We start from the raw sequence: 144,179 nt of genomic DNA on the forward strand, positions 1-144,179 counted from the left end.
TAACCCCAATTGCCTCACTAAAAAAAAAAAAAAAAAGATCAGAGACAGGGAGAGCAGCTAGGAGACTGTCCCAGGAATTCAGGCACAAGCTATTGAGAGTCTCTTGAACTGGATGAAATCCAATAAAGAGGGAAAGACTGAACATTTATACAAGGTGTTCAAAAGCCTTAGTATAGGTATTCTTCTCTACCTCCCGCCCCCCATCCCTGCCTCTAAGTCAGATTCTAACCCTAACCCTATTTCCAAGGTACTGCAGGTATTGCCCTCCTCATGCGTGCCATGAAATAATAATGATAATAGCTAACATTTGCGGGGGGGGGGGGGTGTTTCTTGGTTTTTTGGTGGGTTTTTTGTTTGTTTTTTGTGGGGCAATGGGGGTTAAGTGACTTGCCCCAAGTGTCTGAGGCCGGATTTGAACTCAGGTCCTCCTGAATCCAGGGCCAGTGCTTCATCTACTGTGCCACCTAGCTGCCCCTAGTAGCTAACATTTCTATAGCACTCACTATGTGCCAGGCACTGTGCTAAGCATTTTACAATTATTATCCCATTTGATCTTCACAAGGACTCTGAGAGGTAGGTGTTATTATTAATCACCATTTTATAGATAAGGAAACTGAGTCAAACAGAGGTAAAGTGACTTGCCCAGGGTCACACAGATCGTAGGTATCTGATGCCAGATTTGAACTCAGGTCATTCTGAATCCAGGCCCAGGAATCTATCCACTGGGTCACCTAGCTGCATCATGGAAGCAAAAAGAAAAGGGGCAGCTAGGTGGCAGCTAGGTGGTGCAGTGAATAGCACTGGGCCTGATCTTTCTGGGTTCAAATCTGGCCTCAGACACTCCCTAGCTATGTGACTCTAGGCAAATCACTTAACACTGTTTGCCTCAGTTTCCTCATCTGTAAAATGAGCTGAAGAAGGAAATGGCAGACCACTCCAGTATCTTTGCCAAAAAAACCCCAAATGGGGTCACAAAGAGTCAGACGCACCTGCAAAACAACCAAACAACCAAACATAACAACTAAACAACAAAAACAAATCCAAGAAGCATTCTGGTGAAAGAATTGCAAATCATAAGACTTAAAGCTGAGAGAGACTTTAGAAATCATCTTTTTTTAATAATGAAGAATATTTAATACACTGAAAACAGATTTAAAGTCAAGGTCAGAGTAAGAGAAACTCTTTTCCAGCCTTCTCTTCCTATAGTGTGGCCCAAATGAACATTCTGCATTAAGTTTAGGGCAGCTGAGTTGTATTTTTATTAATTCATTCAAATAAATTCTCTTCAAATCCAAATGGTCACCAAAGGAGAAATTACTCCTTATTGTCTAACTACACACTTGATATAACAAAAGCAATTCATTAAGTCAATACTTCTTAAACATCTGCTCTGTGTAGTTCTATGTCCTTAGGGCTATGAGATTCAACTTTTAGATAAGATAATCTCTGCCCTCAAAAAGTTTACAATCTACTAGGGGAATAAATCACAAACCCAAAGAACTATAGTATACAACATCAAAGGCTAAACAAACTGTATTAGAAACCTACAAAAGCAAAGTGTTTTACAAAGTCTATCAAGTCCTGAAATAAATCAAAACCATAGGTTGAAGCATAAAGCATCTTTGATTGAGATAAAAGGGCAGCAAACCTGCCACCCTAGGAGATGTCCAGTGAATATCCCAACCAAAGAAATCCATGAAAAAGTTTTTATAGTTTTAGGAGGAGAGAGGAAGGAGACAGTATGAGGTAGCAAGGCTCGTCATGAGACCCCAGTGGCCCTTCTCAGTGCAGGCAAGGAAAGCCACTTCATTCTGGCTATTTTGCCATTCATTCCACAAATCCCAGTAGAAGTGGGCAAGGCCACTAGAAACTGAGATCCGGCTTGAGCTGGTCTCCCCAGAAGGCAAACTCCCTACCTAGGGTATGAGTTTTAGAAATCATCTTTACCCCCTCCCCCACTTTACAGAAGAGGTAACTGAGTCCAAGAAAGAAGAAGTAGCTTGTCTTTGATCACACAAGCCAGCCCAGGCTCAGCAAGATTGTCTGAACAGGAAGGACATACTATAGATTAAAAGGGTATCTTGAGTCCAGCCAGTGGCATTTGCATCATCATCAAGGTCCCAAGGAAAGGTGGCATAGGCAAGAATGGCAATAAACAGAGTAAGGACAAGGTGAGGAATAGAGGCCATTGGGGAAGAATTAGCCTCAGGTGGCAACAGCAAAAAGTGGTCACTGAATATCCGATAACTTCGATTTTTTTCTTTAATCAAACACAGATCAATCAGAGTCAAGTGTGCAAGACCGAGCCCATCCCCTGGAGAGTGTCAATCACCAACGAGCTCCTCTGCAAAAATGAACAAAGACATCACAGAGATATGAATGTCAGGTGCGGTTGGAAGAAGGAAGCACCACCTCTGCGCAAATGCAAACCCAAGGGCATGGAGATCATCCGACATGGGGAATCTTCCCCCTCCAGCTTAAAACACCTGTGGGTGCAGTGGAAAGGGCAAAGGATCCAGAGGCAGAAGCCCTGGTTTCTCATCTCAGCTGCCACCATTTGAGGAAAATCACTTAATCCTCCAGGCCTCGGTTTCCTGCTCTGTCAAACGAGAGGATTGGATTGGATGATCCCTAATGACTCCTCCAGTGCTCTGGTCTCCTCCTTACACAGGATTTGCTACTGCCTGGGCGTCTGTGCAGTGCCAGGGATCTCACAGGTGCTCAAAATAGCCACCTTGCTTTCTTATGGCAATTTCACATGAATGACCTCATTTAATTTTCCCCCCGCACAATGAACATGAGTCAGGCGGTATTTTCCCAGTGAGATAATCTCAACTTCTTAAGGTAAGGGATCGTTCTGCTTTCGGTTTTGCATCTCCAGAGATTAGCACAAGGCCTGGCACATAATAAGCCCTCAGTACACGTTTGTTGATTGAGTCCAAGTGACAGTCTTTCAGCTTTCTGAAGAGAATTGGCACGTTTCCCGCACCCCCACCCTAGACTTTTCTTCTATAAGCTAAGTATTCTCATTTCCCTTAACTGACCTTCATATGGTGTATACACAAGACTTTTTCACCATCCGGGTTGTCTTTCTCTGGACAATCTCCAGCTTATTGTTTTGTCAGTTAGTTTTATCCTACTCTCTGTGACCTCATTTGGTGTTTTCTTGGCAAAGATACTACAGTGGTTTGCCATTTCCTCCTCCAGCTCATTTTACAGATGAGGAAACTGAGGCAAACAGGGTGTGGTGACTTGTCCAGAGTCACACAGCTAATAAGTGTCAGAAGCTAGATTTGAACTCAGGTTGTCCTGATTCCAGGGCCAGGGCTCTATCCTCAGCACCACCTAGCTGCCCTCCAGCTTATTAATGTCTCTAAAATGTAGTGAATATAAAAATTCCAGATGTGGTCTAATCAAAACAGAGTACAGGGAATTAATTAATCATCTCTTTATTCCTGTAAAAGGCTGTATGACAAAAATTCTTTCAGGCCTCTGCTGGCCATAGACTACATGTGAAAAATCTAGGAATGTGGTTAGATTGGAAAATGACCAAGGACCTTGCCTCTGTGCTTAATTTGTTTTTGTGCCTTTTTTCCTACCCATTTATCTATGTAGGGAGAAAAGACAATAGAGGAGCCTTGAACCTCAGAGCTTTTTGGTAGTTTTGAGACAAATGACCATTGCCTGGGTTATAATCTAGATTTTAGAGATTGGAGGCCTGTGGAATGCCAATCATAAACCAGAGTCAGTTCTCTCACAGAATCAGGAAAAGGAGTCCAAGGAAAAGATTAACCCTGAGGGCATTAGGCAGCTGGAGAGACTTCTTGTTTTAAAGAGGGTGACGATGATAACTAGCATTTATAATAGTTCCTACTATGTGCCAGGCACTGAGCTAAGTGCTTTACAAATATTATCTCATTTTTATCCTCACACAACTCTGGGAGGTATGTGCTATTATTATCCCCCATTTTACAGTTGAGGAACTGAGGCACACGAGGTTAAGTAATTTACCCAAGACCATGCAGGTAGTATCTGAGGTCAGATAATTTTAATTCAGATATTCCTGAAAAAACTTCTTGAAGGGCTTAGAGTCTGGATTAAGAATCTCTGACTAGGGAGATGAGAGACTCCTAGCTAAGAATCTGCAGGGAACAAGAGAGAAGAACCTATGTTTTTGTTGTTGTTTTTGCTTTGCTTTGTTTGCTTTGGTTTGTTTTTTGGGTTGTTGGGTTTTTTTTGCTAGTCCCAGGCAAGAGTTTGTTTCTTTCCTAAAAGAGCAAGAAAAAGGCTATGGTCTTAAGATATCCAAACATTGAGGGGACAGCTAGGTGGCACAGTGGATAAAGCACCGGCCTCGGATTCAGGAGGATCTGAGTTCAAATCCAGTCCCAGACACTTGACCCTGGGCAAGTCACTTAACCCTCATTGCCCTGCAAAACAAAACAAAACAAAGATATCCAAACACGAACTTCTCTACTCCTCCTTGAGGATGAGAAAGCCAAGTATTTCAGCAGAGCCCAAAGACAGACATCAATAAGTTAGTCAAAAGCATTTTTGGGCGGGGACAGGGCAATGAGGTTAAGTGACTTGCCCAGGGTCACACAGCTAGGAAGTGTCAAGTGTCTGAGGCGGCATTTGAACTCGGGTCCTCCTGAATCCCAGGGCTGGTGCTTTAATCTCTGTACCACCTAGCTTCCCCCTAAACTAGATGTCTTTTTTTTTTTTTTGAAGGGCAATGGGGGTTAAGTGACTTGCCCAGGGTCACACAGCTGGTAAGTGTTAAGTGTCTGAGGCTGGATTTGATTCAGGTACTCCTGACTCCAAGGCCAGTGTTCTATCCACCGTGCCCATCTAGCTGCCCCCCAAAAGCATTTTTTTAAAGTGCTCACCATATCCTCGGGTACTGTGCAAAGTGATGGGAACACAAATACAAGCAGAAGGATAATTACAGGCAGTGTTTGGTGGAGTGTCATTCCTCAAAGCATCAAAGGAGACTGTAACCAGAAGAACTGTGCTTTTTTTCTCTGGGATTTGGTTTCCTCATTTGTGAAATGGGGATAATGCCTGAACTATTTCACAGGGTTGCTGGGAGAAGAGTGCTTTACAAACTACAAAGTGCTATTCAAAACAGACCGATTCATTATTATGCCCCAAGTATGGGCTACAATTAGGTAAGGGAACAGGGATTAAAGTGTGAATGAAGATGGTTTGAGGGCCAGAAGAACATTGCCTTGTCTATGAGCAAAAGTGGAATGTGAGGATGTAGAGCACTGGCCCTGGAATCGGGAGGACCTGAGTTCAAATCCTTCCTCAGATACTTCCTAACTGTGTGACCTGGGCAAGTCATTTAACCCCGATTCAAAGAAAGAAATATGTGAGCTTGGGAAATGTGAGAAATGAGTTTGGAAAAGTAGGTTGAGAACTTTGAATGTCAGCCTGGAGCATTTGGATTTTACTCTGTAGACAACTAGAAACAGCTACTCAGAGCCAGGGCAGATCGGGGACTCTGCCACTGAAACCCTTCTGAGACTAGAAGGGAAGAATGCACCCTAAGTTTCTCCCTAAAACATCTGCTGTCAGCCATCTGTGAATGTACATATGCATCTCTCTCTCTCATATTCACGTGGTCTTTCCGTCTACTCTTTTATCTGCAGTTTATTTCCTGTCTTAACAGATCTCAGTAATCTGCTGGCAGAAGAAACACCAAGTAGTTGGGGCCTGCTTCAGAAGCCCCTACCCTTCCCAAGGCCCCTCCTGCCCAGGTGGTGTGGCTCTGGGGAGTGACAGGCCAGGGAGGAAAGGATCAGAGTGTTGGACAGTAAGGGGTCCAAGGTCAGTGTGGGAATGACCTGGAGTCCACAAGTCCAGAATGAGAAGATGGGCTAAATCGACCTTGGGACCATCGACTCCTCCACTGAGGCTTTTATCTCCAGAAATGGGCTAGAACCGAAGGAAAGGGCAGTTCACCTCTGGGGCCCTCTTTGGATGTCTGTTACTCTCTTCTCTTCCAGAATCTTCCTGTTCCTGGAGTTTTCTGGATTGAGATCAGGCCAAGGTGCTGGATAGCAGGGAACAGACTTGACCTCAGTGATTGTTATTTGTCCTAAAGTCTCTAGCTGCAGACACCTCCTCGAGGTTAGGACTTCGTCCTTCCCCACCCTCTCCTCTCCTTCCGTGGAGAATCCAGACATTTTAAGGCCTGCCTAGGAAGAAGACGGCATCCCAGTGGCAGATCTAAGGAACAAGGAACACACCATGGCTTTCCTCCTGAGGCTGCTTAGGTTTGGGACAGAGAAAAGAAGGCCAAAGCATCTATACCAATGTGAAACGAGATGTGAATCCTGAGGATGTGTGGGAACTTATGGGAGAGCTAGGGGATGGAGCCTTTGGAAAAGTATTTAAGGTAAGCAATCGATGGCTAGGACTGATTCTTGGGAGGGAGGCTGAAGGGGTTTTACTTACCAACTTGGCCCAGCTGGAGACATACCTCAACGGAGATCAGTTTTCCTGGGATAAAGTCTTGGAGACCTTGGTCCTCCTTAGGATGTGTCATAGGGAACAGGGGGGCAGGGCCTAGGTCTTCTCCCACAGAGATGGGTGGGTAGGAAGAAACAAGGCCTTTCTGATTCTTTCACGTTTCGTCTGCCCCTTGGTCACCTGCTAGAAATAGCTGGCATTAGGAACATAGATTTAGAGGTGGAAAACCCTTATTTTACAAAGTGGATGAGACTCAAAGAGGATAATGACTTGTCCTGGGTGACCCAGCTAGAAGGTATCCAAGGTGGAATTTCAGCCTAGGTCTTTCTGGCTCTAGGTCCAGTGCTCCATCTGCTATGTCCCATATGTTATGCTACATAAAATATCCCACATACTGATGCTCAAAATGAAACCGGGAATTTTCCAGGGCCCCCATTGCTGATATCTGCATATCTGTATGCTTTCCCTCCTCTTCACGGACCTACTTCCCCCATGTTTTCTCTTCTTTTCTTTTGTTCTCTCCTTTGTTGATCTCATCCACATCAAGGCCTTCAATGATTACCTTTCTGCCGACTATTCCACACTTTATTTCAAGCCCTGACCTCTTCTCACTCCCAGTCCCACATTTCAAACTGCCAAATGAACATTGCTACTTGGTTATGCCACTGACCCTTCAAACACAACCAACCAAATCACCATCTTCCGCCCCAAACCACTCTCTCCTGACTTGGCCATCTCTGTAAGTGGCCCACTAACTTCCCAGGTTCCAATAGTAGAAACACTCAGGGTAATCTGTCAAGTACAATCTGTCCTCAATCTGTTGATGACTTGAGTCTTCCTTTCTGGGTGTCACTTGAAGTGTCTATTCCTTTCCATTCCCACACCTTGAATGTAGTCTTCACTACTTCTCACCAGGATGATTTCAGTAACTCCTTATGGGCCCCCCCCCTGCCTCTATTCTCTTCCCATCTAATCCATGCTATATGCCATCACTCTAATAATCTTCTTAAAGAAATATCTCAAGGGGCATCTAAGTGGTGCAGTGGAATAAAGCACTGGCCCTAGATACGGTAGACCTGAGTTCAAAATCAGCCTCAGACACTTGACACATACTAGGTGTGACCTGGGCAAGTCACTTATCCTCATTACCCTGCAAAAAAAAAGAGAAAGAAATATCTCCCTCTCCTTGCTCCATAATAGTCACCATCTCCCTATACAGTACAATTCCTTAATCCAATATTCCAGGTCTTCTATTCTCCAGCTCCAATCCATTTTATTCTCCATCTCCCATCCCCTCCCTTACACCTACTAAATACCCAATTGGACTGAACTTGCTATTCTCCCAAACACACCCTGGCCCTTTACCTGTATATGTCATCATGCCATTCCCTCCACCTAGAGTGAGCTAGCTAATCCCCCATTCCTACTCGTAGGCCATCTTCCAAGGCCACAATCAATTGCCACATACTCCAGGAAGCCATCCCTGGTTACCCCCCTCTCAGAAGTGATTTTCTTTGCCCTGAAAATCATATTGTCCATATTTTCCCATGACACATCATCATATGGATCCTTGCACTGTGATTATCTGTGTCCCTGTCCTCTCATCTCCCCTTAAAGGCAAGGGACTGTACCAGATACAGTATTTCATACATAGAAGACACTCAATAAGCTGGTATTTGTTTGTTCATGAATGAATGAACACTGCCCTAATGTCTTCTGCAATAATAATGGCTGACATTTCTTATATTGCTTCAGAATTTGCAAAGTTGCCTCTTACTGAGAGGCAAACATGGCCTTCAGATAGAGAACTGACCTCAGTCAGGAAAGCCTACATTCAAGTCTGGCCTCTCACACCTACTGGCTATGTGACCTGGAAAGGCATCTTACTTCTCTGTAACCTCCAGCCAATTCTAATATTGTAATTTGCCCAGGGCCATGATAGAGAAGTTCCTCACACAGACTTCCCTACTCTGGTGAAATTGCAGATAGGACTTAAAACTGCTTAGCATAGATTATCTTATTTGAACCTCAGAGCCCACTCTGTGAGGTCACTTTTATATATGGGTATGATAACTTCATTTTACACCCCGAGGAAACTGAGGTCAGAGAGGTTAAGTCTCTTGCTTAGGGTCACACAGATACGGAAAGTCTTCCTGCCTCCAGGCTCAGCACTCTAGTCTACTGTAGAATACTGCCTGGACCAAGATGCTCTAAAAGCAGGAAGGTGATCTGTTCTGTCTCTGCTACTACTTGTCCTGTGTGACCTTGGCCATACATTTCCCCCCTGTATCTCAGTTTCCCCATCTGAAAATGAGTGGGTTTACATTAGCTGACCATAGGTTGCCTTAAAGCTGTTACAGTTGATGAGTTCGTAAGGGGCTGAGCCCCTTTTTCTAGGGCCCCATTATCTGTGGCAAGAACAATGTCACACCAGCATTCAGTTTCCTGTTTACAGCTCTTGTTATTATGAAGGTGTGGTTTCAACAAGAAAAAAAGTCAGACAAAAGCCAAGCTTGTGGAGAAGGGTTTATTTTTGTCCCTTGAGCAATTACAATCTTTTCTTCAGGACCACCCATTGGTGTGACTTTATCTCCTAATTGCCCAAAGAGTAATTGTGGAGAAGAAAAGGAAAGGGCTTATAGAAGGTCATCATGTGAAATGGAACAGGGTCTAGACCACCAAGTAAGAAACTGGTCCCACCTAAGCAAACTCCATTGTTTCTGGCCCTTAACCAGAGGTGGCAAACTGGCTTGCTTATATCGAGTTTCCAACTCTTGCCATTTCTACATAACTTTTATAGCAATAGCATGATTCTTGCTGATCAGGCCATTGATCTGAAGGAATTCAATATACAAATGCCCTCTATTTATTCTGTATCCCCATAGTAGACTGTGAAGTCCTGGAGAGAAGGGAATGCTTTTGCCTTTCTTTGTATTCCTAACACTTAGCCACCATGCCTAGCACAAAATAAATATGCTTATTGTTGACTTCACTTGACTTGTGGCTGCAGATTCACCCTCTACTTGTTTTTTGTTTTGTTTTGTTTTGTTTTTTGTGGGGCAATGAGGGTTAAGTGACTTGCCAAGGTCACACAGCTAGTGTCAAGTGTCTGAGGCCCGGATTTGTAACTCAGGACCTCCTGAATCCAGAACCGGTGCTTTATCCGCTAGTGTCACCTAGCTGCGCCTTCTACTTGTTGAAAAAATACAGAAAACGACCCATTTAGGCGAGAGAACTGTAATATTCTATTCAACAAATTTGAGTGTGGTACAGTGGACTGGGTACTAGGGGAGGGAGATATAAACAGTTAACATAATTCCTACCCTCAAGAAGCTTACAGTCCAGTAAGGATGATAAATGCGCACAACTATAGATTGTGACAGGTAAAAAGTATTGCATAAAATGAAGTGAAATCAGAAGGAAGAGATCAATTCCAGCTGGGAGGATCAGGGAAAGCTTCATGGAGGAGGTAGCATTTGAGTTGAGACTTGAAAAATTGGTTCAAACGTCATAGAAATAGAGTGTATGGTGGACATTGCAGACAAAGGGATGTGTGTGAGCAAAGCAATAGAGGAGAAAAAATTCAGGAAACATCAGAGGGACTGGGGGTTGTCATGGGCTCACACAATCATATATTTAGAAGTGATGAGGGCTTGGACATCACTTAGATTTACCCCTATATTTTATAGATAAAGAAGGCAAGGATCAGAGAGAGGTGAGTGATCTGCCCAAGATCAGCTTGACAGGAATGTATAGAGACAATAATGGCAAAAAGTTGGGAAAGGTAGATTGGAGCCTAATTGTGAAGACCCTTGGAATGCGGCCAAAAGGGTACTGGACTTTATTTGGTATAACTGGGACAAAGTTTGAGTTGAAGCTTAGGACTTCATTCTAATGGGTGATGTGAAATCAAACAAATCACTGGCGAGTCTTAGCTGAGTCCTCAGGCCTATATAAACCATTAGGGACATACTACAGTTTGACTGCAATCTTCTGTATGAATAAAGGGCTCTACTGGTAATAATCAAGCACCAACCCCACCTACAGAACCTGACTCTCCCTTTCTTTTTTTCCCCTTTCCTTTCTCTTTCTTTCTTTCTGTCTTTCTTTCTTTTGCGGGGCAATGAGAGTTAAGTGACTTGCCCAGGGTCACATAGCTAGTAAGCGTCAAGTGTCTGAGACCCAGATTTGAACCTCAGGTCCTCCTGAATCCAGGTCCGGTGCTTTATCCACTACACCACCCTAGCTGCCCTCCCCACTCACCCCGATTCCCTTTCAACCCATTTCCATAACATTCTGCTCCTTCCACAACATCCTTGCTTCCCTCCCTGGGTTGAGTGGCAGATCACAAGGGATGTTCTTTGATATAATTGGTAGAGACTCTTTCAAACTGTACAGGACAAATGTGACATATGGGGACAAGGAGTGACTTATCAGGCTTAATGTGTTAAACCAATCCAAAAATATTTGCTTTAAACACAGTGATGGCTTAAACTGATGTGGGCCTTTGGGGTTAAAAAGTTGGGGGAACCTTTCACTACATGATCTCATTTGCTCTCACAATTACTCCAAAGGTGAGGAGGCAGGTACTCTAGGTATTGCTAACGTCCTTTTCAAATGGGAAGGGCTGGAGTCAAGAAAGCTTGAGTTACTGCCCTAGAGTTGTCAAGTCAACAAGTTAGTCAGGTGCATTTATTAAGCACCTACTATGTGTCAGGCAATGTGCTAAGTGCTCTGGGGATACAAAGAAAAAGCAAAACAGTCCCTGCTTCAAGGAGCTCACGCTATAATGGAATAGATGACATGCAAACGAGATGTATAAGGATTAACTGGATAAACTTCTCTCAGAGGAGGGTGCAAGATTAAAGAGGGCAGGAAGGGCTTCTTGCAGAAGGTGGGACTTTAGCTAAGACCTGAAGGAAGCCAGAGAATCCAAGAGATAGAGATGAGGAGGGAGAGTTCTGGGCATGTGAGAGAACAGAGAAATACTGGATATTGGCGTTAGATGATGGAGCCCCTTGGGTGAGGGACAGCAAGGCCACTGTCACTGGACTGCAGAGTGTGGAGAAGGGAGTAAGGTATAAGAAGACTAGAAATGAAGAAGGGGCCAGGTTATGAAACCTATTAATAACCAATGAGGGATTTTTTATTTCATCCTGGAGGTGATAAGGGAGCATGGGAGTTTATTGAATAAAGGGGTAACACAGAGATCTAGTGACTGTAAGTTAATAATAGTAAGATAGGCCAATTACAAAATAGATTTTAAAAAATTTTTAAAGGGGGGGAGGGCAGCCTAGGTGGCACAGTGGATAGAGCACCAGCCCTGGAGTCAGGAGGAACCTGCGTTCAACATTTGACCTCAAGCCTTGATGACACTAGCTGTGTGACCCTGGGCAAGTCACTTAAACCCCAATTGCCTCACACCACCACCCCCAAAAAAAGATAGGGCCAACTTACAATAGCTGTGTTCAGGTCCTCTATTACCTATAACCTGGACTATAGCAACAACCTCCCAGTTGGTCTCCCTGCCTCCATCTGTGTTCTGTGGTAACACGACTGGTAGGTGAGTCCTTCTACTGTGCTGGGATCCTGAATTCACCCCCCTTGTCCTCAGGGAAATCTAGCCTGAATCCCTTATGGATGTCCCTCTCATAGTTGGAGATTTCACTCCCTGAACCTAGAAAAACGGATGGAATAAACGACGTCGGCCCATTCCTCTGACTTAGCTGGGAAGAAGACCTCATAGCTCTTTTCCTTAGAGCAAAGTCTCTCGATGGATGCCTTCATGCTACCAGAGCTGCCTGAAGGCAGTGAGATGAAAAGATGGTCAAAGCTGACTCAGGTCTTTTATGAAGATGTGACTATGCTATTAATCAAAAAAAGGCTCCTCCCAACCACACGGCCTTGTAAGAAACTTGCACAGGATCAGAGGTAGAAAGTGTCTGAGGTCAGATTTGAACTGAGTAAGAAGAGTCTTCCTGATTCCAGGGCTGGCACTGATCTACTGAACCACCTAGCTGCCCTTTTATATAGATATAAACACACACACATGTGTATGTATGCATTTGTTTGTTCTTAATTACTCAAGTCTACCTCTCCATAACACCGTGGACCATAGCACCGTCAGGCCCCTCCGATCCTCCACCATCTTCCAAAGTCCGTCCAAGCTCATGTTTGCTGCTTCCATGACGCTATCTATCCATCTCACTGTCTGTCATTTCCTTCTCCTTTTGCCTTCCATTTTCCCCAACATCAGGGTTTTTCCAACTAATCCATCTTCTCATTATGTGGCCAAAGTATTGAAGCTTCAGCTTCAGTATTTGTCCTTCCAATGAAGAGTCAGAATTTATCTCTTTAAGTATTGACTGATTTGACCTTCTTGCTGTCCAAGGGACTCTTTAAAAAGTCTTCTCCAGGACCATAATCTAAATCCTATTCTACAGAGCTCAGCTTTCCTTACAGTCTAACTCTCATAGCATCCACTACTACTGAAAAAAACCATCATTTTGACTATATGGACCTTTGTTGCCAAGGTGGTATCTATTTTTAGTATGTTGTCCAGATTTGCCATAACTTTCCTTCCACGGAGCAAAAGCCTCTTTTAATTTCATGGTTGCAGTCACATCTGCAGTGATCTTTGAGCTCAAGAATATAAAATCTGACACTGATTCCATTTCTTCTCCCTCTATTTGCCAGAAAGTTATGGGACCAGATGCCATGATCTTAGTTATTTTAATGTTAAGCTTCAAGCCAGCTTTTGCACTCTCCTCTTTCACCCTCAGCAAGAGGCTTTTTTTCTTCACTTTCTACCATCAGAGTGGTATTATCTGCATATCTAAGATGGTGGATATTTCTCCCAGCAACCTTAATTCTGGCTTTTGATTCATCCAGCCTGGCATTTTGCATCATGTACTCTGTATATGTTAAATAAATAAGGTAACAAATACGTAGCTTTGTCATACCCCTTTCCCAATCTCAGACCAATAAGTTGTTCCATATTCAGTTCTAACTGTTGCTTTTTGGCCCACATACAGATTCCTGAGTAGGCAAGTAAGATGATCTGGTACTTCCATCTCTTTGAGGACTTGCCAAATTTTGTTATAATCCAACAGTCGAAGGCTTTACTATAATCAATGAAGCATAAGTAGATGTTTTTCTGGAACTTCCTTGCTTCCTCCGTAATGCAGCAAATATAGGTGACTTGGTCTCTAGCTCCTCTGCCTCTTTGATAACCGGCCCACTCTTCTGATAATTCTCAGCTCGCATATTGCTGAAGTCTAGCCTGCAGAATCTCAAGCATAACCTTGCTGGCATGTGAAATGAGCACAATTGTTTAGTCATTTGAACATTCTTTAGCATCGCCCTTCTTTAGGATTGGGCCATAAAGCCATCTGGAAAAGATCCAGTGGTCACTGCTAAGTTTTTCAAATTCACTGACATATTGAGTACAGCACTTTAACAGCAATATCTTTTAGCATTTTAAATAGCTCAGCTGGAATTCCAACACCTCTGCTGGCCTTATTGTTAGCAATGCTTCCTAAGGCCCACTTGACTTTATTCTCTAGGATATATAACTCTAGATTAGCAACCACACCATTGTGGTTATCGAGAATTTGAGATCTTTCTTGTATAGTTCTTTTGTGCATTCTTGCCACCTCTTCTTAACTTCTCCTGCCTTCTAACTCTCCCTAAGTCCCTACCATTTTGGTCTTTCATCATGCCCATTTTTGCATGAAATACCTTAATATCTCTAATTTTCTTGAAGAGATCTCTTCTTTTTCCTATTTTATTGTTTTCTTCTGTTTCTTTGCATTTCTCATTTGAGAAAACTTTCTTCTTGCTGTTCTCTGGAATTCTGCATTCAGTTAAGTATATCTTTACCTTTCTCCTTTCCTTTTCACTTTCCTTCTTTCCTCAGTTATTTATAAAGCCTCATCAGACAGCCTTTGCTCTCTTACTTTTCTTTTTCTTTGGAATGTTTCTTGTTTCTGTCTCCTATACAATATTGTAAACCTCTGTTCATAGTCTTTCAGGCACTCTATCTACCAGATGTAATCCCTTGAATCTATTTATCACTTCCACTTCATAGTCACAGGGGTTGTTATTTATATCATATCTATATGGTCTTCCCTATTTTACCATATCTGATGGTTTTCCCTATTTTCTTCAATTAATGTCTGAATTTTGCAATAAGAAACTCATTATCTGAGCCCCAGCCAGTTCCAGGTCTTGTTTTAACTGACTGTATAGAGCCTATTCACCTTTGGCTGCAAAGTATAAAATCAACCTGATTTTTATATTGACTATCTAATGATTTCCATGTGTAGATACACATTTGCTATGACCAGCAAATTATCTTGACAAACTCTATTAGTCTCTGCACTTCTTTATTTTGTACTCCAAGGCCAAACTTGCCTGTATTCCAATTATCTTTTGATTTTCTACTTTAGTATTCCAATCCTGTATGACGAATGTTACATCTTTTTAAAATCTTATTTCTTTTTTAATATTTTTCCATTTACATGTAAAAACAGTTTTACCATTCATTTAAAAAAATTTTGAGTTCCAAATTCTCTCCCTTCCTCTCTCTCTGAGACAACAAGCAGTTTGATATAGGTTATATATGTGCAGTCATGCAAAACATATTTCCATATTAGTCATGTTGTGAGAGAAAACAGACCCAAAAAAGCCATGAAAAATTAAAGTAAGAAAAAATATACTCCAATCTTCATTGACTCCATTTGATGTTATCCTAGACAATGTTATAGATCTTCATAGTACTAAGCACTTTTGGTTTCATCAACATTGGTGGTTGGAGCATAGACTTGTATTACTGTGATATTGAATAGTATGCCTTGTAATTGAATATATAACATTCCATTAATTTTTGAGATCATATCCCAGTAATGTTTTTCTTACCCTTTTATTGACAATGGGAGCTACTTCATTTCTTCTAAGGGATTCTTGCCCACAGTAATATATGTAATGATCACCTGAATTAAATTCAACCATTTAAGTTCACAGACACCCAAGATGTCAGTGTTTAATCTTTCCATCTCTTGTTTGACCACATGCAGCTTATCTTGGTTCATTCCAGATTTTACATTACATTCTATGCAATGTTGATCTTTACAGCACTGGACTTTCCTTTCATCAGCAGATACACCTGCAGTTGAGCTTCCGTTCTGCTTTGATCCACTGCTTCATTCTTTCTGGAGCTACTTGTAGTTGTCCTGCACCTTTTCCCACTAGTATATTGGGCACCTTTTGACCTGAAAGGCTCATCTTCCATCATCTCTTTTAGCAATTTAACACTGTCCGTGGGGTTTTCTTGGCAAAGATACTAGAGTGGTTTGCCATTTCCTTCTCTAGTAGATCACCTTTTGTCAGAACTCTCTATCGTGACTTGTCTATCTTGGGTAACCCTTCACAGCATAGCTCACAGTGTCACTGATCTATGCAAGCCCCTCTGCCAGGACAAGAACAAGGCACCAGTCCAGGAGGGAGTATATACATACACACACATCTAAACATATGTACATATACATATACATATGCATATATAATATTGAATGGATTTTTTATATTATCTAACTCATTAGCCTATATGCTAAGAATTAAGGACTGAAAAAGGTGCTGATTTGGTATGGGAAGAAACTCATATAAGAAGACTATCATTTGTATTGAATTTATTTAATCAGGTTAGAATTAGAACACAAAAGAAAACTGATCGTTTCTTTTAAAATGACAAAACGATCGCTAATTTTACATGGCAGCAGCCATTCTGTGACTTTAGAATGCACAAAATTAAGAAATCAAAAAAGATAAAGATGTCCTATGACTTACTCAGAAGCCCCAGTTCTTTACATTATAAATACTTTCTTCAAGAAGAGAGTTGGATGGCACAGGACATGACTAGCACCAAACAACATTAAAAAAAATTTAAACTGACTGTATATTAACTAACAGGAAATGACTGGTGACTAATGTATGAGACATTACAGAACTAGCTGCCTCTCTGTGATAAGATCATCACTTGATTAGAGGTAAGGTCAAAATTAATGCCAAATCAAAGGAAATTATAAATATGAGAAGATACTGTATGCAATTATAATAGCTCCATCCCAACCTCTTTTAAAAAGCAGTCTACTGAAGACAGCTAGGTGGTGCAGTGGATAAAGCACAGGCACTGGATTCAGGAGGACCTGAGTTCAAATCCAGCCTCAGACACTTGACACTTACTAGCTGTGTGACCTGACCCCGGGCAAGTCATTTAACCCTCATTGCCCTACCCCCAAAAAAAAAAAAAAAGTGGTCTACCGAAAAAAAAAAAAAAAGGAAATGCAAGTAAAGACATTGATAAAAGATAAATTTAATCAAAGAGGTCTCAAATAGCTCTTACATACCCCAAAATGGGGAGGTCCAACTGGAACATGACTTCCTTTTATGCAGATGATGAAGTTCTTCAGGTATTCCTGTTTTCAAATGACATTGTGCCGATTTCATTGATTCTCCCAAAATGGTAAAAGACTTCTTCAAGGCTATCCATAGCCACTTAAAAGAGACTGGCCTAGAAAACCACACAAGAAAAACAAAGTGAATGAAAAATCCTAGCATATGCAGTTGGATGGGCAGTCCATTGAGTTAGTCCATTAGTACATGCATTTTTGAAAGACACAGTAGTTGAACAATGATCTGGGATCAGAACTGAATAGGAGGAAAGTTGACTGTATCATATTTGGGGAAAAGTGCAGTTTTTTCAAAAACATCCATTTGCTCCCTGCTACCAAAGCCTATTGGTGTTAGATGACTTTGAATCATAGGACACCACCATCTCAGAAGAATCAGAATTATAGGTGACCAAAAGGGTATAAGCAGGTTACAGTATATTACCACTAAGTACTTATATGAAACAAGAGACATAGAAGAAATATGCATGGTTATGTACTACTGAAAAAAGAACTGAGATGGTCACATAGGGAAAATGAGCAATGAAAGGTGGGAAAATTGAATACTGAACTGGTTCTCACAAAATACAATCCACATGGCTGCCAAAGTGACTTTCGTAAAGTGCCATTCTAACCATGTCATTCTCCACCCCACCCCACTTCAACTCAGTAACCTTCAATGGCTCCCTATTACCTCCCGAATCAAATATAAAATTCTCCATTTGGCATTCAAAGCCCTTCACAATCTGGCCTCTTCCTACCTTTCTAAGCTTTTCTATACTCTAGCTTTCTTACTCTAAGATCTATATACACTGGCTTACTTGCAACATGTTACTCACACATGATTCTTTATCTCGTGACTCTGAGTACTTTCACTGATTGTCTCCCATGCCTGAAATGTTCTGCCTTCTCACTTCCATCTCCTGGATCCCCTTTTATTGTTGTTTAGTCATTTACAATCTTATTCTTCTTGACCCAATCCCACTTGAGGTTTTCTTGGCAAAGATACTGGAGTGGTTTGTCATTTCCTTCTCCAGCTCATTTTACAGATGAGGCTACAGAGGCAAACAGGATTAAGAGACTTGCCCAGTTGCTAGTAAGTTTCTGAGGCCAGGTTTGAACTTCAATTGTCCTGACTCCAGGCCTGGCAATCTATCCACTGTACCACCTAACTACCCCTGGCTTCCCTGGCTTCCTTCAATACTCAGTTCAAATCCTGCCTTCCACAGGAGATTTTTCCCAGACCCCCCCAATCTATTCCCCACCCAATACCAGTGAATTCCCTCTAAGATAATCTTCCATTTATACTGTATAATCTTATATGTCTAGTTATTTGCATGTTGTCTCCCCCATTAGAATGGGAAATCCCTGAGAGTGGTATTTTTGCCTTACTTTGTATACCCAGCCCTTAGCATACATAGTAGAAGCTTAATAAGTACTTGTTTATTGCCTGACCAACGAAAACATTCAAGTCTTTAGATTAGAAGAAGGCTTCTAGTGGGCTGGGTAAATCTTCCACAGAGGATTTGAGGGAGACTGTGGATAAGACCCATATAAATTGAGAAGGCACAGAGGACCTGCAGCCTAAAAACACTGATGAGATCATGGGTGCATCAATTATCCATGCAGGGAAGTCTCCTGACTTATTTGAGTGCTGTGGCCATCTGCCTGAGCTTTATGCTCCATCCTTCCCCTTCTAGCATTGCCCCAGTGGTTGGGCTGCCCTACTACCCTAATGTATGGGCAGCCCAGCCTATTAAGGGTGTAGTGTCAACCCACTACCCTTGCTTAGGAAGCATGGATTCCAGGCCCTAAGGTGAGGTGTTGGCATTCCACCCTAGTGGAGGAGATAAGACCCCAGTCATCTCCCACAGTGATTAGGAGCAGTGGTGCTGAGAGAGTCAAAGCTAAAAAACATCTTCTCCAACTACCTGATGACGCTTGTTCCTCCATCCTCCAATGATCCTAAAACTGCCATGGCTGAGCTCCAGCAATGGGATAGTGTCCTTACCTTGTTGTCCATGCCCTGTACCGTCTTCTGCCCACCATTCCCACTTAGGTCTCTAGCCTTCCTTTGAATGAATAAGCTCAGTCTCTTACTTGTTCCCCCTTAATGTTAATGCCCTCTCTGAGATAACCTTTCATCTAATAAATGCATGTGTGTCATTTGAAATATTGGGGATATCAGCCCTTTTCTGTTCAGATTATTGGGGAGCCAGGCTGGGGTTTCTAAGATATTGCTACTTATAAATTAGAGGCTATTGCACCAGTTTTGGCAGCAAGAACTTATTATTAATTTGACCAAGTGTCTGAAAAACTAGTAATACACCCAGCATGGAGTCCCAGGAAAAGGAGCTGGGAAAAGCCAGCCCCAGTTAAGAGAAGCATGTAGGAGCCTTAGAGAGTAGGAGAGGCAAGAGCCGCAAGAGAGGGACCCTCCTGTCTCCAGGGATTTTTATCTTCTCTCAGGTGGAGGCGGGTCACCACATATTGATCTAAGCTAATTGGTTAGTATCATTCAATTCCATTGATTGACGTGACTTTGGGGTTAGTCAAGGTGAGTTTCTTTCCCCTAGGTAGTCAGAAAGGTCAGTCTGCATTCCTTTTGTTAAACTGCAGGCTCTTCCCAGGCTGGGGAGGGGGAGAGCAGCTTCTGGGTTTCTTCTAGAAATTCGTTATTAATAATTATTTTCTCACATGTGTACGCAAGCATGCATACACACACACACACACACACACATATAGATAGATAGATAGATAGATAGATATAAAATGTAAGGAATTGGTTGTGGTTTGGGGTTTCTGTGACCCCATCTTTGGCTGGGATTGGAGGCTCAGGCATGCCCGTGCGTGCTGGCCTCGAGCCAGACACCCTCTTGCCTGCATGGGCCTGGCCAAATTATAATGAGGGAAGCCCCACCATGACAAGAAGCCTGGTGAGGACAAGTCAGGTGGTCTTCAGCATCCAGAACTCGTCTCTGTAGAAACGCTTGTTGGTTCTGTCAATCAGGGCTGCCAGCCAATTATCTTGGGGTTGGGTGTGTGGTTGGCCCTGTTTCCTTACTATATATATATATACTACATATATCTTGTATTGCATAGTTTTTGCATATTATCTTTCTTGTTTGAATATAAGCTCCTTGAAGACAGGGACTATGTTTTTGCCTTTCTTTGTACCTTGCACTTCTTACACAGTAACAGGCACAATGAGTGCTTGGCACATAATAGGCACTTAAATATTTATTGATGGATTATTAGTAGGTGTTTAATAAATGCTTGTTGACTAAGTTGTCTGACTCTTGGAAAAGCCTCTAAGTGCCAAAAGTGTTGCAAGTGACTGGGACAGCTAGGTGTTTATTAACACATAAATAGTTATGACTGTCCCTTAGGGGGTGTTTGGAAATGTCAGCAGCAGCAGCAGCCATGATCTCTGGATTGCTGGAGACTTTGTCCAAAAGGCAAATCAGCCAATCTACCACTGGCTTTTTGGGGGGATCAGTTCTGATCTTCTGAGATGCATCTGTAATTACTCCTGTATTTGGGAATATTATTTGCTAGATCATAGATTTAGAGTTGGATTGTACCTTAAAGGCCACCAAGTTCAGTCTCCTTATTTTGCAGGTGAGAAAATTGAGGCACAGAGGGAATGAACAAGTTGCCCATGGTCACATAGTAAGTCCCTAAGCTGGTAGTTGAACCCAGTGTCCTTAAATCCAGTTCCTATACACAGCACTAGGTCCTCTTGACTCTAGTCTCAGATATTTGATTCCCTTCCCTCCTTTCTCCATTCTTCCCCCTTCCCCAATACACTTTCAGAGTTCTCTATCACATTTACAATTTGTGACATTTGCTCATCAGAAGTGATTCTTCTACCAGTGGTCCTCACAAACCCCTTTGTGGCTCTCTTATGCTGTCATCATAAACTATTTTGTAAAATGATGATGACATTTCACAGTTATTCAGTTCAACTTGAGAAGTATTTACTAAGCATTTCTATGTTCTGGGCACTGCACTAGGTGCTTTAAAATGTCCTAAGACTTTTTGGAGCACAATATGCTATTAAAGTTTTAAACTACCTTAAGACTTTTGAGACACATTGTATATATGATTTCATTTGAATGTTATAATATAGAATCTATGCATACATTGTATATATTGCATCTTTGCATATGTGTTATAATTCATCTTTTTAAATCATAAGCTCATTAAGGACATTAATTATCTTTGTATCCTATAAGGCCCAACATTGTACTTTAAGCAGAATAGTTATTTTGTAAATGATTGTTGAACGATATCTTTGTCTCTGCCTCTTTTAGAAGCAGCTGATATAGCAGTGGATAGAGCTCTAGGCCTGGAGACAGGAAGATTTGAATTCAAAACTGGTCTCACACACACACTAGTTGTGTGACTTTGGGCAATTCACTTAGCCTCTGTTAGCCTCAGTTTCCTCAACTGTAAAATAATAATAATGATAACCCCTACCTCACAGAGTTGTGAGGACCAAATGAGATAATCGGGGGGGGGGCACTTAGCAAAGCATCTGGCATATAGTAGGTACTATATAAATGTTTATTCCCTTCCCTTGTTGACTGTCTCTGTTAATACTATCTCTTTTTTTCCTCTACCTTGGTCTCTCCATTGGTCTTGGTCATCACTGTCTCCATCTTTGTCTAGCTTTCTCTTAGTAACCCCCTTTCTCCCTTTTCCTCTAAGCTTTGAGTTCTAGGGTAGGATTCTTTTTTCTTGCATGATTTTCCCCCCTTTGGTTAAGAAAAAGACCACCTAGTACATGTTGGACAATGGACTAGAACCATAGTAGAAGTCATTCCAGCATGGTAGAAACTGATTTAGTTTATACTTTGCTAGCAGAGGCTTCATGCTACCCTGGCAGAACCTGACAGAATTTATATTTGGCTAGAATAACTGATGTGGAAATTTCCTCTAATGGAGACTCCAGGGAGGAACTCACCAATTGGAGAAGGAAGTCATGTGAGGCAGATGTGTTGCCAGCTTGAGAAGGCACACTGGGTGGAGGTGGAGAAGCAGGCTGGGGAGTCATGAGATTAGCCAAGTTTGAAGAGTTGGGCCCGGAATAAACAGGAAGAAACAATCAGTCAGGATCATCTTTGGGAAATTACAAAGAGTCTTAAATGGCCTCAAGCTTCTTCTGGAAACAAATGGACATCCGTTGAATATCAATATTCTCTTGGTAATATTATAAGACTTCAAGACATGGAGAGCCTCTGAAGAACTGAATATTGCCATCACACAGAATGTGGTGGAGAGAGAATGTAGTGACTGTGAGCAGGTAGCGACATATCACCACCCCGTAAGGGACCTCGAAGAAGAACAGGATGCTATCAGGGACGTGTATGAGAGAATAAGAAGATGGTCTGGTTACATCGCAAAGGTGGAGGATGACAGGTGTACAATCCAAGTGCCCTCACTGATATCCCTGTGATGTAAGGATAAAATAAGGAAGATGTCTGACATGTTAAATAGATGCCCTCTGGTGAATTTATGGGATGGCATGGATAGTAGTCACATGAAATGAATGGTTCTAGCTAGATTGCAAGCTGCATCTTTGGAGGGAATATACAAATTGATGAGATCACAAATTCATTTGAGTATTTGGGTGAGGTGGCATGATTCTGGGGCATAGAATGTTGAACCTGAGGTCAACAAGACCTGAATTTGAATCCTACCTTAAACTTGTACTTGCTCATGACCTTAGGCAAGACACTTAACCTCTCAGTCTTTTTTCCTCACTTATAAAATGGAGGTAGCAATGCCTGTAAGCACTTAACTTAATGGAGTTTTGAGGAACAAATAAAAAAAGTATGTAAATTGATTTATAAATCTAAAAAACCTATATAAATGTCAGCTATTATTATCATTATGATGTAGGAGGAAGAACAAAGATTTGATTTCAAGATGTGAATGTGAGCAATGGCTCTACCACCGACTTGCTGTTCAACCTTGGACAAGTCCATTGTCTTCTCTGGGCCTCAATTTATTTCTCTGCCAAATGAAGGGGTTGGACTCAAATAACTTTAAGTACCTTTCCCAGCTCTAGCATTTTATACCATTCTGTATGTGAATAAGAACTCTAAGAGAGAGCCTTTTATGACCTCCCTGAGTCATGAAAAATGTGAACCAGTAAGTTTGCAGAGAAAGACTGTCTTAGGTTATTCTCTTCTATCAATCTGAAAGATGATTCTGTCCCTTCCTGGAATGATAGGGAGCAAGGACTGAGCCAAACTGGGATGGGAGAGCCAGAATATGGAAACTGGGTAGTGTCCCAAGTCAGTCCCTCCCTAGCCAAATCTGTAGTGTTGCTTCATTCATTTGCTTGAAATGTTGTAAATTCACAGAAAAAGACACCCATATCCAGATGGAAGCACAAAACTGACATCCAAAACTAAAGAGAGATGTTTGGAAGATTAGACACTCTTTGGGGATTGTCAATACTCCTTTCCATTAGCAAAAACAATGGCAACCAGAACACCCAATCAATCCCCCAAGGACAAAAGCAAGCTTAATATTCTTTGGGGAAAAGGGATTGTGGCCAGAGCAAGACCAGTTGATATTATCTATACCCAAGGCTATCTCTAAGTAGTACAGGGCTCCAGGACAAAGCATAGGATATACTACCCCCTAAATATTTTCGTCACAATTAAATTAATAATAATAACAACAACAATGATATCTAACATTTATATAGTGTCTACTATGTGCTAGGCACTGTGCTAAGTGCTGTTCAATTGTTATCTAATTAAATTACATTAAAATTAAATTAGATTAAAATGACTTTAAGATGAGTTTTATAAGGGGGGAGTCTACATATATATATATATGTGTATGTGTGTGTGTATACATGTATGGGTATATATAACACATACAAAAAATATATCTAATAGTTTGCATATATTTGTAATTGTTTACTTACATTTGTGCCGTATATATTTATATACATACTTCTTGTCTCTCCCATTTGAATGTAAGCCTCTTGTGAGTAGGGATTTTTTTTCTTTATACTTCTATCCCTAGAAAGGTTGCTTGTTCCAAGTGAAGGTTATAAAACCTTCCCTTATAACAAGGAAAAACAATTAAGGAAAACTAGGTGACATAGTATCCATGTTTGAAAGCATATGAAACATCCCACACTCTTAGTCCCTCAACTTTCTACCAAAGTAGATAAGTGTTTTTTACCATCTGCCTTTGGAACCCAAATTGGTCAGTCTTGCCAAGGATACTCCAAGTAAACTTAGCCAAGGCACTTCTCGTCTGGCCTCCTTTGTTCTATTGTGAAATAAGACAAATCATCCCTATTCCCGTATGCCATACAATATTAGAAAGTGATTTTTCTCCATAAACTAGGAGGGGAGGGAAAGACAGACTTGGGATGATTGATAGTTCAAGTTGGTGAGTAAGCTCCAATATGAGTGAGTGAATCTTCTTTGTGAAGGATGAAATGTGTGTGATCTAGGGCGAGAGGCAGAGAATGAGGTCTTGGTGTTGATGAGGAGCACTTCCTGCCAGTCTCTGTGAATGGAGGAGAATAGGAAACCACAATGACTTCCTCTGGATTGGAGGGTTCAGTGTGTAGGTCTTCTCTGCTGCATTGGGTAGGGAGCAGAGAGGGGAGTGTGGTAGGGATTGTATACAAGGAAACTGAGGAACAAAGGAACAAAGGGAGAGAGAGGAAAGACATGGTCAGAATTCAGACCATCGTTATGGATGGAAAGGGAAGAGAAGGGAATAGGTATTATTCTATGCCTGCTATGTGCTAAGAGGTTTGCTTTTTTTTTTTTTACAAGTATTATCTCATTTGATTCTCACAACAATCCTGTGAGGTAAGTGCTATTATTATCCCCATTTTCTAGCTGAGGGAACTGAGGCAGACAGAAATTAAATGGCTTGCTAGGATCATACAGCTAGTAAATGATAAGGCCAGATTTGAACTCCAATTTTGCTGAGTCCAGATCTAGCATTCTATTCACTGTACCACCAGCTATTGGATAGGAGCCCAACATTGGGTTGGGCTCCACATAAACCTTCTTTCTCTCTGATACTTCTCTGTTTCCTATCCTTTTCTTTCCTTTCCCTTACCCTAACATATCTCTTCTGAGAATGGGTGAGGGTGACAGAAGGTATTCTATAGCATGGCTCTGCATAAGTGAAATTATTAGCTAAAGACCCAAAAGAGCCATCTCTTGGAGCTAGGATCACTCTCTTTGCTAGTACTAGCATACCTTTCAGCTCCTCAGTCTTCAGACAACTTCTCAGAAGGTAGGGATGTATTCAAGAAGAACTAAATAGATATGATTCCAGGTGACCTTCTCCAGTCCTCTCAGTGCTCAACTCAGCTTGTGTCCTATGGTCAAGCGGGTTCATTAATGAGACCCAGGCAGAGAAATAACTAAAGCAAGGTACTGAGGTATTTCCATAGGGTGCTGGCATTCAGGAAGCATACTTCCAACCTGTTCCCATGATTCTTTGTCCTCTGCCAACTTATGCCACATGTGGTATAACTGCCACTACTTTCTTCCCCATCTCAAGGCCACCACACTAAGAGTCACGTCACAGTAGTACTCCTCTGCTAAACCAGTTCCCCTCCTTCACCATATTCCCCCACTTACTGAATTTCTCTCTCACATCTTCACTACAGAAACAGAGATTGGAGGGTCAAGGACTTTCTAGGGGATGGGCAACTTCCTTTCCCAGTGTAACCCATCTGAGTGAGTTCAGTTGACCTCTGCACCATCCTCCATTCAAGGCTAAATTTGCCCCAATTACAAGAATTTCTAGTTATAATCCTACACCCAGGCTGTATTGTCCTTCCCCCAATGCCACAGCCTTAATGCTCAGAGATTTCCCATATAAATCGGAGTGGGAGGGGCAAGCAGTGGGGGGATTTAAGGAAAAACAAAGAATAGGAACTATCATGATCACAGTTATTGAAGCAAGAGAGCATGAGGCAATTATGAGTCATAATGGATGTAGACCACTGGACATTTTCCAAGAATGTCAGAGGATGGTGCTTTGTATGTTTTAGGTGCTTAATAAAGGCCTTATTCATTCATTCACTCTATGTAAAGTATTTAAAAGGAAGTAATATGGAAGTAAGACTTGGCCTTTGAATGCCAAGAGAAAAAATTGGGATTTTATTCTAGAGGTAATGATAGAAAGCAATTAAAAGATTTTAACGAAGATGTGAAATGTTTGAATTCAGTCATGTTATTTCAAAACGTCTGTGATTTTGAGGAAGAGAGGACCTGCCATTCCCCTTCTGCACGCAGCCTTTGCTGATCCCTTTAATTTCTAGTGCCCCCCTTCCCAAACCACTTTGTATCTAGTTTGTATATAATTGTATTTATTAATTTTAATTTGTGATATGTATATGTGTGTGTTTACTTCTTGTTTCCCCCATCAAAATGTAAGCTCCCTAAGTCCTTCAGGGTTATATTGGATCATTGCCTATCCATCTATAGAGAAAGAACTGATGGTATCTGAAAACAGATGGAAACACATTTAAAAAAAATTTTTTTTGACAATTCCTTAATCTGAAGTTTTGTTTGTTTAACTGTTTTCTCACAACCTAGCTAATCTGGGAATGTTTTCCATGACTACTCATGTATAACTTATTTTGAATTGCTTGAGTTCTTATGGGTGGGGGGGTAGGAAGGGAAGGAAGAAGAGAAGTTGGAACACAAAGTTTTAAAAAATTGATGTCAAAATTTGTTTTTTGGTTTTTTTACATATATTTTGGAAAATAAAATTCTATTCAAAATGTAAGCTCCCTGGGAGTAGGAATCACACCCCCCCACACCTTGAGTTTGTATCCCTCATACCTAGTACAATGCTTGCAAGCAAGTAGGCACTTACTAAATAATTGCAGATTGATTGATTAACCTCTACTAGTGCAGTAGCAATGAGAATTGAGAGAGCTTTTCACTGGCTCCTTTTCTATTTTAGCAGCTTTCTCTCATCTTTAGAAAAAAATCACACAAAAAAACCCCACCTTCATTTGATCCTTCCATGCCCTCAGGTCACTGTACTATGTCTTTCCTCCTTTTTGTAATCAGTTTCCTAGGAAAAGCTATCTATATTTATCACTTTTACTTCCTCATTTCCATCACCACTACTTTCTCACCTCCAACTCACTTCTCAATCCCTTGCAATTGACTTCTGTGAGATTTAAAATTTAATATAAGAGCATTAAACTCCCCCTTTAACTTTTCCCTTATATATCTCCCACTATCACTAAGAATAAAAAGCCCCTGAGCTTTAATCAGCTTTTATTGTTTGGGAGTTAATTAGATAACAAAAATGTGATACCGATTAGAGAAATAGGAAAGTAGAAATACAAATGAATAATCTTAGATCTAAGCTTAGTCTATATTCCATTATAAAACTCACTGAATCCCAAAACTGCCTGCCAGGCCGAGAACCAGAGCCGATCACCAAATGCATGTGCTGCCAGGCTAAGCTGAGAAGCCCGAGTGAGAGAGAGACCATACTTCTGTTCCACCCTCAGTTTTTAAACTCCTGTCCTGGAAGTTCGGACACAGCGTGCTTGGCCAGCTCTCCAGACAGCAGCAGGCACACGGCCTTTTGTCGTGGTCTCCTCCCCCAAAGGGCGGTCCTTCAAAAGCCGCTTTGGTAGCATGCACTCAACTCTCAAATGATGAAGCTAAAACTTCCGGTTTTCTACCACACTTCCAGGTCATGTGTTCAACAAGATGGAGGGCCCAATCCTCGTGATCTCTTATATCTCTCCAAAATAAGAATTATGTTCAAGAGATAAAACAATTTTAACTATTTTCATGGTCTAAGATATGAAGAACTCTAATGAAGTAACAATCTGATGAACCAATAGCAGAGAAGATTAATTGCATTTATAAGTTCAATTTTCATTTATTTTAGCCCTGAATTCTCTTGCTCCTACCCCCCACCTCCCTCACTGAGAAGGCAAGAAAAACAGAATTCCTTATTACAAATGTATAGTTGAGCAAAATAAATGTCTTCTGTGTGTGTGTGTGTGTGTGTGTGTGTGTGTGTGTGTGTACTTCAGTCTGTATCCTGAATCCATAACTTCTCCATCAGGAGATGGATAGTATGTTTCATCAGGAGTGTTCTGGAATTGTGTTGCATTAGGTTCCTATGTCTTTCAGAATTTTTTGTCTTTACAATAGTGTTATTATTGTACAAATTATTGTCTTGGTCTTGCTCACTTCATTTTGAATCAGTTTATAGAAATCTTCTCTGAAACCATCCCAGAGAATGATAATTGCCTCAACTATTTGTAATCTGATTTCCGATTTCATCACTTAACTGAAACTACTCATGTCAAGGATACCAATGATCTCTTAATTACCAAACCAGATGACTTTTTCTCAGTCCTCCTACTTCTTCAACTCTTTACAGTATTTATTCTTCCCTGAGTTTTCATGACCCTGCACTCTTCCTGCCTGTTCTCCTACCTGTCTGATCACTCTTTTTTGGTTTCCTTTGCTTTGCGATATCCTATCCCTTATGTATGACTATATCCCAAGTTTCTGGCTTGGACTCTCTTTCCTTTTTTCTCCGTACTCTCTTGGTGATTTAATCAATTTTCATGGGTTCAGCTATCATCTCTCTGCAGGAAACTACTATATTTACATATCCAGTCTTATTATCTCTCATGAGCTCAAGCCCCATATCATGAACTACCTATTGAATATTTCAAACTGAATATTCCATAGGCATCTCACACTCAACATGTCAAAAAAAAAAGACTCATTATTCCCCCCCCAAAAAAAAAAAACCAACCCTTTTCCTATCCCTAATTTTCCTGTTCCTTTTGAGGGTTTTACCACTGACCTGAGTCATCTTTCTCACCCTTTATATCTAATCATTGCCAAGTCTTGTGCATTCTACTTCCAAAATTTATCTTATGTCTGTCTCCTTTTTCTTTACACAGCCACTTTCTTGGTTCAGTTCATCATCACTATTTGCCTAGACTATTGCAATAGCTGCCTAATTTTTCTCCCACACCTAGGATCTCCCCTTATATTCCTAGCACTTAGCAAAGAGCATGGCATAAAGTAAATAGTTAATAAATGCTCTATCTACTTATCTATCTGTCAATCATCTATTTATCATCCATCCATCTGTCTGTCCATCTGTCTATCCAATCTTTCTACCACAAATGTTCCAAACTGATATACCTAAAGGCTAGACCAGACAATCTCATGCCCTCTGATCAAGAAACTTCAATGTCTCCTTGCCTCTAGGATAGAATATAAATTCTTCCTTAAGGCTTCACTCTAGCCTACCTTTCTGGGCTTATTGCATTTGACCCTCTTTCACACACTCAAGCTGGCTCACTTATTGTTACCCCTACAGAACATCCCATCTTCTGTCTTTCTGCCTTTACACAATCTGTCCCTCATGCCTGGAATGCACTCTCTCCTCACTTCTGCCTCATGGAATCCTGGGATTTCTTCAGGGTTTAGGTCAGGTGCTACCTCTTAACAAGAGACATCTTACAAATTACTTTGTATCTATTTTATCATTTATTTTCTTTGTATACTTTCCCCCAATAGAATGTAAGATCCTTGAGGGTAGGAACTGTTTCATTTTTGTCTTTATATTCCCAGCACCTAGCGCAGTTTTGCCACATAGTAGATACTTGAATATTTGTTGCACTGAATTGAATAGAGATGTTCTGCTTACCTCATGAGTTTTTGTAAGGCTCAAAGGAGATTACAGGTGAGAAAGCATGTTTCAAAAAAAAATATGCTTTTAACATTATACAATGAGGAAGGTATTATAATGATTGGGGCAGCTAGGTGGTGCAAAATTTGCTTTTCACATTATACAATTGGGAAGGTATTATAATGATTGGGGCAGCTAGGTGGTGCAGTGGTTAGAGCACTGAACCTGGAGTCAGAAAGACCAAAGTTCAAATCTGACCTCAGACACTTACTAGCTGTGTGACCCTGGCCATATGACTTAACCCTTGCATGCATAAAACTGGAGAAGGAAATGTAAAACCACTCCAGTGTCTTTGCCAAGAAAACCCCATGGACAGTATCAAGAATGCTAAAAGACATGACATCAGAAGATTAATCCTTCAAATCAGAAAAGTCTGCCATGCTATGGTCCATAGAGTCAACAACAACAATTATAACGATTATGTCTCTCTTCCCCCAACCTATGTTTCATTTCTTATGGAATTAGCTAGCCATTATCTGGGAAATGTAGCAAGCCTGAAGGGAGAGGAAAGTTTTGATAAAAAGAAGGTGGGGAGAAAACCAGAAGGGTCTGGAGTCTAGGGTGGTGCCCAGGAAGAGTAGACAAATAGGCTATTCCAGTGAGATACTATTGGTTGGAGGGAAGGGACTGGGTAACTCATAGTGGATACTTAACAAATACTTACCAGATGAATGAATTAGTGAGATTATAGGCACCTGAGATAATGATTATTTGTAACCAATTTCTTGGAAATTTAATCCTGACTTCCCCCATTCCAAAGTCCTTCTTGATAAGATAAAGTCAACTCTCCTAGGTCCTGTAAGGGTTGTAAACCTATAAGATAAGACTTTCCTTGGCCCTGGTGGCTATAAACCCCCCAGGAATCTCACTAAGATAAGATTAGCTCTTCTAAATTCTTGTTAGGGCCATAAAAATTTGGTCTAGGGTGAAGATTCCCATTGTGCCCTGCTAAGGAGATAGGCCTTTTGTTTCCCTAGAAAGGTTATTAATATTTTTTTTTTGGTGAGGCAATGAGGGTTAAGTGACTTGCCCAAGGTCACACAGCTAGTAAGTGTCAAGTGTCAGAAGCCAAATTTGAACTCAGGTCCTCCTGAATCCAGGGCCAGTGCTTTATCCAGTTCACCACCTAGCTGCCCATGGCTATTAATCTTTTTGAAAAAGGATATGCAGTCTTTGAATAGTTAGCCCAAGGTCGGGTGGTGGTCTGCCATTAGCCCTTCATTTTAATATAGCCTACCTCCAAATTAAGTTGACCAGTCAGAAGTGATTAGGCATCCCTCAGGAACACCTGTTCCTTGAAAGGCATATGATCTGCGACCATTCCACCATTGGTGTCTTCAGTCTGAGAGAGACAGCCATGAACCATCCTTTTATTAATAATCTGCTGGCCTATTATACAATGATTAAATTACCCAGAAATGTCTCACCCAATGGCAGGGGGTGCTGAAAAAACAATGGAGAATCGCTTCCTCAAGGTTCTGCCCGCACCATGAAGAAAAGTTCTCAGCACAGTGCCAGGTAGAGTAGACACTTAATAAATGTTTATTGATTCATGGTTGAAAAAAATATGCCAAGACTCAAAGTCAAGGCCACCTAGTAAGTCCATAGGATTGCCAGGAATTCATTCATTCATTCAGTGAACAAAGCTACTATGGGGAAGACATTGCATTGGACATTGCAGAATATGGGTAAACATACATGCAAGCATACATACATACACATATATACATATATTATATACACATATGTATATGTATACATATGCACACACATGCATGCACATATATACAGGGTGTTCATTTCACAAGCCTTAGTACAATCTTGAGTTTATTAAAATTTTAGGGGCAGCTAGGTGGCGCAGTGGATAGAGCACCGGCCCTGGAGTCAGGAGTACCCGAGTTCAAATCCAGCCTCAGACATTCAACACTTACTAGTTGTGTGACCCTGGGCAAGTCACTTATCCCCAATTGCCTCACTAAAAAAAATTTAAAAAAAAATTTTAAACTACACTGAGATTTTTAGGACAATAGATTATGCTAGAGATAGAGATGGAGTTAGAGAGATGTCTATATATGGGTATAACCTAAGAATTATAAATCCTAGACTTCTTAGAATTAGAAGAGGTCTTAGAGACTATCCAAGCCAACCCCTCCCTCAAGGATGAATCCCCTCTGCAGCATCCCTGATACATGGTCAACCAGTCCCTACTTGAAGATCTCTGGTGACCAGAAGCTCACTTCCTCATGGGGTGGCTATTGAAATCATGGCCCTGTTCCTGGAGGAGGTTATAAACCAATAGCACTCTGGCTCCCTCTACTTCTTTTGTAAGGTAGTCATGGGAAAGTTGGGGAAGGTAGGGGCTAACTCAAGAAGGAGTCATTTGTGTTTGTATCTTCCAGGCTCAAAACAAAGAGACTGGGGTCATGGCTGCAGCCAAAGTGATCAAGACTCAGAGTGAAGAGGAGCTGGAGGATTACATAATGGAAATTGATATCTTGGCTAGCTGTGACCATCCACACATTGTCCAACTACTGGATGCCCTCTACTGGGAGGGCAAACTGTGGGTAAGTTGGTTAAATCAGTTAAATCAGAGTAAGAGCTGTAAGCCAGAGAATCATGATAACGTACAGGAAATTCCTCTCTGGTTACCTGTGGTCGCAAGCAGCCAAGAAATTGGAAAGAAGTCATCAAGCCTTACAAGGTACATTGGAGTAACAAGGTTGAAAAAGGCAAATGCCAGGAATCCAGGAAGGCAAGGGAGTCAAGATTCAGCACCAGCAATCAGATGCTATGAGACCCTAAGGGACGGTTTGTTTTCACCAAAGGCTGTTATCCTTCCTGCCGGATGAGATCACAGCAGGTTGGAGAGTAAACTACTCTGCCTGCAAGGGTGCTTTGATCAATCCTGGGACTGGAGATAGTTTTAAAGAGACTTTTTTTACACTTAACACTTTCCTCAGTTCTGGATTTCCCAAGCCCTGCCCCACCTCTTCATCTGGCCCCAGTCAATCCAGAGCTCCCTCCCTTTGCTTCCCTGGATAAACACTGCAAGGTGCCTTCTAGCTGGTACCCTAGCTAAAATGGACACTCCAAGCTGCGTCCTTCTTCTCATGGGCTCATCCTTTGTTTCCTAAAGAATCTGCTCTGTATCACTTAGCTTCCATCTGAAACTTCTGACTCACTTGTCTGTCTCCACCCTGCTTGGATTAGTCTTCCTCCTTTCTGTGTCCTGACTCTCAGCATACACAATCAAGAACAATTTCTTTTGTCAGTTATTTAATTTCTTGGGCAGCACGAATTTACATTTGCAAAACACCCTAGTTCACAAAGAGATACAGGAAAGAAAGGGGATGGAGGAATAATGATTCATATTTACATAAGTAGGTAGTATAAATAATCTTGTCCCCATTTAACAGATGAGGGAACTGAGGATCAGAGAGGTTAAATGACATCCCTCTCCCCCCACACACACACACACCCACCGCTCCACTCACACAACTAGAAGAGTCAGGACCCAAACTTCTAACCTTCAGGTTTTACTTATTATCTATGTAACCCCAAGCAAGTCACTTAATCTCTGTTTGCCTCAATTTCTCTAACTGTAAAATGGGGATAATAATAGCACCTACTTCACAGGGTTGTTGAGAGGATCAAATGAGATAAGTGGTTGGCACATAGTAGGTGCTATATAAATGTTTATTACCTTCTCCTTCCCTTAAGTGATACCTAGAGTCCTACAGCTAGAAGAGCTAGGACCCAAACTTCTGACCCCCAAGTCCAGTGCTCTTTCCCACCTTCAGAACTTGATCTTTTTGAAGATAGAGAATGTCTTTTCTAAAATTTGTATCTACCCCAACACTTAATATTGATTGGCATGAAGTAGACACTTAAGTCTTTGGTGCATCATTCACTGGTAGGGAGAATAAATACTCCATATGTATGGAATAACATACGGAGTGCTAGACTTGGAGTCAGACCCCAGAGCCTCTGATATTTACTGGACAGTCACTTCATCTCTCTGAGACTCAGGCAACTCCCTGGGGTTATGTGGCAAATGTATTTCAGTCTGCAACATTTGAGTGGGTAGATATAACCATATGTGTGGGTATGTTTATGAGGACCATATATATGGGCATGAATGTGTTAGGGTTTGGAGATGTATTTGAAGAGTAGATGTGGGGCAGCTAGGTGGCGCAGATAGAGCACCGGCCCTGGAGTCAGGAGTACCTGAGTTCAAGTCCAGTCTCAGACACTTAACACTTACTAGCTGTGTGACCCTGGGCAAGTCACTTAACCCCAATTGCCTCACTAAAAAAAAAAAAAAAGAGTAGATGTGGGTTGAGAAGTCATATAATCTCATTCATTTAGAGCTGGGAGGGAACCTTATAGACCAGAGTCTGATCTCCTCAGTGTACAGGTGAGGTAACTGACTCACCCAAGGTCACAGAAAGAGTAATTAGCAGAGATGGGATTCCAACTAAGGTCCTCTGACTAGTGTATGTGGTGGGGTGTGTAGGTATATGTGAGAGGGGTATATGTGAGGGATGTGTGTGTGTGTGTATAAAACATATACACACACATACAAACATACATACACACATACATACATGGGTCAGTTTATGCTGGGGTGGAGGATGTAGCACCAGAAAGATTCCATAAGACATTTGATTCTTTCTTCCTTATCTCTTTGGTCCTCAGATCCTCCTTGAGTTTTGCCCTGGGGGTGCTGTGGATGCCATAATTCTAGGTAAGTATATTCTGTAGTTTACCATTGAGTCACAGCCTAGTTGTCCATAAGTCTGAGTATGCAGCACTTGAAAGGTGCCTCTCCCCAAAGATATCACATCTTACCAAAGTATTTCATCCCTAATGGGGTGAAACCTGAGCTATGAAATAGGACCTCTGGTGTTCTCCACACTCCCCAGATCCTTGGAATCAAGAAGACCTAAGTTTGAATCCTGTCTTGATGTTTATTAGCTTTGTCACTCTGGGCAAATGATTTACCTGTCAACCTCAGTTTCTTCATCTATGAACTGGGAATAATAATAGTACCTACTTCCAGGACCATTGTGAGGATCATACAAGATAACACATGTAAAGGGCTTTAACCCTCCTCTGGCTGTTTTTTTTTTTTTTTTGGTTTTTGTGGGGCAATGAGGGTTAAGTGACTTGCACAGGGTCACACAGCTAGTAAGTGTCAAGTGTCTGAGGTCACATTTGAACTCAGGTCCTCCTGAATCCAGGGCCAGTGTTTTATCCACTGCACCACCTAGCTGCCCAGGGCTTTAACCTTAAAGCGTTCTACAGGATGTGCCAAAATGGTTTTGGGACACTCAGTATAAATTCTGGCATGATAAAGATGATGATGACAGCGATGGTGGTGGTGGTGGTGGTAGTGGTAAAGGGCTGAGAAGTAAGAAAATCTCTCTCTCTCTCTCTCTCTCTCTCTCTCTCTCTCTCTCTCTCTCTTTGATCATTGCAGAACTGGAGAAAGGGCTGACAGAAGTGCAGATCCAAGTGGTCTGCAAGCAGATGTTGCAGGCTCTGGAATACCTTCATGGATCTAGGATCATCCATCGGGACCTCAAGGCTGGGAACATCCTGCTGTCTTCTGAAGGCTATGTCAAACTTGGTGAGTAAAGCCCTTGGCCATTCCCCCCAAATCTTCCCCCAAAACTCCATGTTCCCTCACAACCTTTGCTGAAAACACCCATTCCTCAGTCATTACCCTACTCTCTAGCTGGCTAAGAGAAATATCTTTTCCCTGCTACAGAAGCATGCCCATATACTCTCACATACACTCCCAATACACCATACATTGCAACTCCACACATACAAATCTTCACACTCCCCAAATACTTTCCCTACAAAAGCCTTTCAAATCCCCCCATATGTTTACATACCTCCTGAACTACCTAATAATAATCATAATAACAATCATAGTTTACATATTTTGAGATGTTGAAAGTACTTACTATGCAATTATCTAATTTGAACCTCTAAACACTATGTGAGAGGTATATGCTACAGTTATTATTATGCCCATTTTGCAGATGAGAAAATCGGTCCAGAGAAGTTCTATGGTCACTCATCTAATAAGTGTCAGAAGTGAGATTTGAACCCAGGTCTTCTTGATTTCAGATCCAATACATTTTCTGCTATGTTAGTTGGTAGTATATGGTAATTGACCAAGAAATCTAATTCCAGTTTGAATCTCCTTCCATCCCTTAAATAAATTGTACTTTGCCCATCTTTAATGGTTAGTAAATAGTTGTGGAATGAATGAATTCATGTAATACCCCCCTCACATACACCTCCATACCACCACCACTTCATAATAAGTCCAAAGATACATATATGCAAGTATAGCCCATGGATAGATGACATACAGCATACTTTTCTTTTTTTTTTTTTTTTGCGGGGCAATGGGGGTTAAGTGACTTGCCCAGGGTCACACAGCTAGTAAGTATCAAGTGTCTGAGGCCAGATTTGAACTCAGGTACTCCTGAATCCAGGGCTGGTGCTTAATCCACTGCACCACCTAGCCGCCCCCATACTTTTCTTAAAGACAGGAAAATATGGGTTCAAGTCCTGTCTCCAACACATTCTGGCTGTGTGAGTCTGAGCAAGTCAGACTATAAATGGCAGAAAAGGTGCTGATCTGCATGGGTAAAAAGAGTTTCCTCATCTGGGAGGACCCCATGCCAATTCAACTAGGCTAGGTCTAGTCCTTATCCCTAGCCTAGATTCCCTGCACATAAGTATAACAGGAAGCAAGATGGTATAATAGTGGATAAAAGTTCTAAGATTGCAGTCAGGAAGATCTGGGTTCAAAATCTACCTCTAACATTTACTAGCTGTGTGACACTGAGCAAGTCACTTAACCTCATCTGCCACAGGAAGTTCACCAAAACTTATCTGCTGTTGTACTACTATTAGCATCTATTTAGTCAATATTTATAGGTTGCTTTAAGATTTATAAAGTGCTTTACATATATCACCTCAATTGATCCTCACAACAATTCTTTGAGGTAGCTGCTATTATTTCCCCCTTTCACAGATGGGGAAAACTGAGAGCAAGGGATTAAGTAATTTGTCCAGCATCAAACAGCTAGTAATTATCTAAGACAGGATCTGACTACCAAATCTGATGCTCTATCCACTGTACCACCTAGAAGCCTAGCTAAATCACAAATGGGATGCAATCTGTGTTGGTAGAGGGAAAGCCCATATCAGAAATTTCCCAAGCTGATGAAACCACAGATCCTTTATATATTTGTATATAACCAAATACACACACACACACACACACACACACACACACACACCTGCCACCATCTCCCACCCAACAAGTAACTACCCCCCCCATTTGTACTTTTTGTCATGCATATCACCCCAAATATACCTTCCTGCTGATAAGGGACCAAAACAAAGCAATGTCTGATTGGTTGATGTAAGGGAATGAAAAGTTTTTCTTGACCCCACTGGGATTCCAATTTCCCCTCCCTTCTCCTTTATTCTCTTCTCATACCAGTAAATCCACTCCCTGGTTCAGGTTCAATCACCTTTATTAAGAAAGCTCACTTCCACTGACTGACTCATACAAAAGCTGTCCATATTATTCCACTGCACTCTAGCATCCACTCAATACTCACAAGCCATGCCCTGCCCCACCCCCCAGATAGGATTAGCCCACACACAGGCTTGTGACTGTCAACACAGCTGTACAGGCATGTGACATCATCCTGTTCCTATAAGATATCAAGAGAATCTCTCATTCTGCCCCAGACATAGCCTTGAGTCTGATCATAAGGTGACTCCTGAAACTGTGTAGGCACCTCTGGAGGTAGAGAAAACAGAGCTGTTCAGCTCCCTGGCAGGCCCTTTTCACCACCCTACATGGGGGATGCGTGACTTTAGACAAGTTCCTTCATCTCAGTGTGCCTTAGTCAGGCTGAAGTAGAGGGGACCTAAAGAGAAAGAGTAGAAGATGTCAGAAAAGGGAGTTGGTTGCCTAACTAAGGAGTAGGGAGCCATTGAGGGTTTTTGAAGAGAAAGGAATAGCATGATCAAAAGAGTGTTTTAATAAATGCATTTGATGCTACCTGCAACATGTGAAAGAGAGAACAGAGGCAGGGAGACCAATTAGGAAACTATTGCAATAAGGTCATGTAGGAGATGATAAGAATCTAAGCTAAGGTAGGGGTGGAAGAACAAACAGGATTTGGTTACTGACTAGATGTGGTGAGTCAAGGAGATAAATGACTCCCAGTACTATGTGATCACTCCATCCAATACAAATTTATGCTACATAATCTCAACTGGGCCCTAACTACAATGCAATCCTTGTATTATAATCCTAGTCATTTCACTGTCCCTCTTACCAAAGAGGTTATTCCAAATCTTTTCATCCCTCCTCAGATCTCCCATGGCACAAAATCCCTTTGATCTCAGCCCAGGATCTTGTCTCATAGATGGATAGATAGATGGATGGATAGATGATAGATAGATAGATAGATGGTTGGATAGATGATAGATAGATAGATGATAGATAGATAGATAGATAGATAGATAGATAGATAGATAGATAGATAGATAGATAGATAGATAGATAGATAGATAGGCAGGCAGGGAGGGAGGCAGACAGACAGGCAGACGGCCGAGAGCTCCTTCTTTGGAAGTCTGGAAATTATGAGTGGGTCCAATATATTTAAATCCATGCCATCAAACTTAACTAAGCTCCTAAGCTCTTACCTTCAAATATCACTATGATTAGTTCCCTCTCAAATGTCCCATAGTAGCTCTTCCAGACCCTTCCCTCTCAAGTCCCCAATTCCAGTCACACTCATTTTCTTCATTAAACGCTATCATTGCCTTCTTTACTGAGAAGGGAGCATATGTTGTGAGATTCCTTATCTCTCCTACACTACTCCTCAAAAACCTTCACTTGTCCTTACACATTATCTCCTTTCCTCCATTATCATCAAAGGAAGTGGTATTCCTCTTTGCTAAGGTTAACTTTCTCTACTTATAACTTTCTCAGTTCCTTTGAGACCTTTCCCTACAATCATCTCCTATCTCATCTTCAAATTCTCCCTCTTTACTAATTCCTTCTTTGCCTACAAAATGCTGTCTTAAAAATAAAATAACAAAAACAAAAAATAAATAAAAATAAAAAAGAACCCTTCCTTCGACATATCACCTCCTCAAGCAGCACTTTTATCTCTTCCTATTCACTGTTAAATTTCTAGATAATACGGTATACATTTGCTACATCTCATCACCCCCTCACTCAGTTCCTGAATTCTGACTTTTTTGTTCCTATCACACTAAAGAAACTGCCCTTTCAAAAACCACCAGTGACTTCTCAATTGCACAATCCAATGGTCTTTTCTCACTTCTCATCTTCCTTGGACTTTCTACAACATTTGACATTATTAACCACCTTATTTTCTTGCTATTCTCTCTTCTTCTGTATTTTTGTCATTTTCCTCCAATCAATGATCATTCTTTTAAAATTTCCCTTGCTGGACCATCTTCTTTTTCTAAGTGCAGGTGGGACCCGAGGTTCTGTCTTTTCTCCTCACTCTAAAATCTCTTCATTAGTCATTCCAACCCCTCCCTTGGCTCCAGTTACCCTCTCTTTTCAGATGACTCCCAAATTGATATATCCACACCTGATTCTTATCTAGTTCCAGGCCCATATTTCTGACAACCTCCTCTCAAATGTACCACTGGCACTTTAAGCTCCACATGTCCAAAATTAAAGTCATCATCTTCCCCTATAGAATCTCTCCTTCTTCCCAAATTCTCAATTTCTGTTGAAAACCATCATCCTCCCCAGTCACCCAGGCTTAAAGCCTTGGAGTCATCCTTGACTCTTCCCTTTTCCTCACCTCCATCTTCCTTACCTGCAACAAGAGCTGCCAAACCCCATTGATTCTACCTCCACCATATCTCTATTATCTATCCTTTCCTTTTCACTCACACTGCTGCCACCCAATTTCAAGTGCTCATAGTCTCTTGGCCAGAATATTGTAATAGACTCTTAACTGTTCTCCCTACCACCTTCTTCTCCCCACTCTAATCCATGCCTCAAACACCTGCCAAAATATTCTTTCTAGGAAAGAGTTCTGGCTCTGTCACTCCCCATCTCAAAAATCTGCAATATCTCCTTTGTAAATGCCTTAAGGGAAGGGGCTGTGTTCTCTTTCTTATATTTAGTAGGATGTCTTGCATAGATCAAACATAATAGGCAGTCAACACTCTATGGGGGTTGGGGAAGAGAGAGGAGACCTCCATTCTTTATTTCTCACTTTACCTTCTCCATCTCTTTCTTTGAGACAGCTGATTTTGGAGTGTCAGCCAAGAATTCCCGTACTTTGCAGCGAAGAGCTTCCTTCATCGGGACACCATACTGGTACAGCTAGGGGGCCCAGGGAGCTGAACAAGGTGCCCATATTCCAAGGGAGCCTGTGGCTCCAACCCAGGGATGGGGTGAGGTGGGAGGTTGACTGAATTTTAGGCATCAATCTGTATAAGACTGAAAGGTCCACTAGTTTTTGCTTTTGTATTCTGGCCTCTTAGGGAAGGAGGAGATAGGACAGATACTTGAAAGCTATTAAGGGCAATTGGCAAAAAGAATTCTCCTAGGTAAAGAGATGAGCATGACCCATGTAGTTATCTGAGAAGGTACATAGGATGTTAGGTGGGGTTTATGTTATAGCCAAATCCTAGGGCTAGGTGGGGAGTGAAGAAAAGAAGTCCAGACAGCTGACTTCAAGAATAGGAAACTCAGCAGAGAGTCTGTCCCATAAAAGAGGTATTGATGTGATCATAGTTCATCTCACACAACTCCTTCCCCTTGTCTCCTATCTTATAAACAATATATATATTTTTTAATTTACTGATATGGGGGCAGCTAGGTGGTGCAGTGGATAAAGCACCAGCCCTGGATTCGGGAGTACCTGAGTTCAAATCTGGCCTCAGACACAACACTTACTAGCTGTGTGACCCTGGGCAAGTCATTTAACCCCCATTGCCCCGCAAAAAAAAAAAATTTACTGATATACTTTAACATAACCCTCATTTTCAGACATCACCCACTCCCTTCCTCTACCCTACTAAGCTAAATCTTTGACCATGTAAGAAAGACTGAAAAATAATGTGGGGAGTAGGGAGCAGTTCAGCAAAATCAATGAATACCTCAGCTGTGTCTGCAATATGTATGCAATATTCCTCACCCCTAATCCCCCACCTCCTCAAAGAGGAGAGAGAGATGTGTTTTTCAGCTCTTCTTCCTGGTCATTATAATTACATGGTGTTCAATTTGTTTTGTTTCCCTCCTGGGCCATGTTCTTTCATGGCGGGTCCTTGGTCTCCTGCTTTGAATCTTGGTCTCATTGAAATAGAATTGCAATGGCTCTCAGAAGCCACTGGGAATCAGAGAACCTGGGTTCAAATCCTGTGTGAACTTTGAGTGAATCATTACTCCTTTCTGGGCCTCAGTTTTCTCTTTGGCCACATGAGAGGATTGGACTAAATAACTCATCAGGTACCTTCCTGCTCATAACAATGATCCTAAGGTCTTCCTCCCTTGATTAGTCTTTTGGGGAGGATTTTGTTGTTTCCCCCGCCTGATTCTGAAAAGTCAGACTCTCCTCAGGGATTGGCAGCAAAGACTACTTAAGAAAAGGGATGGGGCATCCCATACATCAGTCCACTCACTACGTTGACTACCATAACCCCCCCCCAAGTCTTGGCCTCTTGGTTTCTCTTCACTTGGCAACTTGCAGAGGACAGAGGGAGGGGTCACTCGGGGAGTGAAATGGGGCAGGTATGATGAACCATTGCTTCTGGTTACAGGATGGCACCCGAGGTCATCCAGTGTGAGACATCCAAGGAGGCCCCCTATGACTACAAGGCTGACATCTGGTCCCTGGGGATCACGCTGATAGAGATGGCAGAAATGGAGCCCCCCCATCATGAGCTGAACCCCATGCGTGTGTTGCTAAAGATCCAGAAGTCCCCACCACCCACTCTGCGCTACCCTCAGCAATGGCAAGTACTTCTCTCATTGTAACTGGGGGCTGGGAAGTTCTGAGAAAAGAGCAGGTCAGATGGGAAATGGTCAGAGCCTAGGGAACTAGGAGGTGGCAGTGCCAAGTAGTAGGGCAGGGGATAGGCAGTGAGATAGGCAAGGTGGGAGGGGAGAAAGTGGGAAGAGGCAGCAGGTGGTAGGTAATCATAGTGAGGTGGTGCTTGGAAGGTAACAGAGACCCAACCATGATCATTAGGGTTTAGGGATAGGATTTCAGGATCTGAAAGAATTTGTAGGGGAAGGAAGTGCCTGCAGACCTGACCTGGTCATCCCACTGCAATGAGTAGATGGTACAACCAGTGGTGTCCCTCCATTACTACCTACCCTCGGATCCACCCCTAGCCCACTCAATTCACAAGGACACAAATAGTAGAGATGATAGGAATTGAGTGGATATTTGTTCACTGACCAAAGGAACCAGTCCCTTGGGAAGGGACTGTTCTTCCATAAGTGCAAATCTTCCCTGGCCCCTCTCTTTATCTTCCTCCCTTGGTGCCCCTGCTGGCCTAGGACCCGTGGTCTGGACCATGGACCTTTTATTTCTTTGCTTATAGTTTCACCAGGCTCAGAATGTAGAGGACCAAGAGCCTTCTCTCCTTCCTATTCAATTCATTTCAATTCAAGTGACCAACAATTTATTGGATTTGGAGTCAACAAATCTGGATTTGAATCCCAGCTCTGAGGGAGCTGGGACAACTCAATTTATGTCTCTAGACCTTGATTTCCTTATCTATAAGGCCAGAAATTGGACTAGGTCACCCCTGAGTTCTGTTGTATCTCAAGATCAATTTTTCTGTCCTATCTTAAGATTCATTTATCATCCCATGGTCCTCTTAAGAGCTTACTGGGTATAGAGCATTGTACTAGATGGGCAGGTGAGGTAGGGATGATGATAAGTTAGTGAAGAGATTAGATTGATATCTATTAGGGGGATGTTGCACATACCCAGGTCCAAGGTGGGGAGAGATCACTCCTTAATGGTGCTATCAGGGAAGACTTCTTTAAAAAGGTGGTATTTGGGCACTGTTCTCGGTCTTTTCTCCCAACAAAGACCGTTCACTGTATTCCCTATTAAAAAATTAAAGTTCACTTAGAGGAATTTCAGAGATCTTACCCCTTTTCACTGCAGGAGACTGAGTTTGAAACCCTTGATCCCTAAAAGAGTGAGCCTGAAAATTAAGACTTTGGTCTTAGAGTAAAAAGATGTCATTTCAATTCAACAGTTCAATTCAATCAAGCAAGAAGCATTTATTAATCTCTGACTATCTGCATTAGAAATATAAGGACAAAAAAGAAATTATCCCCGCCCTCAAAGAGCTTATACTCTATCAGAAGAGACAACATATAGACACATAAGTATATGTGGAATATATACAAAATAACAGGGGGCTTTTTCTGCTAGGCGGCGCAGTGGATAAAGCACCGGCCCTGGATTCAGGAGGACCTGAGTTCAAATCCAGCCTCAGACACTCGACACTTACTAGCTGTGTGACCTTGGGCAAGTCACTTAACCCTCATTGCCCCACAAAAAGAAAATATACAAAATAACAACATTTCTAAAATTTCAACTCTGTGCAAGGCACTGTCTTAGGTACCAGAGACAGATAGATGATATAAAACACACAGTACCTATTCTTGTGCGGTTCATTTCTCTGCCTTTTATCATATCTAGAGATCAATACTAGGCAGCTGAGTGACACTGTAGATAGAGCACTGGATCTGGCTGGAGTCAGGAAAACCTGGTTCAAATTCAGCCTCAGACATTTAGTAGCTATGTCATTCTGGGTAGGTCACAAACCTTCTATTTGCCTCAGTTTCCTCATCTGTAAAATGGGGATAATAATGGCACCTATCTCCTAGGGTTGTTGTAAAGATTGAATGAAATAATACTTGTAAAATGCTTAGCACAGTGCCTGGCACATACTACATAAATATTAGCTATTATTAATATACACATTCCATCTCCATCTCCTAGTAAGCACTACATAAATGTTAACTGTTATTAATACATACATATTCCATTTCTGATGCTTCTTTTTTTTCCTCCAACCTAACTGCTGGAAAAGTTATTGATAATAATAGTAGAATTTAAATGCTGCTTTAAGATTTTCAATGTTCTTTACATATATTATCTTATTTGATCACAGCAACCTTGTGAGATAAGTACTATTATTATCCCCATTTTACAGATGAGAAAACTGGACCCAAGAGAGGTTGAGTGACCAGGATCACACTGCTAATAAGTGGGTGAGGCAGGATCTGAACTTATCTTCCTGACCTCCAGTATAGTACTCTATCCAATATGCCACCCAGCTGCCTCATTAAGGATTATGTGAGATCTTGAACCATTCATCTGATCTCTATTTCCTGACTTTCCCCACCATTTTATTTTTTCCGTTTTTTAATAATAAACTTTTTATTTATAGTTTGGGATTCCAATTTTTAACCCCTCTTTCCCTCCCCCCATCCCCTCCCTGAGGTGGCAAACAATTAGATATGAGTTATACATGTAAGATTATGTAAAATATTACCATATTTACCATTTTGTACAAGCAAACTTGATTAAAAGGAAAAAATTAAAGAAAGTGAAAAATAGCATGCTTCAGTCTGTTAATATCAGTCCTTTCTTTGGAGGTGGATAGTATGTTTCATCAATAGTACTTTGGGATTGTCTTGGATCATTGTATTATTGAGAATAGTCAAGTCATTCACAGTTCTTCATCAAACGATATTGCTTTCTCTGGGTACAATGTTCTTTTGGTTCTGCTCACTTCACAATACATCATTTCACTCATGTCCTTCCAGGCCTTTCTGAAGTCATCCTGATTGTTATTTCTTATAGCAGAATAATATTCCATCACTATCATATACCACAGTTTGTTTGGCCATTCCCCAATTAATGGGCATTCCTTTGATTTCCAATTCTTAGCTACCACAAAAAGAGCTGCTATAAATATTTTTGTACAAAAAGGTCTTTTTTCTTTTTTGGGGGGATGTCTTTGGGATATAAACCTAGCAGTGGTATTGCTGGATCAAAGGGTATGCACAGTTCTATAGCCCTTTGGGCATAGTTCCAAATTGCTCTCCAGAATGGTTGAATCTTTTCACAACTCCACCAACAGTGGATTAATGTCCCAGCTTTCACACATACCTTCCAACATCCATTATTTTCCATTTTTGTTATATTTGCCACTCTGATAGGTGTGAGGTGATACCTCAGAGTTGTTTGAATTTGCATTTCTCTAATCAATAATGATTTAGAGCATTTTTCATATGATTATAGATAGTTTTGATTTCTGTCTGAAAACTGCCTGTTCATATTCTTTGACCATTTATCAATTGGGTAATGACTTGTATTTTTATAAATTTGACTCAGTTCTCTATATATTTGAGAAATGAAGCCTTTATCAGAAATATTTTCCCTCTACTTTAGAAGAAGGAAAAGCTTTTGTAGGAGTGAAGTCTCTAAGCCCCTTCCATCCAAAGGGGAAAAGGTGGCTCTTCAGTATATCAAAGGGCAATGAGAGGTGTTAGTGGTGCTATCTGGATGTCAGACACTGGGATAAGCAAGCAACTTCTTGGCTCTTCCTTATAGGTCTGAAGAGTTTAAAGACTTCCTGAGAAAATCTTTGGAAAGGGATCCTGAGAGCAGATGGTCTGCCTGTCAGCTCCTGCAGGTAAGCAGCCTGTCTCCAAAGTGTGATATATATCTCAATATTTCTCCCACCTTCTACCATCTTCTTTCAAACGGTCACCTTGTTAGAGAATCAGTTTTACCCAAATGAACTCAAACTACGAAGGGAGATACGAGAACCAATTAATAAGTCAATTAACAAGTATTTATTACAAGTGCTTACTATGTGCCAAGAGCTATGCATACAAAGACACAAAGGAAACGGTCCTATACCCTCAAGGATCTTACCCTCTATTGAAGAAGATAACATGCATAACATCCTGACACATGACCTTCCATCTCCCCACACTAAATATTTTTACTACCTGTCCCTCATTTCTGGTTATATAGGCAGCAAGTGAGACCTTAAGAAAATCATACTCCTCTCTCAGCTTCAGTTTCCTCAGCTGTAAAAAGAGGATGATAATAATACTTGCACTATTTCAAGGGGTTGTTGAAAAACTATGTCAATTTTTAAAGTACTCTAGACATGTGAACTGTTATGATATGGAATAAGTAAGTGTAATCTTTTGGGCTTTCAAAAAGCCTTTGAAAAGAGTTTGTGCCAAAGGATCATTCTACTGGTGGTTTGTTTTTGTTTTGTTTTGGTTATTCATTGGTTGCTCATTGAAACTTAGGACAGATTTTTTTTTTCGTTATAGGGACCAGCTCTAAGTCAGAAAGTAATGGATAGGTATAAAGGGCATTTTATCACACTCATTCATGATATGGATCCTAGCTGCTATCTCATCTTTTCTCTCTTGCTTCAAAGCCCTTCTAGAAACCCAGACTTGAATCCATTCTGTATTAAGGCTCAAGAGTCCTATGGACTAGCCCTAACTACTGCCCAAGAAGTCCTTATAAGGCTAGACAATCTTACTATAGTCATTTACTATTGTGTAATTTGTACCTATTCTATTCCATTGAGCCACCTCTCTATTTCTTACCCAGTACTAGATTGTTTTGATAATTACTGCTTTATAATATAGTTTGAGATCTGGTACTGCTAGACTACCTTCTTTCACATTTTTTCATTGATTTCCTTGATATCCTTGAGCTTTTGTTCTTCCAGATGAACTTTGTTATTATTTTTTCCAGATCTATAAAATATTTTTGATAGTTTTATTGGAATAGCAATAAATAAATGAATTAATTTAGGTAGGATTGTCATTTTTATTGTATTGGCTCAACATACCCATGAGTAATTAATACTTTTCCAACTGTTTAGATCTGACTTTATTTATGTGAAAAGTGTTTTATAATTCTTATCATATAGTTCCTGGGTTTGTCTTGGCAGGTAGAGTTTTCTTTTTCTTTTTCTTTCTTTTTTTGCGGGGCAATGAGGGCTAAGTGACTTGCCCAGGGTCACACAGCTAGTGTCAAGTGTCTGAGGCTGGATTTGACCTCAGGTCCTCCTGACTCCAGGGTCAGTGCTTTATCCACTGTGCCACCTAGCTGCCCCCTGGCAGGTAGAGTTTCAAGTATTTTATATTGTCTACAATTATTTTAAATGGAATTTCTCTTTCTATCTGTTGTTGCTGGACTTTGTTGGTAATATATAGAAATGCTGATGATTTATGTGGGTTTATTTTTTTATCCTGCAACTGCTAAAGTTGTTAATAATTTCAAGTAGTTTTTTTTTATTCTCTAGGATTTTCTAAGTATAACATCACATCATCTACAAATAGTGATCGTTTTGTTTCCTCGTTACCTATTCTAATTCCTTTAATTTCTTTTTCTTCTCTTATTACTTTAGCTAACATTTGTAGAAAAATATTAAATAATAGAGGTGATAATGGGCATCCTTGCTTCACTCCTGATTGTATTGGGAAGGCTTCTAGCTTATTCCCTTTACAGATAATGCTTGCTGATGGTTTTAGATAAATATTACTTATGATTTTAAGGTAAGCACCATTTATTCCTATGCGCTCTAGTTTTTTAATAGAAATGAGTGCTATATTTTGTCAAAGGCTTTTTCTGCATCTATTGGTATAATCATATAATTTCTATTGGTTTTGTAATTGATATGGTCAATTGTGCTGATAGTTTTCCTAATATTGAACCAGTCCTACATCCTGGTATAAATCCCACCTGGTCATGGTGTATGATCCTTGTGATATATTGCTATAATCATTTTGCTAGTATTTTATTTAAAATTTTTGCATCAATATTCATTAGGGAAACTTATCTATAATTTTCTTTCTCTGTTTCACTTTGTGGTTCACCTCGAGGGTCCTGTCGCATCCTTTGCTGGGGAAGAAGCCAGTAATAAAGGTTTTCCTTTTGTTCCTTTTCCTTCCCAGCATCCTTTTGTGGCAGAGGTGGAAGACAGCAGACCCCTTCGGGAGCTGATTGCAGAAGCCAAGGCAGAAGTCCTGGAGGAGTTTGAGGAAGAAGAGATAGCCTCCTTTTCGGTAAGCCACAGGTGGATGGCATCTGCATGCCTTTTAGCTGAATTGCTCTTTCCTCTGGATTGATTTCCCTGGGGCTTACAAGGCCAAGGACACTAATTTATCTAGGGAACCCATGGCTCCCTAGAAACTTTCCCCTTGGAAACAGCCCAGTTAGGGACTCTAGTCACTGAAGCATGAGTAATAAAGAGATAGCTGAGTGGCAATGAACCTTGAAAATGCTACATTCTTAAACTGGGTCCTCCCAGAAGTGTTAGCATAATAACAGATGGCAGGTAGAGGGAGACTCAGGGACACAAAAGTGCCCAACAGTCTTAAATATAAGAGAACCAGTGTGATCTTGGGCTACATTTTTGAAAAAGGAAGTAACATAGCCCCATTATACTCTGCCCTAGTCAGAGTATTATGTTCAGACACAAAATGGAGCATTAGATTCAGTTCTGGGTTCAAGACCTTCCTGTTGGAGGACATACATGCTGGTTGTGTGTCCCTGGGCAAGTCACCTCATTTTTCAGTTCTCCAGGCAAATATCTAAGACTAAAACTTGCCAGGGTGCATGGGTAGAGTGTGGCCCCTCCCCAAGAATTATTTATACTAGTCATGTCAAATTCAAGTAGAAAGAGGGGCCACTAAAGCATACATAATGGTCCCTGGGGCTGCATATGAACTTTTAAAATGACATATTAATATTATCTATGTTTTATTGTATTTTTATTTATGTTGTTAAATATTTCCCAATTACATTTTTTGGGGGGTGAGGCAATTGGGGTTAAGTGACTTGCCCAAGGTCACACAGCTAGTAAATGTTAAGTGTCTGAGGCCGGATTTGAACTCAGGTCCTTCTGACTCCAGGGCCCGTGCTCTATCCACTGAGCCACCTAGCTGCCCCACCAATTACATTTTAATCTGGGTCAGACTCCACTTGGGAATGGTGTAGACTGTGTCTGCTCCATACCAATGAAATCTGTAGTCCAATCCAAAAAAATAAAAATAAAAATATATTCCCTACCTTATATGGCCACTGTGAGGAATTGTTCTATAAAATTTACTGTATCATAAACTTATGAGTTGGTATTATTAGCCACACTCCCTATGCCTTCCAAATACTGTTCAGGGGTCAGCACTCTGGACTCAGGATCCATTAGACAAGGAGTTGAGTTGACTTCTCTTTCCCTCAGTTTCCTCATCTGTCAAATGAGCTGGAGAAGGAGATGGCAAACCACTCCAGTATTCTTGCTGAGAAAAACCAAGATGAGGGGGCAGCTAGGTGGCACAGTGGATAAAGCACAGGCCCTGGATTCAGGAGGACCTGAGTTCAAATCTGGCCACAGACACTTGACACTTACTAGCTATGTGACCCTGGGCAAGTCACTTAACTTTCATTGCCCCACAAAAAGAAAGAAAGAAAGAAAGAAAGAAAGAAAGAAAGAAAGAAAGAAAGAAAGAAAGAAAGAAAGAAAGAAAGAAAGAAAGAAAGAAAAGAAAGAAAAAGAAAACCCCATATAGGGTTGCGAAGAGTCAGACATGACTGAACACCACAACAAAAATTTCCTTCCCTAGGATCTTGGCCCTTACATTTAAAAGAGACCATAGGATTGTTAGCCAACTCCCTCATTTTACAGATGAGGCAAATGAATCTCAAAGATGGGAAATGACTTGTCCAGGGTCACATAGCTGGTAAGAAGCAGAATGGGGATTCAAACACAGGTCCTCCTGTTCTAAATCTCTTGTTTTTCAACTCTTTTGTGCTTCTCCCCAGCCCAGGATGAGGGAATAGGCATTTATTTATATAGCCCCTACCATGTACTAGACACTGTGCTAAGCACTTTTATAAATATTACCTGGGTTGATTTTCACAAGAACCCTGAGAGGCAGATGCAAGTTATTCTCCCTATTTTATAGTTGGGGAAACTGAGGCAAACAGAGGTCAAGTGACTTGCCCACAGTTAGTAAGTGTCTGAGGCCAGATTTGAATACAGGTCTTCTTGATTCAGTGTCTAGAGCTCTATCAATCATGCTACCAGCTGCCTGCAGATAAAGGTGAAGTGATTTTGGTCACACAAGTGAGTGATGGAACTGGGATTTGAACCCAAGTCCACCAACTCCAAATTCAGAGCTCATTCTAAGACACCACAGTCCCAGCTCTGCTATTTCCTAGCCATACAATCAAATCATTTCATGTCATTGAGGCTCGGTTTCTGGATCTGTAAAAGGAAGGGTTTAGACTCATAATATCCAAGTTCCCTTTTTAATGATCTTGGGTAAGTCCCTTATAGCTCTTTGATCCTCAGTGTCCTCATCAGTAAAATGAGAGCATTAGACTAAATGATCTACAAGGTCCCTTCTTGTAATAATCATCAATAAACATTAATTTTTCCAAAATACAATAATAACATGTTAGAGCTGGAATAGATGAATGAAAAAACATTTATTAGGCCCTTACTTTGTGCCAAGATATCATCTAGTCTAACCCAACCTTTATAGATGAGGAAACTGAGGCTCAAACTAACTTGTCTAAGCTCACACAGTTTATCAGTGGCAGAGTCACCAATTCTAGTGTGACTAGAATTGTCCTGACTGCTAGGCAAGCGTAGTTTTATGATGTTCCATGGACATATCATCAGTTCCAGATTCATGGCTGGGGATAAGATTTCCCACTGTCTAGTAGAGCTAATATACCTTTCTGGATGGCAGGGATCTATTGCCACACTGTCTAGGCCATGCTCGGGCTGCTGAGGCTGGCAGTGAATGAAATGTTTACCTATTAGGATCTACTTTCCTTTGGGGACTTCTTGCCCCCTACAGGCTACTCTGCAAAGCACTGTACTACACTTGAATAATTCCAAAGATCTATGAGATGAGCACATACACACACATGCATGCACTCACGTGTTCACATATGCACGAATGCACAGGCACATGCATGCACATATACACACATGAACGTATGCATGCACTCGCATACATGTGCGCGCGTGCACACACACACACACACATAGACACGCTGTTGATCACAACCCCTCCTCACCTTTAGTTTCTTGGCTTGCTAAGGTCAGGAAAACATCAGTTGGCAGCTATCCTTTGGTCCTCAGATGACAGATAAACCAGGTCCTGTTCCAGGTCTTACTCAAAGACTTTCCAAATTTCTAGGACCTGCAAGAGGCAACAGTCTCCCAGCACAGACCTGAAAAACACACAGCATTAGGGAAGGGGGAGGCAGAGGGCAGAGAAGATGCACTCTGTTCCACACTGCATTGAAGCATTAGACCAGGTGGCAAAGGATATTAGAGGCCACAGAATTGTAGCTCTAGAGCTTGAAGGGACCTCAAAAGATATCTAGTCCGACCCTTTCATTTTACAGATGTAGAAACTGAGGCCCCAAGATTAGTCAAGGACAAGGTTCCGTGGTTCCAGCACTAATAAATAGCAGAGCTGGGATTCAAACTGAGGCACTCTCCCTGACAAACCAGAGCCCTTTCTACTGTACCCAACTTCCTTTGGAAAGTCAAAGACTATAAGCATCTTTTAAACTTTATCTACACCTCTAACAAACAGTCATTACATCACAGAGCGGCACTCCTGCTTCTTCCTGGTGAAGCTGTGTCGTATTTGCCGGATTATTCTCTCTGTCTCTGTCTGTGTGTTTGCATGTGTCTCCTCTCCCCTGACCTCTCCTCTTCTTTCCCCCCTTTCCCTTCTTGTCCCCTCATTTCCTCTTCCTCCCTCTCTCTCTCCCACCATTCTTTCTTTCCTCTCCTCTCTCTTCCTCCCCCTCTTTTCTTCTTTCTTCTTTCCTTCTTCTTCTTGTTATTATTCTCCTCCTCCTCCTTCTTCTTCTCTCTCTCTCCCCCTCTCTCTTCTCCTTTCCTTCCACCTAGTCTAACTAACAAATTATTTGTCTCATTTCTGCCTTAAAAGATCTTAGTATATCATTCAAGGGACCAAAATTAACTATGGCAGAAAAAGAGGAATACCTTATGTTCGATTCCATCAGCAGACAAAACGTACCTCTCACTGCTAAGTCTTAAGTTTGTAAAAATTATTATTAACTGGCTTGCTAATCTGTAAGCTATTAGCTGGTAAAACTATAGCTGGCTATTATCTGCCTAAACCAATCTGTAAGGGCCATTTAAAAAATCTCCAACTGCTTCTCCCAGACTGATAAGAGAAAGCCTCTTTTCAATATCACAAAACAAGATGTATTGATAAGGAACAAACTTAGAAATAAAAGCAAGAAATATACGACCTGTGAACTTCCATACACCAGACTCTCTTGTAACTTTCTCTCCTGCCATCTGCATGTCTCTCGCCTGTGGGTGTGGATCGCCACTGCCGCCTGCACTTCTACCCCCAAGAGCTGCATCTCCTTTCTCAGTCCTCCCTGCAACTGCCGCTCTTTCCTTCTCCGCTCCCCTCTTTCACTGTCAGCGTGGCTGTCAGCCGCAGCCACTTCCGTAGTATCCCCCCTTCTCAGTCCTCACTGTAGCTCCTTCATTCCTGCTCCCTTTCACTCTCCTCCCTTTCTCTCTAGCTGTCCTCACTATTCTCCTCTACATCTCTACCCCCAGGCTATATAACCCTTCTTTCCCCTGAAGCTCAGTCTGACCACGCCACATGCCAAGCTAATTCGCTGGCACCCCCAGGCCATGCCTAAGGCCAGCTTGAGGCTTGAAAGAGCCTGTACCATGCCCAGGGCTCAAGGGAGCAGTTCAGGGGAGTGATGTTTTCCATGCTTATCCCCACTGAGTGGAGGAACCTGGGGCATATCCCCACTGAACCACTGAGCAGGGCGAGGCTTATGTGCCTGGGGAGGTTTCAGGGAGAGCAGTGGGGTAGGGGTGGCCCATTCGGGGTGTCCAAGGCTAATTTTAGCAGCTTACAGGTTTCTGTAGTCGTGGGTAGAATTCTGCCCCAATGTTCCAATATCATAAAGAGAGGCAGCCCAGAGTCAACTTGCCAATGCAAACCCAGAAACTTTATGAACATAATTACAAGACACTTTTTCACACAAATAAGATCAGATCTGAACAAATAGAAAAATATCAATTGCTCATGGGTAGGCTGAGCTAATATAATAAAAATGACAATTCTACCTAAATTAATTTACTTTTTCAGTGCCATACCAATCAAACTACCAAAGAATTATTTTATAGAATTAAAAAACATAATAACAAAATTCATCTGGAAGAACAAAAGGTCAAGAATATCAAGGGAATTAACGGGAAAAAAAAATGCAAAGGAAGGTGATCTAGCCCTACCAGATCTAAAACTATATTTTAAAGCAGCAACCATTACAAACTATTTGGTCTGGCTACGAAATAGAGTGGTGGATTAGTAAAATAGGTTAGGCACACAACACACAATAGTAAATGAATATAGCAATCTACTATTTGATAAATCCAAAGACTCCAGCTTCTGGGATAAGAACCTATTTGACAAAAACTGCTGGGAATAGGCACACCTAGGTGGTGCAGGGGATAAGACACCAGCCCTAGATTCAGGAGGACCTGAGTTTAAATCCGGCCTCAGACATTCAACACTTACTAGCTGTATGACCCTGGGCAAGTCACTTAACCCTCATTGGACTGAAAAAAAAATCTAAAAAAAAACCAAACAACTGCTGGGAAAACTGAAAAATAATACATCTATATAGAAGGCTTTGGGGGGGAATTTTTCCTCTGCTTTCCAGCCCTCACTGAGGTACTCAGGAAGTGTTGCATACCAATAGTGAGGATAGTAGAAAGAATTCTAGGTGACCTGAGTTCAAATGTATGCTCGTTAGCTATCCATGAGTAGGACACTTAAGCACACCGAAATTCCATTTTCTCATTTCTAAAATGGAGAGAATAATACCTACACTATTTACATCACAGAACTGATGTGAGGAGAGGGTTTTCTCAGTCAGTCAAAGAGCATTCATTACATGCTTGTGCCAGGCACTAAGGTAACCTCTAAGGATACAAAGAAAGAGGAAACAAACAACCCCCAAAGCGCTATGGGAGTGTGAGCTATTACTATAAAGACAGTAAGGCCCTATCTGTCCTTCTCTCTTTGCATCCTAGCCAAGTCAAGAACATAAGAGGTCCCTGTCCAACGATGGCATATTCCTCTAGTAGCAGAGAGACCCCCAAAAGACAGAAGTTCTCCTTGGAGCAGCCAGACAGAGGAGATACAGCCAACAAGGGTGACCAGCTCCTCCCTACAAATTCCAGCAGTCAAAGGGAATGACTTTGAATCTCAGAACAAAGAGGAGAATCCAGTGACCCGCCAGGAAAAACTCAGGGAGATTCTCCAAACAAGCCAGCTGATGATGGGGCCACCAATTTCCCTCCCCTCATTTTCTCATAATCCTATCAGAACCTAGGCTCAGCAGGCAGAGCTCCATTGATCAAAACCAAAGGCTGCTTCGGCCAAAAGCCAGCCGGACTTCCAGTTTGAAGAAGCAGATGAGACGGAAGTCTGCACCTATGCTGGTTGCACCCATTGATTCTCAATGTTCCATGAAGCTTTCTTCCAAGGGCCCTTCAGATGTCTTGAAGCTGATGAGACGAAGATCATTCTTTGGTGGACTGAAGTCCCAGGACATTGTTGACCCACTAGCCCAGAGGATTAATGAGCTGTCAGCCACTCAAGATGGAAAAGATCTTTTGGATGAGCAGCCCACTTCTCCCACTAAGAGACAGGCCAGACCCGACTCACAGAGCGATGTTCCTCCCATTTCCAAGGCACTCTCTCCTGAGCCAGACACTGTGATAAACCGTGCCACAGAGACTAATTTCCCAGAAGAGCCACAGGGATCACAGCTCTTCACATACTCCCCCACAAGCCTTGCTGAGGGACAAGAAGGACACCTGGCAAGAGAAGAAATAACTGCTGCCCAGAGTTGGACTTCAAAGATAGAGAGTCGGGAAGATACTGATTCAAGCACCCCAGAGCAAATTTTTCACCCTGCTGTTACCCACACCTCAACAGGAGACCAACAGCAAGTTAATATGGGTCTGGAAGACCCCACAGTGACCAATTCTACAGAATTTCTGGAGAATTCTGAGGAGAAGCATGATCCCAAAGGAAGCCTAGAGAAGATTTCCTTACATGAGAGACTGCCTGTTGGACCAGACATGTCGAGTGATTCCCCACCTGATAAAGACGGTGATCAGCTCAGCTCTACTTGCAAGCAACGGGATGGGGATGGGCAGCTGGAAGGGACACAAGCTCTGCACCAGAATGGGATGTCTGTGTCTAGTCTTCTCACAAAAGATGAAAATTCAGGAGCTGAGTGTGTGATGGAGGCTCTCAATCTCTGCCAGACCAGGACCAAATTCGTGAGCATCAAGGATCCAGGGGCCGCTGTTCAGACTAAGCTGCCCAATAATACTGAAAAGCTAATGACAGGGGATTCAGGTCACTACCTATGCTGCCCTCAAGAGTTCTCCATCTCAGGAGATGAACTGGGTTGCGGTGCCCAGAATCCAAAGGAGCCACTCAGTGCAACACACTCCTCACACCAAAAGGAACAGTGCCCCCCAGAGCCAGAGGCAGATCTGCTGCTGGGACAAACACATGAGGAAAAAACTGAGAATGCCGAGAAGGACGTGTCCCCAGACTCAACAGGGAAATCAAAGAGCCTCAGAGGACAGGGGGCTTCCTCCTTGGAAGGGGAAAATCAAGTAGTGACCACACAGTTTGAGAAGACGGACGCACAGGCAAGTTTCTCCAAAGGCGAGAAAGAAATTTCAGAAACAGAAAGTGATGTTGTAGTGGCCCCTGTGGAGACCTTTATAAATGTCACAGAAGATGCCCAACCCACTCCCCCTGAGGCACAAACCAGAGACCTAGAGGAAGGTCATTATCAGGAGCCGGCTTCAAAGCTGGCTTGCCCAGCAAAGACCCTAGAGAAGTCAACAGGGACAGGAATCCCTGAGCCCCTGACGGACAGGAAGAAAGTTAATTTTGCCGAAGGGGGCTTAGAACACAGAGCCAATGGGGGATCGTGGAGTGAAGACAGAGTCCAGAAGACTGAGGCAAGCCTTTTGGAGAAAAAGGACTCAAGAAACATCAGGAACCACGTGGTTGGTGATGAGATGCCCTATGCCAGGCCTTCACCAGTTACAAATGACACTAGCCAGGTAAACTTGTTTATTGAGAAGGGGTTGGTATAAGGACTAAATAGAGGATTTCTCGGGGTGGGCTAGAATAAAAGCCACTTTACAGATAATCACACACCCACCACTGGTAAATTAACAGGGTAGATTCCACTTTCTTCCCTGTGTAGTTTAGGCTTGGTCCCAGGGGAAGGAACCAACTAAAATGTTTGCAAGAATTATCTACCTGCAAAGCTGGAATGAATTTGGCCCTGAACATGCTAACTTGGTTGGACTGGTGCTAGCTGCAGGCCAGAATGAAGGAGGGGTGCTGCCCCCTGGTGGGAAAGGGCAACACTTTCATCATCTTATATCCGTGGGATGGTAGCGTTAATGGTGATGCCAACCCTACTGTTTTTTGGCTTCAGGACACCCTTTCCTTCAGGAAAACTGTAAAGAAAACACGCAAGTTTGTGGTGGATGGGAAGGAGGTCAGTGTGACGACTTCTAGGCCTGTGAAGGATGCTGACCAGAAAGGAGAGAGCATCCGTTCTGCCCGGTAGGAGAAAAGAATCCCCCTCTCACTCCTCCTCTGCACAGTGGCATTCAGAGAGGGGAACCAGTTTCTCTTTGTCAAACCAAGAACGACTCAAGAGGAGTTTCCCACGGGAAGCAGGGTGTTTGTCTGGGCTAGAGAACAGGAATGATAGATCTTGTAATTATTAATTATGTCAACATAGCAGGAGGGGCTCAGAGGCAGATACAGAGAAACACAGAGAAGTCAGTCCCCCAAACCATCTGTTGGAACCAGTCCAGCTGCCTCGTAGCAGAAGGATAGACGAGATGACCCTTCAAGGTCCTTTCTAACCTTAAGACTCAGAAAATATCAGAATAAAAAACCTGGTACCTCAGCTGCCACAGAAGACCACAGGGCTTCCTCCATTATGCAGTCAGCTACTGAGGTGTGAAAGGGTTTCCCACAATGGACTGGTATGGACAAACAGAAAACCACTTTCAGCCTCAGTTCCTAGAAACAAATATAAACAGTTCATCAGGACACGTCTCCATACATACATACATACATACATACATACATACATACATACACACATAGTTACTGTGTAACGAGGCATTATGCTAAGTGCTGAGGATAGAAATACAACAAAACAAGATGGTCCCTTCCCATCAGAATGGGCCCCCACCCACCCCCCTGAAGGACCGCTGGGATTCCTATATTCACCTTCCATTGTTCTTCCCGGTCCCTCCTGTTGACTAGGAAGATGCTGTTACAGCCCATTAAGGCACTGGGAAGAAGGAGAATCACTTAGATCTGGAAGTGACCTTAGTTTTCTTCCATTCTAACTCTATCATTTTATAGATGAAGGGAGGTGGATGGGAGAGAAAATAAGTGTTTGTTAACTGGGGGAAAAAAAGCAAATAAAATAAAAGCCATATTTTAAAAAAAGAACAGGGGTGGCTAGGTGGCGCAGTGGATAGAGCACCGGCCCTGGAGTCAGGAGGACCTGAGTTCAAATCCGGCCTCAGACACTTAACACTTACTAGCTGTGTGACCCTGGGCAAGTCACTTAACCCCAATTGCCTCACCAAAAAAAAAGAAAAAGAAAAAGAAGAAGGAAAAAAAAAAGAACAAACCTGAGACCCAGGAAGATGATGACTTACCCTAGGTTACAGAATTAATAAATGGGATTCAAACCTGGGCCCTCCTGTCCCTCTGGCACAATGCCTCCCTCTCATTGGACAGTCAAGCTTCCATTTTCTCCTCTGCCCCTGAATGAGAGAACTGTTTTCCTTAGCTTGGCCTTAGTATCCGCACCTATAAAATGGATTGATCCCCACCACTGCCCAGGTAATGTTAGAAGACATCCTATCATAATCCTGAATGATCTGCTATATTTCAGCCGGAAGGAGCTTCAGGAGCTCCGGCTCCTACAGAAGGAAGAGCAGAGGGCCCAGGCTCAGCTGGACCAGAGACTCCATCAGCAGAGGGAACAGATGTTCCGCCACATCGAGCTGGAAATGACGGTAACTATACTCCTTTATGTATGTGACAAGAGCACCGGCTCCCATGAGTCAGAGGACCTGGTTTAGAACCCACCTCCGCTATTTACTACCTTTATAATACTTCAAATCCTTTAAACCTCTCTGGGCTGAGCCTCCTTGTCTGTAATATAATGAGGGTAAATGAAATGATCTCAACATCCTCTGATCCTTATATCCCCCTTTTTCTTCTTTCTTCCTTCCTTCCTTCCTTTCTTTCAACAATTGGAGTTAAGTGACTTGCCCAGGGCCATATAGCTAGTGTTTGAGGCCAGATTTGAACTCAGGTCTTCCTGACTCCAGAGCCAATTGCTCTATCCATTTCACCACCTGGCTGCCCCTTACATCCCTTTTCTCAAAGCAGAGTTGGCCCTTGATGCCTCCCAGATGTAGGGGAAGTGTTTTGGACCTCTTCCCCTTCCTTTGCTTCTTATCTCTCCCCTCTTCCCCTAATCCTCTTCACCACAGGTCTGACCATGTCACTCCTCTGCTCAAAAATCTTCAGTGACTCCTTACTGCCTGTAGGATAAAATGCAAACTCTTTGATTTTTAAAGTCCTTCATCATCTGGTCCTGGGCCTTCTTTCTTATTATTCCTCTGTACATCCTATGAAGTTCAACCAATGGCCTATTTGCTCTTTCCCAAGGCTTACTCTCCATCTCTTATCTGGGGGCTTTGTTCAAGCCATCCTCTATACTTGGCATTCACTTCTCTCCTCTATCTTAGCCTTCGTGATGGTTAAAAATCTAATTACTTTGTCTAAAAATCTAATGTGTTGTCGCCTTAAATTAGAAATGTATAGCACCTATCTTTGGGCATTAAGTATTAATTAAAGTATATAGAAGTTAGCAAAAGGGAGAAGAAGAACATGTGTGGTTCAAAAGACAAGACCCTAGCTCCCTGCACCTACAGCTGCTCCTCAAGCGACACCCAATGGAAAGAGTGATTCCCACCCAGAAGAAGAAGAAGAAGAAGGAGAAGAAGGAGAAGAAGACGAAGAAGACGAAGACGAAGACGAAGAAGAAGACGATGAAGACAATTTAGCTCAAGCCCCCACACACTGGGAAGTCTTCTGGGATCCCCTCAGTAACTGGTGCTTTCTCACTCCAACAAACTTCCTTTTACTTATCTTAGTACAGGTTCTAACTCCACCACCACCAATGGCGGGCTGCAAGGATGATTTCGGGTTTTTTTTTTCTTTTATATTGTTAGTGCCTAGCACAGTGCTTTGCACAGAGTAGGAGCTTAATAAATGTTTGTTGAATGAATGAGGGAATGAGTGAGTGAATGAAAAAGCATTTATTAAGGGGCTTATTATGTGCTAGGTACTGAGGATACAAATAGAAAAAACAAGGTGGCCCCTGTCCTCAAGAAGCTTACATTGTAATGGGAGAGTCAACAACAACAACAAAGATCCTACAAAAAGTCACCTCAAAGAGATGCTACATGCAAGTGAGAGAGACCAGGAAAGATGGGGTTTGAGCTGCATACTGAAAGAAGCCAGAGAAGCCAGTAGGCAGAAGTAAAGACAGAAAGCATTCCAGGCATAGGGGCAGCCAGTAAAAAGGTCTGGCATACCTGAGTTCAAATCCAACTTCAGACACTTGACACTTACTAGCTGTGTGACCCTGAGCAAGTCACTTAACTCTCATTACCCCGCAAAAAAAAAAAAAAAAAAGACTTAGCCTGTTTTGACAGAGCAGCTAGGTGGCACAGTGGATAAGGCACCAGCCCTGGATTCAGGAGGACCTGAGTTCAAATCTGACCTCAGACACTTGACACTTACTAACTGTGTGTCTCTGGGCAAGTCACTTAACCCTCATTGCCCTACAAAAAAAAAAAGTCTGGCATGGGAGTTGGGAAATGAAGAATCATATGTATGAGGAACAAGTAAGAAGTCGGGTGTTTCTCTTTGGTAGGGAATGTGGAGGATATTAAAGAGTAGGAGAATCAGAAAAATAGAAAGGGGGCAGGTTGCCAAGAGTTTTAGATGCTAAATAGGGGGTTTTATAGTTGATCTTGAAGGTAATGGTTGCCACTGAAGTTTTCTGAGGTGGGCAGTGGCATGGTCAAACCTACACTTTAAGAAAATCACTGGCAGCTGACTCAAGGTTGAATTAGAGTGGAGAGAGGCTTGAGGCAAGGGAGGTCAACCAGAAAGTCATTGCAGTGGTTTGGAAAGAAAGATGAGATCTGAACATGTTGGGTTTTTGAGACGCCTATGGCACATCTAGCTAGAGATGTCTAAGAGGAAGGTGGTGACGCAAGACTGCAGTGCTGAAGAGACATTAGGGCTGTGTATTATCTCCATAGAGATAATAATTGAATCTGTGGTTTGAGATCACCAAGTGAGATAGCATGGAGGAAGAAGAGAAGAGGGCCCAGGATAGAGCCTTGGGGGAACACCCAGAGTTAGTGGATGTGCTCTGGATAAAGAGCCAGCAAAGGAGACTGAGAAGGGGTGAGACGATCAGTAGGGGAACCAGGAGAGAAAAATGTCAATAAAACCTAGAGATAGGAGGGTATCTAGGAGAAGAAGGTGATCAACAGTCTCAAAGGCTGCAGAGAAGTCAAGAAGAATGAGGACTGAGAAACAAACCACCCATACCCCTTCCTCTGTGGCTCTTTTGGTTTTTTTGTTTTTGTTTTTGTTTTTTGCAGGACTATGAGGGTTAAGTGATTTGCCCAGGGTCACACAGCTAGTAAGTGTCAAGTGTCTGAGGTCAAATTTGAACTCAGGTCCTCCTGAATCCAGGGCCCGTGTTTTATCCACTGTGCCACCTAGCTGCCCCCTCTTCTGTGGCTCTTGACCTCTTGATCTCCCATAGATCCTCCACAATCTGTCCACCCAGTATCATTTGGGCACAAAGCCAAGTTCTAATTTCCCCAGGACTCCTGACATTGCAAAATGTATATTGCCAATGGAATAGGTATGTAGGCGATCCCTGACTAATCCTTTACTTGCTACAGTAAACAGAGAGCTAAAAGTGATCTTGGTTTTCTTCCAATCTAAGTCCCTCATTCTACAGATGAAATGGGGTGGGTGGAAGAGAAAATAAGTGATGGCTTCTTCTCCACATTCTTTGTCACTAATGTGTTACAGTCTACTTTTAGTCTCATCATTTTCCATACATCTCATATTCATTCTAGAAACTGTCAAACTTACTGACTCCAAAAACTCAAAGCCAAATGGATTCCACACTCCGTATGTGTGTGTGTCATTCTGGAACAGGTACCCCAGAATTCATTTTTAAACAGGACTGGACAAGGAATTCTAAAGGTGTGATACTAACCAGCTTTCTAAGCTATATACACTCCATAGTCAATCTCAATTGATTTTATTCCTTTAGAGAGTAGCCAATCAAACAACCTTTGGATTTCTCAATTCAGTTCTCACTTGGGCAGCATATGTACTAAGATTTGTCTATCCACAAGCTGCTATCTCAATGCCATTTTGAAATGGCTGGCAGCAAGGGTGCTAACTTTTTTGCAGAAAATGAAAGTATTTCACATAGAATGAGAAACAATGAATGAAAGAGAGAGAGAGAACAGAGACAGAGACAGACAGAAAGACAGAGACACACAGAGAGAGAATTTTAAATGTTTGTAAAGTACTTTCTACATGTTTTCTCATTTGACCATCACAACAGCCTTGTGAGTTAGGTGTTCTAGGTCACCATAGGGCCATAGATTCTAGGGGCATAAATTTAGAATTATCGAGTGCTTTAGAAATTATCTGATCCAACCCCTCACTTTACAGATGAGAAAACTAAGGCCCAGAGAAGTGACTTGTCCAAGGCCACACAGATGATACATGACAGAAGCTGAGATTTTAACCCAGATCCTCTGATTCCAAATCCAGGACTCTTTTTACTGTACCACATTTGTCCATGTTTTATGGATGAGAGAACTATGACTGAGAGAGTTTAAGTGGTTTGTCCATGCTCACTCAGCTTGACAGGATTTGAACCCAGGTCTTCCTGACTCTAAATTATACCAGTGACAATGACTTCATGCTGCCTACAGTATAATCATGATCTTTATCACTCACGCTTATCTTTTCAAGGTTTACAAAGAACTTTCCTTGCAACGATCTAAGAAGGCAGGTAATAAAAGTATGATTGTACCCATTTTGCAGATGAGGAGACTGCATAAAACTGAGGATTTACCTCAGTTATGCATTCATTTTATACTTGCTTTGAAATATAAAGACACAAAATTAGACATACATACTTCCTCAGAATCTCAGGAATCTTCGGCATGCACTTTCCCTTTATCTTCCCCTTCTTGCCTTCGGTTAGGGTGTCAGCTGGGCATCATGAGAGGACAGCCATGAATCACCACAGAATTCGACTTTGGCATTGCTGAGACTTGCCACAGTCATCTCAAATGCCAAGTCACCTCCAAGGTCAAGTCTATACTGAGTAAGAGCTAGAATAGAAAAGTGTGGCTCCCCTGGGCATGCATTTCCTAAGGAGACAGGAGACTGAATCATCTTCTAGCCTTCCCTTCTCCCTCCTTCACAGGAGCAAACTTCCTCCCTGTAGGAGGAGTTAACCCCATTCCATGCTTTATGGGAATAAATAATGTGAAGCCTGGAATATGTCAGAACTTATCCAAAGAGGAACAGAGTGATGACCCATCTCTCCACAGGGCAAGAAACAACACTATGACAGCCAAGTGGAGGCTGTGGAACGCCATCACCAGCAGATTACAGAAAGGTTAGAAACAGAGTATACCCAGAGGCTCCAGGACCAGGCTCGGCGCCTGAAAGCCCAGCAGGAGAAAGACTATACTCGGAAGCTGCCTGCCCTGAGAGAGAACCAGAAAGAGGTAAGGAACTGCATTCTTATGTAGGTCCAGGGTCCAGGGATCCTCATTCCCCTCACAGTGTGGGAAGAGAGTATGAGATAAAGAGGAGCTGAGGGCTCAGCAGGACCCAGCGCCACTCCAGACACATTAACATGCCCCCCATCACCAACCTGGTGTGGGGGTTAGGACAGTACTGATGCAAAAACTGGAATAAAGTATAAGGGTATATCAGGTGTCTTCAATGTGACTCTCACCAAGGTACAAGTATAGATAGGGCCATAATTTGGGTGTGGTGATCAGGATTTAAGGAAGATGGGAAAGGGAGAGAGGGGGAATAAAGTGATTGGGTGCTTTGTGACCTTCCAAAAAACAGGGTTGACACGGATCTCATCTGATTTGGGACTAGCGGTAGGCAGCCTAGGGAATCATAAGCAGGGCATTTCTTGAAAGGACAAATATTACTTTTCATAAATTTGCATATTTTAATGTCAGTTCTTCTCTCCATGCTCATAAGTATTTCTTTTGAGGTAAGCCAATTTATATGTCAGAATGAAGTATGGAAGCCTCTTATGGACAGTAACTAATAATAATAACAAGCATTATATAGCAGTTTTAAGACTTACACAATTCTTTACAAATATCATCTCATTTTATTCTCACAACAATTCTGGGAGGCAGGTACTATTATCATTCCCATTTTACAGATGAAGAAACTGAGGCAGGCAGCAGTTAAGTGCCTGGGGCTACATAGTGTCTGAGGCTGTTTTTGGACTCCTCTTCCTGACTCTAGGTCCAGCGCTCTATTCACTTCGCCTCCTGGCTTCCTACATAGGCTTTGAGATTTACAAGGTGCTTTACATAGTTGATCATAATAATTCCGTGAAAGAAGAAGTACTTTACAAGCACAGGTAGGTAGCCCCATTATCGATGAAGAAACTAGGAGATTAGTTGGCTTGTCCCTAGCCACTAGCACCCAAATTATAAGTATTCAGATATGAGATTTGAATCCAAGTCCAGAACTCTATCCATTAGACCATACTGTCTCTCCACAGTAACACAGAGGGGACATAGTTTTCAAAGGCATAGGGTCCCTTTCTTTAGCACCCACTATAAATTAATTTGTGCATCTTTCTTTTTGTCTTATTTCATCTGTGGTATCATTCTCGGCAATACTTTTGTTTTGTTTGGTTTGGTTTTTGTTTGTTTGGTTGTTTTTTTGGTGAGGCAATTGGGGTTAAATGACTTGCCCAGGGTCACACAGCTAGTAAGTGTTAAGTGCCTGAAACTGGATTTGAACTCAGGTCCTCCTGAATCCAGGGCCAGTGCCTTATCTACCGGGCTACCTAGCTGCCCCTAGGCAATACATTGTTTTGGTTTTGGTTTTGGTTTGTTTTTGTTTTTTGTTTTTTGCGGGGCAGTGAGGGTTAAGTGACTTGCCCAGGGTCACACAGCTAGTAAGTGTCAAGTTTCTGAGACCAGATTTGAACTCAGGTCCTCCTGAATCCAGGACCGGTGCTTTATCTACTGTGCCACCTAGCTGTCCCCTGGGCAATACATTTTAAGCTTATGGACCATGTGTCATCTAGCTGGGTCCTGGAAGAAACAGATCTTTCCCTTACTAATTCCATCTATGTGGAGACTCCATACACCTATGTAGATTGGCAGTTAATCTTGAATTTATAGTCTTAGAGAGTTTCTTGGGGCCACTGAGAGATTAAGTGAATTCATACAACTAAGTGTCTGACCCAAATCTTTCTGACTTCTGGGCTGGTCCTCTACCCACTATCCACTATGCTGTCTTTAGATTTCTTCCTTGCTAATGTGTGTGTGTGTGTGTGTGTGTGTGTATCCATCTGTACATCCATCCGTCCATCCATCCACCCACCCACCCACCCACCTATCTATATCTATATCTATATCTATATCTATATCTATATCTATATCTATATCTATATCTATATCTATATCTATCTTTCTATCTATCTATCAATATATATCCCTCCAACTTAAATGCCTTGAGAGAAGGGACCCTGTCATATATCTCATATTTCTAGCACTTAGCCATGGTGCTTCTGTACCCAGAAATAAATCAAGAAATACTTGGTGACAATGATGTTGTTGATGATGGTGATTGATGGTGATGATGGTAATGTTGACACTACTGTTGTTACTAGACAAAAAGCATCCTCCTCTTTTCCTTCAGGAGCAGAGGTTTCTCCAGCAGCAGCAGGAACAGCTGAACCAAGCCCTACAGAAACTGATCCAGGAGCATAAGAAAAAAGTGACCTCCATTGAATGGGAATGCACCAGCAAAGTTCATAGTCTCAAAAGAGGTAGGGGCTTGGCTCACAATTGTGACCTAGGACTAATGGATACAGGGCAGAGGTGTGTATAGCCTGGAGAAGGAAAAACTGAGGGGATGTGATAGATCTATTTGTATTTGAGAAGCTGTCATTTATGAGAGGAATTAACTCTATTCTGAGAGGCTCCAAAGGGCAAACATCAGGCCAATAGATCAAAGCTACCGAGAAGCAGATTTCATCTCAATATAAGGAATTTCCTCAGTAGGGCTGTCTAAAAATTGAATGATGTATCTTACCAGGTGATGAGCTCCACATCATTGAATATGTTCACTTGAGGTTATATGGCTACTTATCAGGGATGTTGTAGAAGGAATTCATGCTTTGGATAAAAAAGGACCAGATGACCTGAAACTCCCTCCCAACTCTAATATTCAGTGATTCCATGACCATCTAAACTTCCCATGAGAAAGGGCAGCAGGGATCCTAGAAGAAAGAATATGTGGACTATCAGCCAGTTGCCAAGAGGCTTGGAAGGGGGGCATTTCTCATGGGTTGTCTTTCATAGGGCCTAAGGTTGAAGACCTCAACAGAGTGACTGGATCAGCTTGGTGGAATAGGGGCAGAAAATGGATGGAATGGCCTTTGGCAGAAATTCACAGAATGTTAGAACTGGGAGGGGCTTCATCTAGTCCAGTTATTCACAACCTTCTTGAATTTAAGGACCACTTTTTCCATGTCAAAAAGTTGCAGATTTCTGTCCCACCCCCATGATAGTAATTGTATTGTTAATGCCTATCTACTAAGAAAATACATAATTATGCCAAGTTACATCACTGAGGGTTTACAGTGATGGAAAATCCTCTTCTCTCCAGCACGAGAGTCTGTGATCTGGCAGCTGGAACAGTCCCACTTACAAGACAAGTATCAACTCTTCAAGCAGCAAGTGAAGGAACAGTACTCCCTCCACAGGCAACAGTTGACCAAGCGCCATGAAAAGGTAATGCCAAGGCTGCTTTGATACCTAAGCTTACAGGCCTTCACTAAATAGCATCTCTGCCTGAATGCACTCCCCACCTCTTAGATGACTCTCCAAAAGATGTCACTTAGACATTCAGGACCTAAAATGGGGTGATGGGGGGGGTGGCAGATAAAGGACCTGGATTTATTCCTCTCATAATTATTTATAGGTTTGGGTTTTTACAAGGCCAGTCCATTTCTTCCTAGGCACCTAACTCAGCATTCAAGCGACTGACCACATACCTGTTTATATAGTGCTTTATGGTTTGTGGAGAGCTTTATAGGTTAGTTCATTTGATCCTCACAATAACCTCTGTGAGTTAGGTGCTATTGTTATCATCCCTATTTTACAGATGAGAAAACTGAAGCTGAGAGAGGTGACTTGCCTAGGGTCAGTGTCAGGGAATATTCCACCTCAAGTCTTCTTGACTCCCAAATCCACTATCCTATCTATTGTATCACCTAGCTGTCTTAGAAAGAAAGAAAAAGAAGGGTAACATGAGGGTAAAAGAAGGGAAAGGAGAAAGAGAACAAGGGAAGGAGGTCAAGGAGGACTAGAGCAACATAATGCCCCACAACATCCAGCACATCTCCATAGCTCCGATCCAGTTCAACAAGCATTTATGAAGCATTTACTGTTCGCAAGGCAATGTATTGAGGATTCAATAACAAAACAACAAAACAGTTTCTGCCCTCAAGGAATTTATATTTTACCAGGAACATTCAATGAGCAAATGGATCAGTACATACATCATCATTTGGAGAAGAGAGGGAGAAAGAACAGAAAAACTATAACAGTCTCTCAGAAACCTGACCAAGACACTCCGCACAAGTTTGAGATCAGCTGCCTTCATCCCAACCCACTGCCAAATCCTTTCAATTCTTCTTTCACCATCTCTCTTGCATCTGTCCCTCCTCTCCACTTTCTCCATCCTCAGTTTTTTTATCTCTTCTCCCCTAGACCATTTCAATAGCCACTTCACTGATCTCCTCTTTACCCCACCATGCCCTCCTAGAACAAACAAGGCACTCCTCTGGTCCTGTAAGGCTCCTACTCGAAACCTTTCCATGATTCTCCATTGCCTAAGTCCTTCAGCAACCGGGCTCCAACCTACCCTTCCAGCTTTGTCATATGCCAGCCCCTTTCACCCACTCTGCACTATATTCTATACTCTCCATTCTATCCAATGGGTACTACTACGTCACCCATTGTTGTCCTTCCCTCTACTTTCTCCATGTCTTTGCTTATCACTGTTCCCCATCCCTGAAATGAACCTCTCCCCACCCAACTCCACCAGTTGATGGAGCTCTTTCAAGGACCATCTCAGACACCACCTCCCCCATGAAACCATCCTGGACTCCCTCAAGTGAAAGTGATCACTCCCTCTTCAAATATGTTATAGAACCTTTCTTGGAACTCCTTTTTATGATTACATCACTCTTCCTTGTATAATTACATATAGATATGTTCTTTTAGAATAAGACTTGTGTCAGATCTATCTTTGTATTCTCAACACTTAACACCAGTGTCTGTACATAGTAGCACTTAGCATTTATTGAAAGAATAAGTAAATGGGTTTAATGGATGGATGGATGGATGGGATGGATAGAATGGATTAGATGGATGCATGGATGGATAAATTCCTCTAACTTCCACTTTATACGAAAGTCTTGTCTTATCTACAGGATAATGAACGGATGCATAGCTTCCACCACCTCCTATTGGAAGAGCTGAAAAACCAGCAGGCCCAGGAGAGAAACCAGCAAGTAAAGTCTCAACGAAGTGAGGCCAGGATCCGCCTGGCACAGTTCAAAGAGAGTCTCAAGCTTCAGGACATAAGTGGTGCTGAGCACAGAGAGCAAATAAAACAGGTACTCCATTCAGGTCCATGTAGTATTTATTGGTCACTTGCCATGAGAACCATAGACTCCTAGAATACTAGAAGGGATCTTAGACATTATCTTGTTCAAGCTACTCACTTTATGGAAGAGGAATTTGAAACCCAGATTGGTGAAGTAACTTTACCTAAAGTCACACAGCTAGTGAGTAGCAGAGCTAGAACTAAAACCCAGGTCTCCTGACTCCCTGTCCATGCTTTTTTCCATTAGACCAGGAATTTTTAACTTTTTATGTGCCATGGCCTCCTTTGTCAGCCTACCGAAGACACCCCTTCTCATAATCATGTTTTTATGGCACATTTTTTTTAGCAACAAACAAAATTTTATTTTTTCCAGTTACATGTAAGGGTAGTTTTCAACATTCCTTTTCATAAGATTTAGAGTTCCAAATTTTTCTCCCTCCCTTTCCTCCCCGCTCCACAAGATCACAACCAGGTTATATATGTACAATCCACAAGTGATCTTTTTATCAGTTCTTTCTATGGGGGTGCATAGTAAGCTTCCTCATTAGTTCCTTGGGATTGTCTTGGATCATTGCATTGCTGAGAGTAGTTAAGTCATTCACAATTGCTCATTGAACAATACTGCTGTCACTATGCACAATAATCATGTTTTTAAATGCATAAAATAGAATATATAGGATTACAAAGGAAACCAAATTATATTGAAATAGTTATCAAAAATATATTTTTGAAGTTCATAAATCTCAGGTTAATAATATTTGCATTGGACCTTTGTGTGCCTAGCTGGGTATTGAACAATGAGGTGAGGAGGAAGCCAGAATAAATAGAAAGACATAGACATAGACGTAGACATAGACAAAAACATATATCAAATGGCATCTGCCCGAGTCAAGTCCTAGGCCTAAGTCTCTGCTCAAGGCCAAGACCTAAGTCTCCTTAAAAAGATAAGACATGTCATGAAACAAGTAGGAAGACTAGAAATACAAAGACTATATTGAGAGTCTGAAATAAATATAATCAAGAGTCAAATTTCATGGTATACACAGTAAGTATTGTGGGAGGCCAGAGAGGAGAAATTGGAGTTCTGGGAAAGGATTTTTGAAGGAGGTACTACTTGAGAAGGTCTGGATAGGTATAATTTCTCAAGAGGAGAACCCAAAAGTATTTCAAAGGAATGAAGGGATTCCTAGGGTCAAGGGCAAAAGGCTTGGGGTTCAAAGACATTCATAGGGAATAGGGAGCCTACAGTTATTATCTTATCTTTTTAGGTAAAAAAGCAAATGGCTTCTATTCTTTAGCCTGGAAGACTCAGGGGGAGGGTTTGGAATGAGAGCTGTCTTCAAGTATTTGAAGAACTGTCACATGTAAGAGGAAATAGACTATCATGCTTAACCCAAGAAAGCAAAATGAGGAGAAACAGGTAGAAGCTGTAGAGGAAAATTTAGGCTCTAGAAAAAGCTTTCTAATGGTTAGCACTATTCAAAAGGCTGCTTCCCAGGACTGTGAGCTCCCTATCACTCAAAGTCTCCAAACAGAGGCTGGATGAACAAGTGATATACAGATATTTTAGGTTGGATTGCTGTTCAGACACAGGTTAGTCTATGTGGCCGCTGAGGTTCTGTGATTCTGCAAAATAAATACTAGGTAGGCTAGGATCTAAAGGAATCTGATCTAGTCCGGTCTCATCTTTGCCACTAGCAAGGTGACCTCAGGCATATGACTTTCCCTCACTGGCTTTGTTTCCTCATCTGTAAAAATTGGCCCTTCTTCCTCCTTAATGCTAGTGCCTTCCCACTGTTGATTATGTATCTCTAATTTATCATATGTAAGTGTGTGTGTGTGCATATATTTATACATATACATATACACACACATATATCTCTTTCTTGTATGTAGCTGTTTGCTTATTGGCTTCCCCATTGGACAGTGAACTTGAGAATAGGGGATTTTTTTAGGGTTGGGTTTTTCTTTTGATCTGTCTTTATATCTCCAGCACTTAGTACAGTACCTGGTATGAAGTAGGCACTTAAAAATGCTTGTTGACTTGACTTCTGCCTCTAACATACTATGATTCTCTGGTAAGGCAGAATATGAAAGTAGTTCATTAACATGGAAGCCAAGTACTATGGGAGTTCAGTGGATCGCTGAATCAATGAATAAATAAAGCACTAATTAAGAGTTTACAATCCACAGAACTGTGCTAAACACCTGGGATATATAGAGAAAAGTCAGACAGCCCCTGCTTATAAGGAACTCAGATTCTAATGAGGGAGACAACACATATGGAAGGTTTCAGCTGCAAGTCAGTAGAAAATGTCCCACAGTCCTTAGGGTCCAGTGACAAAGCAGATGTTACTAAGAGGTTGCTTCCAGTTGGGGTGCAGGGTGGGAGACCAGGGAAGGCTTCATAGAGGAGGTGGACATTGAAGAATGAGTGGGATTTCAATGTGTGGGGATGGAAGGAAGATCATTCCTGAAATAGAGCACAGAAGAGACAAATGGTCTGGCTTTGGGAGAGCAAAGGAACAAAAAGGGAGAGTAATGAGATCCAATGTTGGAAATGTAGCCTGGGATCAGAGGGCATAGGGCCTCAAATGTCTGGCTAAGTAGTTTCAACATTGTCCTGAGTGGAGGCCAGGAGGAATGAGTAGATGTTTCTGAGCTGAGGTATGGCGTGATCAGTTGTGTGTGCAGTGATGTATAATACCCCAAGCCAGGGGCACAGTCAAAGCCACCATCACTGCCCTGCCCCTTCAGGACATTCTGAAAGCATTATTGCCCGAGCACCAAACCCAATTTGACCTGATGTGTTTCTTGGGCAGTTCTTACAGCAAGAGGAAGGACGCCAGAAGGCAGACACAGAGCAACACCAGCAGAAGCACCAAAAACAGTTGCAGGAACTACAGCAGCAGCTGGAGGCCAATGTGCAGGAGGTGGGGCAGATGCAGGTGAGTGACAGGAGCTGTCTTTGGCCTTCTACCTGTGGGGCAGAAAACAGAGACAAACAGACAGACAGATAGACAGAGACAGAGAAAGACAGAGACAGAGACACAGAGACAGACAGACAGACAGAGTGGGACATGCCAGAGACCCAACAGACTACATCTGGCTTCTAGAAATCTGCAAAGCTAGAAGGGACCTTCAAAATTACCTAGGGGTTACCTAGTAACCCCTTCATTTTTATAGAAGAGGGAACTTGGGCTCAGGGAGACTGGGCAACCTGCCCAAATTCAGGCAGGTATTAAAGTGTCAGAGCTTGGATTTGAATTTGTACCTGAAGTCAGGGAGACTTATCTTTCTGAGTTCAAATCTGGTTTTCAGACACTTACATGCTGGGCAAGTCACTTAATCCTGTTTGCCTCAGTTTCCTCATCTGTAAAATATGCTAGAGAAGGAAATGGCAAACCATTCCAGTTTCTCTGCCAAGAAAACCCCAAAAGGGTTCATGGAGAGTCAGATACAACTGAAAAAATGACTCAACAACGACCTTTGATGGATCCACGACCCAGCGCTCTTGTGGCTCACCCATGGCTGCCTATATTCTCATGAGCTTGAGCAGTGTAAATTAAAATCATGACTCACAACCAGACACCAACTACAACTCATAGGACATGACTCGTGTTTGAATTTTGAGGTGCACACGGAGGGGAGGGAAGAGATTACTTGACCTAGACTTTAATTCTGAGTCTGTCTCTTACTCATGGTGTGATCTTGAACTTAATCTCCAAGTCTCAGTTTCTTTATCTGTAAGTGGAAGATAATAATATTTCGCACTAACTTCATTTCAAGATTGTCATAAAGATCAAATGAAATCATTTATATAAAGCCCATCTTTGAGAATGGTGAGCAGAAAAACTATGGGTGAATTCCATCTGTGGGTGCAAGGTAGATCAGTGGAAACCTGGACATTATATCATGATGAATATAGATGAGTAGTAGCCAGTGAAGTCCAAAGTGGAGACCCCACCGTCTTGCTTTCCCTCCTCTCCATCTAGAATGAAAAACTCCAGCGCCTGGTGGAACAGGAAAAGAAGAAGCTGACAGCCCTGGATGATGAACACACCATGGAGCTACGAGAGTGGCAGGAGAGGCTAGCTGCCCGAAAAGAGGTAAGGTAGACCCGCCTGAGGGGAAGAAGGAGGTCAGGGAAGCCTGGAAAGCACTGGTTATTGTCCAGGCCTAGACATGAAGAGACAATTTGGAAAACAGTTGCAGGTGGGACACAGTGCCCACAGTAGGCACTCCGGGAACGCTTTCTGATGGGAGCGATGATGTAGCATTGGATCCAATGCAAGCACTTGTCAGGTGGGACCCTCTCGGGGTCATTCAGATTCTAAGAGGCAGAGATAGAGAGGGACTGCTTTGCAGGCATAAGGGATAGACATAGACAGTACAGAGGTATAGAAATGGAAAATGGAGTGTCATTTGTGAAGCTTAGCAAGGAGAGCAGGGAGAAGAGTAATTTATAACAAAGCAAGAAAGGGAAATTGGAGCCAGGATATAAAGGGTTCTAAAGGCCAAAGGAATTTGTATATGATCTTGGAGGTAATAGGGAGCCCCTGAAGTTTATTAAACAGGGTAGTGACATGGTCACACCCTGTGCTCTTAGGAAATCCAATTTGGATGGAATATAGGTTATGTGAGAGGGCACGAGTAAGTGAGGAGGCTAGACAGGTACATCATACTCAGAATAGGGAGGGACTGGAATGTAAGGAGTTTGTACTTTATCTGATAAATATCAGTGCAGAATTTTGAATAGGGAAGTGACATGATCGGAGATCAGTGCATTAGGAACATTAACCAGGCACATCAAGAAAGAGATGAACTTAGACTTCCTTCTTTCTGCTTCAGATGCTGGAGGAAGAGCTGTCTAGAGCTCAGCTGCGTTTCCCAGGGCCCCGGAGAGGGAGTGAACCAGCAAGGAGACTTCAGCGGTTATTCCCTGTGTTCCACTTCCCTACGTGATAACCTCAGCCATGGTGAAGAGAGCTAGCCCACACTTTTCATCTGTGAGATAGCCCACACCTTTTTTCACCTGTAAGAGCTAGCCCACACCTTCTTTCTTCTGTGAGAGCTAGCCCACACCTTCTTTCTTCTGTGAGAGCTAGCCCACACCTTCTTTCATCTGTGAGAGCTAGCCCACACCTTTCTTGGGTATGAGCTTCCTCAAAAATGGGAAAGAAGCTTATACACACTATATCTTAAAGAAAAGAAAAAGATCTATTTGCAATAAAATATTTAACAACATTTTTTCTAATAGCAAAAAAAAAAAAATGAAAAGAATACAGTCGGGGCAGCTAGGTAGCACAGTGGATAGAGCACTGGCCCTGGAGTCAGGAGTACCTGAGTTCAAATCTGGCCTCAGACACTTAACACTTGCTAGCTGTGTGACCCTGGGCAAGTCACTTAACCCCAATTGCCTCACTAAAAAAAAAAAAAAAAGAATACAGCCATCTAATACTCAGGGAATGGCTAAACAAATTGAGGTATATGAACAAAATTAACTGCGATTGAACCCACAACAATAACTAGGGTGGGGCCATCAGAGTGTTTGTCCGAGGTGTTAACATCCAGGGGTTTTGTTTTCTACACTGATGGTCCAGTCTATCCTTGTGTTTCGTAGTCCTCTACTGGTCTGTGACACATGGTGCAACCCCATTCCCTCCTGTGCATCATGATACCTCTATAAAGAATATGCATATGGGGAAAAGTGTATAAAGTGATATAGAGCGAAAAAATTAAAACCAAGAGAGCAATATATAAACTGGTTACAACTATGTACATAATATTAGTCATAATATGCAAATCTAGAAAATAGACCATAAATGAGGGGAGAGGAAAAATGTAGACATAAAGGACAGGTCCGAATATGACTTAAATTTACAGATTTTGCCACAGTATAAACAATGGAGCCTTCTGATTTTTGTGTAAATTGTCTTGCTTTTGTTCATGTGCCTTGAGGTTTCTGTTTTCTGAGGGTCATGTTTATAATAAAAATATCATTATGATGTTGTTATAATAACATAATATAGTAAAAAAGATTTTTTTTAAAAAAGAGTGAAGGTCATCAATCAGGTATTAGCTTGACATCCTGCTTTGGAGACATGCCATTTAAAGGCAAATCAAAACCTTCTCATAAATAACCCAACGTGCTTCCAAAGACCTTCCTGCAGAGGGAGATAGAAAGCAGGTTTGGTGCCAAAACCCAAAGTCTCTAGAGCTAGTTCTCCAGGCTCATTAAATCCGAAGGTTACTTAGAGAACCCCAAGAATGTGAGAACAAAGAGTCCACCAGAGTCCCCCTTTCATTCTAGAGATGCTCCCTTTCATTTAAGGAGAAAGCAGACTGTTATCTGCTTTGAAAGTAAACAAAGAACAAAGCCCCAAGAAGGCATAATGACTTTGAATTATAGAGTTAGACTCATCAAAGGAAGCATCATCCTTGTCTCTAAGAAAGTGTAATCATTTTTAGAACCCCAAAACCTGGGTTCAAATTCTGACTCTACTACTTATCGTTTCATTTTAGGTAAGTCTTTCAATATTTCAGGGCAGCTAGATGGTACAGGGGGTAGAGCACCAGGATTGGAGTCAAGAAGATTTGCAAATCCAGCCTCAGACACTTCCTAGCAGTGTGACCCTAGGCAAGTCCCTTAACCCTGTTTGCCTCAATTTCCTCATCTGTAAAGTGAGAAGAAGGAAATGGCAAACCACTCTAGTATCTCTGCCAACAAAACCTCTAATGGGGTCAAGAAGAGTCAGACAACTGAAATGACTGAATAACAACAACAACAACAACAAATTTGATGTCTCAGAGCCTCAGTTTTTCAGACTGTAAAAATGAAGGGATTAGACAAGATGAAATCTAAAGGTTCCTTCCAAATCTAAAATCCTATCAACTCCTTAGACCAACCACCTCAGTTTACAGATGGAAAAAAAAATGAGAGGGAGAGTTAACTTGTTCAAGGATGCCTAACAAACGAACAGTGAAGAGCTCACCCCATTGCCAGTATCTGATCTATCGTCTATAATTTAGGAAGGACATCGGTAGACTGGAGAGTGAGTGCCCAGAGGAGGGGGACCACGCTGGTGGAAGCCCTCCAGTTCATGCTCTAGGAGCATGGGTTGAAGCAGGGCAGGGAACAGATTAACTGTCTTCAAGTATTTAAAGAGCTTTGGTGGGTGGGAGGGCAGTTAGGTGGCATGGCCATAGTTGACCAGGAGGAAGGATTTCTTTTTTTTTTTTTTTTTTGCTGGGCAATGAGGGTTAAGTGACTTGCCCAGGGTCACACAGCGAGTGAGTGTCAAGTGTCTAAGGCCAGATTTGAACTCAGGTCCTCCTGAATCCAGGGCCAGTGCTTTATCCACTGTGCCACCTAGCTGCCCCCAGGAAGGATTTCTAACTTGAGCAGTTTCCACTGCTTTGAATTGTTTCTCTAAGGGTTTGTTCCTTGAAAGAAAATGAGTTTATGGCAGAAAAAGTCATTTCCACTTTAGGACCTTTAGGACACACACTAACACTGTACCGAGGACTGGGATTCTTGTAGGAAACACAACAATTCTCCTCTCATCCAAACTCCTCTTTAGATCCTCCCCTCCTCAGTCTTGAACTTCTGCTCAGACCTTTTCCTGGAGAACTCTCACATAAAATGGTACTTAACATAGGGCCTTTCACATGGAGGGCATTTCCTGTCCGCTGAATAGAATTAATCTAGTTGAATAAGCTCCAAAGACTTGCCAAACCATAGGCCCCAGCTAATATAGCCTCTCAGCCTCAGTTTCCTCATCTGCAAGATGGGAATCAGTTCTGTCCAGATCTCAGAGGGCGACGGAAATGTGAGTTGTCTATCCATTTAAGCAAAACAAGAACACATCATGGTTGCAGACGTATAAAGTCCAGGATCACACTTATTATGTCACCGCACTCACAGTTCCATTAAAAAGAAGAAAACAGTGTGTGCCTTGTGAGTCTTATCACAAGCCCAAAAGTTGGAGGCTCTGACAGGGGTTATCACTCCCGGCATCTCCTGGCTTGGCTCAGTTTCCTTCCTGGAAACAAAACAAGCTCGTTTAAGCAGGGCTCTGGCTGGAAGTTCTCTGTCTAATTGCACAGAAAGGGGAAAAATATTACTGGGAGTTGCAGTCCCCCTCCCACCACTAACACCTGGAGCCAGCACTGAATCTTCATCCTGGAGACCTCCAGACAAGTCATTTAATCCCAGCGTCAGAAACACAGCTATCCAAGAGAGACCTTTCAATCCAGAGTGAATTGTGGGTCAATCTCAGACAATTTTGGAGGTGGGGGAGAGCATTTTCCAGTACTTACAGACTATAAAGCAGGGGTGTCAAACTCAAAGAGAAACAAGGGCCGCTTTCTGGATCCCTTTTTGCCCTCTATTAACTCATTTGACAATGTTTTATCGTCTATGTTTCATTGTATCTTTATTTTGTCAAATATTTCCCGATTGCATTTTAATCTGGTTCCTGACGTGCTTGGGAACACGTAGGACTTGGTGTCTGACATCCCAGCTGTAGAACACACTGTGGTTTTTCATGATCAGGTGCTAGTTGACCTTGTTCCCCGGACCTGATTGATCCTCAGCTATAGGAAAACAGACGGCTCCTGAGATCTTTACTGCAAAGTTGGCTACTCTCTAAGGTGCCTTTCAGAACCGCAGACTCCCAGAATCTCAGAGATGGCCATCTAGTTCAAGGTATGCATGAACTCTGAGAATCCCTTCTACAACACACCTGACAGGTAGTCCAACAGTCTTGCTGAAAAGACCTCCAATGAGAGAGTAGTGAGTACTACCTCCCAGGGAAGCTGATAGTCCTCTTTTGGATAATTCTCAGAACTAAGAAGTTTTCCCTTATGTGATTCACCTTCTCCTCTCTCTAGGTTCTCCTGCTTTTCCTCCTACCTGTCCAACTGCTCCTTCTCAGTCTCCTTTGCTCGATCTTCATCTAGGTCTAATCAAGGATGTCCCCCAAGGCTCTGTCCTGGGTCCTCTTCCCTTTTCTCTTTATTTTACCTCACCTCATGATCTCATTAGCTTTCATATGTCCGATTATCATCCCTTTTTTTGATGGGGGCAGCTAGATGGTATAGTAAATAAAGCACAGGCCCTGGAGTCATAAGGACCTGAGTTCAAATCTCATCTCAGACACTTACTAGCTATGTGATCTTGGGCAAGTCACTTAACCCCTTTAATGCCTGATGTATATCTTGCCACTGGACCCAGATGGCTCTGGAGGAGTGAGGTTGGTGACCTTACAAAGTCCTCCCTCACTTAAATCCACTTCGCTGCAAGTAATAACATCACCCCAGTGTCATGGTCCTCTTTGAGAATGAAGAACAAAAATATATCTATGCTAATGATTCCCACAACTACATGTAGTTATTGTTGTTGTTCAGTCCTTTTTTTTAATTGTGTCTGACTCTTCATGACCCCATTTGTGGTTTTCTTGATAGACATACCAGAGTGGTTTGCCATTTCCTTCTCCAGCTCATTTTACAGATGAGGAAACTGAGGTAAACATCATTAAGTGACTTGCCCAGGGTTACACAGCTAGTAAGTGTCTGAGGCTGGATTTGAACTCACAGGGATGAGTCTTCCTGCCTCTAGGCTTAGCGCTCTACCCATTGCACCACCTAACTGTTCTAGCTCCAGATCTATATATGCAGCCCTAGTCTGTTTACTGAGCTACAGTCATGAATTTCCAACTGCCTTTTGGTTATCTCAAACTCAATGTCCTATTGACACCTCAAACTCAACTTGTGCAAAACAGAATCTGTTTTACTCTCCAAACCTTCTAAACTTCCCTATTACTGTCCAGGGTACCACCATCACCCCAGTCACCCAGGCCCTTGTACCAAGTAACCTTGGTGTCATCGTTGATTCCTCACTCATCTATCTAATCTAATCCTTTGCCAAATCTTGTCTTTTCTGCCTTCACAACATTTCTCTTATAAGCCCCCTTCTCTCCACCCACACGGCCACATCTCTAACAAGTCTCCCAGCTTCCAATCCAATCCCATCCAGCCTCCACTTAGTTCCCAAGATGACTTTTCTAAATAGAGTGTGTGTCTGACCATGTCACCCCACCCTGTTCAAGGAATTCTAGTGGCTCCCTATCACCTCCAGGATAAAATCTGAAGTCATCTGCCGTTTAAAGCTCATCATAACCTGCCCTGCCCAAGCACACCTTTCCAACCTTTTAAAATCTTCCTCCTTTCCATATACTTACTCTATGATCCAGCAACCCTGGTCTACTTGGACACACTATCTCCCATCTCTGTACAGAGGTAGTGGTTGTCCCTCATACCTCCAATGCTATGGCCCCTCACCTCTTGTCTCCTAGCTTCCCTGACCTCTCTCAAGGCTCAGATTAAATCCTACCTTCTACAGGAAGCCTTCCCTGGTTCTCCCAACCCATTCCCCAGCCCCAGTCCCAAGCTACTGATGGACTCTACTTTCATACTACCTTCACCTATTCTGTACATGACATGTATATACCTAGATATTTCCCCATTAGAAAAAAGTGCTCCTTGAAGCTGTAGTATGTGCAATGACCATGCTCCAGTAAAAGCATCTCAGGAGTGGGCTAAACCAGGTTGAGGGTAACTGACAGGCCCATGCATGTGAAGACTTTCCTGGCAAAATGGACAGATGAGAACGATTTGTTCCAGAGGCCATGAGAGTGGCTAAAGCAGGCACTCTGAAGTATTTACAACTCGGTCAGACATTGATGATGTGAAGGTCATCCACTGCACCCCAGGACATTACCAATCCTCCTGACTTTTGTTTTGCCACTGACTCTGGAAGAGAGAGACTGATGACTTTGAGCAACTCTGCCTCACACTTCAATCTGATCTACTCAAGAGTCAAGACATCATCCCATGATGTCATTGGTCCTCTTGGAAAATGAAGGATGAACAACAATCTGTGCTCCTTGAGAACAGGGACTAGTTTCTGCCTTCCTTTGTATCCCCAGCTCTTAGCATAGTGCCTAGCACATAGTAGGTGCTTATTAAGTGCTTGTTGACTGATTGATTTACATTAAGCTGAAATCTTTCTCTTTTCAATGTCAACTCTGCTTCCAGTTTTATCATCTAGAGCTAAATAGAACACATGTGAGTCATCTTTTGAATGATAACAGTTTTCAAGTATTACAAAAGCTATCATGTCTCTCCTAAGTCTGCTCTACTCCAGGCTGAGCATCACTTGTTCCATTGGAAGGCCTACGGCATGAACTCAAGGCCCTTCACCATCCTGGTAGCCTTGCTCTGGACAATTCTGACCTTTCCCAATGTCCTTCCTAAAATGTGGCGCCCAGAACTGAACATCACACTCCAGATAGAATCCTACAAGGGAAGAGAACAGAGGAACAACAGTGGCCTCTGTAGTCCTGGACAACAGCAGTCTCTGATCAAAGTGACTACTTTGGCTGCCCTATGAAGCTTGTGGTTAACTGAGACCCCCACATTGGTGCGGTCCTAGTAGTCAACATATTTGGACCATATTTTCACCCTACTGAGGTGGCAGAGTAAATTGGTAGCAATCATTTGACTCCCTTGGATTAGTAAAATGAAAAATGATATTTACCTCTTACCTCCTTAGTAAGCTAGTTATGAAAGTAAAGCAAATGAATTTATGCCTATCAAAATTTTGGCACTTTTTGAAAAAAATACTTTATTATTGTTTTTTAGAACTTCAAGCTTTTTCAAAGTGATCTCATACTCATATCTTAGTTTATCGACATAATAGCCTTGCAAGATATTACTATTCCCTCTGAGACACAGTAATTAAGTTACTTTCTTAATGTTATGCAGCCAATTAATAACTCCTTACATTTTTATAACCTAGAGAAGGAAATGGCAAACCACTCTAGTATCTTTGCCAAGAAAACTCCAAAAGGGCTAACTGAGAATCAGACATGACTGAAAATGATTAAACAACAAACAACAAAGCATTTTTATAGTGCTTAAAGGTTTATAAAGTGTTTCCCTTATATGGTACCCCCAAAAGAACAATGGATTTAGATACAAAAGCCTGAGTTCAATTCCTGACTCTACCATGTTTGATCTGTGTAACTTTAGCCAAGTCACTTCCCCTGAGCCTCAGTTTTTTCATTTGTAAAATGAATAGGGTAGACTAGATGACTTTTAAGATTCCTTCTGGCTCTACATCCTAGGATTCATGAACCTTATGAGGGAGGGAGTAGAGATATTATTAATCCCATACCATAGATGATGAAACTAGTGTTCAGAGGTTATATGACTTGTCCAAGGTCATCCAGCTAGCAAACACCATGAACAGAGCTCAACCTCAGGTCATCTGATGGCCAAGTCCAGTGTTCTTTCTACTGCATTACCCTACCCCCTCTTCCTAGTTAGTAACAGAGCCAGAAAGAGGACCTGGGTCTCTTGACTCCAAGACTTACACTCTCCATTGGGATATGTGAACTTTATGGGGTGATTATTGTTGAATATGAATTCCTAAGATTCCTTTTTATATATGGCAGTCTCCCTCATTGATGTTCAAACTCTGGAAAGGGAGAAAGGCAATATCCTGGTTATTAGCCTCCAAGCTGTAAGGTTGAAGTGAAGAAGTCTTGTTTCCTTAAGCCCTGACTAAATTCTGCTATAGAAAGGACTGGTCAAATCCTGGTTCCAGAAGACCTGTAAGGAAAGCCATTTTTCTTCTCTCGATAGAGAGGAAAGGATATTCAGCTAGTTCAGTTGGGTGCAATTCATTTAACCTCCCCATTTGCCACTGGTATAGACTGTTACAAACGTCAGATGAATCATTGCATTGTTTATTTTTTCTTAAGTTTTTCCTTTATTATAAGGGAAGGTTTTTATGCAGGGGGCCTATTGTGTTTTTGTTAGTTTGTTTTTAAGACTGGGTCTCCCTATTTAACCCAGGCTGCAAGTGTAGGGGCTACTCACTGCCCCATCCAGATCTGATCAGCACAGGAGATGTTTCCAATCTCTATCTCAGTTGACCCTTCCAAGAAACCTGGTAGCCTTCAACTCCCAGGAGTTAAATTTAATAAAGACACCCATTTCACCTAGCCCACTGAAGCTCCTAAGCTCAATGGATCCATCAGCTGAGTCTCAACTCTACAGGGATGGTAGATATTCACCACCATTTCTGGCAAGGTAGCATACTGAGAAAATATGATGGTATGAAAAACAAAAGACATCAATAAAACTTTTAAAAAAAAGGTTTAGTTAGTAGAGTATACAGTAAAAGCAGCTTATATAAGTGGTCCCATAGGTGGAATAATCAGACATAAGACAGGAAACTAGTACAGCTCCTATATTCAGCAGCCCATAGCTTTTCTAGGACAAGGTAAGTACAGTGTTGGTTGCTTTAACCTTGCATTGCATAACATTTTTTTCTTTTCTAAGATGCATTACCCAGGATTCAGAGCAAAGTAGTTCCTAAATACAAGCACAGCAGAAATATCCATAGGCTTGAAGTCAGAAGCTTTTCTACCAGCCAGCCAGTTAAAAGGCATTTTTTTTTTTTAGTGAGGCAATTGGGGTTAAGTGACTTGCCCAGAGTCACACAGCTAGTAAGTGTTAAGTGTCTGATGCCGGATTTGAACTCAGGTACTCCTGACTCCAAGGCCGGTGCTCTATCCACTGTGCCACCTAGCTGCCCCTAAAAGGCATTTCTAAAGTGCTTACTATGTGCCAGAGACTGTGCTAAACAAAAACACTATCCCAGCCCTCAAGGAGCTTGAATCCTAATAGAGAAGACAACATGTCAATAACTATGTATTCACAAGATATATACAGTGTAAATGGAAGGTAATCTCACAGGAAAGGGACTAGCAGTAGCACGGACTGGGAAAGGCCTCCTTCAGGAGGTAGAATTTGAACTGAGTCCTAAAGGAAACCAAAGAAGCCAAGAGGCAGAAAGAGGCAAAGCATCCCAGGCATAGCAGGCAGCTGGTGAAAAGGCCTAGAGTTGGGAGATCGACCATTAACAAGTCACTCACTTCTGTGGGACTTCATTTTCTCATCTGTCAAGTGGAGCTAATGGGACCCAATGTTCAGGGTCAGGCCTGATTTGGGCTAACCCAGTGGTTCAGGATTGGGATTAGAACAAAATGAGACATTTATAGACCATATAATCATTAACAAGAGGAATGTCACCAAACAGTAGGATGGAAAGGATATTCAGCAAAGATACAGGGTTGGTTCAGTGGGCAGTTCATTTCACCTCCCAGTTTGCCATTGTGGCCTAGCTATGAAGGGTGTATTGATTGTCAAGTCTGAGGAATATGGATTACTCATCCATGCACTGGGATTTTATGCCACTGAGAATCTACTTCAATAGTTCAAATCTTAGTCCCCTGGACCAATAAAATCTCAACAATTTCATTGCTTTTTTTAATTTAAAAAACAAAAAACAAACCATAAATTAGCCTACATGGTAAGAACTTTTCATTCTTCTCTTTAGTTGTGGTTGTTGCCCCAACCACACCTGTCCTATCTACCTCACTTGGCTCCTAGGAGGGTCAAGGGAGAAAACAAATGTGAAGTTGCTCTAATATGTATAAAGTACCGCACTTTGTTGTTGTTGTTGTTGTCTCCAACTCTTCATGACCCCATTTGGAATTTTTGTGGCAAAGATACTGGGGTGGTTTGCTATTTCCTTCTCCAACTATACTATAGTAGTCCAAATATAGGTTGTACTTTCTCCCTGAATTTGATAGGAATAAAACCTGAAGATGGGCAATATAAATGTTATTTTTCAGTATATGCCTATATACCAAAGGTTAGGTGGTACAGTGGACAGAGCACAGGACCTTGTGAGGTATTAAAAATTTGAGAGACATAATTCTTGGATAATTAATCATTTTATTAATTATTTAGCAGAAAAGTAATAAAAAGGGTCAGTGACACTCTAGAATGCCAAACATCCCTCATGGAACCCACTCAATGCTTATATGCCCTTGGAAGAATAGGCATTCCTGAGGGTGGCAATCAACCCTGGTTAATAATTGAGAAGAATGAATATTATAATGAGAGGTGGGCTAATTCTAATGAGGAGCTGGGGGATATGACTGATCACTCAATCTTAGACAAAAAAGACAACTTTTATCCAGACTGCCTCCACCCAGGGCAATCTAGACAAAAGGAAGTGTCCACCTCTGCTCAGACCTTGCTGAATGGAACACAATGGAACAAAATTCACCTAACATTAAATTCTTTGTAAGGTTTTCTAGTTGGGGGTGGGGGGAGGTCTCCCACTGAAAAGCATGTACCTCAGGGATCTGGGCAATCTCATCCAACAATGTTCTTCAGGGGACAGCTAGGTGGCACAGTGGATAAAGCACTGGCCCTGGATTCAGGAGGACCTGAGTTCAAATCCAGCCTCAGATACTTGACACTTACTTACTAGCTGTGTGACCCTGGGCAAGTCACTTAACCCCATAGCCCAGCAAAAAACCCCAAAACAAACAATGTTCTTCAGAGACTGAACAACCTGCAAGCTTCTGAAAAAATTCCTGGTCCTAATTCAATAATTGGTTATTATTATTATTTTTTAAAAGCTTTTTTTTTTTTTTGGTGGAGCAATGAGGTGACTTGCCCAGGATCACAGAGCTAGTAAGTGTCAAATGTCTGAGGCCAGATTTGAATTCAGTTCGGTGCTTTATCCACTGAGCCACCTAGCTGCTCCCCCCACATTAATTGATTATTAATATGAGATAAATAATCATTTCTCTCAGCCTGCCATCAGAAAGACCTGGGCTTAAGTCTAGCCTCAGACATTTAACTAGCTGTGTGACCCTGAGAAAGTTATGGAACCTCTCTTTCAGTTTCCTCAACTACTAAATGGGGATAGATATTAATAGTACCTACTTCCTAGGGATGTCATCAGGATGAAATACAATGACATTTATAAAAAGCGCTTAGGGGCAGCTAGGTAGTGCAGTGGATAGAGCATCGGCCCTGGAGTCAGGAGGACCTGAGTTCAAATCCAGCCTCAGACACTTAACACTTACTAGCTGTGTGACTCTGGGCAAGTCACTTAACCCCCATTGCCCCACCAAAAAAACAAAAAACAAAAACAAAAACAAAAACAAAACAACATTTAGCACAGAGCCTGGCACATAGTAGGTGCTTAATAAATGCTTATTCCCTTCTCTATATGCATTCTTTTCCTTTGGAAGAGATCTCATTTTAGGGATACAGCCTATGTTCATTAGTGACTATTCAGACTAATAATTATAAAGGATTAATATGCATAGCACTTTCCTTTTTCCTCAGAATATCCCTTCCTGTGAAGTATGGATTCTTACTCTTAGTTTTACAAGAGGCTCATTCATTGATTTATTTACTCAGTTACACAGGAAACAATTAACAGAAGCAAGTCCTTCAACCCAGAAATCCTGACACCTAGGTAAGTGGCTTTTCCCACTAGGGACACAGTTTCCTGACCTTGTCAGATTCCTAAGAGGAAGCTGATTCAAGATACAAATGAATAAGTGGTTCAATTGTTGAACAACTAACTACCAAAGGTATTGCATGTTAGATAGTACATTCACAAATTGGTGACCCTAGTCGAGAAACTGCCTCTCAATTGCTCCCAATTCGATTTTGCAAATAATTATTAAGCCCATTTGCAAGGTGCTAGAGATACGAAGAGGGGTGGTTCCATGGCCCAGTGGATAGAGAACTGGGCTGGGTAATTCCCAGCCCAGACTCTTCTTCCTGAGTTCAAATCTGGCCTCAGATGCTTAATAGCTGTGTGACCCTGGGCAAGTCACTTAACCCTGTTGGCCTCAGTTTCCTCATCTGTAAAAATCAACTGGAGAAGGAAATGGCAAACCACTCCAGTATCTTTGCCAAAAAAAACCCAACCAAATGGAATCGTGGAGTGTTGGCAACTGCTGAAACGACTGGGCAACAACAAAGGGTTACCAAGACAAAAAAACAAAACAATCCCTGCCTTCAAGGAGCATATATTCTACTGGATAGATAAGACACATACAAAGATAAGTAAATAACCAGATAATTTGAGAAGAAAAAAGCACTAATAACTAGGGGAATGGAGGAAAATTTCCCCATAGAAGGTGGCATATGAACTAAACCTTGAACAAAACCAGACTCAGAGGTGAGGAAGAAGTGAATTCTATGTATGAGGGGACATCTATGCAAAAGTGAGATGGCAGGAGCAGAATGTGGGCTGGGGAAGAGCAAGTTGGCAAGTTCAGCTGGAACACAGAGTGTAAAGGGAAATACTATGAAATAAGCCTGGAAAGGTGGATTGGAGTCATAGTGTGAAGGCCTCTTATCCTAGAGGTAATAGGGAATTTTATCCTATCAAATTGGGTTTTATTCTAGAGATAATAGGGAGCCACAGGAGAATAGAGGAGAACGATGGTCAGCCTTGTATTTTGGCATCTATATGAAGGATAGATTGAAGAGGGGAGAAACTTGAGTCTGAACATTCAATTAAGCTGTCAAAATAGCACAATAGACAAGAAGTGATGAGGGCCCTAGGGTAGTGGCAGTAAGAGAGGAAAGGAGGCCATGGATGTGTTGTGGAGGTCTTAATCTACAAGACTTGGCAACAGATTGGGTATAGAAATTGAGGGAGAGTCAAAAATTGAAAGCAACCTCAATTTTGCAAATCTGGATGGCTAGAAGAAAGATGGTGCCTCTAGTCCAGATATCAAAATGAAAATGAGGATTTGGAACTCAGCTGCTCAATGAATGAAGGAAAAAGTATTTATTACACACTTACTACGTGCCAAGCATCCAGGCTACAAATGGACAAGCAAGAAAGTGCCTTCTTTCACGGAGCTCACATTGTAATTAGGGTCCATTCAGACTGCACCAATGCCCTAGAAGTAAAGCTCTGAGGAACCAAATTGAACTATCAGCCATATAGTTCAATGCCTTGCACACAGTAGGTGTTTAATAAATAGTTGTTTAATTTAGTTGAATGCATGCCTATGGGCTCTAAACAGTTCACCTATTGTGACAGGGGACATAGCACCATAGACTTTCTTCTTTCCTTCCTAATTAATCTAAATCCCTAAGAGTTTTTCCTCTGAGAGTTTGAGAACAGTTTCTTCAGTGAGACAGAACAAAGGTCCATGAGAAACAGATCCAAGAGAGTTAGATTAGTTCACCAGCTCACTACAACCATTTTCTTGTGTCTGCCAGAAATGAATTCTAAACAGCCTCAGGCAAGCAGAGATTTAAACAAGCTTTGTATTACACTGCTGGGACAAAGCTATTCAGAATTCTCAAAGAGGTAAGTAAACAAACCTCCAGCAGATTTCACAGCCTGATATTTTTAATTGAGCTCAGTCTAGTCTTAGGACTAGAACAAAGTCCAGTTCTTTTTGGCAAAGGGCCTTTTCTTGCAACCCAGCCATCAAACCAACAGAATTCTATTCATGCATTTCAGCAGGCCAAGACTTATCCTTAGATTAAACACACATGCTCTTTAGAAATTTACATATAATTTTAAAACACTTTGCATTTTTATTAGCTCTTTCCCTTAAGAACACTGACAAGGAATTTACAAGACTGACTTAATAAAGGAAGAAGCTGATACACAGACAAGAAAAGGAATGTCCTCAAGATTAAGAAAAAAAGAAGAAAACGAAAACTGGAGGTTAAAGCTTTCAGCCCTTTAGCCCTGATATGCCTTTCCCAAGTTCCAGGATCTATTTCTAGCTCCCTAGTGGATGCATGTTTGAAGGTCCCACTGTTCCTCACCTCAAATTCAAGATGGCTTATCTTTTCCATAAAAATCAACCTTTTCTGGAGCAGCTAGATGGCACAGTGGATAAAGCACTGGCCCTGGATTCAGGAGGTCCTGAGTTCAACTCTGGCCTCAGACACTTGATACTTACTAGCTGTGTGACCTTGGACAAGTCACTTAACCCTCATTGCCCCACAAAAACAACAAAAAAACACATACAAAAAAATCAACCTTTTCTCTTCATTCTCTCTATCACATCATTCATTCACTCAGACTCAAAACCAGGGAATTGCCTTTGCTTCTTCTTATAGCAGGGCTTTCCCTGCTTATCTAGTCACCAAGTCGCATCTATTCTTCCTCCACAGTGGTTGTAATATATGGCCCTTCCATTCTATTACCATTGCCACCATAACAGTTTCAGAGAAACTTGGGAAGACTTGTATGAACTGATTCAGCAAGGTGAGCCAAACCAGAATAACTTATATCAAAACAATAGTGTATTACCACCAATGAAGTGGAAATTAAAGCAATAATTAGGAAATATTTTGCCCAACTGTATGCCAATAAATTTGACAATCTAAATGAAATGGATGAATATTTACAAAAATACAAACTGCCCAGGTTAACTGAAGAGGAAATAAAATCCTTAAATAAACCCATATTAGAAAAAGAAATTGAACAAGCTATTAATGAACTCCCTAAGAAAAAATCCCCAGGGCCAGATGGGTTTACGGGTGAATTTTACCAAACATTTAAAGAACAATTAATTCCAATATTATACAAATTATTTGGAAAAATAGGTGAAGAAGGAGTTCTACCAAATTCGTTTTATGACACAAATATGGTGGTGATACCAAAACCAGGCAAAGCAAAAACAGAGAAAGAAAATTATAGACCAATCTCCCTAATGAATATTGATGCTAAAATCTTAAATAAGATATTAGCAAGGAGATTACAGCAAGTGATCACCAGGATAATACACTATGACCAGGTGGGATTTATACCAGGAATGCAGGGCTGGTTCAACATTAGGAAAACTATTAACATAATCAACCACATCAATAAGAAAACCAACCAAAATCATATGATTATCTCAATAGATGCAGAGAAAGCTTTTGACAAAGTACAGCACCCATTCCTAATAAAAACACTAGAGAGTTTAGGAATAGGGGGAGCTTTCCTTAGAATAATAAACAGTATCTACCTAAAGCCATCAGCAAGTATTATATGCAATGGAGATAAATTAGAGGCCTTCCCAATAAGATCAGGGGTGAAACAGGGATGTCCATTATCACCCCTATTATTTAATATTGTCCTAGAAATGTTAGCTTTAGCAATCAGAGAAGAGAAAGGAATTAAAGGAATTAGAATAGGCAAGGAGGAAACAAAACTATCACTCTTTGCAGATGATATGATGGTATACTTAAGGAATCCTCGAGAATCAAGTCAAAAATTACTTGAAACAATTAACAACTTTAGCAAAGTAGCAGGATATAAAATAAATCCACATAAATCATCAGCATTTCTATACATGACCAACAAAGTCCAGCAGCAAGAGATAGAAAGAGAAATTCCATTTAAAGTAACGGTAGGTAATATAAAATACTTGGGAGTCTACTTGCCAAGACAAACCCAGGAACTCTATGAACACAACTACCAAACACTCTTCACACAAATCAAATCAGATCTAAATAATTGGAAAGATATCAATTGCTCATGGATAGGCAGAGCTAATATAGTAAAAATGACAATACTGCCTAAATTAATTTACTTATTCAGTGCCATACCAATCAGGCTACCTAAAAATTATTTTATACAGCTAGAAAAAATAATAACAAAATTCATCTGGAAAAACAAAAAATCAAGAATATCCAGGGAAATAATGAAAAAAAATTCACAGGAAGGTGGGTTAGCGGTACCAAACCTGGAGCTTTACTATAAAGCGGCAGTCATCAAAACTATCTGGTACTGGCTAAAAAATAGAGTGGTAGATCAATGGAATAGGCTAGGCTCAGGAAATGCAGTAGTAAATGACACTAGTAATGTAGTGTTTGATAAACCCAAAGACTCCAGCTTCTGGGATAGGAACTCAGTATTTGACAAAAACTGCTGGGAAAACTGGAAGATAGTATGGCAGAAATTAGGCTTAGACCAACATCTTACACCTTATACTAAAATAAGGTCAAAATGGATACATGATTTAGACATAAGAGGTGATACCATAGGTAAATTAGGAGAGAAAGGAATAGTGTACCTATCAGATCTTTGGAAAGGAGAACAGTTTTTGACCAAACATGAGATAGAGTATATTATTAAATGCAAAGTGGATGATTTTGATTATATTAAATTAAAAAATTTTTGTACAAACAGAAGCAATGCATCCAAAATTAGAAGGGAGGCAGAAAGCTGGGAAACAATTTTTGAGGCCAGTGCTTCTGATAAAGGCCTCATCTCTAAAATATATAGGGAATTAAATCAAATTTATAAGAATCCAAGTCATTCCCCAATTGAGAAATGGTCAAAGGATATGAACAGGCAGTTTTCTGATGAAGAAACCAAAGCTATCTATTCCCATATGAAAAAATGCTCTAAATCTCTAATGATTAGAGAGATGCAAATTAAAACAACTCTGAGGTACCACCTGACACCTATCAGATTGGCTAAAATGACAAAAAAGGAAGATAATAAATGTTGGAGAGGCTGTGGGAAAATTGGAACACTAATGCATTGTTGGTGGAGCTGTGAGCTGATCCAACCATTCTGGAGAGCAATTTGGAATTATGCCCAAAGGGCGATAAAGCTGTGCATACCCTTTGACCCAGCAATCCCACTTTTAGGTCTTTTGCCCAAAGAAATCATGGAAGGGGGAAAGGGACCCACATGTACAAAAATATTTATAGCTGCTCTTTACGTGGTAGCAAGGAATTGGAAGTTGAGGGGGTGCCCATCAATTGGGGAATGGCTGGACAAGTTGTGGTATATGAATACAATGGAATACTATTGTGCTGTAAGAAATGATGAGCAGGAAGAGTTCAGAGAAACCTGGAGGGTCTTACGTGAGCTGATGATGAGTGAGATGAGCAGAACCAGAAGAACATTGTACACAGTATCATCAACATTGAGTGTTGACCTACTGTGATGGACTATATTCTTCTCACCAATGCAATGGTACAGAAGAGTTCCAGGGAACTCATGATAGAAGAGGATCTCCAAATCCAAGAAAAAAAAAGAAAGAAAGAACTGTGGAGTATAGATGCTGATTGAACCATATTATTTCTTTTGTTTTGGGTGCTGTTGTTTTTTTTTTCTATTTTGAGGTTTTGCATCACTGCTCTGATTCTTTCTCTTATAACAGGATTAATGCAGAAATAGGATTAATGTTATTATGTGTATATATATGTGTGTGTATATATATATCTATATGTATATGTATAGATATATATAGATATAACCTATATCAGATTACCTGCTGTCTAGGGGAGGGGGGAGGGAGGGGAGGGAGGGAGGGAGAAAAATCTGAAATTGTAAAGCATGTATAAACAAAAGTTGAGAACTATCTTTACATGTAACGGAAAAAATAAAATATCTCAAAAAATATAAATAAATAAATAAAACAGTCATTTCCTTCTTTTAATCAAAAAAAAAAAAAACAAAAAAAACAATAGTGTAGGGGCAGCTAGATGGTGCAGTGGATAGAGCACCGGCCCTGGAGTCAGGAGTACCTGAGTTCAAATCCGGCCTCAGACACTTAACACTTACTAGCTGTGTGACCCTGGGCAAGTCACTTAACCCCAATTGCCTCACTAAAAACAAACAAACAAACAAACAAAAAACCAATAGTGTAAAGACTAGCAACTTTGAAAGGCCTGGGAATTCTGATCAACATAATGACCAACCAACCAGAGGATTCACGATGGAGCATGCTGCCCACCTCTGTCAAGGGGACTTGTGACCTGGATGGGGGGAGGTGGGCTAGCTCACCCAGAGAATTGGAGGCTTATCACGAATCTTGTAAAATAAAGATTTATTAGGAGAGAGGAATATATGGCTGGGAGACAGAATCACTATGGAAACTGTCTTGCTGAGTAAGAGCTGGTCTTTTTGTATGTTTACAAACAAAAGCTGTCAAAGCAAGTGGGAGAGGGGATGCAAAGCAACTGGAAAGGGAAACAACTGAAGAGTGCCTGGAGTATAAATAACACCCTTCCGTATCAATATATTATCTTTGTTCCTTGCAGACCAGAGTTTTTGTGCTCAGCCACACCACTTTCCTGAAGTGGGAGGTAGAGCTGCTTTTCCCTTGGGAAAGTTTAAGGATTCCCTAGGGATTGGGGTCTTTGAGTGTCTTGGGGTCCCTGGTCCCACCACACCTCCTCATAGAAAGGTGATGGGACTTGAGTGCAGACTGAGACTGTTTTTTGAACATGGCCAATTCAGGTATTTGTTTTGCTTGACTATACATATTTGTAATAGGAATTTTGTTTTCCTCACTTCTTCCATGGGGAGGATGAAAGGGGAGATGGCTATTGTTTGAAAAGTGTGAGAAATGGGTAATTGTCTCCTCTCAAAGTGGATATAACAGTCAGTCATACTCCCCTGACCGGTTTGTAGGACAAAGGTCTCAGATCCCCTCCTCCCCCTCAGGTTAGCAAGGTCACATGGTTCAAGGAGCCCTGGTCTCAATTAGGTCCTCTCCAGAGTTCTGTCCATATAAGGAAGTATAAGGTCCACTCCTGAGTTATGCTCATACAAGGAAGAGGGGTGGGAATACTGCCTTCCGATTAGCTAGTTTTTGCATGTAGATTGTAACCCCACCAGTGATGAAAAAGGGGAAGGTCCATTCTCGTTAGGGATTAGGGTATAAAACAGGGCCTGCTAGCCCCCTTTCTGGGCACCCACTAGCTGCACACTAGGTTGCCTCCTTCTCATGAGAAGAAAATAAAGCCTTTGTCACCTCGCTGCTGAGTTCCTGAGAATTATTGAGAAGAGGATGAATTTTTCCCTCACAAAAAGAAAATCTCATTTTAAAAAATTGTCACAGGGGCAGCTAGGTAATACAGTGGATAAAGCACTGGCCCTGGAGTCAGGAGAACCTAAGTTCAAATCTGACCTCAGACACTTGACACTTACTAGCTGTGTGACCTTGGGCAAGTCACTTAACCCTCATTGCCCCACAAAAAAACAAAAAAGGAAAGAAAAAATCGCCACCACATTTCATTATCTCATACATAATGTTACTACAATAAGGGTATTATAAATCCTTTGCCAGTACTTTGATGTGCTGTCATAGCTTCCTCCATCAATGCTGACAATAGCCCCTTGAAGGACAGATGCAGGGAGGTGATATCAGACGGAGAATTCTGGGTAAGTTCTTGACAGGTGAAGGGCAAGGGCTGAAAGACAGGTTACAACAGCTGAGGTATGTCTTTAGCTCCATACCAATCATTGCATTAACCTCTGGGGCATTTGAACAGTGCCATATTTAAGTTCTGGGGTTCCAAAGACAGACAGGATCACAATAAGCAGGGCTCTAGGACCCTGGAGAAGTTAACCCCAGGCTTCAGTTTATCTTCTGTGCAACTGCAACCAAAGTTCCTATAGCTCTCCTAATCCTTGCAAGTTAACTTCTTGTGACCAGCTCCAATTTCAAGGGGAAATAAGGTCTACTATGAGGCACTAGGGCTTCTTCAGGTTATTTTTCTTTTCCTGCTCCTAACTATGGCTGTGTGGCATTTAAGAAGGTTTGAGAAGCATAATTTCTGGGTGATTTAATCATTTTTATTAATAATGCCAACATTTTGATTTAAGGATGGCCATTTGGCTGTCTCTCTCTTAGACCAAAGGCAATCAGTTTTTATGCTCTTTGGGAAGAGGGGTGTTCAAAAGGATTCAATCAATTCTGATTGGTCAACAATGAATGAGAGGTGAACTTTACAAAAAGAAGTGGGCTTACTCCAATAAGGGGCTGAGAGGAACATCTTGTCACCCTTGGGCAGAGAGATTATTTCAATACCCATAGACCACCCCTAGCCTTGGGCAATTTAGACAAAAGGGTCTGTCTCTACCCAAGCTTGATTGAATGGAATTCACCTCAGACTAGATTTTCCTGGTAAAGTTGGGTGGGGTCAGATAGTGTTTAGCTCAACCTTCAGATACTAAGGTCTTGATATGAGGATAGAGAAAGAGGAAAATTCTGAATCTCTCCAAATCATTAGTTACTAATTAATAATCATTTCTATCAGCTGGTACACCAAAAAGAAGGGAGAGAAACTGAAGCCTAAAAAAGCATTTCTGCCTCAGGAAGAGTTGGATCTAGGGAATCAATTGAGTGTGCAATCTATATGACATGCAATGAATATTTGCTTTTATGATTGCATTTATTAGTTTGATTAAACTGTGGATTTAAATCATAACCTTGAATGAAGGTGGATAAATGAAGCAACACAAAGTAAAGGCAAGCAGCTAGGTGGTGCAGTGGATAGAGCACTGGCCCTGGAGTCAAGAGGACCTGAGTTCAAATCCCGCCTCAGACACTTAACACTGGCTGTGTGACCTTGGGCAAGTCACTTAACCCCAATTACCTCACCAAAAAAACCAAACAAAACCAAACAAAGTGAAGGCAAGAGAAGGGGGATGGCCAAGCAAGTCGGGGACCTGCCAGAAATTTGGCCGTTTTAAGAATCTGGGAGACAACAGATGCAAATGAGAGTAGAGCTTGCCTGATTTTGGCGCTCCCTCCCCCAAGTCTTAACTCTTACCCTGGGTGCACTACCAATAAGCTCCAACTGGTCTTCCAGTTTTCTCTCCCTATTGGTATCTATTCTACACATTGCTTTTCCCTCACTACTACTACCTGCTATCCAAAGGCTTACCCGTCTTGATGATTCTATGTCCACAACCACTTCTCAAACCCACTCCCCCTCAAACCCGTTTTCTCTAATCACACACACCTGATTTCTAGTCCTGTTGCATCTCACCTAGAGCATTGTAAAAGTCTCCTAGTTGGGTCTCTCTGTTTCTAACCTCTTCTCCCCATACCTGCTACATGGTCATTCTTAATGAGTTGAGTCGTTTTTCAGTCACGTCCAACTCTTCATGACCCCATTTGGGGTTTTCTTGGCAAAGATACTGGAGTGGCTTGCCATTTCCTTCTCCAGATCATTTTACAGATGAGGAAACTGAGACAAACAGGTCACACAGCTAGCAAGTGTCTCAGGCCAGATTTGAACTCTGAAAGATGATCCAACTCCCAGCACTCTGTGCACCATGGCGCCACCTAGCAGCGCTCTTAAAGCATAGATCTGACCAAGTCACTCCTATTCAAAAATCTTTAGTGGCTCCCAATGCTTCTAAGATAAAATGTAAAATCCTTAGTGTGGCATGTAGAGTGCTTCAGAATCTGGCTCCTACCTACCTTTCCACTCTTATTTCATATTACCCCCCCGCCCCATTCTCACACTGCTTGAATGAAGCTATTCCCATAGCATATAATTCCATTTCATTGAAATAGCATGTACCTTTGTACAAGTGGTGTCTCATGCTTGAGATGCAGTCCCTCCTCGCTTCTTAGAGAATCCTGTTTCCTTCAAAGCATCACTCAGGTACCACTTCCTACATGGGCCCTCTCCCCATACCCCACATTAGTGCTTTTCTCCTTGAAATTAATTTGGATTAATTTATTTCTGTATGTGCTGTAACTACCTAACATAAGCAGGATCCTTGAGGACTTGGGACGGTTTCATTTTTGACTTCATCTCCCCAGCACCTAGAGCACAGTGCCTTGCACAAAGGGGTCATTTAATAATTATTAAATTGAAAGCATTGCTTTTGTCAGGTCACTCACTCCCCAACTCAAAAACCTTCAATGGCTCCCCACAGCCTACAGGATAAAATTCAACCTTTTTCTTTTTTTGCAGGGCAATGAGGGTTGAGTAACTTGCCCAGGGTCACACAGTATCGTGTGAGGCCAGATTTGAACTCAAGTCCTCCTGACTCCAGGGGCCACTGTGCCACCTGGTTGTCCCCTAAAATTCAAACTCTTTAGCCTGACATTCAAAGCCCTCCATAACCTGAGCCCCACCTGTTTTTCTCACATTATGAGGATAGCTCACACTTACATGACACTCTGAATTTTGTATTTTCCTCACAACGACCCTATGAGATAGATAGTGAGAGTATTGTCCCTATTGTTAAGTAAAAATGTCCTATTTGGAATTTCAACCAAAGGGGACCTTCAGATTCAGTGCCAATTTTTCTCCTCCAATTCTCATGAGTCTTTAGCAAAGTGGCCTACTTACTGACCCCTGCACTGATGCTCATGTTTTGCACTCTGCCTAAAAATGGCTGACCCTTCCCCATCTACCCAACCAAACCCTCTCTCTCCTTCTAGTTCTCCCTCTTGGCCTGACCATTCCTACACATAATTTCTCCTTCCTGTGGACTCTTATAGCATTGCCTATACTACTCCTTTGGTGCTCATCACATACATTACCTCATGCCATAACACTATTTTCAATGAGGGCATGTGTAGTTAGCCTCTTCAACCAGACCGAAAGTTCCTCAAGGTCAAGTGGGTGGGAGGGGAGCACCGAAGAATCAGATTTGGAAATAGTAGGCACCTCAGAGGTCTCGTCAAACTCCTCAGAAAACTGAGGCCCAAAGCCTTAAATGATTTGCCCAAGGGTTACACAAGGAGTAAATCGCAGTCAGAATTCAAACTCAGGTCTTTTGACTCCAAACCCCACACTTTTTTCTCATATTCTTATACTTTTGTGTTCACAAAAGGCCTCTAAATCAAAAAAGTCTAATTTATCTTTAAATCAGCTGAAAGACCCATGTTTTAGATGAGCTAATCAGTCAATAGTATTTATTAAACACTATGTGCCAGGTGCTATGCTAAACGCTCCCAATAATGGTACTCTGGAATTACCAAAATCATTCAAATACACTTACATACATACACCCCAGATAAACATATATAATTTGTGCCCATACATTTTTCTCTTTGAGCTATAGGATTAAGTATAAGCGATGATTATTTTATCAATAGGCAAAGGGTTCTCAATATCAATTTTATTTCATAAACATTTATACATACATATTTAGGGAGAGTATCTAAAATTTTTTAAAAGTTCTTATGTACAGAATTGATTATCTAATACCAATCCAATGAAGAATTACTTCCAATTGCATCTGTGTGGGAATCACATAGTAGATGATAAAATAACAAGTGACACAGCTTAGAAGTGACCAGTCAGAATAGCCATGAGGTTGTATAATCCAAAATAGCACTCTCTCCCCCTGACCTCTCTTCTATCCGGGTGATACCAAAAAAAAAAAAAGGCAGATAGTCTTCATTATCCCAGAAGATGTTTAAGGTGTCCATTGCCACAGCAAAGAAGAAACGTTGCACCTGTGTTAGAGTCAATCCCAATTTGCATCTCAGCCATTTTCTGAGAACTCATCACCGTGGTCCCTAACATCCTGTCACCAGGGCAGAGAGTGACTTCTCGTTCCTTTGGATCTCTCTGCAGTGCAGGATCAATTCCCTTGCATAACAAGAACATCAGAAAGGTCTTCCACTACTTTTAACGTCAAATTCTGAGGAAACAAATACAACAATAGCTTAAAAATCACACCAGAATAAAAGAAAGCAAAAATCAAATTGCCGTCAGAGAATGGTGGGGACCGGTCTGAAAGCTGCCTTCATGAATACAGGGACAATTCTCTCATAGCTAATACCATTGTCAAGAAAAAAGCGACATTAACTGAGCTATTTCCACAACCTGGCAAATGATGTGTAAAAAGGCTTTCTCTGGGCTCTGTCCACGGCTACGTCTATGCTATGTGCATTATTTTAACAATTTTTATAGTTTGAAGTTAAACAGATATGTGGCCAGGACCTCATCTTCTGCAGTGAGCTAAGCATTGGAAATGTCCTTGTAGGCCACTAAAGGCTTTCCTCAAAACTCCTAAATGGCTAATCTTTGTCGATGGCACCTATATTACCTTCTGATTGTCCAGTTCATTCTTTTTTTCCTTCTCCATCTCACCCCAAAAAACTCTTGATTCCCCATAGGTTACATACATAGACAATCCAATTACAGTAATTTAAACTTTCCTCCCAGGGGTTATTTGCATTTAAAAAGAGGGCAGTATGCAACCCAAGTAAGTATCCAACTAGTAGAATATCTTCAAGACAAAAGGCTCGATTTACCCTCTCCCTCTTGGGTGCTGTTTTTCTTTTTTTTTTTTTTAATTAATAAAGTATTTTTTTTTTCCGTTACATGTAAAGATAGTTCTCAACCTTTGTTTATACAAGCTTTACAATTTCAGATTTTTCTCCCTCCCTCCCCTCTTCCCTAGACAGCAGGTAATCTGATATAGGTTATTTATATATATATATATATATATATATATATATATATATATATACACACACACACACACACACACACACATATATATATACACATACACATAACATTAATCCTATTTCTGCATTAGTCATGTTATAAAAGAAAAAACTCAGAGCCATGATGGAAAACCTCAAAATAGAAAAAAACCCAACAGCATCAAGAACAAAAGAAATAGTATGGTTCATTTAGCATCTATACTCTGCAGTTTTTTTTTTTTTCCCCCTGGATTTGGAGATCCTCTTCCATCACGAGTTCGTTCCCTGGAACTCTTCTGTACCATTGCATTGCTGAGAAGAATATAGTCCATCACAGTAGATCAACACTCAATGTTGATGTTACTGTGTACAATGTTCTTCTAGTTCTGCTCATCTCACTCATCATCAGCTCACGTAAGACCCTCCAGGTTTCTCTGAACCCCTCCTGCTCATCATTTCTTACAGCACAATAGTATTCCATTGTATTCATATACCACAACTTGTCCAGCCATTCCCCAATTGATGGGCACCCCCTCAACTTCCAATTCCTTGCCACCACGTAAAGAGCAGCTATAAATATTTTTGTACATGTGGGTCCCTCTCCCCTTCCATGATCTCTTTGGGAAAAAGACCCAAAAGTGGTATTGCTAGGTCAAAGGGTATGCACAGCTTTATCGTTGGGTGCTGTTTTTCAAAGAATCAAAGGATTTAGAACTGGAAAAGCCCTTAGAGATTATCTAGTCCAGCCCCATCTTTTACAAATGAAAAATCTGAGACTTTGGGTTTATGTAACTTGTCCAAGGATCATAGAGGTAACTAACTACTTGGTAGAACTGGGATTCAGACCTAGGTTTTCTGATACTTTTTCTTACATGGTCTCTGGGAAGATGACATGGCTCTACACCAAATTGTAAAGGGAACAGAATCAGAGATTTAAGGCCAGAAGATACCTTAGAAGTCATCTGACCCAATTCCCTCATTTTCAGATGAGGCCCAGAGAGATTCATTGCTTTACTCAACATCACACAGGTGACACAACAGCCAGAATTTGAAGCCAAGTCCTTTGACTTCAAACCCACCAGGATTTCCTGTGTGACCCTCACAAGACTCCCACAAGTCTTTAAGCCCTCCCCCAATACTCTGCCCCATGCCCTCTAATCTTCAAATAAAGAACATAATAAATACGAAATATAAAATGCTGACATAAAATTAAGTATCCCTTATGGGGCAATAATCTGAAGCTTAGTCATGGGTCTCTAAATCTCATTCTACCCCATTTTGGTCTCAAGTGGCAATGATTTTCAAGAATGTGGCTCCCATCTAACTCCTCCATGTTTAACTATAGCTAAAAGAGTACTAGATTGTTGGGTTAAATTCTAAAGAAGATGCCTTCTTCCTTCCCTCCCCCCCTCCTTATTGCAGATTTACTTTAAAAAAAATAGCAGGGTATTTGGGGGTTGCCAAAAAAGAGAAACTTGATCTGTAGTAAATTCAGAGAAGCTGCTACTTTCTAACAGGTGTCAGAATGCTGGTATTCCATATATAACTGACTGTTTTGAACTTGCCTACATTTCATAGTGGCCTCCTCAACCACTTCCTCTTTCAGTTATTTCTTTATCTACAAAGAACCTCTGTTAGCATTATAAGAAATGTGTTGTGGCCCTAAGAAGCTTACACAGCTAGTGCATAGTGCCATTGGGGAGGGGAAAGGAATTGCAAGAAAGAAGGCTGAAATGGTACTAAGTGGAAATTAAGTGAGCCAAGTGTATTTTCCTAGTGTCCCTAAGTCCTAAGTTCTCATAGATCACACCAGGCTGTTATTCTGAATGTCACGACAAACATTAAAAAGAAAAACCCTTTTCAATAAGCCAAAAGCCAGCCTGGAATAAAGGCTTTACTATTTGCCCAAGCAGGTCACGGTCTGTAACTTTCCCCTCATTCTTCAAATGCTGACTGCTCTGGGGCTATTTCCAGAGAGACCTGCCTAACAGAAAGGAACAAGGCCCGCACTGTTAGGAGAAGCTGAGCCAATGCTGTGGTCAGAGAATCTCTGTGTCAGTTTAAACCTGTTATCACATGTTTTACAGCTCCATCATGCTCCAGTGGAAACTGGCTTATCAAAGCCCAATGTACCCTAGGGAAAGCTGGAGAATTGGGGGAGCTGAACTGAGAGTGCTTTGTGTGAGTATGTGAGGTCTAGGAGACTAGCTTTGTAAAGGGAAAAGAAATTGCAGTTCTGTCAAGATGTTATTGGGTGTTTTAGAAGTCCTTGTTTTTAGAGCAAATGACTGTTTAAATTCCTTAGGTGGTGATTAACTACACTGCTACAGGAAGGAACACTGGAATGGAAGCCAGAAGACCTGTGCTCTACTCCTAGTTTTGCCATTAAGTGTGACCATAGGCAAATCACTTCCTCTCTCCGGGCCTCAGTTTCCCTGTCTGCAGAAGGAAGGGGTTATACTTGATGAGTTTCTTTGTGCTAAATGGACAGCAGATTTGAGATGAGTCAATGAGGCAGCTAGAAAAACTAATGCAATATTAGGGCAGAACTAGGAAAGTAACAGCTCTTCTGTACTCTGTCTGGTCATACCACATCTGGAACATTGTCTGCCATCCTGGGTGCTAGAGCAACATTGAAAGACTGGAGTACATTCAGAGGAGAAACAAAAGCAGTAAGAAACAAGGCGGAATTGTTTAAATAGGCCAATGTGGATGCACATTGAACTCTAATCAACTTGTGAATTTTTAAAAACATACAGGAAGGAGGTGAAGGCGACTAAGCAATAAGAAGTAGAAAAGGGTGACATCTAAGAACAGCAACAAGAGCACTAAAGCTCAGAATGGGCTTAACTTGGTAAAGAAAGCTAAAGATAACAAAAATGGCTTTTATTAACCATATTAGGGAAAAGAGGAAGATCAAAGGAGGGTCTTTACACTGGAAAAAGCAAAACAAAAATGGTTACCAGGGAACTGAAACCCAAGATAAGGAAGGAGACAGTCTGGGAGTACCTAGTTGTCTCTGAAAAGTTCAAATCACCAGAGCCAGAAAACTTCATCCAGAGGGTACTGGAAGAACTGGGAGATGATTGCTGAACCACTTGCAGTTATCCCTGAAAGATCACTGGGAAAAAAAGATCATGGAGAATGGGAGTGGTGCTACTGAAGAAAAAGACAAATTTTGTGAAGGGACCCCAAATTATAGTTCAGTGAGCTTGACTTTGATTCCTGGCAAAATTCTGTAACATGCTGTAGTATTCTATCCAATTTCCATGGTATGATATGTAATATTATATTATAAATATGCACGTATACACACACACACACATATATATACATATACAAGGGACTACTCTAAATTGAGTATACCTAGATTTAAGCAAAGCACTGAATAAAATTTCTCATGCTGTTCTCATTGCTGAGATAGAAAGATGGGGGCTAGATAGAAATCTAGTTAGGTAGACTTAGAGCTCTGATGGTATGACCAAACCCAAAGAGCCACCAACCTAAAGTGAAATCTCCAATGAATTACCCCAGGGAGCTATTCTAGCCTTGTGCTGTTAAACGATCTTTGTCAATGATTTGAATAAAAGCAGAGGTGGCACATTTAATCAAATCTGAAGGTGACATCAAGCTGGGAATAGCTAAAACATTAGGTGATAGAGAGTAAGGATCCAAAAAGATCTCAACAAGCTAGATGACTGGTACAAAACTAGTAGGATGAAACTTAAAAGGGACGATGAGAAAGTCTTAAACTTGAAGTTTTTAAAAAACCAACTTCAAAGTACAAGATAGGGAAAACATAGGTAGTAGTTTGTTTGAAAAAGGTCTGGGGAATTTAATAACTTTCGAGCTCAATACAATTTAACATTATGCTATGGCAGCCAGAAAAGCTAACGCAATCTTAGGCTTCATTGAGAGGCACACTGTTCACACAAGCATGGAGACAAGCTATGTTTCTAGATCAGTACACCCCAGAAATGGCATATCAGTGGAATATTATTATTTCAGTAGAATTTATTGGGTTAGAAATGTCTAGCTCAGCATGAAGGATAAAGACTGTTGGAATCTCTAAAAGAATCTTGAGTGTCCTGTTCTGTGGTGTAAAATATAATGCACAAATATCCTTTGAAGATAGATTTGAGAACATATAGTACTACCCCTGGTTATTGGAGGCAAGACTGAAAATATGTCCCATGTAGTGCATGAAATTCTATAAGCTATGCCAGTTGGACAACATAACATGAATAAAGGAGTGGATGAGATAAAAAAGCATAAAGAAGATGCCATATTGATGTCAATGTCTTGCAGATAGCCTGTGGCTTAAACACCAGATTATTCTCATATCAAAGAGCTAATCCTGAGAGCAACTGATCCCCAATTCAGAAGTACAGTTATCTGACTTCCTTGCTGTGATCTATGTGTATGTGTTACTGAAATGGTCATTGGTGTCTCCCACTGTTTCATTCCTGCCCCACTTACCACCTCTATATAAAAAATGGCAGAGTAGAGAATGAAATTTGGGTGTAATACAAATTATCTCTTAAAATATTTTTCTTTAAAAGTATTGGTTACTTGAGAGATGTAGAGAAGCCAAATGTAGTGATCTTGGTGCCCATCTGGTCCAATCTCCTCACTTTATAGGCCACTGATGATATTCCCCCACACCCCTTACCCAAAAACAAAGGGAGAAATTAATAGTCACAAAGGATCTAAGAAGTCATCTCATCCAACCCCTTTGTCCAATTCATGAACAGTCAACCAAAATCAGCACTCGCTTCTACCAACTAAACTCTCTTCTTCTTTGGAATCAGAAAGCACATTACCCAATTTCATCCTGTGCTAAGCATTTAGCTGGGTACTAGGTGCTGTCTTCATTTTGGTTCTGACAATCAAAGCATAGGCCTGGAGGACTGAATGAACAAGTGTTCTACAGCACTCTATTATCCACAAAAACACAATCAAGGGCATATAGAAAATGTTAAATGATTGACCCTTTAGGGTCACTGAAATTGCCAGGATTTGTCTTGATCTCTTATTGAAGTCCCCAGACTACTGCTCTAGTCTAATTGATATTGTTTACTCTGTCCTCTTTCTTCTGATCACCACTATTCTTCCCCACTACCATCAATGGCTCTATTTCATGCCACCCGTTGCTACTTCTCATTTCCTCTGTCTTCTCTCTCCTTTCCTTGATATTATCCCCATGGCTGACCCAGATGAATTCCAAGGCCCTTTCTAGTTTTTGTGTCTTGGCTTTAGGGTCAGAAACTTTAGTTTTTCAGAGTTACTTGCTAGCCATAGAAAAGATTTTTCTTTGGGTCAGTTAACCAACTAACCACAACACCACATCCATAGTCTTAATTTTTAGGATTCTTCTTGGATGTTTTCATGGCTGTTCATAATTAGATTCTATTTTGGTAACTTCTATACTGTAATCTGAGAAAACCAGGAAAAATTTGTCTGTTTGGGAAAGAAGTTTAAATGGGATGCTCTTGTTATCCAGTGACACTGTGCTTACCAAATCATTTACCTACCTTTTCATTAGCTAAATGTAGGAGACAGGCAAACGCCAGAGGTACAGAAAGGTTCTGAGCCATCAGAGGAGGCAGGCTGTAAAACAAAGGGGTGGAAATGGTAATATCTGATGTAGGTGCTAAGAACAAAGTCTCTTTCATTAAGCATGAATAATACATATAAACAAAGAATGAACCAGTAAGAAACAAATATTTTAAATGTTTGTAACAAAAGCAGGTTATTCCAGTTTCTTATTAAGAAATCCCAAACCCTTGGTTCTATTCTAGCCCTTGGCATGGAATAACTTCTCAAGTTACTGGTTTGGGCTCATGTCAACCAATATGCCAGTGTAGAGCCAAAACTGGTGAGTAACACAATTGGGACAAAAAGCAGACTGCTTTTAGATCATGTGACAATCAGTGTGAATAATTAGCTCCTTTGTCCTGTCACATGATCGGTCAGTTACTGTTTTCAATTAAGGAATAAGCTGGAACACTTGTGCCCTAAGCTTTGTAAAAGGTGAGAACAAAGAAGCACTTTATCAGTCCATAACAATGTTAACCCTAACAGTTAGCCTGACTGTGGGCTTCAGCTGCCCTCCAACTAGAAACTCTGATACTTACTTCTTTACAAGGTCCTTTGTGAGATCACTGAAAATCTTCTCATCTGGTACCATGTCCAAGTTCCCTTTTGGCTCAGTTTCATTCTGGTTTTATAAAGGAAAAAGGAGTTAAAGATGGGCATTGAGGGGGAAAGTGGGTTGGCTTTCTTAGCAGCAAAAGATAAACTGAGCCTGCTATTCTAGGGGGAGGGGATGGTAATAACAGAAGAAGAAAGCTGAATTTCAACTCTTTGATTCTGCTTATGTTTTCTCCTCCAAGGAGAATAGCTTTGGGTTGGGAAGTAAAGAACCAAAATGGTTAGCAAGGTGTAAAAATCTGAAATCAGTTAGACTGAGAAGACAAGTCAGTCAGTGTGTAGCTGCTTTCTATGGGTTCAAGTCACCAGGTCTGGACTAACTCTGTCCTAGAGAACTGAAAGAACTGTGATTGCTGATGTGATTGCTAAGCTGTTGCCGTCCTCTGCAAGACAAGAGACAATGGGAAACAGGCTGCAGGACGAAAAAAAGGCCAAATGTCATCCTAATTTTCAAAAAAGGAAGAGGGTGGAGTTTGCAAATAATGAGTCATGAATTTAATTTCTGCTCCTGAAAAATTATAGAACACATTATTAAGAGAATAATTTTGGAATACTTTTAGAAAAGGAAACAAGGATCAAGAGAAGTTATCACGGCTTCGTCAGGAATAGGCCATTGCCACTTTCCTCTGCTTTTTTGCAGAGGTGAAGGACCGTGGATTATAGAACACTGCTTATGTCAGACTTTTTGGATGTTCTGGTTAGTTTTGCTAACTAGCTGCCTAGAATTTTATTTCCTTTTACTTCTTTATCAAAAAGAATCTCTGGGGGAGAGAGAGAAGATGGATATAATGGGAAATGTAGATGAAGTAAAAACAAAAGATATCAAGAAAAACGTACTTTTTAAAAAGATCAAACCAATCTAACCTCATTTCCTTTTTTGAAAGGGCACCTTGACTAGAAGATCAGAGAGAGTGCTGTAGACTTAGTATAATAGGATTTTACCGAAGTCTCTTATCCAGGATTATAAAAAATATGGAGAGACATGGGCAAGATAATTAGACAGGTGGTTTTACAACTAGCTCAGTGAGTGAACGCAAAGAATAGTGATTACTGGGTGAATCAGTTAATAAATCAACAACTCTGAATATCAGCTGCTCATGTCTAGAATTTGACATTTATATTTACCTAGCAGTAGTCGTCCGAGAAGTGATCATTACAGATGCCCACTATCAGGATAATCACAGGTAAGAGAAAGGTTGGATCCAGTTATCTTTAAAGCAACAAAGATGCTGCTAGGCTCCTTTGCAACAATAACAAAAAGCTGACAGTTTTGTTTCATGGGATTATAGGTTTAGAACTAGAAGGGACCTGAGAGCATTCAGTAGAATCCCTTCAATTTATACAGGAGAACACTGAAGCTCAAAAAAGTCAAGAGGCCAAGACCTAAGAGTAGACCAGGATCTATTCTTCTAAGACACAAATCACAACTAAGGAAAGACAAGTTACCTCCGCAACCACTTTTTCCTCCTGGCCCTCCGTCAGCAGATTCCACATGCTCTGCTTTAATCTCTTCATGTCCATCTTTTTGGCAGTCTTGGCATAATGAATTTCAATTTTATTCACCTAAAACAGACAAGTTATAAGTAGGAAGAAGACAGAAGAACATGTCATGATTTTCATCAGGCCACTGTAGAAATGCCAAGATGCATGAAAAAGTGCCACACTAGCATGTGTTAAGTTTTAATGATGGAATTATAGGTCTTGCTTTGGATATTAGGAGTGCACAGTTTTGGTCTCTGACTTCAAACCCATTTTCTTTTACAGCCACGTCCATGGTTACCTAGAATCCTAGTCTGGTCAAAAATCCCCAAGTAAACCTAAGAAAGTGATGTCTGGTGAACTTTTTGTTTGTTGACTCTTGACTTAATAATGCAGAATATAACCCAGACTTGCTCTATGAACATCAACCCCAATCAATATACCCGGTAGGACAAGCTATTTCTCTAGCTAGGTGTATTACTCATAGCTCCCTTAAAGAACTAGTCAGTTCCACTTCATGTCTACTTATCAACAGCTAAAACTAAAGTAAATAAAAGGTTCCTCCTTCACCCACCAGGATTCCCCAAGATTTGGCATTCCTCACTCAGCCACTCAGTGAACAAAAGATAAATAATGGGGGAAATAGTCAATCTTACAGCTCTATTTGGTTTGGAATTTGGAGAGTAAATAAATTAATACCAAGCCATCAATATTGTACCTACATGTTAAATGTTTAAGTCTTACCTTCTGTGGCTCAGCTACTAATTTTAACTCCCCATATATCGGATTATCCAATCCATTTACATCAGCATCATTTTCATTTTCATTTTCCTGTGAATTTCCAAATCCGATGTTGGGATTAATTGTAAAATCAAATTGAGTCCCATTTGCTCCTACAAATAATCCATCAGGGCCATCATCATCATCACTGTCAGCAGCCTAGGCAAAGAAAAATAGCTACTCAAGTTGTGTACAAAGTGGCGTTAGGCTTAAAAGAGGCATGCAAAACAACTGACACAGAAGGTCTTATGTTTTATGGATTCCAAAACTGGAAGGGACTGCCATTTATACCCACAAACTGAACCTAACCCACCCCAGACAAACAGGTGCCTATCCTATTTTAATACCTCCAAAGAGTTTAGAGCTACATGCAGAAAGGAAGTAAATGGCCACAAATACCAACTGATTTCTTTGATGCCTACTTGAGCTATATAGTCCTATTATTTGTTCAATAAGCATAACTGAAGCACAAATAAAACACAAAATGCATGCCTTGATCAGATCCAGCTGTTAAGTTCACCAAAAGAAACAAAACAAACCAAAAACAACCTTCCAAAGGTTCTCTTAGCTTGATATCTGATCAAGATGTTATAAGATTAATGATCTATAAGATTTTACAAGATGAAAAAATAAAACCTCTGAGAGAGAGAGAAAAATAACTAGGGAGAGTGATCATTCCCACTCCCATTCCCCATTGCAGGAGTAGAAACCCTCCAGATCACATTCCTCTGCTTCTGCTACTTATCATTCCTACCTTCTGTCACAAATTTCCATTTCCTCCTCATGGACCTCACCACCCCCAATGCTGTAAATTCCTCAATAGCAAGAATGTCTTATGTCTTTGTCTCTCCTATAGCACCTAGAAGTATCTTGTAGGCCAGGGCTTCTTAACCTTTTTCCACTTGTGACCCCTTTTTACCCAAGAAAATTTTACATGACCCCATATATAAAGATATATAAAATAGATATACATAACCTTTTACCGTTGCCAAATTTTTCACGACCCCCACATTCAGTTACACAATCCCATGTAGGGTCACGACCCACAGTTTAAGAAGCTTTGCTGGAGGTAGTAGTTGCTCAGCATTGATTCTGTGGACTAAATGGACTACTCTTTCATACAAATGTCTTAAAACAAGAATGACTAGAAGCAGACACAGTCCCTGCCCTCTGGGGAAGCTCTGGGTCTGGAGGAGGAGGGAGCCTTGGTGAGAAGGTGCTCTAACTTTGATAGAGGAGGGATGACTCCTGGTCAGGGGAAACCCTCAGTCATATGGGAGGGATAACGCACAATGCTAATCTCAGAGAGCCCCAGGCCTGAGAGAAAAGATACAGCTCCTACCTTCAGTGTGATGGAGGAAACAAGGTGTCCCTAGAGGACCCCAGGTTTCTTATTATAATAGCTCAGTCTCTTCCTAAGGGTGCTCTCAGTTTTTCTCTGCTGACGAGCAGTGCACACCTTCCACATACACAATGTGCCCTTAACTGGGGCTGTTAGCTGGACACCACCACTAATGCCAGGCAAAGGGGAGAGCACGAGGCAAGTAGAGGAAACCTTCCCTCCTCCCTGGCAGAAAAGAAAAATCAAGTTCCTCTCCTCTCCCCTCTCCATCCCTCCTTACCGGCACTGCAGGGCAAAATTCAGAGGTATCATTAGGGTTGTTGTAATCATACTCTTCGATCTCATCATCCTGTTCCGAAGCAGCACTCTGTGAGGTCACCTTCCTTAACTACCAAATAGAGATCAGAATAGCAAGTAGAGAAAGCAGTTTCCAAAAGAGGAGCTAAAACTACAAGACAAAAGGAGATAAATTCAGACACCAACATCCTTTTCTCCCTAGAAGCACAGAATCACAAACTCTTGGAAGTTAGAATGGACCTGAGAGGTCATCCAAGGGGTAGTCATGGTGTGGTGAAAAGAGCATGAGTTTAGAATCAGGGGGTGTTGAAGAGTGTCCAGCTACCCACTCCCCGTAGAGCTGTAAGCAAGTCACTTACCTTTCTGGGCCTCAACTTTCCTATCTGCAAGATGAGGGAGTTAATATGACTCCTAGGGCTCACTGTACCTCTCTCTGTCTTGTGATCTACTTCAACCTTCCTCCCAATGCAGAAATCCCTTCCATTCCCAGCTTCTATTCCAGGGACAAAGAACTTAGTACCTCGAGGTAGACCGTTTCATTGTGGGACAGTTCTAATAGCTAAAAAATTCATCCTTCTACCAAGACTAAACAAATCTGATTTCCTCTAACTCTACTTTCACTAATTAGCCTCAGTCTTGTCCTCCAGCGCAAATCAGAACAAATCCATTCTTAGTTTTGAAGATAGTAGTTCTGTCTGTTTCCATTCTCCAGGCAAAATATCACCATTTTTTTTCAAATGTTCCTCTTGTGACATAATTGCCAGATATTTCATGATTCTGGACACCATTCTCTGAAAAGCTAATCTGTCAATTTCTCTGTTAAAATGTTACATCCCATGGATAGAGCACTGGCCCTGGAGTCAGGAGTACCTGAGTTCAAATCCGGCTTCAGACACTTAACACTTACTAGCTGTGTGACCCTGGGCAAGTCACTTAACCCCAACTGCCTCACTAAAAAAAAAAAGTTACATTCCCAACCAAATATAATGCTCCAGATATGGTCTATCTCATCTTTCTTTTCCTCCTTTCTCCCCAAAACCTTGAGTGTTCTCCCCCTCCTTGCCTGGAGGCAGAAGCAGCCATATGTTTGTCTACAGGGCTCAAAGAGTGCTTCTGGACACCTGTGCCTTTCCTTTTCCTTTCTCTGAACACTGGACAGAGATGAGATACCTGAGAGTGAATTTTCCCAGTCCAAGAGACAGAAGCTGGGATAGTGGAGAATTACCAAGGGTCTTGCAGAAAGAAGTATAAAGCTACCTTTGGTAGGGACAGAGATGTGCTCTGATACCCCCCAAAGCCCCAGATTTCTGGGGTTAAGTTGCCGAGTGTCCTCTGTAGGGGCTCCATTCTGTGAGTCCTTGAATCAGCCCTTCCAAATCTTCTCACTTCAATCACAAAGACTTGTTAATACTTACTTCCAACTTATCACTAATAGGCCTGAAAGACTCAGAGGCAAAACTGTGTAATGGGGGAAAAACCATGCAGAATATGGGGATCAGGAGACCTGGACTCAAGCTCTGGTATAGCTCCTTCCAAGCTGTGTGATCATAAGCACTAAGTCACTGGGTCTCTCTGGGGCCAGTTTCTTGATGCCAAATAGAGCTCACCATACTTAGGCTGTTGTGAGGGAAGCTTTTAGAAATCTTTATGTATGCAAGCCCTGTCCTGAGCTGCCTGCAGAGCAGCCTCACCTTGTTCCCTGGTTTCAGGTTCAGTTGGACGATATTCTCTATCTCATAATGGAAATCAGCAGGAAGGGTGGTGGCTTTCTTACTCTGGTTATCCAGAGTTGACTTGGCCAGCGTGGTAGCAGCCTGGTGATGAGAAATAAATTTTCAAGAATCTTTAACGACAGTGACTAGAAGATTATTTTTCCCCCATTAAGAGAACACAGAAATGAAAGAAGCCAAGTTGTAGAGAGCCCAAGACTACAGTGAAACTCCCCAGATATTAAAAAATTAATTAAGAAGAAATTAATTGTTACAAAACTACACTCTTTGCACTACTTCTCAACCATTACCTAGTTCCCTCTGCCCTTCACTCCTGACTATCACTACTCTCCCCTATACACAGGAATCAGATTGATAAAGCTACCATTTTACTTCTTTTAAAAAGTGGATTTATTTGGCTAACATGGTAAACAAACAAACAAACTAACTTCATATCCAAACGAACAAGAAAGAACACTCAAAGGGAGGTAAAAAAGCACAGCTTATAATAAATTCAATACAAACCCTAGTTTTTCGGAAATGTGCATTAAAGTCAATCTCTTCCTCAAAGTTGATTTCAAATACTTTCTTTGTAGTCTTCTTTTTTTTTTCTTGTTGAGAAGTAGGGTCTTCTGTAGCCATGAACACATAAGACAAGACAATATTGTCTTATTTAGTTTTTTAGGGACCTAAATAGTGCAAACTAAAATGTTAGATGGATTGATACTTGTTCCTTACTCAGGATTTATCATTCTATTGATATCAAAAAAATCATATACATCTTAATATCATGGTAATGTCAGGAAAAGCAGACTTTCTCAAAGTTATTTGAGTTCTAAATGTATATTTTGAGGGACAATTTGCCTTGCAACTAAACACAACTAAAGAATGTAAATTATTAGCTTCTACCCTTCTGGGATAAAATGAGAATGAAAAAAACAGCCTTAGTCCTAATTTACTCTCAATCTCACTTGTAGCCCAACTATTCCTTCAAACAGAGGACTAAGATAGTATCCTAGGACATACCAAAAAGCCATGATGACCTTCCTTTCCTTTCCTCACTTGAAATGGAGGGCTTGTCAGCCCTGCTAAAAGAAAGTTGCAGACTGTCGTCTTCCTTAATACCACTTCTATAAATACATACGTTTGCGATGGGGTTTGAAGCACCAGTGGTCAGGACCAGCCCACATAGACATGGTTCTGGGACTGAAATAGGAATATTCTCCAGGCTTCATGGATAAGTGGAGGCACATGGTCCCAATGTCTCCATCCCCAAGGGAAATCACCTCTTGCCTGTAACACACAATAAATCAAAATCTGTGTGTAAGCTTCAGTTTATTAGTCTATTTACAGATGATTCCACACATATGCTTCTTTACCACAAAAGGACAATTCCTAAAATAAAATTCCCTCATTAGTACTAAAAATATTCTTCATTTGTATCGTACCTATAATGTTGTAAAGTATCTTGTATTTGTTTTCTCTCTGATTCTATCCTCATAACAACTCTGGGAGCTAGGCAGACAGAGCAAATAGAATGATGGACATATAAAATTACTTTAGAAGTATAATGCACTGGGGGCAGCTAGGTGGCGCAGTGGATAAAGCACCAGCCTTGGATTTGGGAGGTGCTGAGTTCAAATCCAGCCTCAGACACTTGACACTAGCTGTGTGACCCTGGACAAGTCACTTAACCCTCACTGCCCTGCCCAAATAAACCAAAAAAAAAAAAAAAAGAAGTATAATGCACAACATAAACTGAGAATGCTTAAGTGATTTGCTTAAAGTTGCATAGGGGGGTTACAAAATCAATTAATTTTAAAATGGGAAGGAATCTTAGCAATCACCTTATCCATTCCCTCTATTTACAAATGAAGAAATTAAGTGCCCAGAAATATTAAATGACTTGGTTGAAGATCATAAAGGTAGTCAGTTAATGGCAGGACCAGGTCTCCTGACTTTCAGCCATGAGGTCCTTTACACGAAACAAAACTACTTCTGATATACAGTAAGATACTTCTACACTTCAAAATATCCACATCTGTTGTGCTCATGCCTTGCTTTCATGCAACTAGATAGTCTCTATAGCAAACTGACACAGTCCCTAGTAAAGGTGGGGAAGATAACAGTCTAGCTCACATCTTTATCCATCACAATCAATTGCCCAGCATGCCTTGCTCATCACTCCCTTCAGCTTTGCTCCCTGGCCCTTGTGAAATAACTGAATGGACAGCTATTCAGGAAAGATCTTTGACCCCACCTATTCAGTGTACTGAAATAAAGATATATGAGACCATAAATGAGTTGGGCTCAAAACAAGGGTCTCAAAGCATGTTGGAAGTATGCTACTCTGCTGCCACCTAAAGGTTAACGTGACAAAGAAGCAATTTTGGAGAAACAATGCTATTAATATGTGGACTATACAGATAAAATCTGTTTATGTCATTTCTAGGGGGCATTCAAATTATTTTGCTGGTGGAATTTTGTTAAAATAAATGTTTCTATAAATCACAGTCCCAATCTACAGGGCCTACAATTGACCCACACACACAGCACTGTTTTGCCTCTTTCTAATGGACTTGTATTTATCATATATTAGAGGTATCCAAGTATGTGCTTTATCCCCACACTCAGCTCCTTCAGGGCACTGACTATATCTCATCTAAACTCTCTCCTTTCTCAGGCCCAGCACAGTGTTCTACACCAAGCAGATCCTTAATAGAAATTTGATGAATTGATTTGATTCAACCCTCTCCCTACAAGATCAAGGTGAAGATGGAAGTATATGTCATGCCAACCCTTTCTCTGGCAAGCTTACAAAACTGGTTTGATTTTTTTTTTTTGGTCTTAGTAGGTTTGGAATAAAAGTGTGTTTTTCTCACATTTTTTTGAGATGTTTAAAAAAAGAAGGGTTAGAAAGGGTCAAGAGTATTCACTACTTGGATTGCTACTTGATGAGAAGATAAAAGAACGGCTCAGTAGAAACAACATGTTCCAGTGTCAAAATCGCTGGACTGGGCCTCTGATGAGTTCTGTCCTTAGACAGGCCTCAGTTTTCTCATCCATAAAATAAGGAGGAGAACAGATTAATGATCCTTTCTAGATCAAAAATTGTCATGATTTTGTTGTCTTTTCCCCAGTCTTCAAACAGCACAAATATAAAGTTCTTTTGTTACAGAGTGTTATCTGCACAGTAAATTAAGTAAAATTTAATACAGAATATGGCATCATATGGACTGAAACCAAAGAAAGCACTTCTTGCACAGAATGGCAGCAAATTGGAGAAAGCCCTAAACTAGAAACCAGGAGATCAAGGTCATAATCCCAAGGTGTGACCTTGGATGTCATTTCATTTCTTGGGGTCTCAGTTCTCTATAAAATGAAAGGACTGGGTTTAATTAGCTCTGAGGTCATTGTAAAAGTTTTTAATTTTGTTAAAATTTTTTCTTTGTATAAAATATGTTGTACCTAGTTCCACATAGCACAATTGCTGTGAACCAATACAAGGACTCACTCAGAAACAGTTTTCTCACATATAAACCTCTTTATAATGATACTCATTGCAATGGGATTTTTTTGCCTGTGGTTAATAAAAACTTTAGCAGTTTCTATTTATATATTTTTTAATCAGAGAGAAAAAGAGCTCAGTTGACTGAAACAAGTGTTTACATCCTATTTCCTAAGGTGTCAGTAATTAAACATATCCCCACCAAGTATGAAAAAGACCTCTGATTCCTGGGCTTAATTTCATCAGGCACAAGGCAAGTGCCTAGAGATGTACTTTCAGATGCACTAAAGTGAGATAGTGCTACTTTCTCAGGCAGCTTTTGAGTGTCTAAGCAATTCTTCTCCCACTGGCAGTTGTATATGTTAATAAGATCTTAAAGTAAATTAATACAAGCTACAATTGGCTTTTCAAATACCGGCAGTCTTTAAAATTACATGGAAATTACATTCAAAAATGCCCTTTGGGGGGCGGCTAGGTGGCGCAGTGGATAAAGCACCGGCCCTGGATTCAGGAGTACCTGAGTTCAAATCCGGCCTCAGACACTTGACACTTACTAGCTGTGTGACCCTGGGCAAGTCACTTAACCCCCACTGCCCCGCAAAAAAAAAAAAAAATGCCCTTTGAAGTTTGAAACAAAAAGCTGGTAAAGTGCTTCCCAAAGCCAACAGGACCATTAACCAGAATTTCGGGTCTACCCAATTAGAAATTCAATGTGTCCAAATGTAAGGTGGTTTCATTATTTAAAGGTTTAGTTGTTTTCTCTTTTTAATATAATTTCTATTTTAATTTGAAAAGAAGATGAATGGGAGTAGTTTATTTCTCTAAAACAAATCAATCTGAACCTGCCCTCTCAAATTTTCATTTAAATTAAATTGCTTTTGCTCTTCTATAGTTGTTTTTCTGCAAGAAAAACAGGATCCTCAGATACTACTACATCCTTTGAAGCAGCATCAAAGTGCTTTCAAAACCATAAATTGCTATGTAAATGTAATTATCTAATCCATATGCCTATAGCTACAAAGCATTTTCCTCAAAAACCCTGTGAGGTAGGCTGTGGACCTCAGATGCCTCATTCAGGAGGGTTAAATTAGATGATCCCTAAAGTCCCTCTTTAACATTTGGAGATTCTATGGCAAAATATTGGACAAAAAGGCTTAGCTTCATTGCACGCATTACCCAAGGTTATAAAGTTTACTTCCCTGAGGAAGTCTGTTCCCCTATAGAAATCTTGCTTCTACCAAGTAAGGTGCAGATAAGACAAAGTTGGAGGAGAAAGGTGCTGCCTGCATGTAGCAGAGACACCAAATGTTCCTAAACCCCTGAGTTGGCTATGAAATGAAGTCAAAATATGTGGTTGGCTACCACTACTAGGTCTATATTCCAAAGAGACCAAAGAAAGGGGAAAAGGAACCATAGGTACAAAAATATTTACAATGGCTTTTTTTTTTGTAACAGCAAAGCACTGGAAACTAATGGCTGAACAAATTATAATATATGCTTGTAATGTAATACTATTGTGTTCTAAGAAAGGACGAAGGGGACAGTTTCAGAGAAACCAGGGAAGATTTGTATGAACTGATGAAAAGTGTACTGAGCAGAACCAGGAGAACAATTTATATACTAACAACATTTTAAGATAAGCAACTTTGAAACATCTAAGAACTATGATCAATGCAATGACTAACCATGATGAAACAAAAGAGGTTAAGGATTCAGGGTGAGATTGAAACATATATTGGACATAAACAATTTAGGAATTTGTTTTGCTTGACTATGAATATTTGTTATAAGGGTTTTGTTTTTCTTTTCTTTTTTTTTCCCCAACAAAGGAGAAGTGGGAGGGAAAGTAAATAGATTTGCTAACTGAAAAACATTTAAATTTTTTAAAAATTGGTCAGTAAAGGAATCAAACCTAAGGCTGTAGACTCATTAACACTATAACCATCACCTGAACTAAGTGGGAACTGTCACTGACCCTAAAAACAGTTTCACCAAGGACCAAACTTAAAGGATAGTAAGGACTTGGTTAACTTGGATTTATTCCAAGACCCCCAACCCCTAGAATTAATTCTCCTCTCTGATCACAATTTACTGTTCTCAGCTACCGCCTCCCCCCTCCTCCTCCTCCCACCCCACCCAGAACCTGCTTTGTTACCCGAATTCTAACCTCCAGGCTCTGTAACCCTCATTATCATACCAGAATGCCAGCCCTGCTCCCCCTTCATGTCCTTCCTTATACAGTCCCTAGAGTCTGAACCCTGTGTTCTCCCTCCATTTCTACTCAACTAATCAGCCAAGTATTTATTAAGAATCTAATATGCAGGGGCAGCTAGGTGGCGAAGTGGATAGAGCACCGGCCCTGAATTCAGGAGGACCGGCCTCAGACACTTAACACTTACTAGCTGTGTGACCCTGGGCAAGTTACTTAACCCCAACTGCCTTACAAAAAAAAAAAAAAGAATCTACTATGCACCAGGTACCACATTAGGCATGTGGATACAAGTACAAAGATGAAATGGTCCCTTGTCCTCAAGGAGCTTACATCCTATCAGGGTGAACAACATATACATCTGTAGGTACATACAGACTAGATACAAGATAATGGGAAGGCATTAATAGATGGGTATGACTGAGAAGGGCTTCATGTATAATTTTTGCTTAAGCTGAGTCTCAAAGGAGTCCAGGGACCCTAAAAAGCTGAGGTGGGCAGGAAGGCATAGGGGATGATTGGTACAAAGGTACAGATAGGAGATTTAGTGTTATGCATGAGGAACAATTTTTTAAAAATCCAGTCTATCTGTCCCATATTGCACACAAAAAGAACTAATATATAATATATAATAAGGCTGGAAAGACAAATTGGGGCCAAGATGTAAAAGGCTTTAAATACCACAGTTTATATTTTATGTTAGAAATAATAGAGAGTCACTGGAGTTTATTCTATAGGGGAGCAACATGATCAGAATAACACTTTAAGAAAATCACTTTGGCAACTGTGTGGAGGATGGATTGGAAAGGAGAGTGAGGCAGGGAGACCAATCAGGAGGCTACTGCAATAAACTGTAACAATTGGAATGACGCCACCTGCTGGAGACTTACTGTAGAAGAGTTCCACCCATGAAGCGAAGGTCTTTGAGGGCAAGATAAGGAGTCTTTTCTTTGGCGTCAGGAAGTGACGCGGGCTAGTGGGAGGAGGAAGGAAGAGACTGGCGCTCAGTCTCGGCTCTTTTCCTTAGGATGCTGGTGGAGAGGGGAGCTAGAAATGTGCTCTCCCTTTAATAGATAGGAATCTAGGCCTTTCTCTCTCTCTTTACCAAATTCTTATTCTCCTTAATAAATGCTTAAAAGTCTAACTCTTGCTAAAGCTTATAATTTATTGGCGACTCATTAGATATTTTAGACAGACTAGCTAGAATTTTAGCCCTTAACAAATCATAATACAAACTAGCACATAATGGAAACATAAGAATTTCCCATGCTTCTAAACATTTAAGCAGATTTTAATGTGACCACTTGTTAAGGATGTTATAGAGGAGATTCCTATTTTGAGGCAGAGATCAAACTGACTGACCTTTGGGGTCCTTTCCATCTCTGAGCTAGCTTGACCCATGTTCTAGCTTTGGAGGCTCCACTAAAAGGACTGATTAGTGAAACATGTCCTATGGATTCCTTTTTCCCTCCCCAACAACTGCTTGACTCATTCAATCAAGTACAGGCTTTGTATGTTCACAATATGTGAAGGAGTTGTTATTTATAAGGATGGTGATGTCTTTTAGAGAAGAAAGTTCAAGGCAACTTCCTACCAGTCTATGCTGAGTCTTATTGAAAGGAAAAAAATTCCAAACCACCAATATCTGGAATCTAGCATACCATCTCCCATGAAAATACAGCTTAAGTCAAATATCCCCGAAGGAAATCTACTAAAAACTGATGCAAAGAGCTCACACACACACACACACAGATTTCCTTTGCTCCAAAATTCTGCTTTTTCCTTTTATTTTACCTGGTATTTTGGAATTCAGAAGACTTCTGGCAACTTCTGAACTCATGATCCCCTCCTGCTGTTTGATCAAGCATGTCTGCATCAAAGTCATCTTCCACAGGCACACCAGCACACTCCTCACCATCACTATCTTCAATCTCAGAATTAACATCAAATACCTGATCACTCTTCTTAAACTTGTCCACCAGCACTGACAGAGACTACAAAGAACAGAAAAAATATATCAATACTTGGAATTGTTAACCTTTTTTTCTATCATGGACCCCTTTGGCAGTCTGGTGAAGCTCGTGAATCTCTTCTCAGAATAGAAACACAGAAATCTCTGTGTTTTGTTGCTTCTTAATTCATAATGAAAGGAAATGGTAATTTCAGTAAAAGATGAAAACAGTGAAAATAAATATGCAATAGTTTCCCATATCCAAGTTTATAGCATCCAAAAAGAATCTATCCATAGACCCCCCAAAAGGTCTGTGGATCCTTGGTTAAGAACCCCTGATAGAAATGCTCTACTACTAATTAGGGAAATGCAAATTATACACAAAAATATTTATAGCAGCTCTTTTTGTGGTGACAAAGAATTGTAAATTGAGGGGATGCCCATCAGCTGGGGAGTGGCTAAACAAGTGGTGGTATATAATTATGATGGAATACACAGTAATTATGAGTAGGATGCTTTCAGAAAAACCTGGGATGGCTTATATGAACTGACACAAAGTGAAGTGAGCAGAATCAGAAGAATTCTATATACAGTAACAGCAATATTGTATCAACTGTGAATGACTTTGGGCTATTCTCAACAATACAACAATCCAAGAGAATTCCAAAGGATTTATGATGAAAAATGCTCTCCACATCTAGAGCAAGAAATGATGGAATCTGGGTGCAGCTAAAAGCATACTTTTTAAACTTTCTTAATTTTTCCTTTTTGGGGGGGGGGCGAGGTCTGGGGTTTTTTTTGCAACATGACTAATATGGCAATATGTTTTGCATGACTGCTGCATATGTATAATCTATATCAAATTGCTGGCTTTCTCAAGAAAGAGGGAGAGGAGAAAAAGAGAATTTAGAACAATATTGTTTTAAATGAATGTAAAAAAATTTTTTTCACGTAATTGAGATTTAAAAAATAATAAAATGAGAAGGAAAAAAAACTCAAATTGAGTGACCTTATCTCACTGAACTGGTAATTATTTATTCAACAGACTTCACTGCATCTTCTGATTTTCAAATTTCAGTGAAAAATCCTGTTCTTTACCTCCATATCTTAATTATTCCGTTGTTCTCTTCGTACAACTATCCCACCCCTACTTCCAAGCCCAGCATTCTTGCCATAAATAAAGAGCTGAGGAAGTTTATAAGACACAATACAGAATGGAGCTGTACTGTTGCCAGGCACATAATGTAGAACATGAAACAGGAATTCAAAGCCACAAACTACATGTTTTAGGGAAAACAATTCTCCATGGAGACCATTTGTTTTCTTAATTTTAATGAGGAGGCTAAAGGGGCCAAGCTAAAAATAAACAGAGGAAAGCTTTACACATCATGATTTCTCAGGAAACTCTGTGCCAAGGGACACAACCTCAAAGAGCAGGAAATTCCTGAAGCTTACAGAGCAGCCTCAGAACACAGAGGCTATTGGGATAATCATCAACGGACTTAATCCTACTAAAGCTTCACTTAAGTAGGGCCACCTCACCACCATAAAGCAGAGGGGAAAGGATAATGAGAAAGAAATTCCAGAATCCATTTCATTTTCTAATAACATAGGGCTGTTTGTGTTACCCTTCGGGCTTTTGTTCCTGCAAATGCGCCAAAGGAAATATTTTCCCTACAACTGGTTAAATAAGAATGAGTTTCACAGAGTTTTGGTTCCCATCTGACTGAACTAATCTTGGACACTGAGAACATTGGGCACATTCAACCAAACCACCAATACATGCTCTGGGACTCACCCAGGGTAATTACCCCAAAAGTTGACTTAATACCTCGGTAAGAGCGTCACTGTCCCACTTAGAAAACTGGAAGTCGGCCAGCGAAGGGCAAATCTGGCGCTCCTCCACACACTGCAGCAGGGCAGCTGGTGGGAAGATCACAGGGTTCAAAGTCAGATAAATTACTTTCCTCATCCATTTGGAATCAACGTCAGAATGAAAACGATACATTCATTATACTCTGGCTGAGGGAACTGTATCAAAGTTACCAAAGCAAGTGGCTGAAAGCCAGCTTTGTGTATTTTCAGTCAGCTGGAGCTGGCGTTCTGTGATGTGCACATGCGAGCACAAGTACACACTCTCTGCAGGGGAGGTTTATGAACTATTCTCAGAAAGGCCTCTCAAGCACTGACTTTTCCCTCCAAATAACTTGTAAGCCCTACACTGGAGCTAGAGAACCTAAAAGTATGCCGTAGGAATTTGTAGCCAGTCCTATAATCCTGTTGGTGGTCTTAAATCAACTATGGTTTCCTACCTCAGAAGGAAATAGGACAATACCCAAATTTACAATGAATACCTGCAAATACTTAGAAAAGACAGAGAAACAAGAAAGGACAAGTTATAGGAACAGGGACTTTACCAACTGGGTAGTCCCCAAGGATGGGCCAAATATCAAGGCATATTACATAAATCTTATGCACTGTGTAAATGTGAAGCAGGCGATAACCTATCTATAGGATGCCCCTGGCTTATAACCACCACATCCCCAAGACAATCCTGGACTAACATGAAAGTGTATAGTGGGGTTTGGATTATTAAGCTGTGAGTGAAATTTTCCCCACCCCTTAGATATAAGTGATTTAACTATGGTAATAATCAGTTTATATACTATAAACTGTGATTTAACATGTTTAGGTATTCTTTAGTAACTTAAGCAAATAATAATGAAAGAAGTATGCTATATGGCCATCTGGTCTAGAAACCATCTAACTGACATTCATCTATTTGGCTTGCAATCATCTGAGATGTTTCCAACCTAATGAAAATCAAGCACAATGGATTCCTCATTGAAAACCCAGCACTGAGGGCAGCTAGATGGTGCAGTAGATAGAGCACCAGCCCTGGAGTCAGGAGGACCTGAGTTCAAATCCAGCCTCAGACACTTAACACTTACTAGCTGTGTGACCCTGGGCAAGTCACTTAACCCCAACTGCCCCACAAAAAAAAAAAAAAAACAACAACACACACACACACACACACATCCCAAGCACAGTAGATTCCACCTAGGTGGCCAGTAAAAAAATGAAATCCAACAGCCTAGTCACTTGGATGATGAAAGACTAACAGTTTCTTTCTCTCTACTTCAGACTTATTGGACATGTGCCACTTGGGCTGTGTTTAAATTGCGGGAGTTATTGTGTATAAATATTCGTGGATTCTGAGGCTTGGGGTCTTTGGGTCCTAGACCTGAGACCGGCTTTATTGTAAGACAGGATTCCTCTCTCAATAAACCTATTTTCTTTGTCTTGGAGACTTTAGTTTTTCTTTGTCTAACCCTGAGACTTAGAAATTTTCACAACAAAGCCCAGGAGATCTTTTCCCTACCCTACAAACACCAGAGGGAAGGAGAGGGGCAGAGAAGAGGGTTCTCTTCCAGTGTGATTGGGGAATAAATGAGAGATGGGGAATCTCCAGAAGATGTACGTTGGTTCTGTGAAAACTGACTGGCGAAAGGGGAGTCCCAAAAGATCTGGACTAAACCACCCTGGAGATGCTCAAGTCTCATTTCCTCAGAGGCTTCTGCATCAACTGTCAAACATTTCTATATGAGCAAACCTTTCCTATTCTAGACTTTCCTATTCTAGACTACTATTCTAGGTCCAAAGTCTAAAGTTCTAGAGTTATCTGATGATATTCTGTGATTTGAGTGTGGAAACTAATCCTCAGAAGCTGTGGCATTAGAACTTGAAGCCTGTCTTATTGTTGTGCTTCTAGAGACCGGGGCATCACTGCAAAGGCATATGGGTAGAAGAGATATTGCTAACCTGAAAAAACTATAAGTAGAAAAAAGTTTGGTTTTTTTTTTCCCTCATGGGAAAATGTGTGCTCTTCAGCACAGCAGAAGTGTTTATACTACTAGCTCTAACCAATTCTCCATTAGTATTTTCCTTTCTTAGAACATCCCAGTCATTGACCTCCTCCACAGCTGCTGGGCCTCCATGATTCCACTTTGTATAACTCCTTTCCTCCCAAATCTAGACATCTCCATTTATCTTGTCTAAAACCCATTGAATTTTTATCCTTCCAGAGGTATAAAAATGTTTAGCACTGCACACTTGGAGAAGAAGCTTCTCAACAGTATTCCTTTCTCTGTTGAAATGCACTCTCCTTTGTGGTAAGTAATAAAGTCATGTTCTGATTAAGCAAGAAATTGCTGTGCTGTGAGTGATTCTTCAACACAGCCCTGGTTTATGATGAACATTTGTACCAAGTTACAAGGAATATCAAATGATTGACTGCCATTGTTTGAGGCTTGATTTGCCAGGGGAAATAATCTGGGATTTGACTGACCACTCCTTTAGGGTTCCTACAATACTTGATGCAGACAAGATACACAAGTTAATGCAGATTCTCTGATCCTCTATAAAGTCCCTTAACATGCCTTAGAATCCCATTTTATCCTCACAAATAGTAACAGCTGATATTTACTTCTCACTCTAGGACTGCAAAGTGCTTTTACATCATTATCTCATTTAAGCTTCACAACAACCCTGTGAGGTGAAATGAGAATTTTTCTGTTTGACAGATGAAGAAATTGGAGCCCAAAGAGTTTAAACAACTTGCCCAAGGTCACAAAACTAACAAGTGGCTATGATAGAACTTGAACCCAGGGTTTTAATTTTAAGTGCTTGGAATCATGGTTTTGTCTGTGACTTAAAAGTTGGAAGCAGTATTTGTACAGTGAGGTCATTTGTACCTACTTTTTAAATCTGCTACTTCCACTGACCCCAAATCTGGGAACTTGAGAGGCTCTGCAGTAGGGAGAGGCCGGACATCAGAATGAAAAAGGAGCTCACTCCTATAGTCAGAACAATGAAGACTAGAGAGAAATACCCCAGCAGTGCTACACTCATCAAACGAGGCGGCCGTCTTCTGGAACATGGGATCAATCTGAGTGCAAACACAAAAGGTATAAAAATATGGTTAAGAAACAGACAGTGATAACAAGACAAGTAAAATCACAGTAAAATCTCATTCATTTGGACATCACTCAAATCTGGACTTAAATCTTTTGGCCACAGAAGAGAGAACTCATTGGAAAAGACCCTGATGTTGGGAAAGACTGAAGGCAAAAGAAAAAGGGGATGGCAGAGAATGAGATGGATGGATAGTATCATGAAGGCAATGAACATGAGCTTGGGCAGACTTCAGGAGATACTGAAGGACAGAAGGGCCTGGAGTGCTATGGTCCAGGGGTCATGAAGAGTTGGACATGATGAACAACTGAACAAGAACATATCTAGACAGGGGTGGGCTTAAGGTTCACCTCAGCACTTTGAAAGAAGTGAATTTCCAAACTAATACAGGTAAAATGCCTTCCAAACAAATACCATCTAAAAAATAAAAATGGGTCTAACAAAGCTATTTCTATCCTCAGGCATCAGATGCCAATAGTAATATTGTCTAATTTTTCAATCTAGTTCTCTGTAATGGATAAAATCTACACAACAAATGCTTTCTCAATTCTTTGTCCAGGTAACAACCATCCTCTTTTAAACGAGACCATTACAGTATACAGTTCTATGGAATAAGTTGTTTCTGTGTCTAAGACTTCATCCTAACACTTCTTTGCCAATGCTGTTACAATAAATTTTACCGAATGAAAAAAAAAATCTATAAAATTCTGTAAATCTCCAGACTATCCAATACTAGAGGAAATAAAATAGGAGCCCACGTGAGATGCGGAAGATTCAGCAGGGGTAAAAACTTAGAAATAAATGAGGAAGGGGCAGCTAGGTGACACAGTGGATAAAGCATTGGCCCTGGAGTCAGGAGTACCTGAGTTCAAAACGGCCTCAGACACTTAACACTTACTAGCTGTGTGACCCTGGTCAAGTCACTTAACCCCAACTGCCTCACTTAAAAAAAAAAAAAGAAAGAAAAGAAAAAAAAAAGAAATGAGGAGGAAAAACAGTTCTGATAAAGGGAGAAAAAATGGTAGACATGGGAAGAAAGAAATCTAAAGAGATCAATACAGATGCACAAGGAATTCATTGATCAAGTTAGATTTTTAAAAGTCATGTGAAGAAGACAGAAGCAAATACAAGTTATAGAAGATTAATACAAAAGGATGGCATGGGGCAGCTAAGTGTTGTAGTGGATAGAGCACAGACCCTGGAGTCAGGAGGACCTGAGTTCAAATCTGGCCTCAGACACTTGACACTTACTAGCTGTGTGACCCTGGGCAAGTCACGTAACCCCAACTGCCTCACCAAAAAAAAAAAAAAAAAAAAAAGACGGCAAAATCCTTAAGAACAAGCTTCAGAAGAGCTAAAGCTCAAAATGAATGGAGGCTAATGAGAAAGTATGAAGATAACAAAACTGATGTTAAGTTATATTGGGGAAAACAGAAGATTCCAAAAAGGGATAGATAGGACCCCTGCTCAAGGTGGAAAGGATGGGAACTGAGGGAAAGCAGAACAACTCCTCTTTTATTTTTCTTCTATCAAAGAGACTGACACACAGTGCCTGGCATAGAGTATGTGCTCAGTAAATGATTGATTCACTTAAAGGGAAAGAACAAAGAAGGCTCCAAGAAGAACAGGAGAAAGTAAGAGTACCTCCATGACCTTGATGAATGTTAGTCACCAGGCCAGACAAACTGCACCCTGAGGTACTGAAAGAACTAGTCGATTTGCTCACTGAAACACTGGCAGTTATTTGTGAAAGATCTTGGGAAAAGAGAGGTACTACAAAATTGGAAGACAAATGTTCTGCATTTGGAGAAAGAGGAATTGGGTTTGAATCACAGCCCTGCTACTGACTACCTTGGGCAAAACACTTCTCTCTCATTTCCTTGTCCATAAAATGAGGACATTGGAAAAGATGACTTTCCAAGATACATTCTTGCTACAGATCTATAATCTTGAGATTCCCAAGACAGATGCAAACATAATAGAGTTGAGAAGGGGGAAAGGAGGTGAAGCCCAAGAACTGAAAACAGTGGAGAAATAACAAAAATACATCGCAAGGGGTAAGCACAATACACATAGATACCTGAGTTGTAAGGGTCAGGGCACCAAGCATAGAAAGAATAATGACAAATGACAACAATAATAGTAACAAAATACACTTATATTGCCCTTTATACTTTGTAACATACCTAACATAAGGCAGGTAGTTCAGGTATGACTATCCTCATTTAACAGGTGTGAAAACTGGGGCCTGGGGAAATTAAACGATTTGCTCATGGAAATACAGCTAGTAAGCGATGGAACCGGAATTTGAACCCACTCTAAATCTAGTGTATTTTTCCAGTACAATTTGCTGGAAAGGGGAAATGGAAAGGAAAAGCAAGTGTAAGTGTCTTAAGTGTAGAAGCAAAGTAAGAACCAGATCTACTAGTTGGGAGAGGAAAAAAGAACAGGACATGCAGGGAAGGGCTCCAATGGGGTGAGGATAACATTCCTAAATTCCAGGGAACTGTAGCATTCTCAGAACATAGTAACCATCGAGAAAAGGAACTTGAAAACAATGAAGGTGCCTTGGCTTTTGGAGATCATCTTTCTGCTACCTTAGTGCCCTATCCTACTTAGTGCCCCATTCTATGGTATCTGAATGTCCCACCATCACTTCAAACTCAAACTCATCATCTCCTCCCATTCCCCAAAACCAGATCCTCCTCCTGACATTCCTATTAATGACAAGAGGAATTTTTCTACTCTCCATAGAGAAAATAACTTGTAATAATGGGTAAGAACACACATCAAACCTGCCCATCTGTCTTGTTATCAAGCACCAGTTTCTCCTTGTCAAGTGGAACTACAACTATAGCTACACCACAGAGTAAGAGCCAGGAGAAGCAGGAGAAGAGGACCTTGCCAGCCTCAGAATCCAAATCCTAAGGCTCGAGTGCAAATTTCAGTTCAAGATGCTAACTTTAGTTCTGGGGCCCAGCCAGAAGTGAGGGACTAAGCTTAGGAGAAAGAAGTCTTCTTAAAGACCATATCTGTATCTTTATATACTGCCTCTCAATAATGAATCTATGAGTTTTAGATAGCAAGATACCTTTGATTCTGAGATTTCACTCCTAGGTATATATGGTAAGGAGGTCAAAGAAAAAAAGAAAGGTCCAATACACAGGAAAATATTTATAGCAGTTCTTTCACAACAGGAAAGAATTGGAAGCAAAGGAAATGACCATTTATTGAGGGACAACTAAACAAATTGTGGTACGTGAATGAAGTGGAATTTTATTTCAAGGTAAGAAATGATGAATGCAAAGAATACAGAAAAAGATGGGAAGACAATATACACAATGACTACAGTAATGTAAATGAAAAGGACAACAAAACAAACCTGAACAGTGAGTAACTATAATGTTCAAATATGCTCTGAAGGGGAAGAAATGAACTTCCCTGCCTTCCTTGCAAGAGGTGAAAAACTAGAGGCGTAGAATACTGGCAGATTGGTTACGGATGTATTGCCTAGTTGTGAACTGCTTTTTCTCCCCTTTCTTTTTTATTCTTTATTTATTTTTTTTTGGAGGGGCAATGAGGGTTAAGTGACTTGCCCAGGGTCACGCAGCTAGTAAGTGTCAAGTGTCTGAGGCTGGATTTGAACTCAGGTCCTCTTGAATCCAAGGCCAGTGCTTTATCTACTGTGCCACCTAGCTGCCCCCTTTTTTATTCTTTATTAAAAGAAATAGGTCGGGGTGGTTAGGTGGCGCAGTGGATAAAGCAGTGACCCTGGATTCAGGAGTACCTGAATTCAAATCCGGCCTCAGACACTTGACACTTACTGGCTGTGTGACCCTGGGCAAATCACTTAACCCCCATTGCCCCACAAAAAAAAACAACACAAAACAACAAAACAAACAAAAAAAAGAAATAGGTCTCTGGGAAGAAGATATACTTGGAGATATAAAAACAAAAACTATCAATAAAAAATTGTAAAGAAAGGTTTGAAAGAGATAATAACACAGAGATAGTATAAGTAGTATTACTCCCATTGTAAAGATGAAGAAACTAAGCCAAAAGGGGTTAAGTGACTTGCCAAAGGTCACAGAGTGGCTGAGGTGGGCCAAGAACTCAGGTATCTTGTCTTGTAGCCTTGCACTTTTCTCATTCTTTTTTTTTGGGGGGGGGGCAGGGCAATGAGGGTTAAGTGACTTGCCCAGGGTCACACAGCTAGTAAGTGTCAAGTGTCTGAGGCTGGATTTGAACTCAGGTCCTCCTGAATCCAGGGCCCGTGCTTTATCCACTGCTCTACCCAGCTGCCCCTAAACTGTACAAATCCTTTCTGAAAGCTGAATTTTTTTTAGAGTGGGGGAGAGGGAGGGATGGGGCAATGAGGGTTAAGTGACTTGCCCAGGGTCACACAGCTAGTAAGTATCAAGTGACTGAGGCTACTTTTGAACTCAGGTCTTCCTGAATCCAGGGCCTGTGCTTTATCTACTGCACCACCTAGCTGCCCCCAGCCTTGAGCTTTTCTCCATATAAATATTTTATTATTTTCCAGTTACATTTAGAGATAGTTTTCAGCATTTGTTTTTCTAAGATTTCTAGTTTCAAATTTTTCTCCCTCCCTCCCCAAGACAGCAAATAATCTGATATAGGTTATATGTACAATCACATTAAACATATTTCTGCATTAGTCATGTTATGAGAGAAAAATCAGAGCAAAAAGGAAAAACCTCAAAAAAGAAAAACAACAACAACAAAAAACAATAGCAATCGTATGGTTTGATCTGCACCCATATTCAACAGTTCTTTTTTTGGGATTTGGAGAGCATTTTCCATCATGAGTCCTTTGGAACTATCTTGGACCATTGTATTGCTAAGAAGAATCAAGTCTATCACAGTTGATCAACACACAATGTTATTGATACTGTGTACAATGTTCTCCTGGTTCTGCTCATCTCACTCAGCATCAGTTCATGCAAGTCCTTCCAGGTTTCTCTGAAATCTGCCTGCTCATCGTTTCTTACAGCACAATAGTATTCCATTACATCCATATACCACAACTTGTTCAGCCATTCCCCAATCGATGGGCAGCCCCTCAATTTCCAATTCCCTGCCACCACAAAAAGAGCAGCTATGAATATTTTGTACATGTGGGTCCTTTTCCTTTTTATGATCTCTTTGGGGAAAAGACCCAAGAGTGGTATTTTGGGGTCAAAGGGGATGCCCGGCTTTATCGCCCTTTGGGCACAGCTCCAAACTGCTCTCCAGCGCTTTTCTCAAAGCTTAATACTACTCAACAGATTTAGAGCTGGAAGAAATGTGAGAGCTCATCTAGTCCAACTCCCTCACTTTGCAGATGGGGAAACTAAGCCCCCAAAAGGCGATGTAGCTTGCCCAAAGTAACATAAGTGGTACAGTGCCAATGCCAGGATTATAAATCAGGCCCTCTTCCAACTACAAATTCAGTGCTCATTCTACTACACCATGTTGTCTCCCCAAAACTACTACTTCCTGAGACCAAACAGCAATTGTCCTTCAATTCCCTTTAATCATACCCCAGCCCAAAACCAAGGGCTCACCTGTAGGTACAAACCATTCTCTGAAATGACCACTAATTTAAAAAAAAAAATCCAGCCCTAGACACTTACTAGCTATATGACCCTGTATAAGTCACTTAACCACTGTCTGCCTCAGTTTCCTCATATGTAAAATAGGGAAGGGAAAGGAGAGAAGGGAACAAGCATTTATATAGAGGCTACTATGTACCGTGCACTCTAAGTACTCAATAAATATCTCATTTGATTCTCACAACAACACTGTAAGGTAGGTGATGCTATTATTCATTTGAAGAAACTGGGGCAAACAGAACTTGCCTAGGATCACAGTGTCTGAGACAGGATTTAAACTCAGGTCTTCCTACTTCATGCCTAGCATTCTATCCACCTAACTGCCTCAAATAGTAACAACAGCATTTACCTTCCAGGGTTGTTGTGAAGATAAAATAAAACAATATTTTAAAAGAGCTTTGTAAACCTTAAAGTGCTATAGAAATGTTAGCTGATTATTATTATTCTTATTCTTATTATATGAAGAAGAAAGCAAGTTGGGCAGCTAGTACCTTTCCCTTCAGGTAAGATCAAAGAGTTTCTTTTCATTTACTAATTAACTACTATCTAGATTAAGCATCAAAACTTTAAGTCACAAAGTTAGATAAAATTTCAGAAATGTGCTTATATTCCACAACCAAAAACTCAGAATTCATATGGGGAGGAAGAGCTATTTGTAATAAAAACAATGTTAAAGAGGCAGAATTTAGCCAATTTAAGAAGGCAATAGTATTTTCAGGACTCATTTGCATTTAAAAATTAAAATGTTAATTACAAATGATTTCATGTCCAATCCCTCACCCAGCAAAACATTTTCATTACAATAGGCCCAAGTCCTGTAAAAGCTGCTGCCTAGATTAGTAAATAGTAACTATGATCTGTCAATCAGTACTTTCATTAATTCAGAACATCATTCCTTCCAATAATTCTCAATTAGTAAAGGGCAATAAAAGCCCTTTCAATTTGAATTACTTAAGCTGTTGAGTCTGTTAATAATAAATATTCATAAACAGGCAGAGCAGATGGACATTATAAGTCAAGTCCCAAATTTATAAAACATAGGATCTCAACCTTCAACAGGATCCTAGTCTTGTCCAACAAGTCTTTTCTGCAACATCACTGCAAATTGTCCTCTAGATCCCATTTGAATTCTCCAAGTAACGAGAAACTCATTACCTTACAAATCAACTCTTTCCACTGTTGGACAGCTCTACTTAAGGACTTCTTCATAATGTGCTGAAATAGGTCTTCTCTTGTCTATTCATTGGTCCCATCCTATATGGTCTATTTCTTTAAAGGGCAGCTAGATGGCAAAGTAGAGTATCAGGCCTGGAGTCAGGAAACTCATCTTCCTGAGTTCAAATATGGCCTCAGACACCACTTACTAGCTGTATGACCCTGGGCTGGGCAAGTCATTTAACCCTGTTTGCCCCAGTTTCCTCATCTGTAAAATGAGCTGGAGAAGGAAATGACAAACCACTTCAGTATCTTTGTCAAGAAAACCACAAATGGGATCATGAAGAGTCAGACACTACTGAAAAACTGAACATTTCTTTAAAAATTTAAGTGCAAATGTGGAAACATATGTTACATGATTACACCTGTATAACCTATATCAGATTGCTTGCCATCTTGCGGGGCGGGGGGGGGGGGGTGTCAGGGAGTAGAGGGGAAAAAATTTAGAACTCAAAATCTTTCAAAAGAGAAACACTGAAAAGTGCCTTTACATTAATTAGAAAAAACAAAAATTTAAGTACAGAACTTTATATTAATCCTGGATGAAATTAAATCTTATTAGATTTGGCTCACTATTCTAGTCTACTGAGATCATGTTTCTGGTATCTAGTTTGGGATCACATACAGATTTGATAAGCATCCTATCTGTGAGCAGACATGCAAGGAGGGTAGAGAGAAAGGAATGAAGTAATCAAAGATCTGATTGGTGACCAAGGGGCCAACTGTATGCCTCTATTCTCTCACCTCATATTTTCGATCTGCCTCTGAGACATTGAGGTTGTTTGGATTCTGTTCAATAGTTTTACCCTGGTGCCTCTTCTTAGGTTTCTGAACTTTTTTGATGGTCCCCGGTGCAGCAGTGACTCCATCTAAAAGAATAAGAGAAGACTGTACAGCTAGGAAGCAGGTTCACTACAAGGCAGATAAATGAGCCAGGGAATTATAAAGGCACCTCAGTATAAAATAGACTCTTGGCTTGAGCATGTGAGGTCAGCTCCAGGTACCAGAGCTGCCTAATGCACAGTATACTGACATAACAACTTAGATACTCCATCAGTTCAGTATTTGTTTCTCAATCTACTGCAGATGAGTTTGTAGCAGCAGCAGACATAACATACCTCCTGACTCAGAGACTTAGATGCTCACTCATTAGTAGGTAATAGGATATTCATTGTTAGAAGGGGAATTCCTGTTTCCTGAAAGCTTTCAGTCTGTGCCCTAAAGTGGAGATGATGTGAATAGGTATCAAATGTTGAACAAATACTAAATCCTTTCAAAACCAACTCATGTATGGGCAGGTCCCTCTAATCCTAGTGATTAGTTCAGTTACTAACCAACCAGATGGTTTGGGTTTTTAACTTTATTCTGAACTGCACAAACACTATATAAAATGGATGCTTCCACACACATAGTAGACCAGAGTAAGAAGATTACATGAAACTACAGATCTCTATTACATGCAGCTTGTATGTATTTAAATATAAAATGGGTTCGACTTGTAGCTTTCAAAGCTGCTCTGCTTAAGTACTTCTTTCTAACCACTGTGTCAGAGAATTAGACGTCCTTTGACATCTTCAGGCTTGCCAATTTTTAAAAGGCATTTGAGCTGGGGCTTTCATAATTGGTCTAGCTTTAATGGCCTCTCATGTTCTTTCCAAGCTCAACAATTTTAGCATCTGAGTATCTTTTTCCTGTACAAGTCCCTGAATCCCTTTGAAAGCAGACTCCTATCTCTTCTGTTTAAAATAGGTCACATTTCTTCAAAGAGTTATGCTTGACTCCATTCTGATATTGAAATCAAATGACTTGAGACCACAAGAGAAATACATGTTTAGAATAAACTTCTGCTCCCGCCTTTCAAGAACCCAAACCCAACCCACCTGCCTCCTGACTGTCTGCTCCCTCTGTAGGAGCATTTTTGCCTAATCCACCAAGCACCCTGTAAACATCAGCATGGACAGCATCTACTCGAACAGCATAGATCTTGGTGCTGGCATCCAGGGTCCCTGCAGCTACCTGGAGAAACAAGCAAAAGGTTGCATGTGAGAGCATGAAGGAAAAGCTGCAGGCTACAAGCTATTGTGTTTAGGCATGTTGACAAAGGAAAAGATAAGGTATTCCATCCCACTTAAATTACCAATTACAAAATTTCCCCATTTCAGAAGAGGTATAGCCATCCAAGACACACCCTCTTTCTCATCTCAAAGATACAAAAGGTTGGTAGTATCCTCACCTTAAAGTTAGTCAGTTCAGAGTCTTTTTCTTGGAGAATTTCAGTCATAAAATCAATCAAGTGCAGACCGAAAGCATTCTTGGTGGTGATTTTCTTAAGGAAAAAACCAGAAAATTACAGAAAAGTTTGTTCTGACTCCTAAGTAAGGCCCCCTACAAATGATTCCACCTCAGAGGAAGAACCTAAGAACAAAGTCCTTGTCCCTGGGCTTGACTGCACTATGAAATGCTTGGAATGGCTTAACTAGATGTACAACCTCCCCACATATAACTGAGCAAACATACCATAGGTAACTGACAGGCAAAACAGGCAACTCCTCAGGAGGTGGCTAAAAGGGCCCTACTTGCACACTAAGAAAAACCAGTGTAAAGAAAATACCTTACAGAATAAAATTATAAAATTACCACTGATCATATACCTTTACTGCAAAATCTTAAAGCTAGTATCACAAACTTCACTAAGTAGTATCAGTCACCCCATTTTATAGAGAAGAAACTGAAGCAAAGAACACTTGACTAACCTGATCAATGTCTCAGAGGAAAATCAAAGTGTCATAGGAGGTTAATTGCAAAAAGGATTTTGATGCGGAGGAAAAAGTAATAGACATGGGTAGTGTCAGAAGTCTGAGAGGGGAGTCCTGACTCTGCCAATAAGAAGAATCATTTAGTCGGCCTGAGTCTCAGTCACCTTGTCTATAAAAATGGAAATAATGACAGTGTCCACAAAGTACCTTTAAGGATCAAATGAACTAATGGAGATGCAACAGTTTTAAAGTGTCCATTATTATTGCAACCACATATCACTTTTATAGAAGAAAAAACAAGGGCCCCAGATTTCCAGGAAAAAAATCTGGGCATCTTTCTACTCGCCAATGGGATAGTAGATACTCACATTTTCAGTTGACAACTTGATGCAGGTAGAATAATGATCTGCAATCTGTGTATTTGTAAATTTAGGGACCAGTAGTGATGGAGTATCAGGTTTCCTAAAAAGATAACACTATTAAGCAAATATAGATAGATAACACTATTAAGCATTATGTGTGTGTGCACATATATACATGTGTTATATACACATCTACATATTCACACATGTATGCACATATACCCCCACATTACTGTACATGAGTATCCAGAATACACATGTATAGAAATATCTTGGGGATATACAAACACACATAATAGTCTCACAGAATAAAAATCCACTCAAAACACATTTTAAGGTGGAGAGCCTAAAATTACACTCACCTAACAGAAGGGGATGCCACTGAACGTGGTGAATCTGTATTACTGAGCTGTAGGTCAACAACTCTAGAGCGCCGTCTTTGCCTTCTCTCCCGTTCATCGTCATTCTGAGGGAAGTCTTCAAGGACAGGGGTGCCAGAAATATTCAAAGGTGGATGTTTGGATGAGGGGGTCAGGAATACACTTTCAGGTGATGAAATGCTGTTGGGGTGCCCAGCAGTCTCAAGCCCTGCACTGCTCATTGTGACTAAATGAGGGAAAGCATAATGTACTCAGAATATATTAAACACAACATTTCATGTCAGCAAAGATAGTGACTCTCAATACTTTTTATATTCCAGGGTTAGACCACCTCTACTATAGATAGCAATTCCACAGGTAGCAAGCAGGATGTTAAAAGTTTAATAAACATTTTTAAGTACCTACTATGTACCAGGCACTGTACTAAGTACTGGGGATATTAAAGAGGCAAAAGAAAGTCACTGCTCTCAAGGAGTTTAAAATCTAATGACACCTGGCAGCAAATACAAAAAAATAGAAACTCCCCCCCCCCCCCCCAGCACAGGTCAACATGCCCCATTCTAAGTAGCTAGGCATCACAGTGGATAAGGTGCTGGGACTGGAGTCAGAAAGACCTAAGCTCAAATCCAGCCTCAGATACTTAGTTCTGTCAACTATAAAAATGGAGTGATAATAGCACCTATTTTTACAGGGTTGTTGAAAAGATGAAATGAAATAATTTTTGCAAAGTGCTTGGCATGGTGCCTAGCACATAGTAGATGCCTAATAAATGTTTGCTCTCTTCTCCATACCTCCCTTTCCTTCCAGGGAAGTCTAGTGAATAATTCTCACTGTGGGCTTGTGTGAAGATAGACAATACCATTATCACTAATATAAAAAAGTCAAGGGGCAGCTAGATGGTGCAGTGGATAGAGCACTGGCCTGGATTCAGGAGGACCTGAATTCAAATCCGGCCTCAGACACTTAACACTTAACTAGCTGTGTGACCCTGGGCAAGTCACTTAACCCCAATTGCCTCAAAAATCAAATCAAAAGTCATATGATGAAAAAAGTCAAGGGAGAAGATAAATAAGATCCAGAGTCTATAGATAACTGTGTTCTATGTAACAGGTTTTATCTAGTTGGATTTTAAAGGATATGATTTAATCTAGGATTCATGTGAAATTAGAAAATAAGATTCAGCATAACAGTTCTCTATTTTATATATTAGGCATACATGCAATGTTTTATCAGCAGGTTTCTTGTTCCCTAGTACAGCTTAATAAATACTATTTGATGTTGATACTAAATACAAAGATGACTCCTCAAAGATGTATCATTCACTATGTGTAAGAAGTGAGAGGGAAAAACAAACAAAAAAAATTAGAAAACATCAGATACTGCCCCCAGCAAGTATACTATTAAAACTTCTCATGGAGTCCTGGTAAGATCTTATAATGAGAGGGTTCGATGCATTGTGGAATATTCATCCTACTTTTGGAAGCAAGACTACATAGGAGTAGGGAAGGAGTGCTAGACTAAAATATAAACTACAGTCTATGGTTTCCCAATAATGACTACACGGAGGGGACTCTCAAAAAAAATTTTTTAAATGAAGGAACACTGAATGCCAGAGTTTTCCCCAAAAGCCTCAAAGACCTCAAACCCTGGCATATGCTATGACCTCTTCTTTTGAGACTTTAAAATTCAAACTTCAAAGAGTTTTTTGACATAAAAGTTTATCTTCCCCAGGAAATTCTGAACACTTTTCACTGTGCATGAAGCAATGATCCTAGACTTCTAGGTATTTATTTTAAAACCTACAGAGACAAGGATAGGCCCTATTAATATTCAAAAATTGTCATTTTGCTTTATTTTTGTTCTTCTGGGAAACTAGGCCACCTCAAGGGAGTTTGTTTGCTTGGTTGTGTCCCGTGGTGCTTAAATATGTCAGATTGCTATGTAACATATAATAGTAATGAGCAATGCTTTCCTTGGAGAGGTGGGGGACCATGGGTATGGAAAGTTGTCAGTTATAATTACTGTGTTAGTTGGTTTTGCTTAAGAGATTTTCTTTATCATGAGGCTCATAAAGATGGTGAGGAGTATATCCCAAAAATGACTATGATAAAAAACAAAAGGCATCGAAACAACTTTATTTTTTTCTTTCAAAAGTAACATCTTTTTATTGGACCCAAACTTACCTGCAATCATTTGTCCCTGGTCCAAATCACCATGGATAATGCAAAAAGCACTGGACTTGAAATGAAGTTCTGGATTTACCACTTAGTAGTTAGGCAGGTCACTTCATACCTCTAAGTCTCAGTTTCCTTATCTGTAAAATGGTGATAACAATGTTTGTACTAACCACTTCACAGGGTTGTTGTGAGGAAATTGTTTTGTAAACTATAAGATGTCATACGAATTCGAGTTGTTTTTGTTACAAATCCCATGCTCACCTAGCTTATCCACATACTTCACTATTTTATTGGATTTAGTATAAAATAAACCGATGAGAGAGGGCAGGTAGGTAGCACAGTGGATAGTGGCCTAGAGTCAGGAAGGCTCAATCTTCCTGAGTTTAAATCTGACTTCAGATACTAGCTGTGTGCCCTTGGGCAAGTCACTTAAATTTGTTTGCCTCCAGTTTCCTCATCTGCAAAATGAGCTAGAGAAGGAAATGGCAAACCGCCACAGTCTCTCTGCCAAGAAAACACCCAAAATGGGGTCACAAAGAGCCGGACATGACTGAAAAATGACTGAACAACAACAAAGTGATAAGTGACACTGGTTGTTGTTTTTCCTTCTTTCTCAAAGAGGACCATGACATTGAGGTGATGGCATGATTTGCAGTGAATTGGATTTAAGTGAGGGAGTCACCAACCTCACTCTCTCCTCCAGAGCCATCTGGGTCCAGTAGCAAGTTATATATCAGGACGACTAGAGATGGCCTGGGATGTTTAAAGCAACTAGGGTTAAGTGACTTGCCCAAGGTCACACAGCTAATAAATGTCTGAGGTGATATTTGAACTCAGGTTCTCTCAACTTCAGGGCCAGTGATCCATTATGCCATCTACTTGTCCTAATGACTCTGTACTTGTAGTTAGAAGGACCTAGGTTCTCCTTCTATAGCATATATTAACATTTGACCTTAGGCAAGTCACTTAACTTCTGTTTTCTTATTTTTAAAATGGGGGTTAATATTTACATTTCCAACCACCAGTTTCCTGTGAGAAAAGCACTGTAAATTGTAGTGTATAAATGTGAGTCATCCAATGACATACTCTTTCTAAACTGCAAAGTCCTAATCTTTTTAGTCCTTCCTCATTTAACAGCCCTGAATCCCTATCCCTTTCCTCATTTTAGCTGATTTTTTCCTAAGGAAAGATTTTCTAGCTTGACTATATTTCCTGGTCAACTAGCATTTGACTGTATTGTTAAAAGGACTCAGTCTAAAGGACATATGACTACGGGCAAAGTCCCATTTTCCCTCTTTGTAGTTTCACCATTTCTTTATCCTGTTATATGTAAGGGGTATGAACCAAAGAGTTCAGTGTTTGCCCCCAACCCTGAAAACACCAGAGAGGAAGGGAGCTGGTCTGGTCTGGAGGGAATCATGCAAAGAAATAGTAGAGAAGTGACAGCCAGAGCAGGGACAATCTAAACAGCAATACCAGGCAGAAGCTGGAGCTGATTTTCCCCTTCAGATAAGGGGAGTGAAGAAGACACACTAGAGGGGGGAAATTCAATTTTTAAAAGTGCTTAATATGTACACAGTGTTATGCTGGACACTAAAGAAACAAAAAATAAACAGTTGAATCTACCTAGAAGGGGAGAGGGGAAACAACATTAAGCACCTACTGTGTGGGGATCACTGTGCTGAGCAAGCCATTTATTAAGCACCTATGTGCCAGGCATTGTGTTAATGAATCAATCAATAAATATTTATTAAGAGCCTACGTGCCAGGCACAGTGTACTTAAGCAACGGGGACACAAAAGAGCAAAAGACAGTCCCTGACCTCAAGGAGTTTACAGTCTAATGAAGCAGGCAACATTCAAGCAAGTAAGTGCAAACAAGCCATATGCTGGATAAACAGTAAATAATTAACAAGAGGGAAGGCACTAGAAAAGGAAAGAGCTTCTTGTAGATGGGATTTAACTGTTTTTGTTTGTCCATTGTTCTGGAAGAGGAACATGACAGATGTCATGACTTGCAGTGAACTGGATTTAAGTGAGGGAGGGCTGTGCAAAGTCACCAGCCTCACTCTCCTCCAGAGTCATCTGGGTCCAGTGACAAGATACAGTATCAGGAAAACTGAAGATGGACCCTGGGATTTAGTTAAGACTTGAAGAAAGCTACTCTCAATTAATCCTCACAAACAACCCTGTGAAGCAGGTGCTATTATTATCCTCATTTTACAGATAAGAAAACTGAGTCAGACAGGAAAGTTAAGTGACTTGGCCAGGGTCACATTGCTAGGAAAAATCTGAGGATCCGAACTTGGACACAGCACTCTTACAACATATACCTCAATAAGACAGACAGTTCAGGAGGGGAGAGATCAGGAAAGGCTTTGTCTAAGGATGTTTTAAGCTGAAAGTGGAGGTGAGGGGGAAGTAGTAAATTGCCAACTAGAGAGTCCACCTTTGCCAACACTTGGAGAAGGCAACAGCTTGATTCGGTCAGTTTGGCTGGAAGATGGTCCAAGAGAAGGGCATGTAAAACGTTAGTCCTTTACTACAATATAACCTGCCTAATGTCTGATATCCTCGTTGGTCTGTTTACAAATAACTGAGGGTTGCTTTTTAAGTGGGGAAAACAAAAAAAAAAAAACAGACAAGGAAGACTGTTTAAGTTCCCTGTGTTCCCCCAAAGCAAAGACATCATGTGACTTCCCAACACCGACTTCTTCCCATATTGTCAGGAGAAAGTAATTCCTGCAATATGTTTCCTCCCCACCCCCCCTCCCCCATTTGCATTCCCTTCTCTATCTACTTTACATTTTTTAAAAAAACCATAACTTTTCTTTACGTAGCGTCCTTTCCATTAATAAACTTTTTTTTAAGCTCGGACTTTCCGATGTCTGAATACCCCACCTCTAAAGGCCCATAACTCAAATAAGCACATTACCCGCGCAAAGAAAGCGAACGCGGCCTCCTAAAGCCCACCCACACATTTAGCTGCCTTCCCCATGACGTCAGGTAGATCCTCGCTTTCCAATTGGCCAGTCCCGCCCACCAGCGGTACACCGAGAGGGCCTCCCTACAAGTCGCCCGTCCTCTTCCCAGCCCGACCCAGCCCGGCCCCGTCAACCCAGGTTCCCGCGAGCCCTAACGGAACACCGGCTCGCGGGCGAACCCGCTTCCCGTGCTCCTTCGTTCTGCCACGAGCACTCCGGCCCTGCTTAACTCCCTGACGCTCTCATTTACCCAGATCCACTCGTCTCATCAAGATCGATCCTACTCCGATCCTTGCCGATTTGAAATCTCGCGCGCCCAAGCACCGCCGACTCTCTGTAACGGCCGCAAGGTTACGCACTTCCGGGGGCGTGACCCGAGAGCCCCAGTGGTTCAGGATTGTCTAATCTGGGGAAGGGGTGGGGCGAGGCTGTTTTTTGAGGCGGAGTTACATAGAGACTAGAGGTCGGTGATTTCAGTGGTGACAATACTACAGCTGCTGCCCTGGCTCCAGTGCATGGTGCTCTGTCTTGGGGCCTCTGGACTCGGGGGATACTCCGGTATTCCGAGCCGGGCTCCCGCAGGGAACAAAAGTCAGTGCCATCCTGGGTCTCACGGTCAACCCACAACCCACACTAACAGTCAGTCAACAAACGTTTATTAAACGTTTACTGATGTGCCAGGCGCTAGACTAAGCACTGGAGATGTTGTTGCAGTTGGTCCATCGTTTTTTGGAGAGGACCAATGACCTCACAGCATGATATCTTGACTTACTCGTGAATTGGATTAAGTGAGGCAGAGTTGTGCAAAATGTTCAGCTTCACTCTCTCTCCCAGAGTCATCGAAATCCAGTGGCAAGACAGAAGTCTAGACAACCGGATGGCCCAGGATACAAAGAAAGACAGACCCCCCCTCCCCCCAAACCAGTTCCTTCTCTCAAGAACCTCACGACTTAATGGAGAAGGCCACGTGCACACAATTACATACCAACAAGATAGGTATATAGATATACACAAACATGTATGTATGTAGCATGCATATATAGGGGACACAACTTGCAATTATGTGCAAACAAGATATGTGTCTATACACATGTATATAAACATATGGGGGAAACAATTATTACCAAATAAATGTAGGTATACTATATATACACATATCAGGGAGACAACAGGAAAACAATTATGTACTAACGATATCTATGTATATACACACGTATGCATATATGGGGAGACAACAGCAAACAATTACAAACAAGATTGTGTATACATATATGGGAGAGACAACATACAGGCAATTATGTCTAAATAAGATATATGCATGCATATATGTATATATATATATATAAGGGAGACAACACACAATTACATACAAATGAATCTACATATATGTATGTATAAAGGGAAAGAAAACATACAAACAAAATGTGTTTAAATAATTCCTCTATTTTCCATTTTTATATATCTGATAATTTCCAATTTATCATATATAAATGTATATATGATAAATTGGACATCATTAAAAGGAAGGCACTAGAATTAAGGGGTATCAGGAAAGGCAAAGATTCATTAGCCAGGAAAACGGAAATGTGTGATAGCTATAGAACCGGGGAAGGGGGTCTTAGATACCCGATTTCTGTGTCATTGATCCCTTGGGCATTCTGATGAAGTCTGTGGACTAAGAATAATGTAATTCAATCAATAAATGTTTACTAAGCACTTATATTGCTAGACACAGTGCTAAGCATTAATGTTTTTAAATAATTGAAGAAAATGCTGAACTTCGGTTAGAGGTTAAGAAAAATATTTAACTTTTCCACCATCTAATTTCACTGGGCCCCTGAAAGCTACCCACAGATTCCAAATTAAGAACCCCTGTTGTATGATTTCTGTGGAGGTCCCTGACAACCTTCCCCCTCCCACCTCACCTAGCATTTGTGCAACTCCCACTGGTAGTCTGTAAACTCCTTAAGATCAGAGATCTGTTATCTAAACTTTGTTTCTCCCCTAGCCTTCTGCAGGACTCCATTCAAATCCAATCTTTTTCTAAGTGGGCTTTCTAGGTTTCTCCCACTGCTAATGCTTTCTCTCTTGGATGACCTTGCAGTTACACTGTTTGTATATTGTATGTACATGATTATTTACACATTCTCTCCTCCATTAGAATGTAGGCTCTTGACATCCTCAGAACTTTGCCTGGCACATGGTGCTTAATAACCTCTTATTGACTTGCTGACTAACATCTCCACAAAGTAGATGCTAAATGAATGTTAGTTGAATGAAACCAATTCTAAGTTGTCTGCCATGGTTTTGATGTCAAAAGGTCAAAGTGGGATTGTGAACATCCTTAACCCACAAAGGAACCCTCCTCACTGGCTGACTTTGAAATCAAGAGGCCTAGCATTGAGAGTCCATTGCTCCTTTCCTTGGGTAATTCAATTCATCTTTCTTTATTTGCTTCATTTATAAAATGAGGTGTTTGGACCAGATTACTTCTAAGGTCCCTTCCTGCTCATCTATATTCATTTAGCTAAACTTTTCTGCTTTAACCACCTTTTGGAGTAATTATTCCAAAATGTAATTCATGTTTAGAGTGTGTGATATTGGGCTAATCTATTCTGATACTTGACTGTCTTTGGGGAAGAGGGGATTATTTTTTTTCTAGCCTTAGAAGACACAAATTGTTTCCTGACTGCTACCCCACTACGATGTCCTCTAATGAGCCGAATGCCAAGGATACATGGTGATAAGGATTGGGGTAGCATTAGAGAAGCCTTTGAAGAGCCTGGGTTAACATCCATCATGGGGTTAAGGGAAACAACACAAGAATCTAAGGCCATACTTTTGCCCTGTCCTATCTGGTCATTGTTATGGCTCTGATTAAGAATGGTTTGATACCCAATTGTACAGTATTCTCATCACTGTTTCTGGTTTTGTCTCTTCGGAATGTCATATCTGTTTCTGGCTGGTTGGGGCTAGAGTTATGTACAAAGAGATTACAATGATTTATCATTAATGTCTAAAGCACAATACCTCTGTATGAAAAGGAAGGAACAGAGGGGACAACTCCCCAAATACTGCTTTTTTAGGCTGCCAGAAAAATAATATGAGTCTCCAGGGGCAGCTAGATGGCGCAGTGGATAGAGCACCGGCCCTGGAGTCAGGAGACCCTGAGTTCAAATCCAGGGTCAGACACTTAACACTTACTAGCTGTGTGACCTTGGACAAGTCACTTAACCCCAATTGCCTCACTAAAAAAAAAAAAAGAGTCTCCAGCAAGCCCTACCTTAGTCACAAATGGAGATTCTCTTTCTAATGGAATAATTCAGCCTTGAAATGTCTTTAACCTGGATGGAGAACTCTGATGTTATGCTCTTAGATAACATGCAGTATCATTTTTGGCTTCTAAACTTTGTTTAACTTGATAGTATATTTTATGACATAAAACACTAAGTCTCTATGAGAAGACTTTGGAAATGCCTTTGCATTCATCCTGGCTTACAAGTAAATATTTTGGTTTTGTGTATGATGGGGAATTCCTGCTCTGTTAAATTATGGGCTAAGAAGCAACAATTCACTTCTCCTTTGATTGCCAGATAATAACTGCCCTCCCTTAGTGTGTGAACTATGATAGTGTTTTTAATTTTTCAAAGTTAAAATGGGCATCATTCCTGGGTATACTGAGGCAAAGAAGGGCTAAATGACTTGTCTAAAATCATACAGCCTATTTAATGGCAGAGAATGTTGACTGGAAAACAAATCTCACCAGGATCTTTCCACTAACACATTGTAACTTTTCCAGATGGCATGATAACCAGTGACCCATAAGAGAATAATGCTGTGTCCTTACAGATAAATCCTTTGAGTCTTAAAAGTTTGGAGTTGTTTTTTTTTGTTTTGATTTGTTTTTGATGAGAGCTCTATGCCCTTTAACATTAAAACTATTGGTAATGGGGACAGCTAGGTGGTGCAGTGGATAAAGCACTGGCCCTGGATTCAGGAGGACCTGAGTTCAAATCTGACCTCAGACACTTGACACTTACTAGCTGTGTGACACTAGGCAAGTCACTTAACCCTCATTGCCCTGCAAAATAAAAAACAAAACTATTGGTAACTATGTCCTTTCTATTCATTGTTTCTGCCCCTTTCCTCACCCTCTGCTCCACCCAAGCTTTGCTGACTGTTTCTTTTGCTTCCTTCACCCACTCATACTTTTATAATCTCTTTCATGACTCCTATTACATGGGAAATAACCACCTAGAATACTGTACCAGTTTTATTCTTTCTCTATGGACCAATGCCTAATAGATCTTATAAATACTGTTTGTGGTCACTTAGACCTTTTAATTTTGCAGAGATTATGTGCTTGTGGCACTACAGAAATTGTTCATGGCACAATAACAATATGCTGTGTTTAACTTTCATATTTGCTCTTTCCTGGCCACTGGCCATACCCATTGGGAAATACACAAGGCAGACTGGTATTAAGTATATTGTGAAATGCCAACATATGCTGGGAAGTACTTGGTGGTATTTAGAGTTAGGCATTTGTAACCTTGGCCTGACATGTTTAGTACAAAAAGGATGCGGATTTGTATAGAAAATAGCTTACTTTATTGGTTCAAAAATAAAACACAAGTTATTCTCAACTCCATAGAACAAGTGTATGTGTGTGTGCATACTTAAAAAAATAACAAACTTCTTCCACCATCATAAAACTATCACAACTTCAAAGAACTCACGGCATATCCCAGTAGGTATCATACCAAAAAAGGGAGCTACTCTTGGACCATGGAAACCAATGTGAGTTAGCATTGGATTTTGACAAATGTTTTGAGCCATTTTGTATTATTGTGACTATAGTCTCAGAGAAGCTAGCCAACATCTGATATCCCCTGGTAGTGTTGATGTCATGTCAGCCACATTTCCATAGATAACATTTTATGATAACTGGGGAAGAAATAGCATGTACAATCTCTAGCTATGATCCCCACCTTCATTCTTCTCCCCCACAAACCTATATAAATTGATACCTGAGGTTATTTTAAAAGGCAAAAGCAAACCCAAAACATCTTTAGAATCAACACTTTGTTGTAAGCCTGGGTTCTTATAAACTCACTTTTGAAAACCACAATATTCAGATAATTCATTACCCTGAATTTAAAAGAAATTGAAAGAATTTACCAAACTGGGGAAAAGCAAGGATGCATTAGAGGTTAATTTACTAGAGGTTAATGACTAAAGCTTCTTTCCATGTAAAAAGCTCTTCCTCAACTCTGTAGAAATTGTTGGTTATGTCTTGAAATTGAGAGAGATATTCTCCTTCAATAATAACAGTACAGAAATTATTAATCTTAGTGACCCTGTGTTTTTAAAAGATCTTCCTTATGTACTGTTTCTTCCAAGCACTGGAAAAGTTGTCAGATACTGGCACCAATTAGAATAAGTAAATTACTTTAGCTATACAGTAGATTATTAATTTCAGAATCTTACACTTCAACAACAGTGTGGATACTTCTTCCAACCATGTGGATCATGACCTGTTCATGTTTTTATCTTGTGCAAATTTTTGCTATGTCTCCATAAATTCTTGATAAGTGATTTCCCCAATGGGCTGGAGGCCTTCCTCTGATTCTTATAATAACAATGTTGAAGAATCAATGCTAATATATGATTTGATTAGGACTGGTGATGTCAAGAATACAATATAGCTAGAAAATCTGGAGTCATAACAGAAACTCAACAAAGAAGATGTCTTGTTTCTTAGTTGTATATTAGAAATACTGAAAGTAGGGAATTTTCATAGGGAGAATTGGATCCTGAAATCTGTGAATTTGAAATCAAAAGTCTTGACAGCATTTGCTTGGGATGAGGTGTTATAGCTGAATTATTCCAATAACAACTCCCATTTATATAGTGCTTTATGGTTAAAATGCACTTTACAGAACGTGATCACAGCTTTGATGCAAGTTAAATAGATCACACAAGTTCAAAGGGAAAACTAGGTAATGTGCATAAATAGGAACAGGCTAAAATGGGCATTCTCTCAGATTACCCCCCTCCCACCCATTTTTAGTGCAAATATTTATAGCTTTTCAGAACCTGTTTTCCTTCTGGATTCCAGTCACATGAACATGTGGTCGTGTGTGCCTGTTGTGAATTATGTCAGTAGAAAAACCTTGGAAGCCACAGCCTAGGTTAGTTAGTGCTAGGTAGCCTATACCCTATTTTCATGAACTCCTGGGAGACATCTATAAGACATCTCCTTCTGTTCCCCATGCCCAGGATCATGAACTACATATATCCTCATGACATGTCAAGAGGTACAGACACTGATTGTGAGACATCTGAAAAACAGACTCTATAGGAGCAAAAAAAAATCAGAAATCCCATTTTAATGGCCTTTACATGACCCTACCAGATATTGGTAAGCCGGGCAAAGATTTCACCTGGGTCACAAGGTCATGGAACTCTGTCACTGCCTTTGAGTGTGCCGCAGAGTCTAGTTCGAGGTGCCGAAAGAGATTGACAGGCTTGGCACTCCGAAAGTTCTTGGGGACTGGGATGGTAAGGGGTAGAAAGGTATTTCCAATCAAGAAGTGATAAAGACATCTCTCCTGTAACCCACGGCCAAGGTACCAGAGGATGTCCTGGAGCCGCTGAGGGAATAGTTCAGCCTTCCAGTCAGTAAGAGGCAGCCGTAGCAAGAGGTGCATGAGGGCTGTCTTGAAGTGGTAAGGGGTGAGAATGGGTTGATGCAGCCCATGGGGCGGGGCCTTGAGGCTCTGGAGGTATGAAATGATCTGGAGGCACTTGAGATGACAAGTCTTCTCTGGGGCAAATCGCCCAACCAGCTTCAGGAACAGGTGCTCACAAGCTGCGAAAGACTCAGGCCAGTCCACGCTAGTCAGCTTCTCATGTTCAGGTGACTGACTCACAAAATAAACCAGAGAGTCATCCCGCTGCACTCCCAGGATCAAGTTGATTAAGAGAAATCGACCTGAGCGATAGTCCAGCCTCAGTTTACATGAGGTGACTGAAGGTGTGAGACTAAGCTTAAAGTCATACTTATGTGCCACGAGGGTCCAGGCATCCC

The 144,179-nt window shown here is 41.0% G+C and overlaps 3 protein-coding genes across 4 annotated transcripts in view; 1 reads left to right on the forward strand and 2 right to left on the reverse strand.

Annotated features, from left to right (window-relative positions):
- The first annotated feature begins 5,710 nt into the window (after positions 1-5,710).
- On the forward strand, positions 5,711-73,311 carry LOC122742390 (serine/threonine-protein kinase 10-like). Its single transcript, XM_043986620.1, is given in 23 exon segments — positions 5,711-6,312; positions 6,314-6,403; positions 32,087-32,251; positions 34,386-34,434; positions 35,170-35,319; positions 40,035-40,107; positions 41,553-41,747; positions 45,383-45,464; positions 47,764-47,874; positions 53,934-53,973; positions 53,976-54,005; positions 54,008-54,075; positions 54,077-54,147; positions 54,188-55,997; positions 56,381-56,511; positions 57,872-57,995; positions 62,664-62,843; positions 65,026-65,155; positions 65,998-66,122; positions 67,829-68,014; positions 70,827-70,952; positions 72,000-72,113; positions 72,856-73,311. Coding segments are annotated over 23 exon segments (4,491 nt in total). The 5' UTR covers positions 5,711-5,985; the 3' UTR covers positions 72,970-73,311.
- A 22,489-nt stretch (positions 73,312-95,800) lies between these two features.
- On the reverse strand, positions 95,801-137,445 carry NCAPH (non-SMC condensin I complex subunit H). Of its 2 annotated transcripts, none has more exons than XM_043981308.1 (19): positions 137,337-137,445; positions 134,110-134,240; positions 131,909-132,152; positions 131,553-131,646; positions 130,662-130,754; positions 130,309-130,444; positions 129,173-129,297; positions 121,383-121,572; positions 118,456-118,547; positions 116,468-116,667; positions 110,101-110,249; positions 109,482-109,588; positions 108,939-109,061; positions 107,231-107,338; positions 105,573-105,659; positions 104,796-104,912; positions 103,274-103,356; positions 102,671-102,746; positions 95,801-96,343 (listed from the first exon to the last, which is right to left on the reverse strand). In XM_043981308.1, the coding sequence occupies exons 2-19, from the start codon at positions 134,117-134,119 to the stop codon at positions 96,284-96,286; spliced, it is 2,094 nt and encodes a 697-aa protein (XP_043837243.1). In that variant the 5' UTR covers positions 134,120-134,240; positions 137,337-137,445; the 3' UTR covers positions 95,801-96,283. The 2 variants fall into 2 exon arrangements, with proteins under 2 accessions (XP_043837243.1, XP_043837242.1); XM_043981307.1 differs by having other exon boundaries at positions 105,573-105,767.
- Positions 137,446-141,726: 4,281 nt separating this feature from the next.
- Positions 141,727-144,179, reverse strand: part of ITPRIPL1 (ITPRIP like 1) — a 4,930-nt gene continuing 2,477 nt past the window's right edge. Inside the window, exon 2 of the mRNA XM_043981623.1 lies at positions 141,727-144,179. This exon is cut by the window's right edge and continues 999 nt beyond it. Coding sequence (XP_043837558.1) covers positions 143,488-144,179 — 692 coding nt within the window. The 3' untranslated portion in view covers positions 141,727-143,487.

Source organism: Dromiciops gliroides, chromosome 2 (genome assembly GCF_019393635.1).
Source record: "Dromiciops gliroides isolate mDroGli1 chromosome 2, mDroGli1.pri, whole genome shotgun sequence".
In the NCBI taxonomy this organism is placed as follows: Eukaryota; Metazoa; Chordata; class Mammalia; order Microbiotheria; family Microbiotheriidae; genus Dromiciops; species Dromiciops gliroides.

Bases quoted from the DNA above. Each gene is read 5' to 3' on its own strand.
- NCAPH (XM_043981307.1), bottom strand. The intron at 109,062-109,481 runs GTTTGTATTGAA...TCTCATCACCAG, and splicing joins CACATTTCCGAAAAACTAGG to GCTGCTACCACGCTGGCCAA. The intron at 104,913-105,572 runs GTAAGACTTAAA...TGTCTGTTTTAG, and splicing joins TAGTAGCTGAGCCACAGAAG to GTGAATAAAATTGAAATTCA.